The sequence below is a fragment of the Poromitra crassiceps genome, assembly GCF_964638095.1.
Source record: "Poromitra crassiceps genome assembly, chromosome: 1".
NCBI lineage: Eukaryota > Metazoa > Chordata > Actinopteri > Beryciformes > Melamphaidae > Poromitra > Poromitra crassiceps.
The window spans coordinates 121,808,724-121,952,902 of NC_139623.1; the positions used below are offsets into that span (position 1 = coordinate 121,808,724).

The window sequence follows — 144,179 nt, forward strand, 5'->3', positions numbered from 1 at the left end:
GTCCCGACTCACAAGCTCGTGTCCGTCCCGACTCACAAGCTCGTGTCCGTCCCGACTTACAAGGAGTGCGGGGAGCAGCTAGGAGGAGGAGAGCCGGTGGCTTAAAGCAGAAGAGAGAAAAAAACCCGGGATGGATTGGTACGGTCCTAAGGAGGCGATGATGTAATGCATGACTTGTGGCTTAGAGCTTTCCTCGCTCGGGTTGCGACACCTGAATCCAAACACCTCACAACATTATACGCTTTATTGACAATACAGAAAAAAAAGGCAGACAATTGGAATTCCTCTCTCTGTTGTGAACCAAAGAATTGCCGTTGATGAACTGAGAAAAGGGAGAGGAGAGCAAGAGAGATGTTTTGTGGATGTCCATATGACCCAAAAGCCAAAATATAGCCTTCACAGTGGTTTGTCCATGTTATTGCATAGTCACTCCTCTCATACTGTAGTCTTCTGTGTGTGTGTGTGTGTGTGTGTGTGTGTGTGTGTGTGTGTGTGTGTGTGTGTGTGTGTGTGTGTGTCTTTCTCTCTCTCTCTCTCTCTCTCTCTCCCTAGAGATGGCATGTTCCACACTGTCCTCTTTTGGATGATTAGAAAACTGCATGCAGCGAGCAGAGCATTGAAGGCCACATGCTGAAAGGAGGATAAAAGAGAGAGAGGGGGGAGAGAGAGAGAGAGAGAGAGAGAGAGGGAGAGAGAGAGAGGGAGAGAGAGATAGAGAGAGAGAGGGAGGGAGAGAGAGTGAGTGATGGACAGATGACAGACAGATTGAAAGATACTGTAGACTAACAGACAGCAGGCATCTTGTTTATTCTTCTGTATACCCTATAGATTCCTGTGTACAGAGATAAACTGCAATGCCATGTCAGCATGTTTATCCCATTTTGACGATTAACATCAAATGTAATTTTCAGAATCATCTCTCTCTCTCTCTCTCTCTCTCTCTCTCTCTCTCTCGCTCTCTCTCTCCCCATATACAGGATATATATACTGTATTTAAAAAATAATTGTGTTTGTATGTGAGCAGTCAGCACTAAACAGATGTTTTTTTTTTTTTTTTTTTGGTAGCCTGGATTTCATCATTGAGATTTGAGACTGTCTCTGGCTCCCTAACCACAACAGACGGATTGCTCCACCGTAACGGCGCTCTGAGAACACCCTGCTGACTCCAGTGTTCGTCTCTCTCCTACGTGCGGTCGCTGAGTAGACCACAGTGTTATGATGACCTCGGAAGTCGTGCAGTTCGGCGGCGTCTGCTGTGTGAGTGAACGCAAGCGATAATCCGTGTCAATGGCCATCACAGCGAAGCCTCCTCCGGCCGGGGTGAGTCTCTCTACCTAGCATCAAAGACACAAGCCGCCATATCTAGGGATAGGGAGGTGGTAGAGAGTCGGGATTGGAGGGGTGGGTAGGGGGAGTGGCTAGGGGGGTGTGGGGGGTGGGAGCGGACGTGGTGCCATTCACCTGAATGGCCACACCACTGCGCGGTGGCCTTAAAGGATTGATTTGTTTCTGTGAAACAATTAGCAGTGTGGATTTAAAAGAAGTACTCAGCGCTTAAAAACATCCAAATGCTTCACCTATGGGTGTAACAATAAGGCCAAAATATGACAAACATATGAGCTACTGCATTGGCCCAGCATGCTCCGTGTCCATGTGCCCCCTGGCTGCTAGTAACCTTTAGCTAATTACTACTTCTCCCGCGTCTTAATATCAGATCATAAAGTAATGCAGTGCTAATTAGGGGAAATAGTGTGAGATGATATCCAATTAGGAGTCTGTCTCTCCTCTGAAAACAAGTGAGGCGACCTGATTCATCTCTACCTTCATGCCCCACAGCTACGGAGGGAGGCCGAGCTCCTTTGACAGGACGGCCAGTGCTCCCTGATGCTTTATAGCCAGTCAAAACAACATGTCAGCCAAAACACAGTCATGGTGATGATGAGGACAATACAGGGGATAAGCTAACTTCTTCTTCTTCTTCTTCTTCATTTTAATATGCCTTATGAATTGCCCAATCCGTGCTGAGAGCAGGCGACATAACCACATGTTTGGTATCATTTGTCATCTTGCCTCTGCAAGGATAAAATACATTTGTTTTTCTTTTTTTAAGTCAGTTGGTCGTCAGGAATTTGAGTCTCTCCATCCGCATAACTGTGAGACCATGTCCGTCAGCCACAGCTGAAAAGGAGGTGGTGGAGAGGGGGACTTCCATTCCTTCACAATGAGTTTCTTGGGGAGGATGAGCTCCGCCGGGGGGGGGGGGTTAGTTTGGAATGTTGGCGTTGTTGATGCGCTTGCTGTGCTTGTCGTATTTGTGGTGGATGGTGAGCAGGACCACGTCCAGGAGCGAGTAGATGGAGCCCACAGTGACGAATGCGATGCCCAGGAAGGGGTTCTTGCCGCCCATCCAGGAGATGGCGCTGAGGATCATGCGCTTCCGGCCTTCGAAGCTGCGCACGGGGTAATTGTAGGTGACCTCCAGGCCGTATTTGCCACTGGGCAGAGTGGGGGGTCACGCTGGCCTTCTTCTGGATGAGGCGGTAGACCTTGCGGAAGGTGGGCTGGGCGGCCGTGCGCATCCACACGATGAGGTCCTCGTTGACGAAGCCGTTGTTGTCGGCGTCAGAGGGATCCAGCTCATAGACGGGCTTCCTCCAGTTCACCGGCTTGCTTGTGCCTCGAAAGGCCGCGGTGAGGTTCTTCTTGTTTCCACCGGGATTCCTGAACTTCACGTGATTGTCCATCCACCATGCGATTCCCTTCTTCACCAGCGGGACGGCAGCTCTGGAGCCATTGGCATCGATGTAATACAACTCCAGAATGTCATTGAAGAGACTGTTGGCTATCACCCCACACGGAGCGATAGGCAGGCCATCACTCGTGGTGCGGTAGGGCTCGCATTCCCGGCTTGGGTTCTTCAAAGACGACCGATCGCCATTCAATTGTCTGTCGTCCCTGGACTTCACATAGCGTCTGTGGTTCTGGTAGAAGTTGGATAAGCCGTAGTACATGAAGACACTGCTCTCGAATGGCTGTTCCAGGGTAAAGGGGACAGAGCAGTTGCATGACGTCGTGCTGGTCCAACTGAAGTTCTGGGCACAGTTGAAGCATGGACTTGACATATCAACACCGGTGTAATCAACCTCAAACTCGTTGATGTTGTTTGACGTGACCAACAGGACGATTCCGATGGCGATGAAGACGAGGCCGATGACGAAGAAGACGGGGACGACGGTGCCCGCTGTGAGGTTAGGTTGCCAGGTGGGCAGTCTCTGCTGTTTGAACGCAGTGTTGTCCGGCTTCCTGCTCTTCACAGGCCTGCTGGCGCTACCATGACTCGATGAACAAGATGCCATCATATCGTCAAGAAAAACAATCCGCGCAGTCTAATAACTTGGCTTTGACTTGGCGGTGTGGCCACTTACGGGCCGATGACATCACAAGGGCTTGAGTGACATCACCGATGACATCATCACCGATGGCCATCGATCCATCAATTCCATCATCTGTGACGGCTGTGCTGTCTAGAACTGACATCATCACTGATTCATGACATCGTCAGTAATCTATGATCTCATAACTGTCTGTGACATCATCAGTGATTAATGGCATTATCATCGGTGATGATATGACTTCACTATAGTTAGTGGTAACCTCTCGAGACGGACTTTCGACTTGCATCCGAAAATCTGTCGGCACGCTCGGTGAAAAGCCATATCCTGATAGTAGCTGTTTTTCCATTACAGTTTTTCGCAAAATAATTGCGATATTTCTACAACTTTGACAATGTACAATTGCGACTTGTAGGCGTTTCCATTGAAGTTGAGTTTGAGTGACGGCGCACACACCTGAACGCAATTCCCTGTTGCAGCAGCTGCCACAGTGATTACGCACGGGGATCTGCCCCAAATCCCGTCCCCTGCATGCTCAAATCCAACCAATGGTCAATGCAAATCACAACATGAAGTTACAACGCATATAAACGAGCCTGATTATCAATTCAAAAGAAAATGAGCGTCAACATGTTGCTGGCTGCGGTGAATGCAGTGAGCGCGAGGCAGAGGAAAAAAGGTAGCCTACAACTGCGCGCACACAGACAGGCAGCCTGTCACCATGGACCGATTTCTGTCATTAAACATGATCTATTTTCCCCAGCTCCTCTTTTGCACAACACTCGTCTTTCTGCTAGGTAGCGTTGCTTAAAAGTTTTCCACTTGCCGCGGAGGTTTTGCCACGGCTTATCAAACCCTTTCTCCCTCATTTCCCTTTCATTTTCCGCTCCTTTTCCAAAGGAGAAGATGGGTCACATGACATGCAAATGCGAGAAATGTGTTTCCATTACACTTTTGCGATAAACTGCTATATCGATACGTCTGAAAAACCACCTCATGAGAGAGCGCAAAAACTTTTTGCGATATTTGGGAGGTTTTTCGAAATTTACGTGTTTCCATTACCCACTTTCTATTGCGATATTTAGATTTTGCGCATTTCTGAGGGTAATGGAAACACGACTAGTGAACTAATAGAGATGAATATGCAAAATAATTTAGAAATTTTTATTAAAATACTGAACACCACCACGTTGTCATATTTGACACGTCTTCATTATAGACAGTTTATCGCTGAATGTGTCATTACATTATTAATATCTTACCTGGATAAGCTCTAATTATGTTGTTTATATTATCAGTCCGACTTGGAAGCACTTTCTGCCGGCCAGTCAAACGGGAGAGTCTGCTCTCATGCACCCGCGGGGGCGCGCGCAGCAGTGCTCTGAGCCTAGTCATGGCCGAGGCGGGGGCTTTTGCATGGGAACAGTCTGACATTTCCGCAAACAAATCTCGTCGCAGTTTAGCGCACATGTAAAATATAACGCTATACTACGACGTGACAACGCTGCTCTAAACACATCGGCTAATATAATATATTTCCCTGCATCTCATACTGAGATTATATCGGTATTGAGTTTGGACAGACTGAATGGGCGGAGGAGGAGGAGGAGAGATCTGCAGCTGTGCCCTGAGAGACACTCACCTCGCTCCGACTATAGCAGGCTACTCAGCTACTGACGCTGTGCCCGTCTGTGAAAAGCGTCCTGTCCAGTCGCACCTTCGCAAACAGATGCGGGATTCCCTCAATCCTGTACCCAATCTCAGACTGTATTGAGCAGAAAAATCGCACACCAGCTATTTCTGTCTGTGTTTGTTTGTTGCTCCGTGAGGTTACAGAGTGCCCCATGCATACAGGAGGCTGTTTCGCCAGCCGGGGTCTGGCAGGAGGGAGGAGGCGCAGGCTGCAACTTGTCATGTCTCGCCCAGAGCCCTAAATTATGTTTTCTTTATTTCAATTCTAAGAACCATACTTGTTTTATTTTGGTGACTTACCTGTCTTCTCATTTCAGATCCCTTTACTTCCTGCCCTCGTGTTTCCTGCTCCTCTGATTGTCTGCCCCACCCTGATATGTTTCACCTTTGTCAATTATCCTTGCCTCACCTCACCTGTGTAATTATCTCTGGCTCCCTGTCTATTTAGTCTGTGTGCTTTCAGCCCTCTGTGCCAGTTCGTCAATTGTTCATGGAAGAATAACTCTAGGATAATTCCTTGTTCAGCTTTTCTAGTTTTTGATCTCTGTTCTTGTTTTTGACCCCGTGCCTTGTCTTGCCAATCTTTGGATTATTGCCTATAGTAAAAAGACTTTTTGAATCTCTGCCTGTCTCCTGAGTCGTGCATTTGAGTCCTCCCCTGTGTCCCAGCCTTGTCACAACTGCGCTGAGAGGAAAACTTTTGCACAACTTTTAACAAGAATCACGAAAAGCCCCCAAACTAAAATGAAAAAGGGACTTCATGGCAAGTTGGACGAGGGAATGACGTGGAGAAATCTCGCATTGTGTTACCCCAGAGCGGGGGGTTTGTCCTATTGTGCGGTGTGCTGCGGTAACGAGCCCACGTCACTTTGCTCTTATCGATAGGTACAGACGCCACACACACACACATGGACAAAAATAATTAAATTTCTAGTTCGCCACTGAATTACCAAATTTATATAACTTTCAACCATTTTAAGCAACGCTGTTTCCATACAGACCACCAGCGTTGGCTAGTTGTTGATATTTATAAAGATATTGCCCCTCTCAAATAAATTATTTTCGAGGCGGTAGGCAAACTGTAATGGCGTCGATTTCCGAAAAAAAATCCTGACTTCAACACAGCCAAAGAGTCTAGTATAGACAAGAGTATATGTCATTTCTTGGTTTTTTCCATAGGTATTTTCAAATCACTGTTCTGATACATATCTGGGGGGTTAGTCCCCCTTTAAGTAAGATGACATCAGCTGCGGTGGCAGAGGCAGCACTGACATTAGGCTCGTTTGAGATGAGCAAATTCTGCGCAGATTCGACCAGCGCCTTGCTTGCCCCGTTGCATGATGGTTAGAAAGTTGTCCGACTTGCTCCGTCCTGCCCGACTGCGTGAGTCACGTGACTCTCGCGAGAGCGAGGCGGGCGCAGATTTGGAGCGAGGCGCCGCAGTTGCTCCCCACCAACTGCGCCCGACTGTGGATGACAGAGGATGACGAGAAACGCATCAAGCTGAGCGCCCATTGGTTCAACACAGGTGCATCACAAACCCACAGTGAAGTGTAGAAACTTCAATTTTATATCTATTCCAAGCTGTCACTCCATATTTTACATAAATACCACCTGGAATGCCTACATTAAAATATAAATAAGGAATCTGAAGATCTGTGTTATTTGAGCAGTGAGTGTGGGTGGCGCTAATGCATGTTTTAATTTGTTTACAAACCGCTGTTAAACCAAACTGTAGAAGAAGAAAAGCAGCAGCGAGTGTGCCGTCGGGGGTGTTCGACTTGTTGACGCCTCGCCTGACTGTGCTCGCCTGCTCTCGTCTGCTTTCCAGGCGAGGCGACAGTCATCTCAAACGAGCCTATTAGTTGTGAGCTCTTGAAAGGGGGTGAGAACCTTGGATGTCTTCTACCCCCACTGGTTTGCTGTTATGGCTCATTTCCACCACATTTTACTGCCCTGCACAGCTCGTCACCAGTCGGCTCTACTCGTTTCTGCCCGATGGACGTTCTGCTTCGACCGCCGACCATCTGCCCCCGCCCACAGCTGGTCGTTATAGCGACCGCATATCTGTCCTTCGCCTAATAGCCGAAGTAGGCTATAACATAACGTTACAATTAAATCCATCCACAGAACTTTTAAACTGTTTATGAAATACTGGTGCCTCTAAATGACCTACAGTGTACATGGGCAAATGTGACAATCGAAGCATCCAGAGACTTACGCACATCCACTGGTTGGTGCTGAGCTCAACTGTACTAAACAGGAAAATAAACGAAAAAAGGGCTCGCAACACAATTTCTTGATAGCTCCTGTGGCGACATTTATTGAGATGACAAACAGTTTCGGCCCAATTGGGGCCTTCGTCAGTGTCAAGTGAAAAATACATTTACAAAGGAAGTGCTTAAATAGCATTTTCATGGGTCTTTGTCTCCGCCTAGTGGTGTGGAGGCAGACCCAGGTACAATCTTCAAAGCAGTTTCACAAAGCATAAATCACATTCTAAGGGAAAGGAAAATGGTAGCAGAACCTATCTGAATGAACATACAATAGCTCTACACAGCAATCACTGCACACTAATATGCACAACATATTTTAGAATATATATATATATATATATATATATATATATATATATATATATATATATTTTTAACACATTCAACATATTTTTTAGACATATTTTTTGACATATTTTTTAGAAATGGACGCTGTCAATCAGCTCAGCCCTCTAAGTATCTCACAGAGAACATTCATGCATACAGTCTTGAATCAAAAGGAAATAAAAGGCAAAAAACAACTGGAAAATGAGTACAGCACAGAGGTATCACAAGTAAGACCTGACATCAAAGTCCTCATTGAGTCCAATAGGTGCCATCGTGCCAAAAAAGTCAATCCACCATAATTCTCTCTTTAGAAGGAGATTGTCCATGTTCCCCCCGCGTCTAGTAGTCCAGTAAAAATGTCACTTGACCTCACACTAATTGCAACAAAACCAAACTCAACTGATTTTGTATCCTCAATATGTCCTCAATGAAGGAAAAAAAGTGTTAAGGAAATGTATGAAGGGACATTTTTGAAAATGACCTATATGATGCTACCAAAAACGTTTTTTTATTTATTTTTTAACATTTTTATTTATTTATTTATTTATTATTTTTATTTTCTCCTTGAAGCAAAAAACACATACAGGATATAAGTGATGAGATTTATGGCACATAAAAAAAAAAAAAAAAGGCTTCCATAGGCTTCCATAGGCTACCATCATATTTAGGTCATTTTCAAAACTTTCCCTTCATACATTTCCTTAACACTTTTTTTCCTTCATTGAGGACATATTGAGGATACAAAATCAGTTGAGTTTGGTTTTGTTGCAATTAGTGTGAGGTTGACCCACATATTTGCGTAAAATGCCTGGACTATAGGGGCCATAACATGTTCAATGCCCACGTATCTGAGTTGTGACAATCGGCCAGGAGAATGGATATCACTTTGTAGTTAGTCAAACTCACAGGCATGCGCTGCGCTGCGCGGAGATGGGAGAGGCGCAACAGAGTGAAGCCTGTACCCCGCGGCCTCTCACCAGGCAAGACCGCGGCTTCACCAAAGACCCGCTGCGGCCTAGCGGAGCGCTGCAGCCTGCACTCAGCTACAGGAGCTCCCTGAGCAGCGGACTTTTTTCTCTCTCAGACAATTGAACACCTGCCACGATTTTATTTCACCGGAGGCGAAGGCAGCAACACAAAAGACTGATGGAAATATACATAACAGAAGAGAAGGTAAGCCCACTAAACTGGTATGCAGCATTGCATATTCTAACCCTAACCTCGCCATTGCGAAAGAACCCTCCCCCAGACCCTAACCCTAAACCTAACCTCTCCCACCCCCCACGCCTAAGCCTAACCTAACCTCTCGGCGAAACATTTTTTGGAGATAAAAAAGGGCCGCCTCTCCGAAAGCATAGAAGTCAATGATCGGAATGCCGACACTTCGGAATGGCGAGGTGTCCCCGTGAGCTGTTCCTCCATGGCCTTGAGCTTCTCAGTCTGTTGTTTCTGCTGTCTTTATCACCGTCTCCACCTCCAGCTTCACCTCACTCAGCAACTTGTACAGTTTCTTTACAGAGAAGAGAGAGAGGAGAGAAGAGAGAGAGGAGAGAAGAAGAGATAAGTGAGTGAGTGTGTGTGTGTATGTGTATGTGTGTGTGTGTGTGTGCGTGTGCATGTGTCTTTGTGTTAGCATACATGCATGCGTGCAAAAACACTGTTCAGTCTCTAGAGTAATTGGTAGACAGGCTGGGTGGCAGAGACATTTGTTTTTGTATCTTTGCAGAACGTCTGTAATAGACCCATGTGCAAAGTACAATTAAATCCATCAGTTGTGATATAGAAAGAAGATGTGTGTGAGCACCTTCAACTATTGATTGTCTGAATAAAGAGGCTAATGTTATTTAAATGTTCTATATCAAGTTGCAAATTGACACTGAGCTGGTGTAAAAAGAGAGAGAGAGATAAAGCTCTGGCCCTCACCATGCAGCCACTGAGATGGGACTGGATTTTGTCCGGTTCCAGGTCCCGGATGTCCAGTATGTGCAGCTCAGCCTTGGCGCCATCCAGGACCCCCTTACAGTCCAACATGCGCTGCTCAAAGTTAGCAGGCTTCTGGAGAAGCTGGTACTTAGTGGAGATCTCCTGCAGTTTCCTCTGCACCAGGCAAAGGGAGGTGTGAACAAAGTAATACAACTATCACAAATCAGCTGACTCACAGTTGCACCACTAGCATTACCACGGTACCATGAATTGGCACTTTTGCACAGTCTATAGTACTGTAAGGGCTTAAAGGGGGACTAACCCCCTAGATATGTATTAGAACAGTGATTTGAAAATACCTATGGAAAAAACCAAGAAATGACATATACTCTTGTCTATACTAGACTCTTTGGCTGTGTTAAGTCAAGATTTTTTTTCGGAAATCGACGCCATTACAGTTTGCCTACTGCCTCAAAAATAATTTATTTGAGAGGGGCAATATCTTTATAAATATCAACAACTAGCCAACGCTGGTGGCCTGTATGGAAACAGAAAATCCTGAAATGGTTGATAGTTATATCAATTTGGCCATTCAGTGGCGAACTAGAAATTTAATTATTTTTGTCCCATTTTGTCCCATGTGTGTGTGCGTGGCTTGTCTAAACTTACGTTAAGAGCCTCGCTGCTCGCAGCACACAGCACACAGTGAGGACAAACCTCTCGCTCTGGGGTAACACAATGCGAGATTTCTCCACGTAATTCCCTCGTCTAACTAGAGATAAACCGCGCAATGAAATCCGTTTTTAATTTGCGTTTTGGGGCTTTTCGTGATTCTTGTTGAAAGTTACAACACCTCTGATTTTTCCTCTCAGGGCGCAGGAGGCAGCGCAGAGCTCTTCTCCTCCTCACACTGTTCCCATGCGAATCCCCCTGAGCAGCACACACACACAGACAGAGCCAGTCGCTCTGCTCTGCTGACTTGATTTCCAGAAAAGTTGGCGTTGCTTGTACACAGTGATGATATTATATTAGCCGATATGTTTAGAGAAGCTTTGTCACATTGTCACGTCGTAGTATAGCGTTATATTTTACATGTCCGCTAAACTGCGACGAGATTTGTTTGCTGAAATGTCAGACTGTTGAAAGCCCCCGCCTCTCACTGCTGCTGTGTGCTGCTGCCGCGCGCCCCCGCGGGTGCATGAGAGAGCAGACTGGCCGAGAGAAAGTGCTTCCAAGTCGGACTGATAGCCGCGGAAATGTCAGACTGTGCTCTCTGTGCTCTGAGCACAGAGCTGCTGCTGCTGCTGCTGCTGCTGCTGCTGCTGCGCGCGCGCCCGGAGCTTGGTGCTAGTGCATGAGGTTACAGTACGACTCTCTCCCGCCCGCTCCCGCCTGGCTGGGCTGGAGACAGTGCTTCCAACTCGGACTGATAATATAAACATCATCATTCGAGCTTATCCAGGTAAGATATTAATAAAGTAGTGACACATTCAGCGGGAAACTAACTATAATTAAGACATGTGCCAACTTTGACAACGTTTGGTTCAGTATTTTAAGAGCAAACAGATTTTTTTTTACTTCAGTTAGAGCCCTCTGGAGCGTGATACTAAGTGAGGTTTTTCCATCTTGCCTAGTTGTATAGGCTTTGGAGATGCACCAGATGCACGCGCTAAACCCACCGTGACGTCAGGTTGTACCAAATATCCCATTCATTTGAGGGCACAAAAAAAAGCAGTGTTGGACCCTTAGAGGGCGCTTATGCCAGGTATGCTGCTGAAAAATGATACAAATGGTAAAATGGCAACAGTTTGGTGTCAAATGTGGAAATTCTGACCAGAATTCTTCACACATCACCCCCAAAGTCATATATATTGGTTAAAAGCTGAAAAAAAGTGTTTTGGAGGTTAGTTACACTTTAAATATGCGATTACAGTTAGTATAAACCACACAACAGCTGATAAAATACTGTATACAAAATAAAGAACAATCAGGACAAGAGGTGAGAGCCTGCAGTTCCGGCTGCTCTCCAGTAGGAGGCAGTGGTACCTGCAGCTGGTCCAGCATGGTCCCACCGCGGACAGCCTTGCCGTCAGTGACTGAGACAAAGGCGATTTTTTACATTTGTTGTCTGCGCAGCCCACCACACAACAGCTTTTAGCTATGTTTAATTCAAGGAAAATTACGCTGGTGTCTGGAAATGAACGGAGCTTTTCCCCCGTGATGGGCGTGGCCTATTTCATGCAGTGTCTCTATAGTTGGAGAATGGGGGAATGTTCCTTTAAGAGAGGGGGAAAGAAAGCGAAGAAGAAGAGTGGGAGAGGAAGTAGGATTGTTGGTTTAGACTCAGACGTGTGGCTAAGGTGTGCAACTGTACCTGTTACCTGAGTAGTTGATATAAAGTTCCATAAAAGCTGATCGTCACCTCCTGTGAACTCTGTATAGCTGTGCAACAGAAGTGGAGTGATAAAGAGATAAGGGACAATTAAATACTAGAATCATATATATATATATATATATATATATATATATATATACACACACACAGTATATATATCTATATACAGTATATATATCTTAATTTCTGGGGGCATGTGACGTCAAAGTGGGGTCACAAGGCAAAAAAGGTTTGGCACCCCTGGCCATAGACATTGTGACATCGGAGGTACGGTGGTGCAGTGGTAAGCACTATCGCCTCACAGCTCGAAGGTCGTGGGTTCGATTCCCACCTGGGCCGATGTGAACACTGAAGGAATGCGTGCCCGTCCGCATGTCCTCGAGTGCCCACCACCCGGGTGGGGGTCGGCAAAATGGCCTTTCTGTGTGGAGTTTGCATGTTCTCCCCGTGCCTCCCGGGGGTCTCCTTCATATAGGAACCCCCTTCACAAAAACATGCAACATCCTGGTTGCTTATATGGTTCCTCCTCTGATCGTTAAGGGCGCCTGTTCAGAGGGAGGGGAACTGGTTGGAATAGCGTGAACCTCCCACGTGCTATGTCCTACCGGTGAAGCTTCCTCGGGCAGGTGAAAAGAAGCGGCTGACTTGACTGCCCATGTCTCGGAGGATGCATGGAATCAGTCTCGGCTCTCCCCAGATCGGCAGAGGATGGAGTAGCAACCAGGATTGAGTAATTCAAATGAGCACTAAACGGGGGATAAAAATGGGATAAAAAATCGGGAAAAAAAAAAAAAAAAAGACATTGTGACATCATCAGTCACAATTGTAATACTGATGCATAAAACATAATGCTACATCTTGCACCTTTTATTTCATTGTAGCATCTTGCTATCATTGCTAGTGTTCATTGTTTTTCTGCCTTGTAGCTATTTTCATATTTATATTCCTATTGCTGTGTGTGCTTCTTGTTTTTTTATGCCATAATTATATATTGTTGCTTTTTGCACCTTGTCTTATATTGTATGTCCTGTGGAGCTTCCCGGCCTAAGAATGTTACATGAGTGTAGTGACAATAAACATGTTAAATCCTGAGTAGTATGGACCCTTTCACAGCAGCCGTTTTGAGGTGGTAAAGCAGGAAGTAAAGCAGGTGTAACCAATATTCCATTAATGATGGTTCCATTCTATTTAGGTGTTCCAGTGCCAGGGCCCTCATTAATGTTATTGGTTACACCTGCTTTACATCCTGCTTTACCACCTGAAAATGTGGGCGGAGCTTGACATGTTGTTGGATGGTTGCTAGATGATGTGCCACCCGACACCAGTCAGCAGCCTGGAGAGCTCTGGAGAGGAAGCATAACTCTGCAGATACCGGTCTGTATGTCTGTCTGTCTGTCTGTCTCTGTCTGTCTGTCTGTCTGTCTGTCTGTCTGTCTGTCTGTCTGCCTGTCTGTCTGTCTATCTGCCTGTCTGTCTGTCTCTGCCTGTCTGTCTGTCTGCATGCCTGTCTGTCTGCCTGTCTGTCTGCATGCCTGTCAGTCTGTCTGTCTGTCTGTCTGTCTGTCTGTCTGTCGGTCTCTGACTGTCTGTCTGCATGCCTGTCTGTCTGTCTGTCTGCCTGCCTGTCTTTCTGTCTCTGTTTGTCTGATCTGTCTGTCTGACTGACCGATTTGGTAGATTTATGTTTTCTCTATCTGACACTTTTATCCAGACTTCAACTGTCACCTGACAGCGGAAACAGGAGTTCTATTCGAAAGTCTACCTTTCAACTGTAAGTCACATTTTGCATTTTTGTCCATGAGCTAACCTTCTCCAAGTTGTTTCAGTTGCCTAACCATAACTCATGTTTTATTCGTGCAACGTTTTCAAATTAACTGACATTTTCACCAACATTTTCAGATTGACATTGGAAATGCTCCTCTGTGGTTGGAGGAGTTATTGAAATGTTGATATGCATGCAACATATTTTTGGTTTCAAACTGGCCACTGGGCTGTTTGTCTTGTTTACACACAAAAACAAAAGGTCCAACTGTGAGAGTGTGTAGGCTGCATGTTTCTAACACAACAGACTAATGTCCCGCTCATTTACAAGTCAAATGTCACGGCGGTTCACAAAACAAACTAGCTGTAAGCAGAATGAGCAGGTTAGGTTCCACAGCACGAGCAGGTTAGCAGCAAGAGCAGGTTAAAGGGATAGTTCGGTTTGTTTGAAGTGGGGTCCTATCAGCTAGTTGCATACACTAACTGAAATAGGTACAGTGTCCTGGGCGCTGAGCGCACCGTTTATCGAGACCCAGCACTCCAAGCAACAGCCTCAACAGCTCTGTCTCTCTACTACACGGGGCCAAGAACTAAAACGTAATTTAGCCACCTAAAACAACGCCCACCTAAACAAATCGATATCTGTGTACATGTAGGCCTACGCTCTATTTTCAGCACTTTACTTTTCCGCCAAACAGCCGTCGCATTCGGCACTGCTTTTTCTCCCAACCGTACAACTACCATATTCCTCCGCTAAAAGCCTGCACAGAGCCGCAGCGCTGGATTACTCCGCAGATCAGCTGTTAGTTTGGGTTATTTCTCCCAGCTTGTTAGTGAAGACACAACAAATAGAATACACAAACGAAAATATGAGTGATTTTTTTTAGTGTATGCAACTAGCTGATAGGATCCCACTTCAAACAAACCAAACTATCCCTTTAAGGTTGTACCGCTCCACCGGCTTTCTAATCTGCGGAGATGAAACAAGATCGACTCTGTTTTCAGCCGAGGTGGAAACCTGAAACCTGAAACCTGGGACCTCGATACCCAGCGTGGTTAAACATGTCGACCGTAAGCCCCAATTACATTTTTAATTAATGTTTTTCTTATTTAACCCTGACCAGCACAATCCAACACCCGGGTTTTTCAACCATTTTCTCCCCAATAGAGCTCCCACATTTTCACAGCTCCGGTTCCATCACAGAATCCATCAGAGAATGGGGGACCCATTCATTTTATCCATAGATTTTCTGAAAAATCCTTATAGAGTTATAAGCCTGGAACCAAGCCAACCAGCCAGCTACTGAATCATGAGTGAACATAAAACTCTGGACTCTGATAAAATAAAATAAAAGCGGGGTTGGCAGGGGGAGGGATTATACTTTCAATCTTACCCCGCTAGCCGGGCACTCCTCGCTCATACACTCACTAGCACCCGGCGAACCAAATAGTGTTTACTCGTAGACCAGGTTTCCGCTCTCGTGGCTACGTCAGAAAACATCACTTACCTGAGCCAGAAGCTTTTTTTTTATATATTTAAATTTTGTATTGACCATTTTAAACACAACAAAGACAGAAAGAAAAGGAAAGAAAAGCACTACTGAACAAGACAGTAAAAAATTTAATGAATAAAATACAAATTATTGGGATGGGGGGGGGGGGGTGATGCAGGGGTGTCAGCCTGAGCATGATATAGCATACAGTGGTATTTGTACAACAAAGATGCTTCAGATATTAGACAAGGGTTTCACTACCGGCAAATGGCAATGTAAAGAAAAAATAAACTACATAGGCTACTCAGGTTAGGAACTTGCGAACAAAATCCCAGTGGTCCTCCTCTAGACCCTTATCAAAGTCCTTTAACAGCTCCATGTTTAATAAGTCCTGTTATTCCTCCAGGCATGAGTCCCTGGAGAATTGAGCCAGAAGCTTGAAGTGAAGACGGCATCTGATGCCTAACATCCGCTTCTAAATAGCGCTAGATGTCGCTGCTTCCAACTTGTTGCCTAAAATCCACTTTTATGTATTTGATATAAAACAATCTGATATAAAAATTAATCTGGAGTCATCCCGGACATGCGACACACTGTTTACTCACTACTGCCCCCCACACTTCTCGTTATAAACGAATGCAGTCTAGACATGCACCTGATTGTGCCGTTTGTTGCTCAGAGGCACTGCGGCAGTACTGAACGCTCATGGGGACTTCCTGTCAGGAGTTCCAGGTGACGGTCCACACCTCGCATGGCCCTGCCTCCGGAACCTACAGCCACCTGAGGCTCGTCCTGATTGGCTCGCAGGGGGAGACTCCGCCCATCACGGTGAACGAGGATGACCGGCACCTGCTGCCCGGATCGGTGCGTTTTTGGTCTATTTGAAAGTTTTCTGCATTTCAACTGACACATTTTTCACTAAATTGGATGAAGTAATAATAATAGTAATAATTACCGTATATAATGAGTGAAGAGTGGGACAGCATGATGTGTGAATTGGGGGAAGGGGAGGGAGGGGAACGGGCACTGCACGTTTGCATCTAAATAATCGTTATCTATTTCCAGTAAGTCAGATGCTTCAAAACTGATTATCTGTTCAGTTTATGGGCCCTATCTTCGTACGGCACTATCGCTTGCGCTGCCGTTTGCGTACCTCTTATTGCTATCTTCCCTGCGTCTTTTAAGCTATAGTCTGCCTCCACCGTCCAGTTTTGTGCTGGGGTCTAAGTGCAGACACAGGTGTAGGCGTGGCCCAGGCATGTCCGTGGGCCTCTAGCCTATGTTCCGAGCGCAAAGAGAGGTTTGGGCGTTGCCCGTTCCAAAATAGGCGTTCCAGCGCAATGTGTTAGAAAAAGGGGCCTTGGGTGCTCTCAATTTTAACGCCAGGAAATAGCTGGTCTTAGCGCAAACAACCGCACTACGCCAGGCGTACGCCTGAGCGCACACAGTATTCTCCGTGCAGTGCAGGAAATCCTTGCTTGGATACATACGCACGGCATGGATGTCTCTCTCTCTCCAACACTTCGCGCACGCAGACACTCTTCCCTCCTCAGAATGCCACATTGATTTTCAACTATAGCCTACATTGCAGAAAAAACACATCTTGATTTAAAAATGAGAATTTGTTTGTCTGGATTTATTAGGCTACATAATTCCCGACCATACAGGTCTGTCGTGTAACATTAGATTACTTTAGGTAGGAGAAAATAAAAAGCAAATGTTGATCTTTTCCAACCATTATACGTTTAATAGCACTGCAAGCCCTCTCCACTTCCCTCGTCGCGAGGAGAGAGAGAGAGACACGGGGCATACTGCCTCGAGAATCTCTTATATAAACAGTTTCTAAAAGTGAGAACCAAGGAAGCAGAAAGTAAATATAAGAAGTATAAGAATAAATTGACAAATATAATGAGAATCTCCAGGAAGGATTATTACAATAAATTGTTGGAAAAGCACAAAAATAACACACAGGGCACATGTTAAGTGCTCAACACTATTATTAAAAAGGGAACTGGAAAATCAGGTTACCCAACCTATTTTATTAAAAATAATCAATCAATCCCAACCACATCTAAAGAAACAGCAAATGAATTCAATGACTACTTTGTAAATGTAGGCTTTAATTTAGCAAAGGACATCGCCGTTCCTTTAGAAAGGGATGGGGTTGAGGATAGTATCACCAGAAACCCAAACACCATCTTTTTGAAGATAGTAGGTGAGAATGAACTGGTAGATGTGGTTCGCAAGTTTAAACATAAAAAATCCACAGACTGTACAGATATTGATATGGCACTAGTAAAATATATTAGAGTATATAGCCAAACCACTCACACATATTTGCAATCAATCATTTATTACCGGTATTTTTCCAAACTCAATGAAAATAGCCAAGGTCATTCCAATATATAAAACCGGAGATAAGCACACCTTTTCAAACTATAGACCAATTTCTCTTCTTCCTCAGTTCTCAAAAATAATAGAAAAACTCTTTGCCACTAGATTAGATCACTTCATTGAAAGCCACACGCTTTTGAGTGAACATCAATATGGATTCAGGTCAAAAAGATCAACTGCAATGGCAGTGATTGATCTGACTGAACAAATATCTACAGCCATTGATAACAATGAACATACAGTTGGGATCTTCATAGACCTAAAAAAGGCATTTGACACTATTGATCACACTTTACTGATGAGAAAACTGGAAAGATATGGAATCAGAGGAAATGCACACACATGGCTTACCAACTATCTTGCAAACAGAAAACAATATGTGCAGTTAAATGAAGTCAAATCAGATCAGTTGCAAGTAACATGCGGAGTTCCCCAGGGATCAATCCTGGGACCAATACTGTTCACTTTATATATAAATGATATTTGCAATGTATCAAAGCTCCTTAAATGTGTACTTTTTGCCGATGATACCACCCTGCTATGCTCTGGAAAGGACTTGGCTGAGCTTCTCAACATAGTTCAAAAGGAACTTAAATATTTGAAACTTTGGTTTGACATTAATAAATTATCTTTAAACATAAATAAAACAAAATTCATATTATTTGGATACCGTCAAACCAATAACCTGGCACAAATCATGATCAATAATATCAAATTAGAAAGAGTATATGAGAACAAATTTTTGGGTGTTATTATTGACCATAAACTGAGCTGGAAGCCGCATGTAAACCATGTCAAGTCAAAACTATCGAAAGCCATAGGAATATTACATAAAACAAAGGACATCTTCAATCACAGTTCCCTACTCTTGCTGTACAATTGTTTCCTAGTCCCATACATTAATTACTGTGTGGAGGTCTGGGGACAAACATATCAATCAATAACTAATCCGGTTTTTATTTTACAGAAAAGGGCAATCAGGCTCATAAACAATGCAGATTACTACGCATCAACCAACATTTTATTCATAAACTCACATACTCTAAAATTCAATGACTTGGTGGATTTTAAAACCGCTCAGTTTATGTTCAAAACAAATAATAATATGCACCCTGACTGTGTTCAGAGGCTCTTCCAACGCAGAACCAGTCCTTATGAACTAAGAGGAACATCTATGTTTATGAAAACAAAAACAAGAACGAACAGAGATGCATCTCAGTAAAAGGGGTGAACCTGTGGAACAATTTTGATGATGAAATGAAACTGTGCAACTCACTTAAGACTTTCAAAAATATGTATAAATGCAAGATTATAGATAAATATAAAACAGTGGTATAGCCATATTATATGTATATATATATATATATATATATATATGTTTATATATATATTACATTATATATTATGGAATTTCGATGCTTCTTAGCCGAGACAACGCCAGTTTGAGTAACATCTTTTATTTAATTTTTTATTTTTCTTTATTTCGTTTCTTTCATTCTCTAAATATTTTCTTTTGCACTACAAAGGCTTTTTGAGACTGTGTTAAAAGGGTAGACATAATAAGCCCCGACTTCAGTCTACACCTTTTGGTCCTGTTTGATCCACATGAAAATTCTTGTATTGATTATTGATTTCTGGAACAATATGACCAAAAAAACGAATCAATCAATCAATCAATCAATCAATCAATCAATCAATCAATCAAACCTCGTAATAGCCAGTAACCTATAGGCCTAGCTACTGCAAAAGTTAACTGTTGAAAATTCGATGTCTGGTTTTGTCATGAGTAGCCTACAGCTTTCCCTCCATCTATCAAAAAACAACCTACTCGATCCCCTCCAATCCGGTTTCCGATCTGCCCACTCCACCGAAACTGCTCTCCTCTCCGTCACTGAGGCCCTACACACTGCTAGGACCTCATCCCTCTCTTCCATTCTCATTTTACTAGATCTATCTGCTGCATTCGACACAATCACCAAATTCTTCTATCCATTCTCTCCGATTTAGGCATTTCTGGTTCTGCACTTTCTTGGTTTTCATCTTATCTTTCCAACCACTCCTACCAGGTCCTATGGGGAGGAGGTCTCTCAAAACCCTGCACTCTCATCACTGGTGTCCCCCAGGGCTCAGTCCTTGGCCCCCGACTGTTCCTGCTATATATCAGATCTCTCGGCCATGTCATCTCATCACACGGTTTCTCATATCACTGTTATGCCGACGACACACAGGTCTACCTCTCTTTCCCCCCCTCTGACACCCAAATCATGACTCGCATCTCCGCATGTCTCAAAGACATTAGTAACTGGATGTCCACTCACCATCTTAAACTTAATCTAAGCAAGACCGAGTTGCTCTTCCTCCCCGGTAAAGACTGCCCACTGACTGACCTTTTCATTTCCATAGATAACACCATTGTACTACCCTCCAAAACTGCTAAGAACCTTGGTGTGATCATGGACAACCAGCTCTCCTTCTCACCCCACATTTCTGCAACAGCACGCTCCTGTAGGTTCTCCCTATATAACATCCGCAAAATCCGTCCATTCCTCACAAGAGAAGCAACACAACTCCTGGTCCAGTCACTGGTCATATCGAGGCTGGACTACTGCAATGCCCTTCTAGCTGGCTTACCTACCTCTGCTATTCAACCACTCCAGCTCATCCAGAATGCTGCAGCTCGTCTGGTGTTCAATCAACCCAAATTTTCCCACGTCACCCCCCTCTTCCATGACCTCCATTGGCTTCCCATTTCTTCACATATCAAATTCAAAACACTAGTATTAGCCTACAGAGCAGTACACCAGACAGCCCCTCCGTACTTACAATCTATGGTCAGATTCCAGCCCTCACACCGCTCCCTCCGCCCCTCTACTAATGCTGGACGCCTTGCCCCTCCACCATTACATGTACTCAATAATCATTCATCCCGTTCGAGACTTTTTTCATCCCTGGCACCGAAATGGTGGAACGAACTCCCTCCCTCGGTCAGGACGGCCAAAACTCTACCCATCTTTCGAAAAAGACTAAAAACTCACCTTTTCGGTATTCCTTCATGAACTGACCTTTGTTCTGATCCTGTCACTGCCTTGTTTTACTGTTTATATTGTTCTATTTTTGCTAGTCTCTGAATTTGTATTCTTGTTGGTTTTTATTGTAAATAACTTGTACATCGCTTTGGATAAAGGCGTCTGCCAAATGAAATAAAGTAAAGTAAAGTAAAGTCCCTCTCGCCATCAAGCAGACAGTGACGGAAGCATGTGTCTTTATGTGCGCCAAGGGGAAAATTATGGACTAAATTGGTGGGATTCGATGTATATTAACACATTCAGTGCCACAGCGCTTCAGTAAAATTGTCTGGAGCCTGTGCCAGATTCACTTCCATTCAGTTGAAAACAGCTATAGAATTTTTTCTATTATGGCTATATTAACGGGGCTGGACTTTAATGAAAGATTGAACACTCCTGCTTCTTCCAAAGAAGAAATTTTGTTTCTAGACAGTTCCATTATGAAATTACAGCCTCTCAAAAAAGTGCACTTTCATGGGTTTTCTGTCGTTTTTTTTTTCTTTCCAAGATATAGCCCCTTTTATGAATACCTTTTGCACTCTAATTTCGAGCACATTCACTGACTCTGGCTGGTGTTTTCTGATGTGGTGGCGTGTGGTGTGGTTTCTGTGCAGCCACACACCCCTCTCTCCCCCCCCCCCCCCCCCCCTCTCCACCTCTGAGCTGCGGGCTCCTCCCACACGCACAGAGTTTGCTTTCTCGACTCGTTTTTGCCCCGGACAGATCCCAGCTTTGCTGCGCGCATCATTTCCTTGATGGGCATCAAGGAAATGATGCGCGCTGGCAAACGTGACTGAACGAAAAGGCTTGGCCCGTTCGGCTTCGGATGCTGCCTTTCTAGGAAATCGTGTGGAGATAGATAGAAGCATAAGAGCTCAGTTGTGAGCGCGGATGCAGCCGAGCCCACTCTCGCTGTAGACGGAGCAATATATAGGCTCTGGCAGAAAGCATGCATCGGTTTCCACGGCTTTCTCCGCTGTCTCCTGTACAAAGTAAAGGATCTGAGGTGGGTGGAGCAGCTCCTGTGACGATGTTTAAGGTGGCGCCGTGTGATCCCTTGAAGGGATTCATGCTCACTGGCTGGGTACGACCTTAAACAGCAGAATTATGGAATAATATGAATTATGATTTTAGGACGTCCACAGACGTCCTTGGCACTGAACGTTACTTTTTTTTAGGACGTGCACAGACGTCCTTGGCACTGAATGTGTTAATAGAAACGAATAGAAAATAGCTGATTAATAAAATGTGTGCTGTGGAACGAAATTCAACTTCAAATAGAGCAGCATCACTCATCGTAGGGTTTAGGGTTAGGTGATTCACAGGTGGGCATGAGCGCGTTATTTGATTTCTATGCATGACAGCCTCACATCTCTCCCTCTCTCTCTCCTTCTCCCCATCTAGGCTATCTTTTCTCTCTCCCTCTTTCTCTCTCTCACTCTAGTCCCTCTCAGTGAGGAGGAAGCTGCTGACGTGACGTTGTGGTTTTATGGGCATAACCACACCTATGTGCGCCGAGATGACGTGAAGCGCAGCGGGCTGACACGCCCACAATTAGGGCTTTGCCCGACACTATTCCAGCGCAAAACAGGCGCTAATGCAAAATTACCGCCGTTGGGGAGATAGGGCCCTATGTGTTTTAGTCTAGTTGATTCTAAACCCAACTAATTTGAATTTGTTCTATTTTATTTTGGAATGTTTCATATTTGGATAAAACCTCAGCTCTCTTCCTGTCTGCCAGGTGTGTGTGGTTCATGTTCATACAGGAAGTGGCCTCAGCCCTCTTCCTGTCTGGGACCTTGACAGGGCGGGCTCCTGTTAGTGGTTCATACAGGAAGTGCCCTCGGCTCTCTTCCTGTCTGTCAGGTGTGTGTGCTTCAGGTAGCGGCTCCACTCGGGCGCGTGCTCCTGGTGCGTCTGCAACTGCAGGCTCGGCCCGGCTTCCCCGACCTGGACTGGCACTGTGGGGGGGTGGAGGTCCGCCCAAGCGGGCTGGCCGAGGTACGCCAGCGGGCGGAACCTGAGGAGGTGGAGCCTGAGTGGGCGGAGCCTGAAGGGGTGTGGCCAGAGGGGGCAGAGCCTGATGTGTTCCTGTGCGACCGGTGGCTGCGGTCGGCGGACGGCGAGGTGGAGCTGCGGCGCGCAAAGAGTTAAGAAACTTTACTTTAACTGTTAATTAATGTACCCTTATTGTAAAGTGTTACCATTATTAGTGGCCGGGTGGCGCTACAGCGACCATCTAAAGTTTAAAACTCATTTTTTGTTCAAACGACACCAAACTTCAGCATCTGCATCGTTAGACTGTCCTACACAGAATTGTACAACAGATTTTTGATTGATCAAAAATTTAGCCTACAGTGCATCAAAATGTTCTACTGTAAATGGTACTGTAACCAGCTACTGCAAATTCTTGCTAAATAAAGCTTGAAACTTTACAATAAAATTATACAATTTTGCTGTCACAGTAGTTGAAGTGTGTAAAATCTCAGAATTTTATCTCAAAAACTTGAATTCTGCCCTCATGTAGCCTAGACAAGAGCATTGATGCCTTCGCCTACCTGGGGAACGGTGGGATATGCCCCCGCCATGCTGGGAAAACATACGTACTTATGATGTCATCAGTGACGTCACTTGAGCAATTGTGCATTGTGACATCACTGAGGATGTCATCAGTGATCTCATCAGTGTTGTGACATCACTAATGATGTCATCAGTGCCCAGAGATGGGGACTTGGACTGGAGACTTGGACGTGAGTCGCACTTAAGTCACACACAGTGACTTGAGACTAGACTTGAGACTTTTCCTCAAAGACTTGAGACTTTTCCTCAAAGACTTGAGACTTGACTTGGACTTGAGATTTGGAACTTGTGAACAATCTTTATTTTTGTGTGTATTAACATTAAGGAAAGGTATATTAATAATAATGTCAACTAATCAATGCTGATGTTGTATGCTAATAGAGAGTGTGGATAATACCATGGCCTACATGCTTTGAATCCCTTAGCTTTAGCTATGCAGTGTTCTAAGCAGACTGGATGGCATGCAGCAGATGATAGAACGCTCATCCATAAGAGACTTGAGACTTGAGTTGGACTTGTGACCAAAGACTTGAGACTTGACTTGGACTCTAGCTCAAAGACTTGAGACTTGACTTGGACTTGACGTGAGCATCTCTGTCAGTGCCCGGCCACGACCCATTGCTGTGCAGCAGCTATAATTAATATTTCTTACAACTATTGGTAGTGTAACTGTCAGGTGAGCTTCTGTCTGTCTGTGAAGACATTAGGAATCAGATCCCTTTCTTGCTACCTCCACACCTGGAGCAGTGATTGTGCGACCTCAGAACAGAGCTGGGCAGGGACTGATTAAGACTGATTGACAATTGGGCTTCTTCTGATTTCCCCAGGACACCACATATGGTTCAAACACAAGGAGACAGAAAGTAAACGCTGGATGGCCGCAATATGCAATTAAGCAGATTGAAAGCAATGTTAGCTCAGCAGCTGGCGCTAGCTTGATAGCTAACAAGTTAACAAGACACATAGGCCTACTGTGATAAAAGCACTCACCAGAAATATTAAGAGTGTAGCCAATCTGCTTGTGATAGTTTCTCCATGATTAGTTGCCTAAAAAGGAGCAGCCGACACCAGCGCCTTGGCACACAACTTTCTGTCCTAACGGCCATTAATCTAGTGGTATTGGAAACATACACTTACCGTGGCAACAACCTAAAAGCGGAGTACAGCGGTGACCTGTGAGAAGACCAGAAAACGGAGGGGGAGCAGATGGAGCAGACCAGGATTACCGTGGCAACAGCACGACAGACAAGGATCGGGACGCAGGTGGTTCACCAGATAGGTGCCCAGATAGCCACGCAAATCGTATGGACGAGTGGAGATGACGGGCCGTTGGCACATGCGCACACCGGCCCAAAAAGTTTGTATAGTACTGTATTTTGTAACGGTTCAAAAACTTGATATGATAAGCAAACTTCTCTTCTCTCACCATAGGTTTAAAATACATGCTATAGCATGCGCTGGGACGCGTCATCAGTGATGTTAACTGGGGTCGTAAGGTGTTTCGGGTCTCTCAACATCATACACCCTCGCCCAGTAGACCCAGCCGAGGCCAATTAAGACCCCGACTCGCATCCCAGAAGCAGCCGCTCACGGATCACCCTTCCTACTCTGTCTGCAACGTTGCCCGCGGAAGGGTTGATCACGCCCAATCCGCTGCAATAGAGTTAGTGCTACACCGCAGTATTGTAATGCCTTCGGTGCATGGAGGGTCTAAGGCCCTGTGGGTGACTCCAGGCCGGGCTCCTCCTTCGTCTCACCAGACCCTCCCGGGGAAAAGGCAATCCCACCGTGGGCAGAGAGGACGCCTCAAGAAGGCCTGTGCGCTGCACGTCATTCGCCTGCGGCGAGCACCTCGCTCCAGCCTGAAGGACCCCAGGCCGCGCCGATCTTTGCACAGATTTTCAGGAAGCTGATCCGTAGCGTTTGTGGATTTCTCCCTCATGAGAGAGCCAGGCTGGGGTGCTAAACCCATCCCGTACCGGATGCCGTCTCTCCGACCGTCAACTGTCTCTCCAGCTTGTCACCAAACTATACTTGGTTGTCACCTAGTCTATTCTATTATTAAGTGTCACTGGCCAGGGGAGCCAGGATTGTAGGTTTAAAATACATGCTACAGCATGCGCTGGGACGCGTCATCAGTGATGTTAACTGGGGTCGTAAGGTGTTTCGGGTCTCTCAACATCATACACCCTCGCCCAGTAGACCCAGCCGAGGCCGATTAAGACCCCGACTCGCATCCCAGCAGCAGCACCATGAGGTAGAGTGAAGAAAGGTCAGCAGTAAGTAGGTCAAAGTTTAAACAATTTTAACTTTGAGCGCAGCACATGGCAAGAGAGCTGCCCCCTTGGGGAGGCACCACTCTCCCATAGGAAAACAATAGCAGAGCGGGGGCAGAGCTGTTTTTACAGCAGATCATGTAATTCATTCATTCATTCAAACTTTATTTCAGACACAAGCGCAGGTCCATATAAATCAATACAAGACATAAAATACATAAAGATACACTATAAATGCATATTGGACAACACTACAACGCTCTTTCTCCAATGTCGCCACAAAGGAGAATAGAACCTGGTGTTGCTTAAGGCAGGATTGGTTAAGGCCCTGTTCACAGAGGCATCTAATTGACACATAAATCTGTACATGAGATTTCTCAAAAGTGCATTTAGTGTGGGTATACCCATAGTGACAAACAGCTGACTGGCACTATGCCAATGAGGGACACGCAAGAGCAGTCGTAGAGCATCATTGTAAGTAGGGATGCACGATATATCGGCAATCATATCGGTATCGGCCGATGTTGGTCATTTTTTAACATATCGGTCATATCGGTATCGGTCAGATGTTGCAATGTTAATATCGGTTATCATTATCAGCCAAATTCTTCACATTGATATGAAATAATGCAGTAAATCTATGATTTATGGGCTTTTCCAAAGGCTTTGCAAATAAAGAAATGCATAACTTTTTCAAATTCAGTGTTAACATGTGTTTTTCAGTATGTACAAAATGTGATGATCATAAAGATGTGGTTTTATACAGATCATATCGACATCGGTAAATATCGGTTATCGGCCATAACAGCAATGTTAATATCGGTTATCGGCATCGGCCAAAATTTTCATATCGGTGCATCCCTAATTGTAAGCCACATTAAGTTTTTTCATGCTGCTTTTTCTGTAGCTGCCCCACAGGTGAGCAGTGTACAGTGGCGTACAGTACGTTCTGAACAGTGACACTTTGACATCAGCTGGACACATATCGAATTTACGTATCAACATGTTTGCCTGGGCGTACAGTTTATGTCGCTGTCTCATAATATCATTATCATCAGACAGATCATCAGTGATACAATGGCCGAGATATTTAATCTCGTGGCACACTGCAAGGACGTTGCCATTCAAATAAAACGGGAAAAATTTACTTGCGGTCTTCTTTACAACGTACAATCATAATTGTTACTCTTCTTGGCATTGTAAAGTGCGTCATGTGTCATGTGATCATGGGCTTTAGGGTAGTAGTTTATTCTTGTTATTATTCTTCATATTGATTGCTGTTATTGTGTTGGTGTGGTCAGTGTGTCTGCTGAGCGGAGAGCCGGAGCAGCAGCTGAGGCAGCAGCGGCTCAGAGAGGTGCAGCTCCGACAGAAACACATCAGGTAAACAATCAAACAAACAAACAAACAATTTCTTCCAAAACACCTCAGCACCTGGCCGAGTATCACCAGGTCAGCTGCACTCACGTGCTGCTGAGATGGTCTCATTTCCCGAGTTGGGAAATCCTTCCGACTTTGGTGTGTTCATGATCTTCCTCTTCCCCCCGAGCGGGCCCGCCGGCGGGCTGAGCCCTTGTCATCTCTCACAAATGATGCTCTACAGCAGCTTAGGAAGCAGGCAGTGAGACATACAGCAGACCAAAATGTCGGGAAGAAACGTGGCTACAAAACTCTGACAAGCATTTGTATTCAAACGAAAAATAATTCCAACCCCAAGCAACAATATCACCATGTAGCAAAAACAAGAAAACGGTGCAGGCCTGCGTTTATTTGGTGATTTGTTTTTGGGAGTGAATCTTTTCTCTCCAAACGAGACGGCTTTCGAAAGCTAAGAGTCTGCTCTTTCCAATGAAGTATAGCTCGTCTCTGAGAGATGAAAACTCACTCAGTAGGCTGTCAAAGAACAGTAAAAAAGTGTTTAACGTTTTACAGATAACTACAAGTTATGTCTTACCTTTGCTCTTTTCCAATCAAAAGTTGTGTTTGACTTCATAAAAATGCGAATGCCTCTTCATCATGTTGAAGTGTTTTCTTTTTACAGTCATTGTGTTTACAAAGCCATATGGAGGGTTTTACATGGAGTGGTCATCTTCACAGAATACACACGCTTTGGGTTAGGTGAAAGGCATTTCCTGGAAAACCGACGTAAATTCTTTCAGTTCACGTCGATTCTATTGGCTCTGACGCTTCCATAGAGGTGTCAATCATCGAAATCGGCCAATGAGTTCCTGAGATATCCATCTGCGTATCGCCCCATGCTTTGCATGCAATTTGAAGGAGCCCTTTTGATGCATTTCACACAGTAAAAATACAGATATAACACTTGAGGGTTATCCAAACCATAACGCATATTAACTGAGTACCTATAATGATATGTAAATAGGAGAACAATTTTGTATTTCAGTCTTCTACCATAGAAAAGTCAAATGGCACCCAGGATGCCCAAAATGTGCCCAGATCAGGTCCGCCTGGGCCTACATGTAGTAAATCATCTGTAAAATTGCTCTGGTTCACTTTCTAAGGATTTGCTTTGATACAAGCACTCATAAGATATCAGAATCAGAAAGACTTTAATGATCCCCGGGCGGAAATTGGGACAAGTTACAGCAGCTCGCACTCAGAACACACATAGCATAACACAGTAGTAAAATGCAATAAAGTAAACAAAAATAAAGTAGAGTAAGTAGAGTAAAGTATAATAAAGTAGAATGTACATTACATCATCAAATTGCAGTTATTGCACACTGGAATTATATTAGGTCAGCTAGCCCATTACTGCTAAGGCACAGTTAACCTATCGGCTGACTCAGTCTCAGGGAGACTGAGTGTCTCCGAGGTGCTCTTTTAAGTGAGGCGTTAAAGAGTCCAATGGCCACAGGCAGGAATGATTTCCTGTGCCTCTATTACTAGTCTACTGCTCCATAGAAGTTTTTCTTTGGGCGGAGCTTGAATCTTTAATTTTCTGCCATGTTCCAACTGATTTTACTCTGATACAGTATATTTGTAATTGATTCTGACACTTATACAGCAATCTCACAGGTGTTGGCTAGCTTTTGAAAACAATAATTTTTAGAATATACCCTGTAGTTGTGGAGATATACTCCATTCAGTTCGGGCATGTCATTTTCGGCAGGTGAGCTGAAAAATAGGCTTAGGGATTAACAGGTTAAATCATAATGTGGAAACAAGGTGGCCGTAGTAACATTTTGTGGGCGACTGTATCTGTGGTCTCTCCTGATTCTAAATATAGCAGAATCGCTTGGTTTCACCAAGTAAAACTATTTTGATAAGCATTTTACGAAATGTCTATGGAAAAATAAATGGAGGATGAAATCCCTTGGTTATATGCCCAACCGGAAGTGGGCGTGACTTTGGCTCTGTATAGAGAGCGCACAAAGATATTTCATCCGCCATTTATTTTCCCATATACTCTTCATAAAATACTAGAACGACTGCAACGCGGATATATGCCTCCGCCAACAAGTGAGCAGTTGACAAATTGTGAAGCAATTCCGCCAAGGCGTTACAGAGGTATGGCGTTACCAAGCTTGAAAATGGCGTTTGTGAGGTCACAGTGACCTTGAACTTTGACCTTTGACCACCAACATGTAATCAGTGTATCCTGGAATCCAAGTGGACGTTTCAGGCAAATTTGATGAAATTCCGTCAAAGGCGTTTGGCAGGGAAAAAGATAACTCTCCACTGAACTGAATGAAATAAAGGTCAAAGAGCAAGAAGTGTCTTTGTTGGTTTTTATTATCACACAGAGTATAAAAGATTGTCGTTGTCTGTTTTTCCGACTCACTCAGACTGCGTCTGGATACGAGAGAAAAAGAGCCACGACCAGCACCAGAGGGAGTCTCTTAAGGTGCATCATACAATACAGCAATACAAGAAATGATGCAGTTAACATTAGCACAGCAATATTCCAGAGCGCATGATTTTCATAATGGCATATAACGGGTTAATCTGGTTCACTTGTGAATTTAACCAAAACACCACCATTTCTTCATTTAGTATGTGAATGTCTTACTTGAGTGCTCTGTTGTTGTTGAGTGTAAATGCTGACATCGCTTTGTGCACATGCGCACAGCTCCAGATAGACAGTCGGATGGGAAGATGGAACAAGATGGTTGTACCCATGCGCGATTATACGTTGGTGCACTGGCTGCACGTGCAACCCCTAGTGGCCAGATGTTTTTTTTTTTTTTTTTTTTACTTTTTTACCTTTTATTTATACAGGGGGAGTCTCACTGAGAGCAATGCTCTCTTTTTCAGGAGTGCCATGTTCAGAATGTGTTGCTGTGCTGCAGCATGTAGTGTCACATGTGTTCTGTATACGTCACCAGATCGACTGTAGCTATAGATGTCAGAATCGTCCTTGGTAGACAGAAAGTCAGTGTACTGTTGTCTTTTCAACCAAGGGCCCAACTCCACCAACTCCATGTTCCCCATCTTAGTGAAATAAGTGAATAAGAAAAATAAGTATACATGTAACAAATGTATTAGTGTGTTAGATGATAGATAGATATTAATGTGAGTGTTGACCAAAAGCACAGAGTAAACAGTAAAACCTGGGAAGAGATTTCATTTGCCGTTACAGCGTTCCTCGGATATCGCGTTAACGCACATCGGACGGACGGAAGGCCCGAAACCACAATTCCTCCAGCCTGGCTATTGCCTGTGGAGGCATTGTTATGCCTTCCATGCATTTATATTATATTCTATAGTGTGGTTTTTGGTACCCTATAGCATTTATTTTGATTTTACATAGGTTTCTAGCACGTTCTAGATGAGGCGAGGTTCTAGCGCACTCTAGATGGTTGTTGCAGGTGAAGTTCCGGATGAATGTCACCTTATTTGAATGTTTGCATGCTTATTGGTTGTTTCGGGGTCACATGGTCTGTAGTTTGCATGCTCATTGGTTGTTTGAAGTCACATGGCCCGCTAGTGACATGTTAAGAGCCGCCGTGCCTTCCTCTGAAGTTAGGCAACATCCCGAGTCAAGACCTTTACGCCCTACCAGAGCACAGGACATTCACTAGCAAGGACCATGCCACAACAATATATTGTTTAAAAGGTTTAATGAAGATTGAAATGTGTATGCGTGGAAGTGTAAGTGAAGGTGCATGAGGAATTATGTCATTGGTGGTCATCTAGCTGGTCTGGGAGGATGTGCAGAAGACAGAGCGGAGTGAGACTCGGAGTGGGGGTTCCATCTCAGGCGTGTTTCTGCCTGAGCTGATTAGAGACCCCCCAGACGGAACATAGATGAGACACAGAGAGGACGAGCTGATTAGAGACCTGCCAGATGGAACCTAGATGAGACACAGAGAGGACGAGCTGATTAGAGACCTGCCAGATGGAACCTAGATGAGACACAGAGAGAGACGAGCTGATTAGAGACCACCCAGACGGAACCTAGATGAGACACAGAGAGAGACGAGCTGATTAGAAACCACCCAGACGGAACCTAGATGAGACACAGAGAGAGACGAGCTGATTAGAAACCACCCAGACGGAACCTAGATGAGACACAGAGAGAGACGTGGGAGAGGTATGCACCAGATTGAATTAGGGATGAGATAGGAAGATGCATGAAAGAGGGGAAGGGAGGGTGGGTCGAGAGATCTGAGACAAACAGGAGGGCAGAATGGGTTTACCAGGTATAAGTAAGCTTGTCAGGTGATTAGAGGAGTGGTTAGTGGTTAGAGGAGTGGTTGAGGCGTGGCCCTGCTCCTGAACTTAAGTTAACACATTAACTTCCATTTCACTAGCAAGGACCACGCCACAACAATATATCGTTTAAAGGTTTAATGAAGATTGAAATGTGTATGTGTTGAAGTGTAAGTGAAGGTGCATGAGGAATTATGTCATTGGTGGTCATCTAGCTGGTCTGGGAGGATGTGCAGAAGACCGGGCGTAGTGAGTGGGGGTTCCGTCTCAGGCGTGTTCCTGCCCGAGCTGATTCTTTCTCAGGCGTATTTCTGCCCGAGCTGTTTAGAGACCCCCAAAAGAGTCCGATTAGATTGAGCTGAGTTGAGCATGAGCTCAACAGAGATTGTTAAGTTTGTTGCGGATACAGAAGCGATATGCCAGAGATTACGTGGGGGCGAGGACCTGAATGGTTTAGTCTGAGATGCTCAGTCTGGCGACTGTGGAAGGAATGGCTCCAATAGTGTTCTGAAGATGTGCCTGAAAGGCAGAGAGCTCAGCATTGATGCTTCCAGAATCAAGTGGCCATTCTTCCTGTTTTGATGGAAGAGTGTGTGTTGAGGTGATGCCTGTGGCTGATGGATAGTGACATGGATTTATGAGTAGCTTAGCCATCAAGATATGTTGCCTGAATGTAGAGAACTGTTGCTGAGGCTGAGAGGTAAGAAGAGAGTGATGAGTGAGAGGCCAATTAGGATAGCTTCTAGCAAGGCGAGAGTTGCCCTAGCTGAGGAGCTAGTTGAATGACGTGCCTGTTCCTTTCTGCATTTCTGTTAAGAGTACTGACGGTGGATGAGTATCGACCTCGTAGACCCTACATGCCCCCAAAGAATAGCAGCAATGAGTTTTAATGAGGTATAACTCTTAAGGCGGATGAAGGAAGCGAGACTGGGTCGAGGGATTTGATCTCTGCGTCTGTCTGCGGCTGATGGACCGAAATGCATCTGCAGCTGCTGATGGAGCGAACTCCACTCTGTGCGGTGACTGAAGGGGCAAGCTGCATCTGTAGCAGCTGATGGAATGAACTGCACTGTGCGCAGTGGCTGAATGAGAAACTGTGTCTGTAGCAGCTGATTGAGCAAACTGTACTCTTGAGCCGCGGCTGATGAAGCTACATCTGCATCAACTGATGACTGGAGTGACTTCACTGCCCTCTGTGCAGTAGCTTTCCATGCGAGACCAAGCTCAGAGCGAGACATAAAGGTGCGACGAGCACTCGCATGGAAGGCGCTCAACGACACCAAGAAGATCTGGACCTCAAATTTATCCCGGGGGCTCAAGAAAAGGATCTTTGTCGCTACCATAGAGACCATACTGCTCTATGGGTGCGAGACATGGACCCTTTCCAAGGCCACATCACGATCTATAGACGGATGCTACACGCGGATGCTGCGAATGGCATTTAACATCTGCTGGTCACAGCACATCACAAATAAACAACTATGATGACTTACCATCCCTCACTAGTAAAATAAGAGACAGGCGACTACAGCTAGCTGGCCACTGCGCGAGACACCCTGAGCTGCCTGCTAGCCAAGTCATTCTGTGGGAACCAACTCATGGAAGGATGAACCCAGGAAGACCAATTAAGACCATGGTCAACACCCTAAAAGAGGACTGCGGAGCTGTAACAACTGGGGAGCTGCGGACCCTGATGGAAGCACGAGACGTGTGGAAGATCCGACATCGTGCCCGACGGCGGCCATCCTGGCCTGAGTCGATGCAGTGAGTGAGTGAGTGTGCAGTAGCTGATAGAGTGAACTCTGCAGTAGATAATAATAATAATAATAATCTTTATTTTTATAGCACTTTTCAAAACAAATAAAACAAGCAATAGTACAAATATTGACAAATAAAAATATAATTAAATAACCACAGGCTATTTCTAATCCGTTAGAAACAGTTACCAGATAAAAGCAAAACAGACTTATTTATACAGAAAGTGGAGAGTTTGATAGAGGTGTAGATTACGGGAATGCCATCTTATAGAGGTATGTTTTTAACTGTTTTTTAAATATGGACACTGATGTTGAAAGTCTAATATCTGGGGAAAGTGCATTCCAGAGCTTGGGGGCCCTGACCGCGAAAGCCCGGTCTCCTCTGGTTATGAGGTTCGACCTGGGAATAATGAGTCGCTGGGTGGATGATCTAAGATCACGTTTTGGCTCATAAAATGTTAAAAGGTCTGCTATATATTCTGGGGCCAGTCCGAGTTGGGCTTTAAAAGTAATTAGTAGAATTTTAAAATCAACTCTAAAACGCACAGGAAGCCAGTGCAGTGATGCTAAAACGGGTGTAATGTGGTCCCTCTTCTTAATACCCATTAGGAGCCTGGCGGCTGAGTTTTGAATCAGTTGTAGGCGTGACAGTTGTTTCTGATTGAGGCAAGAATATAGTGAGTTGCAATAGTCAAGTCTAGAGAAGATAAAAGCATGTATGACCTTTTCCAGGTCGCTAAAGGACATAAAAGATTTAATTTTGGAGATGGTTCTCAGTTGCAGAAAGCATGTTTGGACAACTTTCTTCACTTGCTCTTCAAAATTGAGGTTGGAGTCGAATATAACCCCTAGGTTCCTAGCAAAATGTGTAGCGTAGGCAGTTAGGGAGCTTGTGTTTGAGCTGTTCAGTTGTGCAGTGTGGACCAATTAGTAGTACTTCTGTTTTATTGTTGTTAACACGTTCACTGCCAATGGCGAGTTGACTCGTCAAACACAATCCAACGGTTCACTGCCAATGACGAGTTGAGACGTCAAAAAAAAAATTTTTTTTTTTTTGACGGTGCTACGTGGATCAATGCCCCCCACGTCTCCTATAAAAATATTGGAAGTATTGAATGTGTATAATCTATTTTACCGACCAACTAAGTGGCGACAGTGCTCTCCCGACAGAGAGAAAGCCAACCAAAAACAGCCGCGGGAGGAAGCCATTCTCAAGGAAATGGCTTGGCGATTTTACAGTCATCAGTCACCAGACTCGCCCGAGAGCGGCCGCGCCAGCAGCAGCACACCGAGAGCGGAGAGCGGTGCTTGGGTGCTGGCGTGGGGGATTGTAAATTTGCATAATAGATTATGGGTGAAACACACTTTGAAACACCCGCAGAAAGGCCAGAATGGCACGCATTCCGAAAACCCAGAAACGAACGAGCCTCATTCTCATACTGTAGGCGAAAACGCTTTCACGCTGCTGCACACGGGCGCACAACGATGGGGGGTTCCAAAAATAGACTGGGTGGGCAGCATAAAGCCTAGAATCGCACAAAGCTTCATCAAAGCTCTCAACCGAAAATCCAAGAAACGATTGAGCCCCATCCACAGTCCACACTCGCCACACTCGCCGACGAGGGGCCGCCAGAGAGGGAGGCTGCTCACTGCTCAGACAGGCAGGAGAAACTGGCTTGTGACAAACGCCACCAGACACGCCCACGGAGGGAGGAGTTTGAAGGAGAGGGTGTTCAGAACTATATTGTTCAGATGTCTGATCTCTCACTGATGCCAAAAATAAATGGTTAAAGTGACTGTTCTGCCTGTTTGATTGAATTTCACAAAACTGCGATTATCTCAGCTTCCTGTCTCAGACGCTGAAACCATGCTGTACTCAACGGCTAATATCTACATAACTACTAACTCTACAAACTAACTCTTTTAGACAGAGAAAGCACACATTCTATTAGTACTTTTGTGAACTTTGTGTTCACAAAGTCCAAGCAGAAAATTATCCTCGGCTCTTGTAAAATGAGCCAGAATCCTCAAAAAACGGCTTGGCAGAAGCTACCTACAGTAAAAAAAAAACGGCTGGCAGTGAATGTGTTAAGCTGAAGGTAGTTTTGGTGCATCCATTCTTTGATTTCGGACAGGCAATTATGAAGATTGATTAGGTTATTTTGGTCATTTGAAGTGATAGGTATGTAAATCTGCGTGTCATCCGCATAACAGTGGTAGGACACGTTGTATTTTTGCATAACATGACCTAATGGGAGCATATAGAGAGAAGAGGATTGAACCTAGAATTGAGGCTTGTGGCACCCCACAGGCGATATGTGCAGAAGAAGATGATGAGTTACCAAGTAGTATTGAGAATGTCCTATTTGAGAGGTAGGATTTAAACCAGTTAAAAACAGGGCCTGAGATGCCAACCCAGTCCCTCAGGCGATTTAAGAGAACCTCGTGATCTATAGTGTCAAATGCAGCACTGATGTCGAGAAGAATTAAAATCGAGCAGTGTCCTGCATCTGAATTTAGAAGAAGGTCATTTGTTACTTTAAGAAGAGCTGTCTCTGTGCTGTGCAAAGGACGAAAACCTGATTGGAATTTCTCTAAAATTTTGTTTTTATTCAAAAAGCTTGTCAGCTGATTAAAAACCGTTTTCTCTAAAACCTTAGATAAAAATGGCAATTTAGATATTGGCCTAAAATTGGCTGGGTTTGCAGGGTCAAGATTAGATTTTTTTATAAGTGGTTGTACAACGGCATGTTTGAAGTTGGATGCAAAGTTTCCAGTCGCTAGGGAGTTATTTATAATAGAGACAATAGAGGGACTCATGATATCTATAATATTTTTCAGAAAAAAAGTCGGAAGTATATCAAGGTTGCAGGTTGTTGATTTCATCCCTCGTATCGTTTTCTTTAAGGTCTCAACAGTGATGAGCTCAAAGTTAGAGAAAGCTGTTGGTTTTAGAGGTATGATGGAGCAATTCTGGATCGGTTGAATAAAGTTGGCTCTGATATCTGAGATTTTCTTTTGGAAATAGGTGAGAAATTCTTCACATCTAGAATGATCGTAGTCATGTTTGAGAGGTACAGAAGGTTTAATGACACGGTTGATAGCATGAAATAAGGTTTTTGGGTTATGATGGTGGTCTGCAAGTAGTTTTGCAAAGAAGGATATTTTTGCATCCTTAACAGTTGTTTGGTATGAGCGCATTAGATCTTTGAGGTTACTGAGGGATGATTCTAATTTATTGGATTTCCATTTTCGCTCGGCTTTACGACGCTGCCTTTTCAGATTGCGGGTATGCTCATCAAGCCATGGACAGGCATTTAATTTGCGTTTCCGAGGTTTAAGAGGTGCAACAGAATCAAGAATAGAGGCACAGTTTTCATTCCAGCGCCTAACTATATCATCAATGTTACATGGAGTAGCTGTAGGATGAAGTTCAGGGCTGGATGCCAGAAACGCCTCTGAAAACAGAGTTGCAGAATTTGAATCGAGGACCCGAGAGAAGATCATTTGGTCCACTACCTGAGGCGGTTTTGCAATTGACACCTTGAAGAAGATGGTTTGGTGATCTGACACATAATTATCAGTTACTTTTAAGGAATCAAGGCCAATACCACACGAGAGTACAAGGTCCAGGGTGTGACCTTTTGAGTGAGTGGGAGTTTTGACTGCTTGTGACAGATTAAAAGAGTCAATTAAATTCATAAAATCGGTAGAGAGAGGGTCAGCGGGACAGCAGATATGAATATTAAAATCACCAAGTTTAGCACTTTAGCACTTTAGCACTTTATCATGTTTATGCATGATTAAGGATAGGAGTTCTGAAAATTCTGACAGAAATTTTTTATTTGATTTGGGGGGTCTATAAATTAAAATGCAGAGCAGTTGAGCATTTCCCCTGATTAAAAGGCTCTGTATCTCAAAAGATGTGTAATCACCAAATGAGACAGCAGAGCAGTTAAAAGAATTCCTATATATTACAGCTAGTCCCCCACCCCTCCCTGATGACCTAGGTTTATTGAGAAATTGAAAATTGGGGGGTGTGGATTCAATGAGTGGAATAACGTCACCTTCAGTGAGCCATGTTTCGTTCAACAGAAAAAAGTCGATATTGTTTGAATTAATAATGTCATTGCATATAAAGGATTTGTTTACAAGGGACCTTGTATTGAGTAGACCAAAGTTGGTCTTGTTAACATATCTCCACTGTGAGCATCAGTGTAGTTTATAGGGTTCGGAGTCATTAGAATAGAGGGACTGATTAGGTTGTTGGTGTTTATAGTATTTGTCTGAGGAGCATACTGGTTTCGACGATCACAATTAGCAGTAATAAAGACAGCAATGTAATTATAGTAGCGTGGATGATTGTCAGCAGGACCCTCTTTGATGATAGTGGGCGTGTCTAGTATGGAAGTGAGGTTGCTGGGGTCATGCTGGGGTGAGTGTCAGAGGGAATCAGAGTCAACACTAAAAGCTAGAAAATTAATAACATTAGACACTAGTGTTTTGGTCCCTAGTCCATTTGGATGTAAACCATCAGATCTATACAAATCACATTGAGTCCAAAATGCATCGAAATGGCTGATAAAACCAAAAGTTGTTGCAAAGCAGAAAGACTGTAGCCACTGGTGGAGGCTAAAGAGACGGCTAAAGCGTTCGGATCTGGTTGACAGAGTCGGGATGGGGCCAGAAAAGTAACAGACTTTGCCCAGGCTCTCTATAGTAAGTGCCAGTGCTTCCAGCTCGTTTTGGAGTTTGCTCGATTCCCTGTCCATGATGTCATTTGACCCAACATGCACTATGACCTTTCGCACCGACGGGTGCAGATCAATCAGCGTCGGTGCGAGCTCAATAAAGTCATTAACTTTGCCACCAGCAAGGCAGTAGGTTATAGCACTGGGTAGTTTAACAAATCTAATAATGGAGTCGCCTAGGACCAGCACTTCAGGATTTTTGTAGTTTCCAGAGGCAGCATAGACGGAGAGTTTGGGTGAGAGCCGGTGGCCAGCAAGCATTGCGTTAGCCACATCATTAGCATTGCTGGCCGAAGCTTCATGGTCAGACAGCTGTATGGAGAGGGGGGCGTTGCTGGCTAAGCTCGCAGCGCCACCGGAGGTCTGAGTGGGATTTTCGGATGTTGAGGCTGATAGCCGGCGACGTTTACCCAGCGGAGAGAACACCTGGGAGTTTGGCGAGATAGGTGGGGAGCGCCTTTTGGACGCTGCTGAAGTTAACATATTAGCTGTAAGGGGATGAGCAGGAGATGAGAAGCGCAAAGGCGAGCTGGGACCAGTGGGTGGACGGGGTCGTCCAGTGGCACGGACCACTCTACGAGCAGGAGGTGGAGAGGGGGGTTGGTCAGCCAGAGGAGCGAAAAAGTTGGAGAGGGGAATGCCGCTACTGGAGGGGTCGTAAAGGGGGAGCGAGCGCCTGCGCCCCTTTACTATGGATGCCCAGGACTGGGGTTGAGGCAGAGACCGAGTGGGGGAGACAGGAGCAGCCGCTACATCCGAGCCCGATGGGCGCTGGCCATCCGCGGGCTCAAGACATGTAAGCCGGGAACACAGCTGAGTCTGCCGCTGCAGGAGATCCTCGATGAGCCGCTCAATAGACTTCAGCTCGGCTTTCAGCTCGGCAATCTCCGCCGATGGGGCCATCGCAGCTGCAACAGATGGAAAACCACAGCTAGCAAACGGGAGGAAAAGGCACCAGAGAGCCGCACGGAGTTATCGGCAGCGCCACAGTAGGAGAGGAGCAGGAGAGAAACTTACACGCAAAGGAGCCCGCAGCGGTGGAAACACAGCTGATTTCCGACTCTGGGACTGGGAGGAGAGGCGAAAACTTACCACGGAGGGCCCGCTGCGGATGAATCAACACTGGTAAGTTTTGTCTGAGTAGATTTCCTTTAGGAAAGACGTCGAGGAATCGACTGATAAAATCCAGTGATAAGATGTCGATAAACGCGACTTGTTTACCGGGCTACATGCTTGGGGTAAACACAAGCCAGGTTAGCGTGTTAGCAGTAGTCAGGAGTCGGCGGTTGAATTAAAATGATATTAGTTCCAAGCGTCCGATCATTGAAACATTGTATCCGATTCAAACGTAAAGTGTAGCAGAACAAGTGACTAAGAGATGCAAGGCACAATTATAGCTTAAAACTGGATAAAATGTCAAAATAACACGGAGCTTCTGTCGGACAAACACAACACCGACGCATGCGCATAGGTGAGCATATGGTACATAGGTAGAAGCACCACCCCAGTTAGATGAAGCTAACTGTGTCTGCAGTAGCTGATGGTGTGAACTGTAGGCTACTCTGTGCAATAGATGAAGCTAACTGCATCTGCAGTAGCTGATGAAGTGAACTGTATTATGTAGTAGATAGATGAAGCTAACTGCATCTGCAGTAGCTGATGAAGTGAACTGTGGAGGCTGTGATGCTAACGTTAGCATGTCGGGTGGATGACGCTAACCAGTAGCAAACAAACAATCATGCAAGATGATGATGCAACCCACCGTTGGAATCGAGAGGATTGACCGTCAGTTTTGGATCCACGGTGAGTTTGGATGTTTTATGAAATGGCAATTCCAGCGTTTTGTCGAAGTTTGCTGATTGTAAAAGCGTTGAGTTGTGTTGCATGGTCTGTCTGTCGAGAAATCTGAGACAAACAGGAGGGCAGAATGGGTTTTCCAGGTATAAGTAAGCTTGTCAGGTGATTAGAGGAGTGGGTAGTGGTTAGAGGAGTTGTTGAGGCGTGGCCCTGCTCCTGAACCTAAGTTACCACATTAACTTCCATTTCGTCCTCGTTGTGCCATAGAAAGCATTGTCTATAAGTTGGGATTTTGGGGGTTTTGATAAGCATTAGCCTTTATCCTCACTAGTGCTGTGTTTATGTAGCTGTTTAATTAGTCATTTGGTTTGACTCCCTTTGATTTATATTTTGTGGCATTACGTTACATAACATTTAGTACAGAGCTTGCTTGTGCACTTTGATACTTACCTCTGTTTACCTGTAATGAACATTACCGTAATATGCTGTATTCTGTCTTTTCAGTTTCATTTCGTTTTCACGTCTACATGCACCTGAGTCTGCAATACATATTTGGAGCATATCTTGACTTTCATGTCTTCTGTGAATGGAGTTTAGCTAGCTGTCTAGTTTTGGTTGCTACACCTTAAGGAGGGCAGTATAGTCATACTAATATTTTACTTGGTGAAACCAAGCGATTCAGCTATATTTAGAATCAGGAGAGACCATAGAACATTTCACTCAGACCAAAAATAAATAAATACTTTTTTTTTATCCACAATTTTTTTTTACGTTTTGGTCCAAGTGAAAAGATCTATGGTCTCTCCTGTTTATAAATATAGCTGAATCGTTTGGCTTGACTAAGTAAAACTATTTTTATAAGCATTTTACGGAATGTCTATGGGAAAATTAATGGCAGATGAAATCTCTTGGTGCGTATGCCTAACCCGGAAGTGGGCGCGACTTTGGCTCTGTATTGGTTTTTTCTGCCTCCTGGTGCAGTGTGATGTCACTAAACTGTTTTCAGGAAGGAAGGGTAACGGAGTTTCAGTTAATTGAGACTTTAAGTGTGGCGTTTTGTTGATTCAGTGTTCTCTCTGCGGGGCTGTAGGTGGCGCTGTTTCGTGGACGGTGCTCCTCACTGTGTGGATATGAGCGGTGTGAAGGAACTCGGGCCGAACCTCAGCTACACCCGCAAGAGGTGAAGTCATCCCGAGGCCCATGCCAGCAGAATCTGATTCACACTGCCACACAACAGTCTCACTGCCATCTGTCTGTCTGTCTGTTTGCATGCATCTGTGTGTCTGTCTGTCTGTCTGTCTGTATGTCTGTCTGTCTGGGACAATACTGGGAGGTGGGCCATAGGGTCTCTGTCGATGATTTGATTTGACAGTTCTGGGCACTGGCGTTGGCATTGGCCAATCCTGGCGTGTTCCACCCCCAAATCGATTGTGTTCTGGCGCAAAGAGAGTGGCTTCCAGGACGAACAGGCTCTCTTGAGGCACGCGCCAGTAACGTTATTTTAGAGCAGTGCAGTAAATACAATATTCCTGTTTTGTTTATTTTATTTATTTTATTCTTGTTTTATTTGGTATGTTACATACTTATTGGTCAAGTTATGTTAGTTCATGGGCTAGGAATTCAGCCAGGGTACAAGGGAGTATAGGCAGCGTTATGCAGAGTTTTCAAATCAAGTAGAATACCGTTTTAGGAAATGGCAAGCTGCAACAATCAAGTCACATTAAACCGGACCTTGTACCCATAATCATTTTGACAGCAGGGCATTCAAAAATAAGGTGGATAGCGGATATTGAAATCAATGATGGTCACGAGAGCTTATATGAACGCTAATGTGGTTTCATTGGATCAATACCGCTCGACCATGCAACCAATATTAGTCTTATTTATTTTAGTAATTATGCTACCCAACTTGTACCCATCAATCAGATTTGTGCAGTGATCCCCAAACCCCTCGCCAGCCACAAAACAAATTGAAGCCTACACATTGCATGGATATATTCAATCCAAACTTTATTTCAGACTTAAGAGTCCACAGAAGTAAAAAGCCATCAGATGAAACAACAATTAGTCATTCAATTAAAAAGAAAGTACTGTATATGAATATATATAATGCAACAACTATATATATATATCGTAATTCTTCCAATAAGCGCCGGTACTCTATTTGACGCCGGTCTTCCATTTCCCGCCGGGGGTCCAACTTGATTGAGCATAATACGCGCCCGACTCTTTTAGCCACCGGGGCTGTAAATGAAATATTTTTGGTTACCGTTGTTGTTGTTTTTTGTCGTTATATTGATTGATGTAATAATTTTTTAAATAGCATATTTTAATAATAACAAATAATAAAATATAGCCGCAAGCGGCGATGACGGGGTCCAAGCATGGTCAGTAAGGGTGTAGTGGTCAGTAAGGGTGATGGGGTCAGTCAGGGTGTTGGGGTCACATAAGTACTTGTGACTTGAAGTAGTACTTGGATAGAAAACAGTTTTTGTGTACAATATCCCTTTAAGTATCTGGACAGAAAGTGGTATTTGGGTAGAACATACTGTCTATACCACAAGTACTTCTCTGGCTCTGCAGATACATATAATATGGTCTACAAAGTTAAATGGTCTACAAAGTTAAATGCAACAGTCTGGATAGCTCACTTGGTAAAGCTCATGACTTATGCTAACTAAAGACCATTGCGGCTCAAAGTTCAAACCCCACGTGGGATGAAAAACTTTCAACTTCAGACAATTAAGTCAGTAACAGTAATTAAAACCCCACATGTTGCCTCTTTATTTTGCGGTGTTTCATGAACTTTTTCAATATCTTGGAAATGTTAGCTGGAGATTGCGTGGCTGTGTTCAAGAACGTGTTTTGCAACATGAGAGGTTAGTTCTTGTCTCATGATGGAGCTTTTGTGTTCTGAAATCAGAATTTTCAGTTGTCATTGTGTCTTTCCCACACACACATCAAACCATAGGGCATAGTGGCGTCCACTACAGAAGGTTGATGGGTTTTATCCCTGAAATTGCTTTTGGTGACTATAGCCAGCACCCTGCATGGCAGCTTGTTATGCAGTCCATTTACCATTATGGACATTTTTGTATTACACACATAATGCACCACTTTACATTAAAAGTCTGCCCTGAATGGAGGTGTTTGAACTAATTGGTGTGGGTTGTGCTGTTACAATGAGCACATGAGTGACAAGGATAATTCAGATTTAATTCTCTTTTTGGACCTTTCACATCTGAAGACACAATAATGTATTGGAATGTTTTTCCTCTCATATATCTGAAAGAAGGCTCCCAGCAAACACAATTACATCATGATGATGTTCTGATATCATCTTTCAGTGACGTCCAGGACTAGGCCAAATCACAGCCGATTTGGGGATCATTTAGACATCTACACAGGAATGTCAAGATGACGTCGAAATATGATGTTACCATGAATAGGCATATTCAGTTATTCTGCTATGTACACAGTGTGTATTCAGCAGCGTTATACATAATTATATCCAGATTAACCTTTATTCTACATTTTCAAAAAATAAAACAGTTACCTGGCCGTGGTTTGAACCCAGGTCCTCCAGCTTTGGTGTCTGCTACTCTACCCCTAAACCATCCTTCCACAGCAATGACAAGGCACAGATGTAACCTTATTATGGCATAAACTAGTTTTTATTCAAATGTGGGTGTCAAGTCTTTGTGGATCGGGCATTACTGTGTGACATCTAAACCAACTATGTATTATGCTACAGCAGATGCAGAACCCCAAAACACATTAACCCCACCCAAAATGCTACATTCCAACTTCCAGTAGTAGTAGTAGTAGTAGTAGTAGTAGTAGTAGTAGTAGTAATAGTAGCAGAAGTAGTAATAGTAGTAGTAGTAGTGTTGGTAGTAGTGGGAGTGGTAGCAGTAGTAGCAGCAGTAGTTGTAATTGACCGGTTAATGAGTTGTGGGCAATTTAGTGTTGCCGTGTGTTTCATTAAAAGTTTCGAGATTTATCATTTCAAAACGGTTTCACGTATCCAAAATCCTTTAATTACTTTAGGTCGGGGTAGTCCATAGATGACCCAGAAAAAGTTTTGTGTGATTTGGCCAAACGGTCTAGGAGGAGCTCGCAAAAGTAGGTTTTTGATCAAATTCAAAATGTCGGAAAATCTACCATACAGAAATGGGCGTGGCCTAGTAGGTTAGATGCATGATGCTCCAGGGAAACCAGTAGATGTGGAATTTTGATTCTACAGCTCGCGGTTCAGAAGTTATGGACTGACAAACGTGAAATTGGCTGTTATAGCGCCACCATCTGGTGGATTGGTGTAATTTTTTTACTCTGAGTAGTGGGTGATGTCGTGAACCTGTGTGGAAAGTTTGGGTGATGGGGGGTGGATGGTTTCTGAGATCCACACACCTTTAGGGCAGGAAAAGAACAAAAGTAAATACACAAAAGTTTAGACATTTATAATTTCAAAACAGTTACACGTATCCAAAATCCTTTAATAACTTTAGGTCGGGTTAGTCCATAGATGTCCCAGAAGAATTTCCGTGTGATTTGGCCAAACGGTCTAGGAGGAGTTCGCAAAAGTAGGTTTTTGATAAAATTCAAAATGGCGGAAAATCTAGGCACACGCAAATGGGCGTGGCCTATATGGATAGATGCGTATTGATCCAGGGAATACAGCCGAAGTGGAATTTGGATTCTACGCCTCACGGTTCAGAAGATATGGACCATAACGCGAAATGGTCTGTTATAGCGCCACCATCTGGCCGATATGGGTAATTTTTTGTTTCTGAGTAGTGCGGCACATTTACAATCTATGTGCCCAGTCTGGCTACGCTGAGCATTACAGTTTCTGCTGTACATACAGTTTTACCGGAGAAGAAGAAAAAACAAAACAATAATCAGAACAGATACAATAGGGATCCACGCACTTCGTGCTTGGACCCCTAATAATAATAAGTGCAAAGAGAGCGAGGCAAGCCTCACTGCTCGTTATTTAATTAATTGATTCGGTTTGGGTTTGAATTTACGTTCAGAAATAACATTTAAACAGCAATAAGACACACAAAAACAAAGGCTATAATGCAATCATCCAATAAATTTATTTTAGCGATATAAGGGCGTCTTTTTTACTCAAATTGGTGGCTTTATCAGTGCACTTTGCTGTCGCGTTTATGAGCAGCATGATGTGTGGTGTGGGCAGATGCTTTCAGATTGATAGAGCCTTTGGTGAAGCCGTTTTTCTTACCCACCTTTTCACAGATTTTATCTTTTACATCCACATTTTCAGTCTAACCCATGGGAACTTCTCCTGCCATTCTGGGTTAAATCTTTTGTCTTCGGACCGTCCGTCCGATGTTCATTAACGCGATAGCTGAGGAACGCCTTGATGGAATCTAATCAAATTGACCTGAAACATCGACTTGGACTCAAGGATGAATTGATTAGATTGTGGTAGTCAAAGGTCAAAGTTCAAGGTCACTGTGACCTCACAAACGCCATTCCAAAGTTCGTTAATGCGATACCGGGCTTCACGGAATTTCTTCCAATTTGGCTCAAATGTCAACTTGGACACAAGGATGAAGTGAGTAGATTTTGGTGATCAAAGGTCAAAGTTCAAAGTCACTGTGACCTCTCGAACGCCATTTTCAAGCTCATTAATGTGATATCTCAGGAATGCCTTGATGGAATTTATTTGAATTTGCCTCAAACGTCCACTTGGGCTCAAGGATGAACTGATTAGATTTTGGTGGTCAAAGGTCAAAGTTCAAGGTCACTGTGACCTCACGACTGCTTGTTTCATGTCCGTTAATGCGATATCTCAGAAATGCCTTGACGAAATTTCCTCCAGTTTTCCTCAAACGTCCACCTGGACTCAAGGATGAACTGATTAGATTTTGGTGTCAAATTTCAAGGTTGCTCTGACATCACGACCGCTTCATGTTTCATGTTTCATGTTCATCGTTTCATGTTTGTTAACGTGATATCTCAGGAATGCCTTGAGAAATTTGTTCACATTTGGCTCAAACGTCAAAGTCTGGACAGACATGCATCTCAACTGCTCAGTAGTTGACATGCATGTTTATATATATATATATATATATATATATATATATATATATATATATATATATATATATATATATTGCAGCGATTAAAAAAGTGTTAACTGAAACAAAACTATCTTCTACATTATTTGAGATTATTTGCCTTGACGGAGGGGCACAAAGGCTTTGGAAAGAAATGCTACATACCGGTATACCTGTAGGCTCAGCTTGTATTTAGAAACTCAATTCAAGCATTCAGGCTGTGTTGTGTTGCAAATACCTGTAATGATCCCACAAACCAGTCGCGAGTCAGGATCTCGTTAGCGCACTTTATTGTGGATCACCGGTCCGAGGACTACTGTCAGCCGTAGCTCACGCCAAACCAAAACCCCACAAACACACACCCAAACCCCGCTAGCTTCTCCTAGCTTCTCAGCTCCCCACGCACCCAGCCGTCTCCCTCAGGCTCACACTCCAACAACCCCGAGCTGTTCTGCTCTCGCTCACAGCTCCCCTCCCCCAGCCAATCACAGGTGAACCCCTCTCTCTCACCACACCCACTGGCTGTAAGCTGCCTTTACGTAAGCCCGTAAATCCCCACAGACATCTCACATGTTTACTTACAAAACCCACATCACTACATACCTTTTACTTTTATACTTTATTGCATTTCAGAGCCTGTACTTTTTTACTTTTACTTGAGTAAACAAGTTGAATCAGTACTTCTACTTTTACCAGAGTCTTTTTTTACACAAGTAACTGTAGTTGTACCGACATAAAGAATGTGTGTACGTTTCTCGTCTCTGGTTGCGTTGCAGCCCGGGCAGCGAGCTGCGGTATCTCAGAGGCTTCAGCGGCCGAGACGAAGCCTGGAGCGACTTCACTGAGCTGCACAGCCTGTTCTGTCTGAACGCAGCCCACAACCCCATCGCCAGTATGTCCACACACACGCACGCATGCACGCACGCACGCAGACACACACACACACACACACACACACACACACACGCTCTCTCCCTCACACACACACACACACACACACACGCACGCACGCACGCACGCACGCACACACACACACACACACACACACACACACACACACACACACACACACACACATTCTCTCCCTCACACACACACACACACACACACACACACACACACACACACACACACACACACAGAGAGATGCATCAATTTGATTGATCTGCCAAACATGAGGAAATGGCTCCATGTAGTGCTAAAATCTCCAAATCAGAATCAGAATTAGAATCACTTTTATTGCCACCATATGCAACATTACATACGAGGAATTTGTCTTAGTGTCAGTATGCAGCGGTCATGTCAATCTTCAGAGATAAAGAAATAGGAAAAATAATATATACAATATATACACGAGTGGAGGAGTGTTCAGTAGGCTGTGTCCGTTGCGTCTGTCCTTCTTTGCTATCTTCCTTCTATTTGTCTTTGGTTCCGCCATGTTTATGTCAACGTGAAGACGCCAACGTGAACTTGCTGCTTTGTAGTTGTTCATAGTTCATAACTCTGAACGTCTCCAAGACCAAGGAGATCATTGTAGACTACAGGAGGGGGGGGGGCGCACACCCCCCAATCACCATCAACGGCACAGAGGTGGAAAGGGTGGACAGCTTCAAGTACCTGGGAGTCAACATCCACCAGTACCTGACTTGGGCCGGCCACACCGCCACTGTTGTCAAAAAGGCCCAACAGCGAATACACGGACTCAGGCGCCTGAAGAAATTTGGGCTAAGGCCAGAAATCCTTAGGGACTTCTACAGAGGCACCATTGAAAGCCTGCTGACTGGCTGCTCCACCACCTGGTACGGGAACTGTACCACCATGGACCGCAGGGCGCTACGGAGAGTGAGACGTGCGGCCCAGCACGTAACAGGATGTGAGTTGCCAGAACTGCATGAACTGTATAAACAGCGGTGCCTCAGGAGGTCCCTGAAGATCATCAAAGACACAAACCATCCCCACAACAGCCTGTTCTCCCTGTTACCCTCAGTGAGAAGATACAGCGTTCCAAAAGCACGCACAAATCGCTTGAGGAACAGTTTCTTCCCGCAGGCCACGAGACTCCTTAACATACACAAATAGTGTAGTAGCCGTACTGTACCGTACTGTAGCTGCTACCATTACGTATGTCTAATGTTTAATTGTATGTTTAATAAGGAATATGCTATTTGCACCTGTATGTCAAATACGCCGAATTTAAAATGCAGAGTTTAATTGTATGTTTAATAAGGAATATGCTATTTGCACCTGTATGTCAAATACGCCGAATTTAAAATGTTTAAGCACGTCTAAAGTATGCACATGACGTGTGCACCTATGTGCAGTGAATATGCCACTGTCTCTGACTTGTCTTATCACTATACTGCCTTATTGCTTCTTGTGTCTCTTGTTGATTTTTGCACTCATATGCCCTGTTATATTTGTACTATGTTGTAAACGGAGTCCACAGCACAAGAATTTCACACGTGATACTTGTACCATGGAGTGACAATAAAAATCTTGAATCTTGAATCTAATTATTATATAAGACATTGGTTGTATAAAATGTGCAAAACAAATGCATGTAGACTGTAGCCTATTGAACGTTAATTGGTGGACGCTCCCTTTAATTCTTCATGTTCAGTAGAGTGGGAGCTGCATTAGGCACGAGAGCACATAGACTAGACCAGCACATCCGGGTACTTCACAAAACGTCAACCCCCCTTTTAGGGGGAAAACACAAGCCACTAGCAGTACAAAAAAATCTATAGAAAAAGAACAGAATTAATTTTGTTTATCAATGCCGAAAGACATGACATGACAGTATATTTCAACTCGGCCGGCAATAGAATGCGCAAGATACATCGACAATAGTACTTCCCTTATATGAATGCTGTATCCAGCCCACTGATGAGTTTCCACCAGGTTACATGTATCATCCACATTGACGGTGTCACCCCTACTCGATTAAAAGAAACGCAGATCCGGCTTTTTTGTTTGTTTGTTTATTGTTAGTGAAACCAACAACACAGCAACTCTTCTGCATATCTATATCAAATTAAACCCTTTTAAATTGTTTGTTTGAAGTGTTTACGGCATCTTGTACAGTATTTTCCTATGGTGGGTTTCCCCGTAAAAGGGGCAGTGGCCTTCGCGCTGGACGCTTGATGACGCGGCGCAGTTCTGGCCTACATCTGTTTACATTTTAAAAATGTTAACACGACATTTATAAATCAAACTATTGAGCTAGTTCTGCTCTCACTCAGAATGTCAAAATATAAGCGATGTGATGTATAGTTTTTGAGATATTAACGTTTGTTTGGCACAACTCATACGAATAACTGCCGCGGGGTTCCGCATTTCTGGGGGGCAAGTGACTGATTCGTCCTGTAGTTTTTCTACCGTGTGGCGATTTAAACAAAAAAATGTGTTCTTCAGTAAACGTTTTCAAATTGGATTATCGGCTATCTGAGATAGCTGATAATCCAATCTCTTGTCATTCACTTCAGACTGAAGTTACTGTGCCTACAGCTCGTTGGTGGCTTATTTGACCCAGAAGGAATGCCACTACACCCATCTCTCTCTCTCTCTCTCTCTCTCTCTCTCTCTCTCTCTCTCGCTCTCTCTCTCTCTCTCAGGGTTTGTTCAGGCTCACTGGGCGGACGACTGGTTTTTCGGGTACCAAACTGTGAACGGCTCCAACCCTCTGCTGCTGCGAAGGACCCGCCTCCTGCCCGCAAACCTGTCCGTCACCACCCACATGCTCCGCCCCTTCCTGCCCCAACACTCATCTCTGGAGGAGGAGCTAGAGGTGTGCACGTACACATGTGTGTAATAAGTGTAATCAATCATGAAAATAATTGTTAGTTGCAGCACTACTCAGCATTGGTAACGTGTCCCACATTGTCGCACACAAACATACTCTTTGTCCCACATTTAGTTTTCTGGGATCTGGTCACCCTATGGTGGGGGTTACGGAGTGCATTAAGAAGCAACGCCAAGGGGTCCTCACCTAACATCTGTATTAAGGGGTTGCATGTCTGTCTGTCTGTCTGCCTGCTTTCCTGTCTGCCTGCCTGCCTGTCTGTTTGTCTGTCTGTCTGCCTGCGTGTTTGTATGTCTGTCTGCCTGCCTCTCTGTCTGTCTGCCTGCTTTCCTGTCTGTCTGCCTGCGTGTTTGTCTGTCTGTCTGCCTGTCTGTCTGCCTGTCATCTGACAGAAAGGAAGTGTTTACCTGTTGGACTACGAGGTTTTGGACGGCGTCCCGGCCAACGTGATCAACGGGAAGCAGACGTACCTCTGCGCCCCGCTGTGCCTTCTCCACCTGAACCAGCAGGGGGAGCTCAAGCCCATCGCCATCCAGGTGAGCTGGAGGCCAGCCCGGATGCAAGCTGCTATCAAAACACTGGAGTTTATATAAAGATTGGAGTTTAGTGTCAAGGGACAGTTCACCCCAAGTCAAAAAGACATAACACTGGAGTTTATATAAAGACTGGAGTTTAGTGTCAAGGGACTGTTCACGCCCAAATCAAAAATACATATTTCCCCTCTCACCTGTAGATGGTTTTGGTGTGAGTTGCAGTTTTGGAGATATCGGCCATAGCGATTTCTGCCTTCTCTCTCCAATACAATGGAACTGGATGGCACTCTGCTTGTGACGCTCAAAGCGCCAAAATAAAATATATACTTTTGAAAACTCAACAGCAATGTATCTTTCAGCAAGTTCAGCAAGATAATCTTCACAAATGATGACCACTTGTATTACTTTTGAAGCATTTTCCGAAAAGAAATTCAAAAATCATAAAGTGGTCCTCATTTGTGAGGATTATCTTGCTGAACACAAGGTTTGCTGTTTCATAAACTTTTGTTAACCACAAACTTTATTTCATGCATTTAAACAAAATCCCCACCAATCAACCAACCAACCAACCAACAACCATTCAGTAAGCTCTTCCCTCCTCCAGCTCCAGCAGACGCCCGGTCCTCAGAACCCGATCTTCCTGCCCTCTGACACCGGCTGTGATTGGCTGCTGGCTAAGATGTTTGTCCACAACGCCGACTTCCAGCTGCACCAGCTGGTCTCTCACTACCTGAAGACCCACATGCTGCCAGAGCTGTGCTGCGCTGCCACCCTCAGGCAGCTGCCGGAGCTGCACCCACTGCACCAGGTACAGCTTAGTCTCTCCCCAGACTCAAATATCACGTTGAATCGCTGCGCTCCGCATACTACATAAGTGAGTCTGTGCCAGTTAACAGCCACTGCTGGTTTTGAAGGCGGGTTGAAATTGAATGAGTGACAGGTCGTAGCACCGATGAGAGAGCAATGGGCTGCGCCTCCCGTGTCGTCTGATCGCAAAGTCGTTACTGATTGGAGAGGACTGAAGCCATCACTGGCATATGACTGGCCAAGTGAACGGTTCCCTCCCATAACCAGCCCTCTGAGGGAAAGTGTCCCAGACCCAGAGAGAGCTCTGCAGCAGTGTATCAGCGTAAGAACTCTCATGGGTCTGGCGTCGAGACTAGGTACAGCTGAACCACCCTGTTTTCATAGAGCCAAAGTCACACCCCCTTCCGGGGGGATTTCATGTGCCATTCTTTTTTCGTAAAATGCTTGTAAAAAATAATTTTACTTGGTCAAGCCAAAATGATTCAGCTATATTTAGAATCATGAGAGACCATAGAACATTTCACTCAGAACAATTTTTTAAAAACAAAACAAGAAAACAAATGCTCTCCGCTGTCTTCTGATTCTAAATATACCTGAATAGTTTGGTTTGACCAAGTAAAACTAGTTTGATAAGCATTTTCTATCAGTGTTGTAGTCAAGTAACTATATCGAGTCTGAGTCGAGTCTCGAGTCCCCACTGTTCAAGTCCGAGTCCGAGTCACCAAAGAAAAGTCAGTCGAATAACCATTACTGTCCAAGTATGGAGTTAGTTACTGAATGTGAATCTGCATGTAGGTGGAACACAGGTGCCTGCCCTTGCATGAAATTGAATAATAAGTCAAGTCAAGTCAAGTTTATTTGTATAGCACATTTCATACACAAGGGCAATTCAAAGTGCTTCACATAAAATGGTTGACACAACAAAATAAAATAATAAAACAAGAGAATAAAATAGGCATTTAAAAACATCACAACAGAACTTTAAGAAAGACAGGTGCAGCAGTTACAAAAAGAGCTAAAAACTTACAGAGGACTCATTGGGTTTGCATAATAGAATAAATCAATTTTTCTATATTAAATCCCCCGACATCATGATAAGAAACATGATTACACACACATAATTGGAAAAATGTCCATAACCTTTATAATAGTTGGACTCAAGCCTTTAGAGGCCACATATATCTCCTAAAACAGCTGTCAGCAGTTAAAAGCGATGGTAAACATAAAAGTCTTTAGTCTATTTTTAAAAGTGAGTAAAGTTGGAGCAGATCTGAGGTCTTCAGGCAGTTTGTTCCAGCTAGCAGAAGCATAGTGGGTGAATGCGGCCTTCCCATGATTTGATTTGATCCTATCAAATCAAACTAATCATAACTATCAATATCTTATGCCAAATTATTCGGGCGTATGCAAAATAACAAAAAAAAACTGTCAAGTTCTAGTCCTCGTCTCCAACTTCGGCGTCCAAATGCCTGAATGCTCGAGTCCAAGTCCAAGTCTGAGTCATCAGTGCTCAAGTCCAAGTCGAGTCACAAGTCCGGGTTGTGTAGCGGTAGATTGATTCCCTTCCTACCAACACGAGGGTCGCAGGTTTGCACCCCCATGTTACCTCTGGCTTGGTTGGGCGTCCTTACAGGCACGATTGGCTGTGTCTGCGGGTGGGATTAAGGGTATGTGTCCTGGTCGCTGCACTAGCGCCTCCTCTGCTCTGTCGGGGCACCTGTTCGGGGCGGAAGGGAACTGGTGAGAATAGCGTTATCCTCCCACGTGCTACGTCCTGCCGGTGAAGCTCCCCGATGTTAGGTGAAAAGAAGTGGCTGGCAACTGCGCATGTGTTGGAGGAAGCATGTGTGTGTCTACGGTTCCCCAGATCGCCAGAGGGGGTGGAGCAGCAACCGGGGCAGCAGGGGGAAATTGGCCAAGTACAATTGGGGAGAAAATGGGGGAACATTTTCAGAAGTAATAATAATAATAATAATAATAATAATAATAATAAGTCCTAAAAATGAGTCCACGACTCGGATTCGAGTCAGACTCAGACTCAACTACAACACTGGTTGCTGTATTCCCCAGTCAGTTGCTGTATTGCCCTGTCTGATTGGCTGTTGTTGTGGTCAGTTGCTGTATTGCCCTCTCTGATTGGCTGTTGTTGTGGTCAGTTGCTGTATTGCCCTCTCTGATTGGCTGTTGTTGCAGTCAGTTGCTGTATTGTCCTCTCCGATTGGCTGTTGTTGCAGTCAGTTGCTGTATTGTCCTCTCTGATTGGCTGTTGTTGTGGTCAGTTGCTGTACTGCCCTCTCTGATTGGCTGTTGTTGCAGACTTGCTGTATTGCCGTCTCTGATTGGCTGTTGTTGCCCTCTCTGATTGGCTGTTGTTGCGGTCAGTTGCTGATGCCACATATCCGGACATCGCTGCAGATCAACATCCAAGCCAGGGCCTCGCTGCTAGCTCCTAATGGGGTCTTTGATAAGGTATGTATGCCCTCAGGTGCGTGTGCGTGTATGTCTTTACCTTTGCACTTTATTGTTTTGTAATTTCGCACTTTTATCCCGCGCACTTTAGTTTTTAACACACCATTATTATGTCCATTTGGCCACATTGTTGTTATTTCTATTGGCATTTTTTCTACTGTATTCTGTTTTGATGTCTTTTATCTTGTATGTTTTTATGTCTTGAGGACTACGGATGCAAATGAGCTTTTAGCAAAATCCAACATATTTACTGTTATCATATGACTCTGTATAGGTAACTGTTCATTTATGTGTACTGTCCTGACCAAATAAACAAATAAAGTAAAGTAAAGTAAAGTTAAAGGAACACGGCAACATTTTTTGGAGATTCGCCTATTTGCCATATTATATTCCCGATAGTAAGATGAGATGCCCTTCTCTTCTCTGTGGGTAGAGTAGAAAGCTGCAACACGCCCCTCCTGCTAGTAAGCTTAGCACAATGAGTAGTCTATGGAACGGGCTAACCTACCCTCGTTAAGTCACCAAATACACATTCCAACAGCATCAAAACACTCATTGAATATGAAAAAAAAGTAAAAAGAAAAAAACATCATGTCCGTATAATGTCTCTTGTTTATAAGCCCTTTTACAGGAACTGTTTTGAGGTGGTAAAGCAGGAAGTAACACAGGTGCAACCAGTAACATAACTAAGTCCCTGGCCACCTAAATGGAATGGAACCATAATTAATGGTATTGGTTACACCTGCTTTACTTCCTGCTTTACCACCTCAAAACGGTTGCTGTGAAATGGGTCTATTGACCAACACAGACTTGCATGACGTCACCTCAACATCTGCCGTTTGGTGGACAGTTTGGTCCTCACCGCACTCAAAGAGCAGTCCGTTTCAGCTCAGGTGCAGCAGCCTCCTTGTGATGCTGTGGGTGTTTATTTGGGTATGCAAAGTGGCAACAACACTTTTCCATTTGAGGCATTTCAGCATGGAGCATGTACCAGGAAAAATAAATGCAAATTAGGAAGGACAAGGGGGTGGAACGTTATTAGATGGATGGATTATGTGGATATTTACATGGATGTCAACAGTGTGGGGGGTAACACATTACAAAAGTAACACATTACACAGGTAATGCAGTAATATAACACATTACCAATAGGATTTTGGTAATGTTTCGAAAAAGAAGGTTGCGCTTCAACAATGGGTTTCTCAGTGGAGTGCCAAACCCAAAATCCAAAATATGTTCGCTTACGCGTTTGTTCGCTTACGCGCTTACGCGTTTCGGCAAAGAGCCTTCTTCAGCGCTCTGAAGAAGGCTCTTTGCCGAAATGCGTAAGCGTTTTGTTTTTGTGTGATGTGAGCCAATAAATCAAGTGAAATGTGAGTATTTTGTCCTCCTTGACTTTGAAAACTGAGATGTGCTACCCTTTCAGCCTTTTTTGAACATATTTTGGATTTTGGTAATATTACCAGTTACTACTATGTGAAGTAGCTCGAGTTACAACTTGAAACTGAGCGCTGTCAGCTCCTCGTTAGGTTGCATTGAGTTACATTATGATGTATTCATCTACTCAGTAAAATTTAGTTTGGGGCGAAGGTAAATTATAATGTCATCATGATGTGTTCAAATGTAATCCTGTAAAATGTAAGTAGTTGTTTGTGAGACACTTCACAGGGGGAAGAAATCAACAATCACCCAAACTGCATACTTGTTATTTATTTGTCTACCTAGGACATAAAACGAATTGACCTATCCCTAAGTCCCGCCCCGAACGCAGACGAGCAAATCACAGTGTGTGCAGCTCCACAATACACTCGGACAACAGCTCCATAGAGAAGCATAGAAAAGCAGAAGAAATTGGGATTCTCCTCTGGTTTTATGGTGTTTCAATCATGGTATTCAGAAAGTCGGCAAAAGAAAATGCTGAATTATGCGAGTTTTCAGTCATTACATTATGCGCGTAATGGAGTTGTTGAAGAAGTAGGGAGGGGAGGCTGGCCAGCGAGACTACCCAGCAAACATTTTCACGTATAACGACCGTCTGCTGCACGTCAAACCACTACATCTAGTCAGGGTCTAAATATATATCCGGAATGGAAAGATAGCGGATTTGGTCATATATAGAATCCTTAACATTGAGAACTTAGCATTTTGACGTGACGGTCCCTACTGGAACTTGCATTGCTAGGCTAGCTGCCATACAGCACATCCAAGACCCACAACACTGCGTTCAGTTACGGCAAGAGAAATGGGACAATACACCACAGGATTCAGGAAGTTTGTGATGAATACAATAAGAGACACTTGCTATGGGCACTTATATGACATAAACGTGTTTTCATATTTAAAAAAAGAAAAGGGCGTTCAATAAAAGTCGTCATTGCACGTGGAGTGCATGCACACTGTGACTATCTGATCACACAACAGGTAAATTGTCAATCAAATGTAATTTTATTCAACAAAAACACAAAAGACACCGACATGTGGGGCTCTATTTTCCCACAGGCCTTAGGCACAGAAACTGGCGTTAAACGCAAAAAAACGCACCTTGCGCCTGCTTCGGGAAAATAGCATCATGGTTTTAGGCCCCGAAATGCGCTTTACGCCGCAGAAGCGGGGCGCAGTGCCAGAATAGGCCAGAATGGGCGTTTCGGCCTTAAATACCGGCCTAACGATATCTTCGCCCCTGGCGTTAATTTAGCACTTAGCGCTTTTCAAAACCAGGCCTTATTCAGTGCGCCGCGGATATTCCTCTGGGTATTTACGCACAGGTCTCCTCTGCCGATCTCACACTCTCTCCCCCTCTCTCTCTCTCTCTCACTCCCTCTCTCTCTCGCTCAGACAGGCACAAAGACCGATGAAAAATAAGTTGTTATACCGTACGTAGTATAACAACATGCCAGTTTTTTTGTTTTGAGTCCCTGACATTCAGAGGCTGTTGCATCATCCTACCTGTCCAGTGGGGGAGAAGAAAAGGCGAGAGAAAACAAGATAATTCTGCCCAAACAAATGTTCACTGCCTGGCTTCCCTACCAAAGCCACAAATGTGAAATCTCCCAGCATGCATTGGGCTAATACATTTCAATAATAAATAGCAACCAAATGAGCCTAAATAGATAGAAAGGTAGATAGAAATAATGTGTAATGTTAACACAACATGCAATTGTAGAACATTTCAATATTGGACAAAATAAAATCTCGAAATCAAAACACAACCCTATGTGAAACATATATGTCATCCTGGTGGTATATATATCCCTCGCAGATTTAACGTAACACGGTTCTACTGTGATGTCGTCTCCAATAAGACGACTTACTTCACATTTTCTTTTACAATAAAAACACATTTATGCAATGACTTTACATAATGTAGGCTATATTTATGTGCATCATCCTACCTGTGCAGCAGGGGAGAGAAAACGATATCATTCTGGACAAACTTTCACCAATCTAATCTCATCATGACATAGGGATAGGCTATATATTTTTCTAGCCGATGCGTTTAGAACATTCTTTTCACTTTGATCTTGCTATAGTGTAGCGTATTTACTTGCTTGCAGTATTCTAACTGCAGTGAGATTGGTTTTTGAGAAGCATAATAATATGGAATAATATAGAGACAGACGGGGATGAAAGGGAGGGGGGCAGCTCTGCAGCGCTTGGCTTTTCTGACCGGACTGGATCGCTCCATGGAATTGGAGCTTAAAAGGGAAGCTCGTTTACTGCACTTCTCCAATGAGCAGATTGTGCATAATTTTATGCTTAAAAGGCATGGTTATAATGCTTAAAGGGCCCATATTTTGCTAATAGAATTTATTATTATTTTATTGTTGGCCTCCAGTAGAGTAACTTATTGCATCATTCATAGTTGAAAAAACTCATTGTTTATCTTGTACTGGCTCTGACTGCCCCCTTCAGTTCATCCTCTGTCTGAAACGCTCTGTTTTAGGTCCTGTCCCTGAACCCCCACCCTCCGGAAAATACTCCAGGCAGGCAGCACGAGGAGTTTTTGTGTTTGCAACAAAGAGCTGCCCAGAGAGCTAGCGCTGTAGAAGCGAGACTATCTGTCTGTCTGTCTGCCTGTCTGTCTGTCTAGATAGATAACGCTAGATAGATAGATAGATAGATAGATAGATAGATAGATAGATAGATAGATAGATAGATAGATAGATAGATAGATAGTCATGCATAACAGAAACAGACAGGCGATCTCTGCTTTGGCTACTAAATTTGGTAGTTGTAAAACAATTATATCAAAGAGCAACGGATTGTCAAAACGAATTTGACCATCGATGAAAAACGTGACTTGGACGTAAAGCAAGCTATCAATTGATATATCAACATCCCCCTAGCTATCTACAGCTCCGCTAGGCCCGGGCTGCACCTGGACATTTCCTTCTGTGGCTGGCCGAGCAGGGATTCTATTACCACGGCCGCCATAACGTTACACCCTGCCCGGGGAGCTTCACACTAGCTCCACATATGTGACTGGTATCTCACAGTGCTTAGCCCAGGATCAGTGAGCAACTTAATGATAACATTCTGAGACACGTTCAATCTACAGATGAACCTGTACCTCAGATTTCTCAGGAGCGCCTGGAAAGTGGCCACCCCCGCCTTACAGAACAGGTCACTAGCACTGCTCCACCTGGGCTTTTTCAGCAAGATGCGCATGCAATCATTATAGGCAACCTGAAGTTTATGCATGCTTGCCTTCTTAAACTTTGCCCACAAGGGGGCAGTATAGATGGGGGTACAGTAAGCCCTAAAGAGTGTGATCTTTACATCATCAGAACAGGAGTGGAATTTCCTGACCAACATGTTAGCCTGAATGTATAACACACGCCGCTGTCTATACATATCATCATCATCACACATATGGTCAGTGATGAAGTGGCCCAGATATTTGGTTTTGTCACAGACACATAGAGCATGCTCAGACAAAAGAAAGACAGGAAAAGCAAGATCCCGGTCCTCTTTCGTTCTACAGATCATAACAACACTCTTCTTAGCATTGTATTTAACATCAAATTGGACCCCGTAATCAGAACAGATATTCAGCAGATGTTGAAACCCAGCGCTGCTGGGGGAGAAGATCGCCAGGTCATCCGCATACATAAGGTGGTTAATCAAGGCGTTACCGATCATACATCCTGTTCTGCAGTCTCTTAGCTGGACAGAGAGATCATCCATATATAAATTAAAGAGAACAGAAAGGGGTAGAGACACTATTGCCCCATTTTACCAGCATACTCTGGTTGGCATACCAGTATGCCAGTATGCGTATTATGCTCCCAGGGACACCTCTTTGACTTAATTTTAGAAACAGCTTATGATGATTGACTCGATCAAAAGCCTTCGATGCATCTATAAAACCAACTAAAACAGAGGAGTTCTGCCTTTTATAGGCTTCGACAACCTCCTTCAATGCATAGATACACAAATCAGTGCTATGCTTGGCCTTAAAGCCAAATTGATTGTCAGTGCTGGATGTAAACAAATTTAAACGATCTAATAAAACCATTTCAAATACTTTGGAAATCACACTGGCTAGGGCAATAGGCCTGTAATTATCTAGGCTCTCAACTTTGCCAGTCTTATCCTTGATAAGTAAATGGTTAATGATAATTTAATGACAATAATAGCCAATTATTAACAAGTCAAGTCAAGTCAAGTTTATTTGTATAGCACATTTCATACACAGAGGCAATTCAAAGTGCTTCACATAAAATGGTTGACAGGAAAAGAAAAGAAAAGAAGAGAGTAAAATGGACATTTAAAAGCATCACAGAGTATAAAAAGTGCATTAAGCAACTTCATTAAGCACATAAAATGGTTGACAGGAAAATAAAAGATTTAAAAGCATCACAACAAAACTTAAAAAAAAACAGTATAAAAAGTGCAATAAGCAACAGGCGCAGCAGTTGCAGAAAGAGCTCAAACTTATAGAGGACTCATTGGGTTTGCATAGTAGCTGTCAGCAGTTAAAAGCGACGGTAAACATAATAGTCTTTAGTCTATTTTTAAAAGTAAGTAAGGTTGGGGCAGATCTGAGGTCTTCAGGCAATTTGTTCCAGCTAGCAGAAGCATAGTGGGTAAATGCAGCCTTCCCGTGATTTGATTTGATCCTAGGGACAGTTAATATGCTGGACCCTGTTGACCTAAGAGTTCTAGACGGTTCGGGGTAACACTTTATAATAACGTTCAGTAGTAAATCATTTATAAGCTATTAATTAATGATGAACTAATCATTTACAAAACATTTGTAAATGATTAATAAGTGCTATGTAAACATATTAAAAACGTGTTGTAAGTCATCTATAAACTTTCAGTAAATCATGAAATTATCATAAATTAAACATTAGTAAATTGTTAATAATTAATCAATATTCTATCCAAAGTTTTTATATTCCAACCATTATCTCTATAAACATTTATTAATTATGAACAAATGATGAGCAAATCATTAGTAAATTATTTAAAAGTAATTAGTTGATAGATTATAAATCACTTCTAAGTCAGTTTTTATATTGCAACTTCTGTTTATCAGTATCTCGCCACTTAGACATTTGTTAATCATGAACAAATCATTAGTAAATGATCTGCATATAATTTGTGGATGTCTCATTAATTACTTGTAAGGTAGCCTGTTAAAAGCCTCAAAACAATGATACTGTACTGGTTATGACCTGTTAATGAAGCTTCTCCCATGCGGGTGAACAGGGACTGACTCCATGTATCCCCAGGCCGACCGAAGCAGTCAGCACTTAGAAGCACTGCAGCACAAACTACAACGTTTTGCCCAACTGTAATAAATGATGTGTAAATAATTTACAACTCACTTATAACGCTTCCTCAACGGTTACAAATGATTTGTACATGTATACAAATAATTTATAAAGCTTTCTGTATCCCCTAATCTAAAGTGTAAACAATTCATCACTCATAAATGTGTTACATATAATCTGTAGATCTTCCTAAACGGTTACAAATGATTTGTACATGTATACAAATCATTTGTAAAGCTTTCTTTATCCCCTAATCTAAAGTGTAAACAATTCATCACTCATAAATGTGTTACATATAATCTGTAGATCTTCCTAAACGGTTACAAATGATTTGTACATGTATACAAATAATTTATAAAGCTTTATTTATCCCCTAATCTAAAGTGTAAACAATTCATCACTCATAAATGTGTTACATATCATCTGTAGTTCTTCCTCAACGGTTACAAATGATTTGTACATGTATACAAATCATTTATAAAGCTTTCTTTATCCCCTAATCTAAAGTGTAAACAATTCATCACTCATAAATGTGTTACATATAATCTGTAGATCTTCCTCACCTGTTACAAATGATTAATGGACCCCAGGCCCCAGCAGAATACATCTATATTGTGCAGCTTTTACTAAATGTTTTTTTTTTATTGGATCATTAAAATACAGCATTCCAATTATAAAAAGGGGTAATATACCAAAAAATCAAGGTCTGGGGGGAAATAAATACTTTTTTCAATCGAAAATGTGTGGAACCATGATTTACAAATTGAAAACACAATAATTACAACAATAAAACAGTGTCAGTGTCTCTAAACCTTAGGAGAAAGCCTACATATTCTCCATATAGCTTTGTTGTCAAATTATAGGACACCATACCGTACGGATATATTTACAGATGATGACTTATAAACTAGAAGTGCACAAATGGAAAATAAGCAAAGAAAAAGGTGTTCATTTAGTATCTCAGCAACATGTACAATACATATTGTATCGATGAAACTGGTTGTTGAAATCATCCAAAGTCCACTCCACAGGCAGGCAGATCTTGAGACGGACGTCCCTGTGTTTGTTTCCCCTGCCACCACAGCCAGCGGTTCGTCTGCCTGATAAAGAAAATTATGTTACAATGGTCATGGCAGATGGAGGAGACTACCGTCTCACTGTAGCAAGGCACACAAGCAAGCATTTATTTCTGAAACAAAATATTTTCGCGGCCACAAGATTGAGCGAAAAAAGGTGCGTTTGTGTAAACTATTCAGATTTCTCTGAATGGCGAGGGGCGCTAACTGCTGCTTTCTGCCATTTTAGCGAGTCCCATTCTAATAACTTGCTCGCAATAAATAACTAATTGGCTTTGCTCTAGACATGTTTGCAAAAACTGCTGTAATACTAGCTTGGTTAGACTGGTGTTTATCTACTCCTCCTGATGGCTAGCTCGGCTAACGCTAACCTAGCTACGCTAGCCGTGGCCAGCTATCGATCTAAGTTAGCCATTAGGACACATTTTTATTAGCAAACACCATAATCATACTAAAGTTACCATGCGGGTGTTAGCAACCCCCGTCAGAGTCAAGGAGGCAGGAGACTTACTTTGGTACAGGTTTAATAATTCCCAGCTTCCCAGCAACTCTCAGCATGGACATCAGTCATGAGCACAACAACACAGTTCCGGTTGGAAACATGCATGCACTTCAGTTCCTAGTCAGACATCAACATCACTCTAAAAACCAGAATCGCCACAGTATCGTCTCTGATTTAATTTCAGTAGGTGGCTGGAAAGTGGCACGGTTGATATTGTACTTACATTGCTGCTGTGTTTACAGTTTGCAGACCGCTGCCATGTTGGATCTGCGCTGCAGAGGCAGCTTGCGTGTGTGCGTTCCCGTGACGATGTAGGGAGGGGAGGGGGGACTCCTCCAAACGGAACATCACTGAATGCAGCTTCAATGAGAAATCCACAACTTATATGGAGATAATTTACTAATGATTTGTTCATCATTTGTTCATGATTAATAAATGTTTATAGAGATAATGGTTGGAATATAAAAACTTCATAGTATATTGATTAATTATGAACAATTTACAATTTACGTTTTATTTATGATCATTTCATGATTTACTGAAAGTTTATAGATGACTTACAACACGTTTTTAATATGTTTACATAGCACTTATTAATCATCTACAAATGTTTTGTAAATGATTAGTTCATCATTAGTTCATCATTAATTAATAGCTTATAAATGATTTACTACTGAACGTTATTATAAAGTGTTACCACAGTATTTTAAAATCTATTCTCTGACACACTGGCAACCAGTGTAAGGACTTAAGAACTGGAGTGATATGATCAGCTTTCTTAGTCTTCGTTAGAACTCTAGCAGCAGCATTCTGAATAAGTTGAAGTTGCCTAAGTTCTTTTTTGGAGAGACCAGAAAAAAGGCTATTGCAGTAGTCTAACCTACTATAAATGAAGGCGTGAATTAGTTTTTCTAGATCCTGTCTGGACATGTATCCCCTAATTCTTGCTATATTTTTAAGATGATAAAAAGCAGATTTTCTAATTGACTTAATGTGGGAGTTAAAATTGAGATCGGAATCAATAATAACTCCAAGATTTTTGACTTGATCCTTAGGCTTCAGGGATAGAGACTCAAGGCGTACAGTGATTTTAAGCCTTTGTTCTTTGGGGCCAAACACGATCACCTCAGTTTTGTCTTTGTTTAGCTGTAGGAAATTCTGGCACATCCAGTTATTTATTTGATCAATGCACTGGCACAATGATTCTATGGGGGCATAGTCAGCTGAGGAAAGAGTTATATACAGCTGAGTGTCGTCTGCATAGTTTTGATAGGCTACTTTGTTTTTTTGCATAATTAGGCCTAGAGGGAGCATATAAAGGTTGAAGAGAACGGGCCCCATAATGGATCCTTGAGGCACCCCACAAGTCATCCTAGTTAGGTCAGATGTGTAATTGCCAATGGAGACGAAGTACTTCCTGTCTTGAAGATAGGACTTGAACCACTGGAGGACCGTACCCGATAGCCCAACCCAGTTTTCCAGTCTGTCCAATAAAATTGAGTGGTCAATAGTGTCAAATGCAGCGCTAAGATCCAGTAGCACTAGAATCGAATTTTTGCCTGAGTCTGTGTTCATTCTGATGTCATTTATGACTTTAGTAAGCGCGGTTTCAGTGCTGTGATGGGGGCGAAAGCCTGATTGGAGTTTATCTAGGAGATCATTTGAGGTTAGGAATCTATTGAGTTGTAGGTAAACAACCTTTTCAATTATTTTGGCTATAAAGGGGAGATTAGATATTGGTCTGTAGTTACTGATTACCGATGCATCAAGGCTACGCTTTTTTAGTAGGGGTTTAATAACTGCAGTTTTCAGGGACTCAGGAAAAGTGCCGGTCACAAGGGATCTATTAACTATTTGCAATAGGTCCGACGACAGACAGTTATAAACGCTTTTAAAAAAGCTTGTTGGAAGGGTATCGAGACAGCACGAAGATGATTTAAGGCCTTGCACAGTTTCCTCTAAGATGTCGTGGTCGATAACGCTGAACTGGGACAAATTTATCGACCTAGGGATCTGCGGGTAGGATGATGTCACGGCATTTCTTGGTGTGGAGCCACTAATAGCCTGCCTGATATTAATAATTTTATACGTAAAAAAGGCAGCAAACTCATTACATTTGACAGTAGAGAGAGGAATTCAGGTGCTACACAGAGAGGCGGATTAGTCAGTCTATCAACTGTGGCAAATAGAGTGCGTGCATTGTTCACATTTTTGTTAATTATCTCGGAAAAGAACGATTGTCTCGACCTTTTCAGTTCGAGGTTGTAGGAGTGAAGACTTTCTTTGTAAATATCATAGTGAATGTGAAGATTAGTTTTCCGCCATTTACGCTCAGCTTTCCTGCAATCTTTCTTTTTGCATCTAATGGATGCAGAATTTCGCCAGGGTGCTTTAATTTTGCCAGACAGCAATTTTAACCTAACAGGCGCCACACTATCAATAGTATTCAGAATTGTTGAATTGAAGTTATCAAGAATCTCATTGACAGAAGCTGATGTGGGAGGAGATAAAGAAAATCTCTCCATAAACAGCGCGCTGGTGCCTGCATTAATGTCTCGTCTTTTAACGGTTTGTGACCTATTAATGATCTCAGGGGAGATTTCCATTTCGAAAAAGATGCAAAGATGGTCAGACAACGCAACATCAATAGTCGACACAGAAGAGGACTTGAAGCCCCTAGTAATAACTAAATCCAAGGTATGGCCTCGGTTGTGAGTAGTCCCTGAAACATGTTGAGACAGATCAAAAGTATCAAGTAAGATATTCAGTTCTTTGGCAAAATTATCCGTCGGGTTATCAATATGAATATTGAAATCCCCAGCAATAGATATACAATCATGTTCCATGAAGATTAAGGAGAGTAGATCAGCAAATTCAACGAGAAAGCTGGCTGAGTATTTTGGTGGTCTATAGATATTCAGCAGTAACACAGTGGTTGAGCATTTCAGAATAGCAGCAACGTATTCAAACGATGGAAAGTCTCCAAATGTTACCTGCTTACATTGAAACATATCAGAAAAGACAATCGCTACTCCCCCCCCCCCCCCCCCCCTCTTATCAGCTCTGGGAGTGTCAATGAAGCTATAATTAGGCGGTGAACTACTCTATAAAAAAGCTCTGAAAATACTAGATAAAAAACCCTTTTCTCATCACCACTGCCATATCATACGTAAATATGGCATGCTAAGTTTTGAGAACTTTAGAAATTTCACCTCTGCCTGTCTAGTATACAAAGTTCTACATGGACTGGCGCCGCCTCCTCTTGCTGACTTTATTAAATATCGTGCGACCGCCAATTCGACCCGTGTCACCCGGGCCATTACGAACAAGGTCTGTGAGGTCCCCTTTAGAAAAACCTCCTTTAGTCAGAGGACCCTATCCTTCATGGGAAGCACTCTCTGGAATAATCTACCTCCCTCGATCAGAGAATGCCCGAGTCTCGCCACCTTCAAAGGCCAGTTGAAAATATGGCTCAGATCAAACCAACAATGTGATCACAATTAACATTTGCCATGTTTTGCAGCATGCTCTGTGTGTTTTATTTATTTTATTCATTTTAGGTTTTACTAACCTTTTATACTATTAATTTTTTTTTTTTTGGTATTATTAACTGTGTGTTTTAATCATTTCTGGTTTTACTAACTTTCTGTACTTTTAATCTTTGTTGTATTATTAATTTTTCTTTCGCTTTCATGATTACACCAACCTGCCATGGGACTACAGGTGGAAACTAGCCCTTGGGCTACAACCTGACATATTTACTGTACGGCTGTACTGTTCATCAATGTGTAAAGTCCCATTCTTTAAATAAATGAATCTGAATCTGAATCTGAATCTGCTGATTCGGACAGAACAGCCACTCTGTTGTTCATATCGAGCCAGGTTTCGGTGAGGAACATTAAATCCAGATTATGACTGGTAATCAGATCACTGATGAGGAGAGATTTATTTGACAGCGACCTAACATTAAGGAGTGCGGCTTTAATATTTTTAGAGCCTGGAACTTCTATCGTTTGCTTCACAAGGGGAATGGAGATTAAGTCTGATTTAGAAACAGATCGTGTTGGGGGGAAAGTATTACGTCTGTATGAAATCAAGACTGGTATCGAAGCATTGGATCGATAGACCAATAGTGGTTTATCGCAGCCAGTTGCACTTCTAGTGTGGGCTGGCGCAGTTCCTTTATAAGGCTGTGGGACCTTGTTTCTATGGGGACAGGCCGGGATGGAGGGGTCATCATAGTGCATCATGAGAATGGTAGCCTACTTTAATTGAATTAAACGAAATTGTAATATATCAGAGATGAATCATTGTGTCCTTAAATGTGCTCCTAACTTTTTCAATTTAGGAGCATAATGTAAGGTGATAATCACATCACAGGCACCCAGTTAATAAATGCTGCAATAATTAAAATTCAAAGGCTTCCATCAATGGGCCATAGGCTCAATCCCCACTGTGTTAACTCAGATGGTGATAGTGACTGTAACATTTATTGACATGAAAATCTTTGAGCGTATCATATAAGAAATTGCCAATATGTCTACAAAATGACAAAGAAGTTAACGCTTAAAATGGATTATTGTGGTGCCAAAAGGCGTGGTGAAAAATGTGGGTGTACCTAAATTAAAAAGTAAGGTGCACTGGTGCACCTAGTGTAAAAAGTTAGTCTGGAGCCCTGGTAGCTGTAATATAATTACTGTTTGACATTTTTTAAATTGTATATTACATTAAGCTATAGTTACTGGGAAGGTAGTCACGACGCCAGACCCATGAGAGTTCTTACGTTGATACACATTTAAAAGGAAGTTAAGATCCCAGCTGCACTCTCAAACACCAGCAAACACACATTGATGCTCAGGACTACACTTTAACACTACCTGGAATTTTATGTTTTGAATAGTAGTGTCTTTTAGATAAATTGTGTGCGCAATAGGCCAGCTATATAATTAGCTGACCAAACTATTGTTGTTTTTCTATCCTATTTTGTATCGGTTTTTACTATGTTTTTCTGTGATTTTCCCTGTATTGCAATGCATTTAATATTTCTTATCATTTTCAATATGGTATTTTACTACTGCACTTTACTGTCTACTGTTTACAATTGCTTGTAACGTAATGTGTATTGTGTTTGGACCCCAGGAAGACTAGCGGTCGTTTCGGCGGCGGCTAATGGGGATCCTTTTAAATAAACAAATAAACAAATACACTACGTTACTGCATGCTGCAGAGCTCTCTCTGGGTCTGGGACACTTTCCCTCAGAGGGCTGGTTATGGGAGGGAACCGTTCACTTTGCCAGTCATATGCCAGTGATGGCTTCAGTCCTCTCCAATCAGTAACGACTTTGCGATCAGACAACACGGGAGGCGCAGCCCATTTGCTCTCCCATCGGTGCTATGACCTGTCACTCATTCAATTTCAACCCACCTTCAAAACCAGCAGTGGCTGTTAACTGGCACAGACTCACTTATGTAGTATGCGGAGTGCAGCGATTCTACGTAATATTTGAGTCTGGGGAGAGACTACTGGGAAGGTAATAAAATTACATTAATGTGCTACTTTACTTGACTGCCCCACCCTGGTGTCCAGGCGGTGGGCGGTGGTTTGGAGGCGCTGCCCCTGCTCCTCTCCCGGGCGGCGGCCAGGCTTCAGTACCGCTCGCTGTGTGTCCCAGATGACCTGGCCGACCGCGGCCTGGACACTCTGCCAAGCAGCTACTATGCCCAGGACGCAACCAAGGTCTGGGCTGCTCTGCACAGGTAAACTAACACACTCCACCTACAGACTGCTCTACACAGGTAAACTAACACACCCCACCTACAGGCCGCTCTACACAGGTAAACTAACACACCCCACCTACAGTACAGGCCGCTCTACACAGGTAAACTAACACACCCCACCTACAGGGCAGGCTCTTCTGCACAGGTTAACTAATAACACACCCCACCTACAGGCTGCTCTGCACAGTTAAACTAACACACCCCACCTACAGGCTGCTCTGCACAGGTAAACTAACACACCCCATCTACAGGCTGCTCTGCACAGTTAAACTAACACACCCCACCTACAGGCTGCTCTGCACAGGTAAACTAACACACCCCATCTACAGGCTGCTCTGCACAGGTAAACTAACAGACCCTACCGGGTGAAGTTTTTTACACAAAACATTCCTGGAGGTGCACTGTTGCAGAATTATCCTAACCAATTGAAGTGGATGGGGACCAACTTTCAAAGTAAAAAAAAAGACTCCATGCTCATCTGGTGTAATCTTAGTCTAACCCAAGTTGACTTGAAAATATGTCATGTACAGGTTTTTGGTCGAAATCTGAACTGCAGCCACATATCCAAGAAGAAGGGGGCTTTCAGATAAAAACATTATTTTATCCACAAAGCATCTCAGGGCTTTGTGGAGACTTGGACTACGCAAGGTGAGCAATATTGGAGACTGAGGTCCCTATCTTCGCAAAGCGGTAATTTAGCGTTTGTGCTCATTTAACGCCGTGCGCAATGCAAATTGGGGGCGGGCACAAGCGCATGCCTGTTATAATTGTACTGGGCATAGGTGTGCTACATGCCAAAAGCGTTTCAGTGCTAAAATGTGGGGATAGATGGCATTATCCTATCGTCAGCAGCGTGCAATTACTTTGCGCTAAGAGCTTTGAAAAGGACCTCTTAGCTGTGCTCCAGGCGCTAAAACACTCGCTGCGCTTGAAACGTCATTACACACGGACGTGCCACCCCAGGACATCAAACTCTGCTGCTTAAATTGGGTAACCAGCAGATTATTCGGTGAGGCAATCAACTATAATTCACTGAGAAAGTTGTATCACTCACATCGCAAGGAGTGGTTATGGTAAATTAATTGAGAAAACTTGTACATTGTAGTCTACTTGCAATAGGCTATTCACCTACTGCTATCCCATAACCCGGAGGGTCGTTGGCACCACAGCCGATCTGTCACAAGCTCTTCCCATCTCTCTGTCCTCGGTACGAGTCGTTACGAGACTGTTTTAATTGAGTCCACTGTAAATCCTCCAATCTTTTCTTTTGTCTCCGCTGTTTACCCGCTGCAAACACGTTTGTATTGTCCCACCCTAGTCAACAAAATAACCCGAATTGCATCACAAGACAGGTGTCAGGTATATATGATGTGATGGTGTCGTTATGAGATAGGGATAATACTGTATATACAGTCAATAGACCTACACCTATCCAAATTACAGCATGCCTCACGCAAACTGTATTACAGGGAGTGCAAGTCGGGAATCTGGTTTGATTGTAACGCCCAGTCATTGCCAGGCCATACCTGTGAATAATTCTGGTGGTTAACACCGCCCAAATCCCGTTTGCGCCGTGCATCAATGATTTGGCACGCCTCTAATCTGCGTTTGTGCCCGTTGTTGTGACGAGTTATGCTTCCCCGTTTTTAATTGCATCACCACCATATTTTGGGGCTATTTTAACTTAAAAACAGGGAGGTCACGTCTACCCAAACAATTATATCATTTTTAAACAGTTACGTTTCTGTATAAATCATTACAATATGCTCCCGTGAGGTGGGGATGCGTTTGGCGGCGGGGGTGCAAAACTCTGCATAACACCTGGACACTTGCGCATGGCAGATCGTGCAGAGACGATAGTATAAGGCAGGCGCAAACAGGTGCGGAAAGCGCACAAAAGGATAGCGCCTGTAAGATAGAGCCCACTGTTGTTGCTTTTGCTTTGCTGTTGTTTTTACCTCTGATAGTTGGCAATAGCAATTCGGCATAGCGTCACCTACTGGCAAACAAAAAGTGGTTTATCTCGAGAACCATTCGCCGGGTCAACTTCAAACTTGAGAAGTGCGCTTAGGAGGACCTGACGGAGTTCAGTGCCGAATTCCGTGCTACTCGGCATAGTGACACCTACTGGCAAACACAAAACGGTATATCTCGAGAACCATTTGTCGGATCGACTTCAACCCCATGGAGTGTGCTTACGGGGGGGACCTGTTGGAGTTCAGAGTTCAGCCGAATTTCATGCAATTTGGCATAGCACCACCTACCGATACCTTACACCAGTTGTTCTCAAATGTTTTCACATGAAGGACCCCTAAACTGACAAGGATTAGACCACAGACCCCCATTTGATAGGATTTTGTCCCACGGACCCCCATATGATAATAAGATTGATGCTTTTAGATGTTTTATTACAGAAAGTGTATAAAACCCATGACCAAAAGTCATTGTGTTACTTATGAATGGAATTATAGTGAAAATAAAGTACCCCCCTTTTGGCTGGGGACCCCCTGTAACCCCCTCAAGGACCCCTGGGGGTCCCCGGACCCCCATTTGAGAACCACTGCCTAAACACACACTCCGGGCCGGAGTCCCAGCAACTAGATTTGAAGGCCGAGTAGCAATCTGATAATCTAATAGATAGATAATGACTGAATTTTCATTTGTGGCTGAACTGACCCTTTAATTTGAAGTGCAAATTGGATATTTTCCCCCGGTTGTTGTCAGGTTTGTTGTGTTTGTTGTTGTCAGGTTTGTTGTGTTAGTTGTTGTCAGGTTTGTTGTGTTGGTTGTTCTCAGGTTTGTTGTGTTTGTTGTTGTCAGGTTTGTTGTGTTTGTTGTTGTCAGGTTTGTTGTGTTTGTTGTCAGGTTTGTTGTTGTCAGGTTTGTTGTGTTTGTTGTTGTCGTCAGGTTTGTTGTGTTTGTTGTCAGGTTTGTTGTTGTCAGGTTTGTTGTGTTTGTTGTTGTCAGGTTTGTTGTGTTGTCAGGTTTGTTGTGTTTATTGTTGTCAGGTTTGTTGTTGTCAGGTTTGTTGTGTTTGTTGTTGTCAGGTTTGTTGTGTTTGTTGTCAGGTTTGTTGTTTGTTGTTGTCAGGTTTGTTGTGTTTGTTGTTGTCAGGTTTGTTGTGTTTGGTGTTGTCAGGTTTGTTGTGTTTGTTGTCAGGTTTGCTGTGTTTGTTGTTGTCAGGTTTGTTGTGTTTGTTGTTGTCAGGTTTGTTGTGTTTTTTGTTGTCAGGTTTGTTGTGTTTGTTGTTGTCAGGTTTGTTGTGTTTGTTGTCAGGTTTGTTGTTTGTTGTTGTCAGGTTTGTTGTGTTTGTTGTTGTCAGGTTTGTTGTGTTTGGTGTTGTCAGGTTTGTTGTGTTTGTTGTTGTCAGGTTTGTTGTGTTTGTTGTTGTCAGGTTTGTTGTGTTTGTTGTTGTCAGGTTTGTTGTGTTTGTTGTCAGGTTTGCTGTGTTTGTTGTTGTCAGGTTTGTTGTGTTTGTTGTTGTCAGGTTTGTTGTGTTTGTTGTTGTCAGGTTTGTTGTGTTTTTTGTTGTCAGTTTTGTTGTATTTGTTGTTGTCAGGTTTGTGGCTTGCTGGCTGGATCTGTTTTACACCTCAGATGACCACGTGCAGCAAGATGCCGAGCTCCAACTGTGGATCAGAGAGATCCACACACACGGCTTCACACACAGCTCAGGTCAGTGTGTGTGTGTATGTGCGTGAGTATATGCGTGTGGTGTCTGTGTGTGGGGGGGCAGGGGTGGTTTTGCTTGGTCGCATTGACGCCAATGCAGAACTACTACTACTACTACTACTACTACTACTACTACTACTACTACTACTACTACTACTACTACTACTACTACTACTACTACTACTACTACTACTACTACTACTACTACTAATAATAATAATAATAATAATACTAATAATTTGAATTGACAAAACTTGCATGTGGACTTCATGACAAAAAAAAGTAAAAAAAAGTTTACAGCCTAAAAACACAGTTTCGGTTCATATAGCTAATTTCACCATTCATTTCAGGTCCTATCCGTAAGTTCTAACTATTACTGACACGGGTGGCCGTTAGAGTAACTGCAGGCGAACGAGCTGACGCACGGGCACCATACTCAAACGCGCACAAGCAGCTGCCTGGCAACAGCAGACTGTTGGTTGCTTTGTAACGTTAACTCATAAAAGTCACTTTAAAACGGCAACCTGGACAATTTATTGGTCAGATCAGCCCAGGAAGCCCAGGATGCCCAGGAAGGATTCTGGATGAATTATCGGGCGTTATTGTGGCTGCCACAAACATGCCACTGGCATGTTTGGTCGTGTTTTGGCTTGCATTGGCTGCGGCAAAATGGATAAGGATATTCACCTTACCGTGAGCCAGGTACTACCCTGCATGCCCAACACGTTCTCACTCCGACCACGTAGCATATTGACGCTTTGTCCCGTCCCTTATGCGCCACTTGTTACTAACATGGTACCCTTGAGCGACCCATGAAACGACTTGGGCTTTCCGAATAAACTCAATGCAAACCCATAGAAGTCAACTTTGACGCTTATGGCAACTGCTCCCCCATCAGCCTAACTGCTCGCCCATTAGTCAACTGCTCACCATTAGCGTCTGGGGGGAGGTTAGGTTTAGGCGTGGGAGGTGGGAGAGGTTAGGTTTAGGGTCTGGGGGAGGTTAGGTTTAGGCATGGGGTGGGAGAGGTTAGGGTTAGGGTTAGGGTCTGGGAGAGGTTAGGTTTAGGCATGGGGTGGGAGAGGTTAGGTTTAGGGTTAGGGTCTGGGAGAGGTTAGCTCCTCCAGACCCTAATGGGCGAGCAGTTGACTAATGGTGGAGCAGTTAGGCTAATAGGGGAGCAGTTGCCATAAGCGTCAAAGATGACTTCCATGGGTTTGCATTGAGTTTAGTCGGAAAGCCCAAGTCGTTTCATGTGTCGCTCAAGGGTACCATGTTAGTAACAAGCGACGCACAAGGGACAGGACAAAGCGTCAATATGCGACGCGCTCAGAGTGAGAACGGGTTGGCATGCCTGGAGTTGACCAAACTTAACAATCAAACAATGTTTCATAAGCATAAGAGTAACGTTAGGCATATTTACGACTGTTATATTCATTATCCACACAAGACAGTAACGTTATTAGTGGAGCTCAGTGGTAATTTCTATAAATGTAAATCAATATTAGTTAGCCGTGATTAGCATCAAGCTAACGTTATACTAATGTGCAGTCCCACTGCAGCTAACTGCAGTCAGAGGCAGAGCCTTCTCCCTCGGTACCGTCTAATAGTTGACCAAACTGAACAAACAATGTACCATAATAAGCATAACAGACAGTAACATTAGGCATATTTATGACGGTTACATTCATTATCAACACAAGACGGTAACGTTATTAGTGTGGCTGGTGGTAATAATTTCTATAAATATAGCTAAATCTATTAGTTAGTGGCGTGTATAGCATCAAGCTAACGTTATAATAATGTGCAGTCTCAATGCAGCTAACTGCAGTCAGAGCCTTCTCCCTCGGTACCGTCTAATAGTTGACCAAACTGAACAAACAATGTACCATAATAAGCATAACAGACAGTAACGTTAGGCATATTTACGACTGTTATATTCATTATCAACACAAGACGGTAGCGTTATTAGTGGGGCTGGGTGGTAATTTCTATAAATATAGCTAAATCTATTAGTTAGCCACGTATAGCATCAAGCTAACGTTATAATAGGCAGTCTCACCACCGCAGCTAACTGCAGTCAAACAATAATGTTCCATGACCATAAGCATAATGGTAGTATTGTCAGGCATTTTTGCGACTTGCATTACTTCACACAAGATGGTAATGTTAGCGGAGTTTCTGAGCAGGTGGTAAATCCATTAGCAAGCAGCTAACGTTATCTGCTCAAAACCACATTAGGCTACAGCAGCTACAAGCAGCAAGGTCCATCCCTTAACCGAAAACATACAGCCCCGACTCTAGTTTCCCCCCCGATGTCGGTCACATTGCTGCTGTCTGGCCAGACGGGCATCACTAGATAAATATTTATTTATTTTTGTGTGTGTGGACTTTTTGCTGGAGTCTGTGTTGTTCTTTGCTTTGGCTGGCAGCTAGCGACGAATGTAACGTTAGCCACTTCCTGTTAGCCGTCTTCTTCGTTGGTATTTCCGCCGGAGCCATGAGGACAAGAGGTAAATTTGCCGGGAAAGCAAACAAAGCAAATGTTGTGAACATTTATTTTCCGGCCAAACTTACAGATAGAACCTTTAAGGCCTATTGTGAATTGGGTCACAAAAATTCACCCCAATTGTCTATGCATAAATAAACATTCCTTGGCATTTTTACTGACATTTCTGCATCACCTTATATTATCTTGAATATAATTGGTAAACCAGCCATTTCAAAGAGATATGTTTGATAAATCACAACTTTGTTTTATGCACGTTATTGAAAACATAATAAATACTTCATAAATGAGACCAAATAAATGCATTTAGACGGAGTTAACAGGCTGTCTCATTGTTTTTATTTTGTCTCAGTAAAACAATATACACATTTTAAATGAATGACTGTGGAAGAAATTCTGCAAATTAATTTGGCGACCCAAATAAAATGTCCTGTGACCTACCTGTGGGTCACGACCCAGTTTTATGGAACAACTGAAATAGAAATTAAATTGTCAAACGGAACTGATTGTAACAAAAATTGTAGCTTGGCAGACTTTATAATATCAACAAATATCGTATCGTTGTTCAAAGAATCGATATAGTATCGTATCGTGATGAAACTTTTGATTTACACCTCTATCGCTAATGTAATGACAGTGGCATTAAGGTCTTAAAATATATTGAAAAAACATCTTAAAAAACATCTTAAAAGTTATTGAATTTAACTTCCTGCGTATATGATATTCTATGCTTGTGTGCATTAGTGTCTTTATAGAATGATAGAATGTTTGTATGATTCATGAACGATGTTGATCACATTCCCGGGTTTGATCTGGCTGGTTAATCAGCTAGCTATGCTACTAGCTAGCTAGCAACTCTACCCGCGCTATGAGCTCCATGGTCGGCCTCTGAGTCCCAGGACAGCCCCCTCACCCAACCCACCCTCCAGTCCGCTTCTACCCCAACTATGGCCCATTTCCACCGATGGTATCAGCGCGGCCCCGCCCAGCTCGTCTCGCTTTTTTTGTCTCATTCCACCGATTAAAAACCTGGACAGCCCGGGTTGAGTCGTGCTGCTTTTGGTGCCTGCTCTGTTGAGGTTCCAGCGCTGTGGACCCGGTACCATACGGTGACGTGAAAACACTGCAGACGACTGATTGGTCAGGCAGAAACGTGTTTACTGTATCTACTGTCAATGCTGGATAGCAGTTTAGTGGGGCTTACCGTCTCTTCTGTTATTTCCATCAGTCTTTTGTGTTGCTGCCTTCGGCTCTGGTGAAATAAAATCGATCTCCTTGCTCAGCTTTAACATGACGGTGGTTTTCAATTGTTTTGAGAGAGAAAAAGTCAGCTCCTCTGGAAGCCCTTTGTAGTTGTGTGTAACGTCGGCTCCGCTAGGCCGGAGGTGGGGGTTTAGCGAAGCCGCGGTCTTGCCTGGTGAGTTCCCGCCAGGGTTCTCCCCGTAGCGCCTCTTGGTTATGGTCCTGGTACTACCATCCTCCAGGGACCTACGTTACCCACAGGCCGGACCTTGCTGGGCCAGTGGCCCACACATAAGCACCTCTCCCGGGGTACAGACAGCCAGCTGTCCCCCTAGATGTATCAAACGTTAGCTTGCATGCTTGCTAATGTGGACTTTGCTATCTAGCTATAGCTAACATCAGTGTTTGGCTCGCCTGCCTCACTCGCACTAACGGGAAGCTGATTGGTGCTGGTGCTCAGTGTGAGAAGCTGATTGCAGCGTGGGTCTCAGTGTGAGAAGGTGATCGGTTGGGCTGTCTCCTCTCATTGTCAGAAGCTGATTGGTCGGTCTGTCTCCTCTCAGTGTGAGAAGCTGATTGGTCAGTGGGTCTCAGTGGTAGAAGCTGATTGGTCGGTCTGTCTCTCTCAGGGTTCCCTCAGTCGTTCCAGACCAAAGCAGATGTCTGTCAGTTTGTCACGGCCATCATCTTCTGCTCTTCAGCTTTACACGCCGCCGTCAACTTCTCCCAGGTATGACACAAAGAGAGATGGGAAAGGTTCTCACATTCTTTACTTAAGTAGAAGTACAGTTACTTGTGTAAAAAATACTCTGGTAAAAGTAGAAGTACTGATTCAACTTGTTTACTAACGTAAGTAAAAAGTACAGGCTCTGAAATGTAGTAAAGTATAAAAGTAAAACGCATTTCTACCGGCTGTTTCTATACAAAACTGAAACCTGAAACTCAAGTCATATTAATATAATTAAGACTATTAAACTTAAAGAAATCCTCCACTTCCCACAATGCACTGGGCTCATGGCCTTCTAAGTCCACGCCCAACCCGCAGGCTTGGCCGGTGATTTTACGGGCGCTTCACACAAACTTGCTACTACTGTACTCACCTTTACTTTGTTTGTTCATCAAACGATATATGGCAAGGGTTAAATGTGTAGTTAGCTCATGCATGGCGAAGAAGAGGAGAGAAGTATAGAGGAAACGGGCAAATCGCTTATTTCGCATTGTTTCCCAAAAGATCCAGAGCGCTGTAAAATATGGCTACCCTGGGTAGCTAGCATTAGCATAGCTAGCAGTTTGCAGTCGCCATTTCAAAGAGGAGGACTATGAACGTTCTTTTCTAGCCACGGAGAAGACTGAGGGAAGACTGCTTGCAATAAAAATCTACAGCTCTATGTCGATAGCTGCAATGTACATATTTTATTCACTCGAAAAGGGCTTGATTTGCAAGATAATCTGGTGTAACCCTTACAAATATATTTCTGGCTAAATTCTCTGTATGTGACTTCGTAGGATTTGCAGGGATGCAAATAGTCCCCTTTAGGTGACCGTCACCTTTGTCATCCCAAAATGTGGTTTTATGTATGCCCTTGTCACCTTTTCACCATCCTCGCTGGCCAGCCTCCCCTCCCTACCTACATTTTCACTTTCCAGGACTTGGCATATATCATCAATTTCAATTTGTGAATTATAAAGTTATATATATATATTTTTTTTTTACATCACTTACCACAGGAAGTCAAGGATTTGAAATCATTCAAATATGTTTTCATTCAGATGTGAATTCCATCCATAAGTAACACAATGACTGAATGTAGGACTATTATGGTCATGGGTTTCATACACTTTCTGTAATAAAACATCTAAAGCAAAAATCTTATCAGATGGGGGTGTCTGACTGGGACATAATCTTATCAAATGGGGGTCAGTATAAGATGTCTTATACTGGTTTCTCATGCAATTTGATCCTTGCTTAGGCACTTTACTACTGTGCACTTTATGTGTGATTGTGCACTTTGTTCCTGCACTTTAATAAGTGAGCGGGATGAGTCGGGCCTTTATCCACAGATGTACCTGTCTCATTTTATTGTTTTATTCTTTTATTTTATCTTATTTACTTTTTAAACCTTTTTATTGTCTGTCTTTTTATGCTATTTTATGTTGTCATGACCTGTCATATATGTGTCTATGTTTTAAGCTCTTGCACCCCAATTCCAATGTAGTTTCGACTGCAAATGGTAAATAAACTGACTCTGACTCTGACTCTGTCAGTGGTCTAATTTGGGTCAGTTTAGGGGTCCTTGACATGAAAAGTTTGAGAACCACTGTCTTAGAAAATTATGTATTTTGGGGATTGTAAGATGCAGTAGGATTTCTATTACAAATTGATGTGTGTCTACTGGCATAAATTAAGACATTTTATGGGTTGGTCTGAAAATCAACAGCTCTGCATCCCATGTGTTTATACTTTGCTTTTACAACAGTAAAAAGTTTGCGTTTCTTTGGTTAACACAGTATTGATGCAGGTGCAGAATGAATAGATGCCAACAATAACTGCTCAAAGACCTCAAATAATCTACTGCATCTAATGTAAATATCAACCTGGCTACAGCTTTTACAACCCCATACCGGCATGACTGATTAAATTGGCAAATAACCAAACTACAAGCAACATATATTTGAAATTGTAATACAAGTTCTGACAATATGTAAACACTATGTAAAATGAAAAATGGATGTCCAAAAAGCGTAGTTCAAAGTTCAAAGAGTTGTTCTAATCGGCATTGTCCAAGATGTAGCCTACAAAAAATGAAAAATGAATGCCCTTCTATGTCATGGATTGTTTGCTGGAAGGCATGGTATTGTCCAAGATGTAGCCTACAGAAAATGGAAAATATATGCCTAGCTAATTCTAAGGGCTCTATCTTCCCGACAGCGGTCATTTTGTGTTAGCGCCTGTTTTGCGCTGGAATAGCGCCGCTATTAGGGCCGCAATTAGGGCAAAGCCCTAATTGTGGGCGTGCCGGCCCGCTGCGCTTCACGTCATCTCAGCGCAAACAAAGATTAAAGTTCTCCATCGCTACGACGGATTTCCGTCTATTGGAGCCAGATATGAAATGTGAAAAATACCAAAATTAAAGCCCCTTTGTATATTTTCAATGTGTTGTATTGAGTTTGAATGAAAGCTTTTATTTTGAAAAATTCCGACCGGACGTCCAAATGATTCTCCTAGGCTGTGTTCAAGCCACAATAAATCTGAAAATGTTTTGCTACGGTTTCGAGGTTGAACGTCATGTTTCCTTGCCTGTTTTAATGCAGCACTATGTTCAGGCAATTTTTTCTAACACATTGCGCTGCAACGCCTATTTTGGAACGGGCAACTCCCAAACCTCTCTTTGCGCTCGGCACATACCGACGGTATCTTCCCCACAGCGCTAAATGACACTTGCGCGATACACATGATAGGCTAGAGGCCCACCGACATGCCTGGGCCACGCCTACACCTGTGTCATCACAGCGCAAAACTGGACGGTGGAGGCAGATATCTGGGAAGATAGCAATAAGAGGCACGCAAACGCAGCGCAAACGAGTTCAAATAGTTATTCTATGTCATGGATTGTTTGCTGGAAGCCACGGTATTGTCCATCAGGTGAAGCATACATGGATCGCCTGCACAACACACCCTGGCAAAACAATACGACGATGCCTCCCTCTCGATAGGCTATCAGGCGGCACTGTCAGCAAAAAAACAAAAACAAACTAAGAAAAAACAATATTAGAAAGGCAAGCCTATTTTCAGTGTAACATTTGACGTTACATACAAATGTTCTGCTAAATAGTATTATGCAAACAACTTCTGGAAAATTATCTCATTAAAATGTTTCTGCAGACACAATACAATGGTTTAAGTCATACCTAACAAACAGAAAACAGTGTGTCATGGTTGATGGTGTCAAATCCCCTTATCTCGACAATCCAATTGGTGTCCCACAAGGATCGATCCTTGGGCCATTACTGTTTTCCCTGTGCATCAATGACCTGCCTGATGTATGTCCTGATTTTAATGTACAAATGTATGCCGATGATGCGGCCATTTTTGTACATGGTAAAAAAACGATCTGATCTCATGTAGTCTTACAAACGTTCTGAACAAGGTCCAACATTGGTTGAATGACACAGTGCCTACACGGACTAGCCCCCCTTCCTGTTCAAGAATTCATGCACAAGAAAATAATCACTGGACTTGGCACCAGGTCAAACAAAGGACTGATCACGTTTGATCAAAACGTCCTGTCTATAAAAGGCACTCAAACGTGGAACAGTCTCCCAGTTTCCTTGAGGGAAAGCCCCACCCTGGCCACTTTTAGAAGTAAATTAAAACAATGCTTGAAAGCCAACCAGACATGTAATCAGTTATAGTATGTTTTCTGTCATTTTTGTATTTTTGAGTGTACCTTACTATCTATGTTTCTTTTTCAGTGTGTTCTATTAATTATGTATGTAGCTCTTACTGTGCCTTTTTTATCCCTCTGTTTTTATGTTTGGGGACTGCGGATGGAAATTAGCCTTGTGCTAAATCCGGCACTTTTTACACTTTTACCATGTTTCAGGTGACTGTATCTGTTTCATGTTTTATGTGTTCATTAATTGTGCGTTGCGACTCTCTGCCATGAGAGAGTTCCAGAGGGTGGGGGACGCAACACTGAAAGCTCTGTCCCCAAAGGTTCGCAGGCGGGTGTGGGGGATGGAGAGGAGACCAATGTCTGAAGACCTCAGATTCCAGGACTGGGTGTAGGGGTGGAGGAGGTCAGACAGGTACTGGGGGGCAAGTGCATGGAAGGATTTGTACATGAGGAGCAGGATTTTGTAAGTGATGCGGGACTTGACCGGGAGCCAGTGGAGATGGATGAGGGTGGGGGTGATGTGCTGCCAGGGCTTAGTGCAGGTAAAAACCCTGGCAGCTGAGTTCTGCACATAAAAACCCTGGCAGCTGAGTTCTGCACATATTGGAGCCTGTCTCTCTCTCTGTCTCTCTCCCCTCCTCTCTCTCTCCCCCCCCTCCTCTCCCCCCCCCCCCCCCCCCTCTGTTTCTCTCTCACCCCTCCTCGCTCTCTCCCTCAGTTGGACTTTGCGTTGTGGATGCCGAACGCCCCAGGCTCCATGCTGCGTCCGCCCCCGCAGGCTAAAGGCATGGTGACGGAGGGGGACATCTTGTCCTTCCTGCCGGACGTCAGCTCCACCTGCGGCGTGCTGAGTGCCTTGACGCTGCTGTCCCAGCCCGCCAGCGACTATGTGAGCCTGTCTGCCTGCCTGTCTGTCTGTCTGTCTGCCTGCCTGTCTGTCTGTCTGCCTGCCTGTCTGTATGTCTGTGCTCTGTCCGTCTGTGAGACTGACTTGGCACTGGAGCGAAGTTGACTTGTTGACTCTGTTGAAATTACACATACAGAGAATTGATAGATTATTTTTCAGTATTAGCTGTTGATTTGATCAGATATAGTAAATATTATTGTATATTACTGTATATTGATGCTTTGAAGCCAAACTCTTCATTTCCTCTGGCAGGTTCCTCTGTGTCATTACCAGGAGGCAGTGTTCAGAGGCGGCGCCCCCCGCAGGCTGATGGAGGAGGTGCAGGCTGAACTCAGGGCCATTTCTGATGACATCACCGAGCGGAACAGGACGCTAGAGCTTCCCTACCCTTACCTCTGTCCTACACGCATTGAGAACAGCGTGGCTATTTAAAGTCAAAATTAATTGAACAGATTACATTACGTTAATAAATAACGTTATTAAAAGAAAATAAACATCTTACAAGTTTTATGTCCTGGCCTCATGCTGCACCACGAGGTGTAAACTCAAATTCAAACCAAAAAAGCTATTGTCAGGTTCATTACATTACATTACATTATTGTCCAACCAAAATAGTAGCGAGCACACTCACAAAATGTTAAAAACTCAGGTGCAAGGCACAAAATAGTTACTTGAAGGAGAGAACAGCCAGCACACTTGAATGTCCTTTCAAAAGTTTAATCCATCATCCGGGCAGTCAGCAAACAACTGACGTTTCAGCCAAACAGGCCTTCTTCAGCGTTGTGCTGAAGAAAGAATACAATAATACCGGAAATGCAATCAATTAAGCAATTAAGTATTTTACACACACCAAGAGAGACACCACATCATTAGGGGAGTACATTAGTAGAAATACATTTGCAGAAAACGCAATTACAAAAATGTTACATTAATTACAGGCTCCAGCAGTCCAGGCGGGAGATGATAAGTGCCTGAATCAGAAGTTGTGTTGCTTCCCTCGTGAGAAACGGACGGATTTTGCGGATGTTGTAGAGGGAGAATCTACAGGAACGGGGAGTTGCTGCGATGCAGACTGAGTTAGAGAGCTGGTTGTCTAGGATCACCCCAAGGTTCTTAGCTTTATGAGAGGGAAACACGGTAGTGTTGTCAATGGAGATGGAGAGGTCAGTGAGAGGGCAGTCTTTCCCCAGGAGGAAGAGTAGCTCTGTCTTACCAAGATTCAGCTTGAGGTGGTGGGCAGACATCCAGGCACCAATGTCTTTGAGGCATGCAGCGATGTGTGCCTCGATTTGGGTGTCTGGGGGGGGGGGGGGGGGGAGAGGTAGAGCTGACTGTCATTGGTATAGCAGTGATAAGAGAATCCATGAGATGAGATCACATTGCCAAGAGATCTGATATAGAATAATCTGATGGGAATAGCAAGGGGTGCATGTCACTGTTTTGAAAATGTATCACAAGCAGAGTGTCTCAGCCACACCAGATCCAAAGCATCTGAGTCTAGAGTAAATTGTATAATCCAGTATTCACCCCTTGGCAGGGAATTCCAATCTATTATTCAAAAATACTGTCACATTATAGAATCTGATCCAGCTCTCAAGTCCCTTGACACATTACATTACATTTCATTACATTACGTCATTTGGCAGACGCTTTTATCCAAAGCGACTTACAATAACACATTTTTGTCAGCAATAGAGCAATCAACTATGGAGCACAGTCTATGACAACTACAACTTCTGAAGGAACAGTGGTACAACTTTAGGTTAGTGGTACAAGTTTAGGTTAGTTTTTTTTTCGTTTTTTTTCTTGATTTTTTTTTTTGGAAAGAGAGAGAACGAAGTTAGATCAAGAAGGGCCCAGATGGAGCCTGAAAAGGTGTGTCTTTAGTCTTTTCCGAAAGATCGGCAGTGGTTCAGCTGTCCTGACCGAAGGTGGAAGCTCGTTCCACCATTGAGGTGCCAGGGACGAGAAGAGTCGAGATCGGGATGAGCGACTTTTGAGCCCCCGTAGCGAAGGAGGGGCGAGGTGACCTGCACTGGTGGAGGAGCGAAGGGAGCGCTGAGAGGTTTGGAACCTGACCATAGATTGCAGGTACAGGGGAGCTGACTGGTGTACAGCCCTGTAGGCCAGTACCAGTGACTTGAATTTGATGCGGGCCGAGATGGGAAGCCAGTGGAGGTCCTGGAAGAGGGGAGTGACGTGAGAGAATTTGGGTTGGTTGAATACCAGACGGGCTGCAGCGTTCTGAATGAGCTGAAGCGGTCGGATGTCGGTGGCAGGTAGGCCGGCCAGGAGCACGTTGCAGTAGTCCAGGCGGGAGATGACAAGAGACTGGACCAGGAGTTGAGTCGCTTCTCTTGTGAGAAAGGGACGGATTTTGCGGATGTTGTAGAGAGAGAACCTACAGGAGCGTGCTGTCGCAGCTATGTTGGCTGAGCAAGACAGCTGGTTGTCAAGGATCACCCCAAGGTTCTTAGCTCTTTGGGAGGGAAGTACAGTGGTGTTGTCAATGGAGATGGAGAGATCTGCGAGAGGGCAGTCTTTCCCTGGGAGGAAGAGTAGCTCTGTCTTACCAAGGTTGAGCTTGAGGTGGTGGGCAGACATCCAGTCGCCAATGTCTTTGAGGCATGCAGAGATGCAAGCCTCGATTTGAGTGTCGGAGGGGGGGGAAGGAAAGGAAAAGCTGGGTGTCATCAGCATAGCAGTGATAAGAAAAGCCATGAGAAGAGATCACATAGGCAAGAGATCTGATATAGAGAAGGAAAAGTAAGGGGCCCAGGACTGAGCCCTGGGGGACACCGGTGGTAAGAGGACAGGATCTGGAGAGGGACCCTCTCCATGAGACCTGGTATGAGCGGTTCGAGAGGTAGGAAGCAAACCAGGAGAGTGCAGAACCTGAAATGCCGAGGTCAGACAGAGTGGAAAGAAGGATTTGGTGGTTGACTGTATCGAAGGCAGCAGACAGGTCAAGGAGGACAAGAACAGAGGAGAGGGATGAGGCCTTAACAGTGTGAAGGGCCTCTGTGACAGCAAGAAGAGCTGTCTCAGTGGAGTGAGAAGCCTTGAAACCGGACTGCAGAGGGTCCAGGAGGTCATTTTGGGAGAGATAGAGAGAAAGTTGTTCGGACGCTGCTCGTTCGAGGGTTTTGGAAAGGAATGAGAGAAGAGAGACAGGTCTGTAGTTCTGAATAGCAGTAGGGTCAAGGGAGGGTTTCTTAAGCAGAGGCTTGACTCTTGCAGTCTTTAGAACAGGTCGAACAAGACCAGAGGACAGAGAGGAGTTAATGAAGGTAGTGAGGAAGGGAGATATGTTAGGTGAGATGGTTTGGAGGAGAGGGGAAGGGATAGGATCGAGGGGGCAGTAAGTGGCTCGGTTCGAGCTGATGAGTTTAAGCACTTCATCGGGAGAGAGGGGAGAGAAAGAAGAAAATCCAGGGACAGGGGGCCGGGAAGCAGGATTGGAGTCGGGAGTGTTAGTGAGGGACACACCACCTTGGATCGTCTATAGAGACCACCTAACTTAAGAAACCTGTGAGAGCCTACCTCCCACCTCCAACCCAGCCCCACTTCTTACAGTCTATCCCTCACGGTAACTACAGATGCGGCAACTGCACTCAGTGTAACTTCACACACAAAGCCACCACTTTTACTCATCCACGTACAGGAAAACCCTTTAAAATCAAAGGAGTGATAACATGTAAAAGTAATAATGTCATCTATATGCTCAAATGTCCGTGTGGCCTCGCCTACATAGGCAAAACCACCAGACCACTTAAGACCAGAATCTCAACAATGACATCAGAAGCCCAGTGGCTGTCCACTTCACAGAAGCTTCTCATAATGTTTCTTCTCTTAGATATTCTGCCATTGAACTTGTTAAACACCCTGTACGTGGAGGTGACATCAACTCTCTACTACTTAAAAGAGAGGCCTTTTGGATTTTCACGCTGGACACTCGAGCCCCAAAAGGGCTGAATGAAGATTTTGACTTGCGGCCATTTTTGTAGTCATTTTTGTAGTCCTTTTGTAATTGTGCTTGTAAGTGTGCATGTGTGTGTTAATCTCATTATGTCCACATTGTAATGAATATTGCTCTGTCTAGAGTTATCTCTGTCCTGTGTCATTTTCTTCACAGCTGTGGTATCTTCATATACTTTTTTACTACTACCACAATTTCACAGTAGTAGAGACCACCTCGTAATAGTTACATCACACTTTCTTCTTAAATATTACATTTCATTATGACGGTTTATACCTGATAACCCTAGTTTATGTGATATTCAATTGAAACTGAAAACTGCCGTTATATTACTTGTCCTTTGAGACATTTAAGTTTTGATATTGCCAGTTGCTATTTGATTATTGTGTATACTGGTCGAACAAGTGCACTTTATGTCTAACTCTTCTATGTATCACATAATGTGTCAGGTGACCCCTGCGAGGGTACTTAAGGGGTGTGTCCCTACACTTCATTCATGTCTGAGAAAGGGCTTTGCCCGAAACGTCACTTTTTTTGTGGTCTCCGAATAAATATTTGGGAGCAGCTGCCAGTGTGCGGACTCTATTTTTTATTATGAATAACAAGGGGCCCATGACTCAGCCCTGGGGTACACCAGTGCTAAGAGTGCAGGATCTGGATAGGGATCCTCGCCATAGGACCTGGTATGAGCAGTTCGAGAGATAGGAAGCAAACCAGGAGAGTGCAGATCCCGAGATACCTAGGTCAGAGAGAATGGAGAGAAGGATTTGGTGGTTAACTGTATCAAAAGCTGCAGACAAGTCAAGGAGGACAAGGACAGAGGAGAGTGATGAGGCCTTAGCAGTGTGTAGGGCCCCAGTGACTGAAAGGAGAGCTCTCTCAGTAGAGTGAGAAGCCTTGAAGCCGGATTTTAGAGGATCCAGTCCGTCATTCTGGGAGAGATAGAGAGAAAGTTGTTCGGAAGCTGCTCGTTGAAGGGTTTTGGAAATGAATGAGAGAGAGAGACAGGTTGGTAGTTCTGATGGCAGTAGGGTCAAAGGAGGGTTTCTTAAGCAGTGGTTTGATTCTAGCAGTCTTTAGAGGAGCTGGAACAAGACCAGAGTACAGAGAGGAGTTGATAAGGGTAGTGAGGAAGGGAGATATATCAGTGGAGATGGTTTAGAGAAGAGAGGAAGGGATATGGTCAAGGGGGCAGGAGGTGGTATGGTTAGACCTGACAAGTTTAAGGACATCTTCGGGAGGGGGTCATCCCTACTGTATGTTCCCCGGGTCCTATGTTCCCCGGGTCCTATGTTCCCCGTTTTTAACACTCTCCGTAACATTTGGGGTGTCTATCCGCTATGCCGACCACCCGCAATGCCGACCTTAGGTTTAGGCGTGAGGGGTGGGAGAGGTTAGGTTTTGAGTTAGGGTCTGGGGGAGGTTAGGAAGGGTTCTATGTTCCCCGGTCCCACAAAAACGGGGAACATAGGACCCGGGGAATATAGGACCCGGGGAACATAGGTACGCTCCCTTCGGGAGAAAGGGGAGAGAAGGAGGCAAGCCCTATGGCAGGGAGGGGGAATCAGGTTAGGAGTCAAGATTACTGCTCTTAGTGACTGGAGGGGGGAAGGAATGATGTCATCCACCTTCTTAGCAATGAAGGTTACAAAATCATCATCTTTACTGTTGAGACAGCAGAGGAGAAGTTAGAGAGGATAAGGTGGTAAGCAGAGAGATCTTTGGGTTTCTGTGATTTTCTCCATTTTCTCTCAGCTGCCCGAAGCTCTGCTCGGTGAGTTTGGAGAGATTCGGACAACCAAGGAGCAGGGGGAGAGGATTGAGCAGGTTTAGTGGTGAGTGGGCAGAGATAATCAAGAGAGGAGGAGAGAGAGGATAGAAGAGTGGTGGAAGCCTCCTCAGGATAGGAGAGAGAACTGCTGGGCTGAGGAAAGCAGGAAGAGGACAGCAGAAGAGAGGGATGTGGGTGAGAGTTTTTAGGTTGCGTCGGGTGGTGATAGTATGAGTGGGTGATGGGAGGGGGTTGGGGAGGGAGATGGGAAGGCAGAAGGTTATAAAGTGATGGTCGGATACAGGAAGAGGAGTAACAGTGAGGTTGGAGATCCAGCAGGATTGGGTGAAGACCAGGTCAAGCAAGTTCCCTGCCTTGTGAGTAGGCGGAGATAGAGAGAGGGAGAGGTCGAAGGATGAGAAGAAGTTAAGGAAAGGGGGAGAATGCAGGGTTACCGCTTGGATGTTAAAGTCACCCAGAAGAATGAGTAGACTGCCATCCTCAGGAAAGACGGAGAGGAGGGTATCCATATCATCAAGGAAGTCACCAAGCTGACCAGGTGGGCGGTAGGTCACCACAATGTTGAGCTTGATAGGTAGGGATACAGCAACTGCATGGGACTCAAAAGAGGATATAGAGAGATGAGAGAGAGGAGTGACCGTGTAGGTCCATTTGGGTGAAATGAGGAGACCGGTGCCTCCCCCGCGGCCAGAGGCTCTGGGGGTGTGAGAGCAGCAGAGAGTGCTGCTGGAGTAGCAGTGTTTTCAGGTATGATCCAGGTCTCTGTGAGAGCTAGAAAGTGGAGGGATTGAGATAAAGCATGAGCTGAGATGGTTTCAGTTTTCTTAACAGAAAGCTGGCAGTTCCAGAGTCCTCCAGCAATAGTAAAAGTGCAGTTTGGGTAGGAAAAATTACCTGGGTTACTACACCTGAAGATACCGTGTCTACAGCGCCTATGAGCTGATGTTACAACAGGGATGGGAAAAAGACCCATAGTGTGGTAGATGAGCAGGTGGACAATAAGCCCACCCAAGAAGTACTGGCCTGGAAGGGGGCTAGGCCACACCCTTACAATTACAAAAAATACAAAAGCCTACAACTTCAGATCTGGACAATTATGCCCAGCTCTTTCACACAATGAAACAGGTTTAACCACTCAGTATCGATCACCGCCTAATTACACAGTATAACAGAGAAAGGCAACAAAGCACCAAACAAACTGCCACTAAAGTCTACCAAAAGCTTGCCCAGAATGAGATCTTTACACAACTGCGCAGCCGACATCTGATCACACCCAATGACCCTGCTCACCATCTTAATCATGCGCTGCAGCTTAGCTTGGTCTTGGTTGCGCATGTTACCAAACACAGATCAGCCCAAATGACAGGATGCTCTGGAGGACAACATGTTACCAAACACAGATCAGCCCAAAGGACAGGATGCTCTGGAGGACAACATGTTACCAAACACAGATCAGGCCAATTAAGGGACAGGATGCTCTGGAGGACAGCCTTGTAAAACAGTAATGCAGGATGTAATGGTCAACATTAAAATATTTCGGCTTCCGTAAGAAAAACATTCACTGGTCCAGTTTTTTAACCTTTACAGTGGCACATTCATTAAACTTCAGCTGGTCATCAATTTCTATCCCGAGATATTTGTAAAGTCCCAACTATGTATGACCATTTCCTTTCTTTTGGTCACATTGACCTCGAGGAAGTTATCAGAGCACCATTTAATAAAGTTACCCACCTCTTCCTCAAAACTGCTCAAGGAGCATCAGATAAGGAACCCCACCAGGTCTCCCTGTATTTATTAACTTTAGGAGGGAAACAGCTGTGTTAAAAGGGACCTGCTGCGTGCGAGTCAGAAGAAAATCATTAATCAAAATAATAAACCTTGGATTCACGCTATAGTCCATCAGTTTGCCTACCAGCAGGTGGGGCTGGATGGTATTAAATGCACTGCTAAAATCAATGAACACAATCTTCACAAAACTGTGAGGTTGTTCTAGGTGTTCATACTGTTGGTCATTGTCAGCAGTGCATCATCACCCCTCTGGCTCTGGCTGGTATGCAAACTGGTAGCGTAGCGGTCTATAGATGTTGAGACTTCATTGAGATGTTTTAACTTTGGTACAAAGGTTATGGCAACTGGCCGCGGGTCATTCATCTCTTTGAGCCTGCTGTTCTTAGGCACAGGTACAATCAGAGAGCGTTTCCACTGGTCGGGGTTTACCCCTGTGTCCTGTTCTTAGGAACAGTATCCAAGAGCGTTTCCACTGGTTGGGGTTTACCGCTGTGTCCTGTTCATAGGCACAGGTATGATTTTTTGTTTGTTTGTTTGTCATGTTTATTTCGAATATGTATGGAAACAAAACAGAGACAATATACAGGGCCTTCAAAATTACACACGTTAACAAGTCGATTGAAATAGTATTATGAAATAAAGATGAAGGGGTAACAAATATAGACATATTCGAAAAGGAGTGAGAAGAAGTATAACTTATTAACTCCCACCCCTTTTCCACAATACTAAATGATTATATTTATACTTGTATAACAACACATACTGAAATATCCACATATATACATATATATATATATATATATATATAATAATAATAATAATAATGATTGGATTTATATAGCGCTTTTCTAGACACCCAAAGCGCTTCACAGGAATCATTATTCATTCACACCATTCGTACCAGTGGTGGTAAGCTACGGGTGATGTAGCCACAGCTGCCCTGAAATGGCGTGGCAGCCATTTCGCGCCTACGGCCCCTCCGACCACCACCAACATTCATAGACATTCATACCCATTCATACGAGGCAATGAGGGTTAAGTGTCTTGCCCAAGGACACAACGACAACAGCTGGGAGGGAGCGGGATTCGAACCGCCAACCCTTGAGTCATTGGCCGACCTGCTCTACCTCCCGAGCTAATGCCGTCCCTATATATATATACATGTATATGTACATACATACACACATACATACATAAGACACTAGTCATATAGTAATACATAACAATTATGTATATATATGACAATAATTGTTGTCATATATACACTATCCCATACATAGTATTCAATAATGTAACTATATAGTTATCAAAAATATTTTTTTTATGTAGTTATTCATACATACAAACATACAGTCAGACAGACATACATACATACGTACATACATACTTACATACATAAAACATGTAATCTAACACCACCACCACCATGTGAAAATCAGTGTAACACTCCTGCATTCCTCTCCTCCTTGTACCTTGTGAAAATCATATTTTTGTACAATATTTTAAACCGGTTTAAAAATGTACGATCAGAGAGTGTTTCCACTGGTCGGGGTTTACCCCTGTGTCCTGTGGTCAGAGTTTATCCCTGTGTCCAGTGAGCACTGAAACAGCTTTTGGAAGGGAACAGCAAGTGAGTCAGCACATGACCGCAGGACCTCACAGCCAATGCTGTCCTGGACCCTGACATTTGTTGGTGTTAACATGCAAAAACTTTAAACCTCCTCCAGGATGATCCTGATATCGCTGGCTGCATAACCTTTACTTCAGCCTGCTGTGTCGAATAATCCATGGAATCAAATCTACAATAAAAACATTCAGATCATTGGCAAAGACAGACTCACCATCAACAGCCTTTATATATATATATATATATATATATATATATATATATATATATATATATATATATATATATATATATATATATATAGGGTTAGGGTTAGGGTTATATATATCTCGATGCACCACAAAGCTATATATATATATGGGGTTAGGGTTATATATATCTCGATGCACCACAAAGCTGTATGCGGAGAGCAGCGGCCTGGAAACGAGGAATACGGTGTATGTATGCAAATTAGTGCATATTTATGCCTTGTTTGCACAATTAAACATACAATTTCAGAAAACGTGTAATACAAAACAATTGTCTTAATGTAAGTAACCAAGTGGGGAAGTTCATAGTGATATCTATTAATTAAAATAGTTTGGCCCTATTCACCTGTAGTGTCTGTTTTGGTAGGATCACTGTAGGTGATTTTCAAAACCTTCTCCTCATAGGATTCCTTAATACTTTTTTTAAAGAACATATACACTGATTTAGAACATATTGAGGACACAAAATCCATTGAGTTTTGTTGCAATTAGTGAGAGGTTGACCCACATTATTAATGGACTAGAATCCGGCCCCTGGTTTTCATGGCCACTGTTTACGGTGAACAGCAAACAGGGCCGCCCAGAGTCACATACCAAGCTCACCCACAGCTAACGAGGCATGGTTGATGACTGATGCAGGTCACCTGTGCGCGGTGGCTAAGATGTAAAGCAGCTGTGGCTGGCTCAGATCAGTTAGCTGGCTCAGAGGTTCAGAGCTGCTTTGTGGAGGGGGCTCCTGGGTTTGCTCTTCATTTCTGCTGCTGTTTGTTGCCCTGCTTTGGCTCTGCATGATGAGGAGACTTCGGAACGTGTAGGTTTTCAACAGTTAGAGTTTTCTAAGCTGTTGCTAGCCTTGTCTAGCAGTGGATCCCAAATGGTGTGCCTATGCACACTGGTGTGCCATGAGGCAAGTCCAGGTGTGCCTTGGGATTTTGTGACAATATAGGCCTACATTTCTATATGTGCAATAATAATGTAGGCCTATATTGTCACAGCAGCAACACATCCACTTTTATACAGAAAGTGGATGTATTGCTGCTTTGATGTGGTAGTTTTACAAATATACAAATATTTGTCATTAAATGTTTAGTGATAACGTTTATAGAGGCTATTTTGCATGGATATATAGGTTTGCCTTGAGATTTTTGTTTTCTTTGCCCTTTGGTGTTCCTCAGGCGCAAAAAGATTGAAACCACTGACCTAGACCATGTTTTTTTTGTTTTTCATTTGTATAAGATGTTTTAAACTGTTTCCCATGCAATACTGCTGCATTATGTACTTTAATATTGTGCACTTTAAATTTGAGCTGATTTTCGGGCCTATCCTCCACAAGTTTATTTGTATAGCCCTAATTCACAAGCATGTCTGAGGACTTCACAGAGAATATGTCTAGCTACCTCTAGCTGACAACAATAGCAATTACAGTAGTAATAATATGATTGAACAATCATGATTGAGAGAGACGGAGGGGGAGAAAGGGGGAGTGTATGTATTTGGATGGTGTGTATTTGTCTCCTTTTTTAACTCTTTTATATCTAAATGTTTTTACATGTTGACGGTGTGGTGTTTTTTTCTCTTGCACCCAATTCCAATGTAGGTTCTATACTGCAGATAGTAAATAAACTGACTCTTTGTTGTAGTGTGATCTGGCTTTTGACGGCTGCAGTCATCAACTTGGGTCAAGCGAGGCCAAACAGGGAGCTGAGGTCACAGTCAAGTAAGGACTTAAAGGAGAACTCCACCAAAAAACAAAACATTTATTTTGCACATCTGAAAACTGTAACCAGACATGCATTTATTTTGACTGGTTATTGAGTTGATTTGAGTTAAGTTGTGGACCAGTGATGTCATTTGTGCATGAATGACATGATTCATACCTGCCAAAGTGTTTGAGATCGTGTGCAGAATACTTAGCATTTTTTTGTTGAAGTGTTAAATCTCATCACGTGTCAGAATTGACCGCAGCATCACATGTGTCCAAGTTGACAGTCCTTACAGTCCTGCTTGACGCAGCCTTTTCCCTCCTCCAGGCAGTGGTTTGAGGGCCGACTGTGTGGGCAGCCTCCTGAGGCTGACTGTGGACAAGGCTCTAGCTGCGGGGAACCAGCTTGAAGTGGAGGCTTTCGGTGAGTATCTTCCCTTATGATGAACAGATTGTCCTATTCAGTGGTTCCCAAACTGGTATGTGGAGGTATTACAGGGGGTACCTGAGAGAAAAGGAATAAATCGTGAAAATAATACTTTTTTACATCAAAAGTCCCAGTAGTACATGTTTTTGTTATCCAGGAAAGTAGCAGGGGGTAGCGGCAGCAGCATCGCCTTTTAAACTTTTTATATCGTACTCTCAAACCACGTTTCTCCACCGCTGTGGCCTGTCTCTTCCCCCTCCCTTCTCCCACGGCTGTGTCAGGCCACCCAAAAAAAGAAAAAGTACACAGCCTGACTGATGCACGTTGGATGAGAAAAAGGTGTTTCAATAAACGAAGCAGCAAACATTGTATCAAAATACTAGTTATGATGTTAGATTACGTAATAGTGAAACTGTGGCTTTAAAGCATTAGGCTACTCAAAATGTACAATGAGGGATTTATTTCGAATGACCTACTTACATTCTGGCTGAGTTGACGCACTCTATGCGCCTGAGGCTGGGCTCGTGGGGTACACTCGTGGATGACAAGAGATGGGAGTCGTTAATTTTTATCCAATTTTTCAAGATGTGCTCTGTACTGATACTGAACCAGTGGAAACGACTATTATGAAATTAATGGTTGTATTTTAATTTAAATATTTGCTTTGATTGAAACAAATCTTGGCATTAGTATTTTTGTATAGCCTATAACAAGCTGTTAGGAGTTAAACAGGTCATAATATTACCTCTCAATTTTATATTATAGTCGATTATGTCAACGAACAGGACTTGCGTGGCGTCCGTGGACAATGAATACCTTGGGTGGCATTTGGCTTCAGGTTTGTCTTTCACTTTGGTGAAGTGTAGCCAAGCTTTTGATCATTTCATCCTGTCGCTTCCTCCTGTGTCGACTGGTCTGTCATGCAAGTTTGCAACCAAATGAATAGTGAACAGGAGGCGTGTCACATCACGCGTGATGCACGTGATTCAATCCTTAATCGAATTACAAGTTTTATTACTTAAGACAGTCACTCACGTTAGTCACGTCTGCACGGCAGCACAGGCTTGAGTCAGTGGGTTACATGCTGCCACTCCGACGTGCTGCCACTCCGAAATATCGGCACTCAGAAAGGGATCATGTCTATGTTCCCCGGGTTCTATATTCCCCATTTTCCCACGCCAAACCGAACCTCCCCCCATGTCTAAACCTAACCTCCCCCAGACCCTAACCCAAAACCTAACCTCTCCCACCCCCACGCCTAAACCTAAGGTCGGCATTGCGGCTTCTAAGGTGAACGACCGCCAGTCCGAATAATGGAAGTTAACGTTCGGAGTGGCAGGGCTTCGGAAAGGCAGACAGTTACCGAGTCAGTGACAGCCTCAGGGCGCTTGACAGCGAATTCAGTGCACAGATCAGAGGGGAAAGACTGCGGGGGCGAATTAATGGACCAGCGGCCGCTACTCGATAACAGTATCGATAAGGTCGGACCTTATTGATTTTCCGGTTTTGAGAAATCCATAAGGACCCGGGTATCGAGTCCTATCCCTACAAGAGACACTTTTTTTTTTCTCACCATATTCCGTCAATGTGAAGTATTTATTAACTGTTAAAGTAGAATTTCAGCCTGTGGGAATCACTGATATCTCTACTGACTCACGCTGGAAAGGGGCAGCAACTCGGGAGGATGAGAAGCAAGGTCAGAAAATCACACGTTGGACCACCGCCAAGATTTATATTGCAGTGGCATGCAGAGCCATTGCGGAAAAACCCACCTAACTTGCTCTATCAGCTAAACGGCCCGACTTGGAAACTTTTAGACTGAAGAAAATGCCACTAGTTTGTTATTGGTGGGATTTTTGGCCAGTCTAAAAGGGGCTAAAATGACACATTAAAATAAATCTGCTCAAGAGGCACTAATTGCAACTCTTTCACTTAGTTTCTGATTGCTAGCTATAGTTTTCTCGCAGTTTTCTAAGCAAAATGTAGTCTGGTATTTGGATTCAGAAAGCAGGGAAAGGGGGGACTGAAGGCAAAGAAGTTTGAGAACCACTGTCCTATCTTATTTGAAACGGCTCCCTGTTACGTTTGCCTCTCTGCCCAGATGGGACCCAGCACACCCTGTTAACACCTGACCTGGCTGCTCAGTGTGGGTACAGCATGGAGTCTGACCCCTGGGGTGACACCAGAATCTACACCTCCCTCATGGGCTGCTATGTCCACAACAAAGTATGTTCAACTGAAGTGATGGAGTCATTCTCTACATGTCTGTTTTATTCACAAACATCTCAGCAGACTGAATTTAAATTGTTGGGTGAGTTAAGTTTTTACTTGGTCAAACCAAGTGAATAGAATCAGGAGAGACTAATCACTTTACACCAGAGCTATAGCCACAAATGCTGCCTAAACTTAATTTGTAAATTACAGAAGCTTGCCCTGATGTTTATTATTTAGTTTATCTAATTTTATTTAGTTTATCTAATTTTATTTTTATTTTATTTTAACGCAATCTTGTGGTTTTAATGTGAACATTGTTCACCGTTTTGTTATGTGCAGTGTAATTGTTTTGTATTTTCTGTATGTTGCAGGGACCCCAGGAAGAATAGTCTGAGTAGTCAGACTAATGGGGATCCATAACAAATAAACAAATTAAGCAGCTTTATCCAGAGGTGAACTGAAATGTAACCTCTGTGTTTTATAGCAAATTCTCTGCTCACTAAACCACTAAATTAAGTGGGTGTATTTTGCACAAAATGCCAGACAAGTTATGAAGTAAAGTCACACCAATATGTTTGTGCTTTGAACCAGTAAAGTTTCCTGACCAAAGTTATTTTACCCCCGTAGGATGACCGGACGTTTAAGGTAGGCTTGAGGCTCCGCATCTCTGGCCAATCAGATGGGGTTAGTCATGACGTGACCAAAACATGCAGCTACTCTCCATGGGCGTCGCAAGAGATCCTCTGTGAAAGGAACTACATGGAAGTAGGTCTTGATGACAAAGATGGTGTTAAAAGTGTGAATCTGTAGGCCTGTGTTTAACATAAACGTTCTGTTTAGGTGTCCAACCACATGGCCAAGCCTGACTCGGCTGGAACCAAAGAACTAGATCTAGATGTCCCTGAGGTACATGGCATCTGGAAGATGACCTTTTCCACTCCTGACCCAGTGACCATGGTGCTGAGTGAGGCCGAACAAGCCGGCTTTAGTGCCATGGTTACAGCTAACCGTCTGGTCCTGCGAAGCCTGTACAACATGGCCGAAAGTTACTCTGAGGAGGTAAGCCACACATTAACAGGCCCCCTCCCTGGCAATGTTTCCTGTCTTTACGGATGCTGTAAATAGACTGTTTCTTCAGGTAACTGACATCCCCATGGAGGTTTTCAAAGTGAAAACTTTCTACAAGGGAGCACATGGCTTGATGGTTGTGGACTCTGCAGCTGCTTGTCCTACAGGTGAGTGTTCCAGAAGTAACTTTACCATGGTGGCATCATCAGTATGGTGAAGTTGGGTGTGGATTTTGAGCCAAAAATCATATCAATAGGTGGTGTGACGTTCACCGAGGATGTGATCTCCTGGCACATGCCTCTCCATATCACGCCCCTGATGGATGCCAGGCTCAAACATCTAGACATGCACATGGGCATCAATGGACAGAGACTGGATGGAAGGCAGATGGCTGCCAAGGGATACACACTATCTACTACACAGTTTCACATCCTCATTGAGATCCCAGTTGGATCGCCTGATGGCTACTATAAGGTTGGTCCTTCGTTGCTTGGACATGCAGCGAGTAGGTCAGTCAACTAGCATTGTTGTAGAAAATGTAAGTTCCATTGGCTTGATTATACTAGCATGTTTTATTTAAACTTGACTATTGCAGAGCCAGGCCCCAGATTACCAGTACCACATCACCTACAGTGTTGAACCCATGCTTGAGTTGCTGTGGGGGGCAGTAGACACCCAGCCTGATACCAGATACAAGGTTCTGTTCCCCATCACCACCCCTCCGATGCCCCGGCCTCCACAAGTCACTGACGGTGAGTCCAAATCTCTTCTTGGATCAGACCAGAAGCTTGAGGCATATTAAAAGGTATAAAGTTTATACTATAAACCTTGCACTTTTTGTGGTTACTCAGACACCATCCCAGAGGAGCGGGTGTTTAATGTTCACCTGGGGCCGTTTCTCCATGATGTGGAGCTGATGAACATCACCTTCTGGACTGGTGTGCTGTCTGTGGCAGAGTGCAGCAACCAAAGCTTTGTGCTCCAGGAGCGCTGGCTCTCCAACGGCACAAAGAGCTTCTCTCTGCAAGTGCCCTTCTCTGATGATGTGGTCCTCAAGCGCGTATGTGGATGTAGACTCGATTACTCACCCTATCCCAGCCTGGTTACTCTGAGGTAAGGGGTTTCCTTTGGCCCCAGTGGAGCATGACTGAGCTTTTCTCATCCACAGAATCCCGAACCTCTGGTTACAGTCTACTCCCTGCCCCTGACCTATGGGCTGCTTATTCTGCCTGAACAAACTCCGTTCCCCCACAGTGTGGAGCTAGAGGCATCTCTGCAGGATGTTGGTGAGCTCATCTGGATATTTTTTCCCTTATTTTCAGGTATAGGATTTTCTTTAAAAAAATATCCACTTGTTTATAATGCATTATCCTGCTTTGTGTTCTGATCATGCGTCTTAATGTTCTAACGCTATTCATTCAGTAGTGATGAGCCACATAATAAATTGGCTGCTTCTGTAGATTACATTAAGAGGCAAGTAGGGCTTTCTGGCACAACTTGACGTACTTCCAAGGTCAACTCCAGCAACACTTTATGAACAACTTTATTAGCTCCCGTCACAGACAGCTTCTACCCATCTGCCTCTTCAATGACACCTGAAAGCCCCCACAAATCAGGACTTTGACACCCCCTCCCCGCTGAGCAAACTGGCTCTGCAATGACTCGAGACCCCCATGGACATTATCCCACATACACTTACAAGGACTCATATTTCAATGGCGGTTCCTGAACTTGAAAGTAAGGGAGTTGGGCGTTTCTTTTCTTTTGCAGTTTTAAGACCGATTTAGAGGAATATCTGGGTTTAATTTAGCATTAGGATTAGACTGTTGTGATGTCATTATTCAGTTTTAACCATCAATAATTGTTCCTGTTCTCATTATTTCATTTCTGAGTAAATACTGTATATTTATTTCGAGATTTTTATCAATTATTTGTGCTGTTATGGTTATTGGCTAATTCCGGACTATAAGGCGCACCAGTCTATAAGGCGCACCTTCAAAGGTGACTATTTTTTTCTTCTATAAGCCGCACCGGTCTATAAGCCGCGGGTGTTTTGATGTTTAATTACCATATGTAAGGCTTCGTGCACAGAGGGGATTGTCGGGAAAGAGATGGCTGTTTGGGGAAGCTCCCATTTATTAACATTTCAACAAAACAAGTCAGGTCACTAATCCCCAGACAAAATCACACATTGTGGTATTTTTTGTTTTTTTTACAGTGCACACAGTGTCCGCGGTGTGGTGAAAAGAGGGCAAGAGGAAATTAAAACAGAAGTGGATTTATAGTTAGAAAGAGTGCTAAAGAAGAGAGAATTCCGTTTTTTATTTTTTTATTTTAGTTACTCACAGTACTATTGACCAGTCCAACTCAAAAGATATTCGGCAGTTTCACTTTGAGCTCTTGTTCCGCCGCTGTCCAGCAATGGTTATGACGAGTCTCGCTGGGTACAGTACGCCAAAGCGATATCCATTGACTCGATGATGCTGTTGTATGTTGCGCGTTTCTGTTGCACCAACGCGGAGAGGTCCTGCCGGACGAAAAAGCGCGTACCCTCCCAGGTGAGGGGCTTCTTCCCCGCAGCCTGGAGGATGAGTTGACGGTCGGGCCAGCGGAGTAGGCAGATGAAGATGGCCCTCGGTGGCAGGCCGGGGTCTGGACGTGGCCGAGGCGCCCGGTGTGCCCTGTCCACCTCTGGTGGTTTCTCGCCTTCCTTCAGGTCCAGGATGTAACACAGGATTTTGCCACGAAAGCGTCCATGTCACCAATCTCAGCTCCCTCTTTTACATTGATCAGGCGAATGTTATTTCTTTTACTCCTGCTGATTAAGTCATCAACCTGCGTGTGCAGCGTTTCGATGTTTTTGCATTTTATCCACTTTCGGACTCACTGTGTTGTTTTTGTCCTCCAGTGCGCTGATGCGCTTTTTTTAGAAACTCTGTTCACGGTTGCATTATTTTCTTTAGTGAGTGAGTGGATGGACTTCTGCACGTTTTCAAACTTGTTTTCAAGCTGCTCAAACCTCTGAGCGATGTCGGACTTAATCGATAGTGTTTCACGGAGTAAAAGTTTAGCCCAAGCCGTGAATCTCCAGCCTCCAGCAGGTGAGTCATTTCCTCATTCATGGCGGTGATTGCTTCTTTCTTTCTTTCGTCTTTTTCTTTCTGCTTACCTGTGTTGTGTTGTGTTATGTTATGTTGTTAAAAGAGGGCAAGAGAGGAAATTAAAACAGAAGTGGATTTATAGTTAGAAAGAGTGCTAAAAAAGAGAGATTTTTTTTTTTTTGGGGGAAAAAATCCATAGATAAGACGCACCGTTATTTAAGCCGCAGGGGCCAAAAAAGGCCAAAAAACGGGAAAAAAGCCGCGGCTTATAGTCCGGAATTTACGGTACTCACTTCTAGACTGGCTTAAATTGTGTTACTTATGGATGGAATTATGGTGAAAATAGATTATCCCCCCTTTTTGCTAGGGACCCCCCTTGAAAACCACTGGTTTAGAGGCTACAACTGTTGTGAGAAGCTGCAAGCTGGTGCATTTTTGCACATTTTCAATGCAGATTGATTAAACAATCTGCATTATTTAAACAAACAAAAGTTGGATTAAACAGCTGTCATCTGGTGCATTTTAGGCCCAGGAGAAACTGAGTTGATCTGGGAATATTTTTTGGTTGAGCAATGCACCTCAAAGTAAGTCATTTACAGTTTGTCAGTAAAAGGTTTGAATAAATAAATCAAAACCACTACTGTACTGGTGACAGTAGCTGTCATAGACAGGGGGGGGGTGAGGGGGAGTGAGGGAGTGACTATCAGCTGCTGTCACCAACTTAATACCAACATACTAGTTTAGTTACATTCAAGTGCATGGAGGGGAAAGTTATGACAAATTCATCAACTTTGAAGCGTTATTTACCCCCCCTTCATGCTTAACATGTTTGGCCGATTCCTTATTTCTTCTACCTTCATATGGTATAAAGATCATCACTCTAGCTTTAAAAATGAGCTCGTTGTCAGCCGTAGATGTACTGGCCAAATTCAGTTTAAAAATGTGGGAGTTTAAGGTCGCTGTTTTTATTTGCAAAATGACAGGCTAGGCAGCATGAAACATATTAATACGAAAAAAATAGCGCTGCTTGTTGGACCATTTGCACGCCGAATTTACTAGAAGGCCCGGATAAGTTGAACTTGACTGACTTCCTTCCACAATACATCCATGCCGTCTGTAACCGCGTGCAGCCGAGACGTTGTAGTATATGTTTGCGGAGACCGAAATCTGCGGGCGGCCATATACCGCGGCCGCCCACTCTAATCTCGTGTTGGCTTGCATAATACAATGCAACGACTGCCTGGCTTGTGAGCTAAAAAAAAAGGGGCATATAATATGCTGTTACTGTTGCGTAAATATATCTGTCGGGTCATCACAGCAAAGTGGAATTTTGATGTTATCATTCACTTCCTATAGTGGAGCTGGATTCAGCGTAGAGTCTGACTCATTCATCATTGGACAATACAATGTCAATCTTACCGATCTATCCAATCAACAACCAATTTGGTTGAATGAATTGATTGGTTTAGGCTTAGGCTTCACTGTTCCCTGTGAATTGCATTTGTTTTTCAACCAATCAGAGATTAGCATGAGATAAAATACCAAGGAAAGAAATGCCCAAGGGGGTAATACATCCATGGGTGTACCCCTGAAGGCATGACAGACAGACACTGGCACAGACGCTTGTCTGCATGCCGCTCCATCAGTGCCCTACAGGTGTCACTGTCGAAGCATTTAAGAAAAAACACTTGATTGATATTTTATAAAAAAATATATTATATAAAATCCCCCATCTCTTCTAAAAAATAAGGGAGGACCACCCTCCCTTGTACTACATTTAGAACCTCCACTGCTAGATAGACTTTACTGGACATTTTACCTGGACATGTACTGTACTGTGCGGCTGTAGCTCAGGCGGTAGAGCGGGTTTGTCCACTAATCGCTTTGGATAAAAGAGGTCGGTGGTTCGATTCCCAGCTCCTCCAGTCTGCATGTTGAAGTGTCCTTGGGCAAGATACTGAACCCCAAATTGCTTCCGTTGGTGTGCCAGCACCCTACGTGGTAGCCTGCCGCCATCGGTGTGTGAATGGGTGAATGTACCTACTGACTGTAAAGCGCTTTGGATAAAAGCGCTATATAAATGCCATTTACATGTTACATGGATATTTATATGCACCCCATTATATATCACTTTAAAGGACTTTTACTTTGCACTCTAATCATTATATTGAGATTGTCTGCTCAATCTTCTGCTATTGTTGTGATCGCTGTGCTGCATACTACAGTCAAATTCCTTGTTTGTAATCTGAATACTCACTATGGCTATTAAATTTGAATATTGAATTATTTGACCAACACGTTTCAGCTCGAAATGTGTTGTACTAATAATAGTTGGTCATAAAATGTCTTTATTCAAAGCAATAGTTCAATTCAGAGCATTGGGCTTCTGTCTCGGTGCTTTTGACCTAATGGCCTATGACCTACACTAAACAACTGGGTAGGAAGAGAAGTCAAAACCAATATCCCTTCAGCTACAGCAGCTGGCAATGTATTGCTTAAAACGGTGTTTGTTGGGTGTGCCATGGCTGTCCGTGTTTCAAGATGTTTGGTCAATTTTGACCATAGACATCAATAATATGGACGTATCTATCCCTTAATTTCATTTTCCTGGTGGAGTTCAAACATTTGCCATTGCATCTTGATTTTTCGTCAGCAGAGTGGGAGGGAATGGGTTGAGTCCTTCCACACCTCACGTGAGATGGGAGTTTCCCAGAGCCGCAGCTCCACCTGCTATTGGTCTGTGATCGGCAAGCTGCGTGATCACTGGACAGGCGATCTGTCAATCACCCCCTTTTCTATCTATTTTACTCCCAAACGGGTGAGTTATATAAAAAATGACCCCCCCCCCTAGTTATGAAAAGGTGAAATTAGCTATATAACCAAAACGGTGTTTCGCCCCTAAATGGAAAGATGTTTAATCATGTTACAAAGTCGGACATTTTAATAAGGGGGGGGGGGGGCTACTGCCCCCTGATGCCTAGTGGCCATTCGAGGAACTACAGCTTTTTAATTCACTTATGCATCCTCAGAGGGAAGGGGGTGCGCTTGCCCACTGGTTTTGACATGTTCAATCATTGCCATGGCACACCAATCAAACATGATCTGATGGGTGTGCCATGGGCTTTAGGGGGTGCGTAGTGCGTACAATTAACTGGGGATGTGTGGTCAGCACTTTCTTCTTGCTTTTTAGTTTTACCATCCATCACTGGTACCTGTGACCAGAACCTGTTCTACATCAGTGTGAAATATGGGAGTCAAGGGCCCGGCTTCCAGACCATGGTCGGTGCTCGGGAGCTAACACGGGAGCTAGCTGACCTCTACCACTTCAGAAAAAACGCCACACACTTCAGCCTGGCTTTGGCTTACACTTCCCCTGACACAGTGTTTGAGGTAGGTCAGCAGAGAGGCAAATTCACACCCACTTCTGGGTGAGGTGTACAAACCAAGAGATTTCATCCACATTTATTTTTCCGTAGACTTTTCATAAAATGGTTATACAGTACTTTAAAAATAATTTTACTTGGTCAAACCAAGCAATTAAGCTATATTTAGAATCAGGAGAGACCATAGAACGTTTCACTCGGACCAACACTAACAAACTTAAAAATCGGAGTGAAATGTTCTATGGTCTCCTGATTGAAAATATAGCATTTTATGAAATGTCTACGGAAAATAAAATGGCTGAAATCCTTTGGACTGGTTCGTATGCTTAACCCGGAAGTGGATGTGACTTTGGCTCTGTTGGTGCAATAGAATGAACTTTTACAACCTGACCATATATCATTGGATATTAATCTAGTATTTGTTTTTTTGCAGCTGGTTGAGTCGGATTCAGTCAGAGCCAGAATTGATATACTTCTGTGGGATGCCAACAACAACTGGAAGCTCAGTGACTTGTACTTGGCCTGCAACTTCCCTTTGACCGCAACTAGTAAGACTCCAAACTCATAGTATTTCTGCTGCTCGAATGTAGGGAGTTTTGTTGACCAATTACCTTCTCCTCCCCAGCATGTTACGCCAATGGAACTATGACTGCTTTGGCTGTGAAGGTGGAATCCGTCCCTAATCTAATGCCTGGTTGGCTTACACTGAAAGACGAGTCCTGCAAACCAGTTTTCAGCGACGAGCGATTCGCGTACTTCTCTTTCAGCGTTGATTCCTGTGGGACCACAAGAATGGTAAATTGGAATTTCCCTTTTTTTTTCACGAGCAAAATTAATTCTAAGTGCATTCAACACATTGCTTCTCTGCATCTCTTGCAGTTCTTTGACAACTACTTGCTGTATGAGAATGAGATTGCGATGTACCGTAATTCAGCCAAAACCTCCACATCACCAGCTGATCCTGACTACCGGTACTCCCACCTACTCTTTGACCTTTCCTCCATCCTGGTGCCTCAGCTGTTCAGGAATGCGGCCGTATGATAATAGGCATAATTATCAAAATCTAAAGTAGATCTAATTATTTAATTGTTATAGTTACCTTTTGAGAGGGCGATCAGTCTTGTGTGGGACCCTGATGTCACCTCACAACTTGGTTTTCACTTCGGGAAACCTGTCGAATAGGCTGAGAGTCAAGTCATCCAAAAAAAATGAATCCTAACCCGAAAGTAAAACTGATTTTGGCGAAAAATAACTCTTTCATATGGCCCATATGCTAGTCACCCTAATTGCATGTTCTATTACATTTCTCCTATAGGCAAACTATTTCCTGCTTCTATTTGGTCAATGACATGGAGATGATGGCATTCAACTATAGACCAAGAAGCTTCGAACCCACAGCAGAGAATGGGTCCGGACAGTTCATGGTGCAAATGAGACTTGCTAAGGGTAAGGCTGACTATTTGTATGGAGGATCTATGAGGAATTATGTCTTTGTACCTTCTGTCACGGACTAATGCCTTTCGTCAAATTAACTTTTCTCCCTAGACTCATCATACGAGATCCTCTACGAACAGGAGGATTACCCGCTAGTGAAATTCTTGAGACAGCCTTTGTATTTTGAGGTGGAGCTGATGCACAGCTCTGACCTGGGGCTCCACAGTGGAGTGCAAGTGTTGGAGCTAATTCTGGAAAACTGCTGGGCTACACTTAATGAAGACAGGAGCTCTCTGCCTAGTTGGGACATCATTGTGAACGGGTAATGTGTCAAACCTTCTGGCAACATCTTTAGAACATTCTGCACCTTTTTTGTAGGATGCCAGCGGAAATCGCTGCCTAACGTCGAGCGTGCCGGGTTTCTGTTGGACACAACAGTTTCCCTCCGTTAATGTCAGTTTAAGGTGAGACAATACAGGTGAAAAGGGTGGCAAATCTTAACTAATGTATATCACCATGAAACTGCCACAGTTGATTATTTGCATTAAGACAGATTTTTTTTGTATTGAAAGTTTTCTGAAAAAGTGTTTTTATTATGCAAATGAGGCATTATCTAAACTCCTCAAAAAAGTTCGGAAAAGTTATTTCGGTTGATTATTTCTCCCCTTCACCAATTCGTATTATATTTTATATCATTGGAAAGCCTGATTAGTCACCTTTACAACGGGGTACAACTTGTAAGGATCATGCGTTCGGGGAATGAGCAACACAGCTAAACGTGTGGGTAGCGCCCCCAAAATCTCCTGCAATATTCTTCTGTTGGTTCTTCTGTTCGCACACATGCGCCTCAGGTTACAAGGAAGTTACATTGGTTTGGTTGAGGTTAGGAGAGTACACGAGTCACATGCACATGTGAATGTTTCTGGTGCTGTTGGACTGTATTTTGAGCGACTGAACGGGGGCAGGAAGAGACATCTACATGCTAGTTATACTATCAGGAATATGGCAAATAGTCACCCAAAATCTTGCTGTAGCCCAATATGCAGTAATTTGCATACATTTCCAGAACATAAATTTGAACATTGGATCAAACCAGCTTCAAAATTCTTTCATTTTGTTTACATATTGGAGCCAAAGGTTTTTAGAGGGAATTTTGGATACCTCTTTTTATCACTCCACAAATCGGTCATAAAAATTAATTTCCACAATGTTTTTGGGACTAAAATGTTAATGTATGAACTAAACCCTCTGTAAGAACCTTCAGAATATAGTTGGGAATAAAACTAGAACGTTTTTTTTTTGTACTGCAAGTGCTACTGAAGTTGAGATTTTGGGCAGAGTATGAGACTTTTTACCCGTTTCACCTGCCATGTCCCACGCGACTATTTTATGCACAGGATTCTTTTGAAAACTTAAGTGACGGCAGTTAAAGAACTACTTCACCTGCTTTTGTGATTTGTCTGTAACCAAACCCCCAGATGCGAGAACCTAGACGACAGCTATGTGACAGTCTTTGAGCCGGTTGTGGCTGACGCCAGAGTCACGGTCCCTTCCCACTGCAAGCGCTTCTCTATGAAGATGTTCACCTTCACTAAGGAGGAGGAGGCTCTGAAGGACCAGGTAAAATGCACGTCCAGATCAGGCTTTGCCATCGGCTGATTTTGAAGTCCTGTCTGTTAACATTAAATTACATAATGTATTAAATCCATTCCATCTGTGTCCATAGATTTATGTCCACTGCGATGCTGTGATTTGTGAGATCAACACCCAGACGGCTGACATCTGCAGTAGTCGGTGTGCAGGCAGCACAAGCGGGTCTAAGGGCGTGAAAAGGGGTAATGTCCACTTAGCTTCTTTCTCAGCACCAGCGCCCAATAAAAACAACGGGAATCACCTGCAAGGTGCAGAAAAGGCGGCTGCCCCAGAAAGGCGCTGCAGCAAGCGGTTTTTCCGTGGAGTGCTTTCAAAAGCTGAGAAAATGTAAACTTTTCAGGGAAGCGCCGGGTGAGATTAACTGCTTTTTCCAACCAGGCAATGGAGGAATAGGATGTTGTAGGCTAATCATTGAGTTGACGTTACTGTAACGGCAATCATAAAGGCAGTATGGATGGAGATGTATTGGAAATATCATCATCTGAGAAGCCTGTTCTAAAACACTGCATTGTTAGTACTGCTACAAGTGCTAACGTTACGTTAACCAGGTGGTTAGTGCTGCTAAGCTAGCAGGAGATGTTATCATCAGCTTCTACAAAAAGCGCTCCAGGCAGAGCTTTAGATGCTGACAAACGCTATATCGATTCGACACAAACTGCTACACAATAGCTGAAACGTGCTGTGTAGCTCGATGCTCTGAAACCCTGACTGTGTAGTGAAGCAGTGCATTCTAAAATGTGTATGTAGATATATAAAATTTGCTTTAGACTCTAAAGCACTGCATCTAAAAGAAGCCTTGTAAATTATATCAGCACAAAATCCACATGTTTTTGTACTTGTTGATTCTGGATGAAAGTATGCAGCTATATAATACTTGTTTGTGATTCCAGGGCGAAGAAGTGTAAACTCCACGCATCGTCAGAAGATCTCATATGGGCCTATTCGTATGTTAAACCCTCACTCAACCTCCTGAATAAACAAAATACTTGTAAATTGTGAAGTTATTTTGCTTTTTTCAAGCGCACATATGGACTTTTGAATGGAAGGCTAGTTGGGGCACAAACTGTTGCATAAAGGACAGGTTCTAAGTTATAGCTCGTAACTTCAACGTAATGGTGTCTGCAAGAGATGTCGCTGACTAGCATTCAGATCCTTTTCTGGACTGTTGATTCCTCAATAACAATGGGTGGTTTTTGTATAGAGACTGGCACTTGAGCAGCTGCAAAAAGCATTTTGTATTTGTTTGGATTATTAATGTTGGCATTCCTTGAATGGGTAGAGCCATTAACGGCTATTAATTAAACTCCCTGAAATTGATGTCCATGTTGGTGTGGGAACCCTGTGAGATCACCAACTGCATCTTGCTGAAGTCAGTCAGATCAGATCCTCCAAGCCAGCTGGGTCTAAGGCAGTCGGCTGCTTCAGGTCCATCATATTGGACAGTCCCAACAGGAAAAACATTACCGCACCCAACACATGCCCAAGGCTCAGGAATCCTCAAACTCTTAACTTCGTATTGTTAAATTTCTATAACCTGTAATTCTTACTGTACTCAATGGATAACAATTCTGTTGGTTTCTTGGAACATTCTTGCAACCTGCTGGTTTGATTTAAGCTGATAAGAATTAGCCAGCTGTGAGGAGAAAGGCTTGAAGCGTTATGGAGCGCAAACACTAAAATTACAGAACATAACTATAAACAATAGTAAAATAGTCAATATAAACATTGACTGGAACATTCTGTCTGGCTTCTGTCCTTTTTCTAAATTTCTATTGTATTTTATGTTTTTACATGACCCTATACTGACCTCTGGTGGTGCTTATTATATTGTGAAGGCTGACAACTCCACTGCCCCCAACAGGTGTTAGCTATCCCACTAATTGTCTACCTGTGTGACACTATGGTTTGTGTGAACTGATCATTCATTACTGCCCTCATGAAGGCTGTGCGTGTCAAACATGTTGGCTTTGTAATTTGTCCAACAATGGACTAAGCATTTGTATTAAAGCTTTTTTAAATCTTTGAAGAGTGCCTTGGTTCAGCTTTTTTGATTATTTAATGTTACCTCATTTTGGACCAAAGAGCACCTTCTCACAGACTGTGAGACCTTACCAGCATGGAACCCCGCTGCCCTCCTTTCATTATATTTTAATTGACTGGAACATATTTAAATTCAAGCATTTAATATCCAGTTATATTACATGGCCTGCAGTCACGTGCACACAGAAATCAAAGGGGGCTTGAGCCCCTGCCGTTCTGACCCTAAGTGCCATTTTTTAAGTTCCCTAAAAGATAATCTATGCTTACTGCGGTGTGGAGGGGAGGGTCTGTGCAGCGATTGTGGTGCTCCGTAGGGGCTCTGCGGAGGGTCTGCATAGCTCCGCACTCCTTTCAAAAAATGAAACTCCGTGGACCTTAAAATGCTGTGCCTCTGTGGAGAGAAGGGTCTTGCCGTGAACACCGGACACTCAGCAGTAACCATACATTAGCTTAGGCATCACTCACATCATAGCGTACCAATTTTGCTTTGAACGCTAGGACGTGAGTGATGCCTTATCGTTCATTCCTGGGTCCTTGATGTCAAGGAAATGTGACAGAGGCAGTTCAGAGTGACTGCGATACGAACAGGTGGATCCGAAGTGTGAGCTTTACTAGTGGACATGATGGCTGGTTAGTTTGTTTCACATATTAACTAGATAGCTAAGCCAGCCAGCTAACTTAGCTGTGTTTACTTTCTTCACTGAGGCAGAAACAGGAATGGAGAGACTCAATCCAAGATTTGGGAAGGGAAGAGTAGGACAAGATGAGACAAGAAGAAAAGAGATGGAGAGAGCAGGTAGGCTAATGTTAATGCACTTTTCACATGATATGATTAGCATTATGCTGCTCAACAAAAACAATTTAGGCTAATTACCAGACCAGAGATGTTCTTTGGTAGTTAGTTACAGTTACAATTTAAATAACACAAACACATTGCATACTTTATATAGTATTGTATAATTGTCTTACACACATGTGTCTTATGTGTATGTACCAGTGGTGCCAGAACGAGTTTTCAATTAAGGGGACAAAAGCAGGAAGGGAGTTTTGCCGGCACGGGCGCGGCAATTTTTTTAAATGTTTTTTTGGACGTTTGGATGATTTTTAGCCATATTTAGAGGAATATATGATTTTAAATTAACATTAGGATTATACTGTAGTGATGTCATTATTCAGGATTTTCTCCTTTTCTCAATCTCTTGGTGACCTGCTCTCCTTACAATTACACTACAACAGACAGCAACACAGGCAGAAACACTGAGTGAGTGTGTGTGTGTGTATGTGTGTGTGTGTGTGTGTGTATGTGTGTGTGTGTGTGTGTGTGTGTGTGTGTGTGTGTGTGTGTGACAAGTTACCAATCCTGAGTAGGGCTGCAACTAACAATTATTTTCATTATCGATTAATTTTTATTATTTTTTATTATTTTAAACTAATCGATTACTCATTTGGTCTATAAAATGTCACTAATGGTGAAATATGGTCATAATTTTTTCCCCAAAGCCCAAGATGACATCCTCAAATGTTTTCTTTTGTCCTGATCAACAGTCCACAACCCAAAGATAGTCTGTCATAGAAGACAAAAGACATCGGAAAGCCGGAACAAGAGAAAACACTTTTTTCTTCTTAAAAATTGGTCTCTGTCTCTCTCTCTCTTTCCCTCTCTCTCTCAGTGGTTTGGCTTTTCAAAACTAGAGCCAATCAATATGTGGGACATGAGAAAAGGCATGAAAATGATGTGCAGTCCCACACAAAGTGCGACATCTGGTCATGATGTGAAACTCACATTTGTGTATCCACGAAATGAAGCAGAATGTGAGTTCACGGATCCAGATGGTTTTAACCAGGCTAGTTACTTACTGCCTTTTAGACACAAAATGGCGAAAAAGGCTACATGTAATTATCTCACGGGAATTTGAGCTGGGGCTTAAACTGTATGGATCCCCACTATTGCTACAATGACAGGTTTCCAATGCAAATAACCAACCATTTTATTAATACTGACATTAGGCATCATCACAGCAGCAAAGGCACTGATCTACATTTAAAGATGAAAATCACATGTTAAATTAACACACGACATCCAGGAAGCTTCATGTTAAATTAACACACAACATCCAGGAAGCTACTGTGAAGAAGAGTTGGTGATGTGAGAGGCTTCAGCCTGACCAGGACCAGAGGCCGCGAGTGGACTGGGTCTGTCAGTCAGTACCCGATCTGAGTCACTGCCTGTTCCGAGTCAACCGGATCTGAGTCGCATTTTATGGCATTTTAGCTGCTGTTATCTGGGGATCATATATGATTGGAAACAAAGCAGCAGTATCCAGGTATAGAATTATATTTATATATAAAATGGCCATGCAACATACAGTAAAAGATGTAGCTTGAGTTTTGAGTCATCGACTGAAGCATTTTGGTTGTGTTGTTGTTTGATGAGGACTGGGACAGAGAGCAGGTTCTGTAGAAAAGAGGTTGTGTGTGTGTGTGTGTGTGTGTGTGTGTGTGTGTGTGTGTGTGTGTGTGTGTGTGTGTGTGTGTGTGTGTGTGTGTGCGTGCGTGTGCGTCTGTGTGTGTGTGTGTGTCTGTGTGTGTGTGTGTCTGTGTGTGTGTGTGTGTGTGTGTGTGTGTCTGTGGGGGGGTCAGGGTTTGAGCGGGGTAGTCAGGTGTGTGGGGGGGGGGGGAGTGGGGGCTGGGGGGTCAAGGGTGAAGCGGGGTCATCAGGTGAAGACGTCCCACAGGCAGCAGCAGCAGAGAGCAGCCAGGCACGCCCCCAGACACCCCTGCATTCCACCGAGCGTGCCGCGGCCATGCCCCAATGCCCGGCCACCCTGATCCACCATGTACACTGAGAGAGAGAGACAGAGAGGGGAGAGACAGCGAGAGAGAGAGAGGGAGAGAGGAAGAGGGAGACAGCGAGAGAGATACAGAGAGGGGGAGACAGAGGGAAGAGAGAGTGAAGGAGGACAGAGGGGATGACACTATTTTTAGTAAATGCCCTGTCCTGCAGGTAGATTATAGTCTCACTGCCATCTACTGGGCAAACTGTAGAACGGCACAACTCGGGTGGTCTTGTTATTTGATCTCCTTTTATTAGGGTACCATACGTTGCGTCCCGACATGTTCAACGTTATTAGAAGCAGAGTTTTGTCCGGTCCTGGTATGTATATATGTATATAATATATATATATATATATATATATATATATATATATATATATATATATATATATATATATATATATATATATATATATATACATCAAGGTTCAAGGTTCTTATTAGTCACATACACATTACACGTAAAGTGCAGTGAAATTAGGGCCTTTTTTATCCATTTCCATGTCATTTATCTATTTGTAATTTTTACTATTGAAAAAAAAAAAAACATTTTTACTATTTTTTATTTTTAATAGATATATAGTTCATGTGTAGCTGGGTTTTCCCCTGCTCTGTTGATTAGCCACAGTGTTCACCAGTGTAATTTGTTGACAAATAACCCTATTTTGGGCTCAAAGTCATAAAAATAAGCTGTTGGTAAAAATGGGTAATGACGTCAGACATTATGGTTGTCTAACGACTGACGTATGATATTCAAATAACACATTACAGTATGGAGTTACGTTAGCAGAGCCTCTGGGATATCAGAGCCTCTGGCATTAGCTAGCTGCAACCTATGTTAGTTACATCAACTTACATGGCAGTAAAATGCCACTGGATGACCAGTTTGATATGAGAACACATTTTTAGGAGTAATAATCGACCACAATTTTAGCTGGAAACCACATATCAGATATATCAGGTCCAAGTTAGCGAGCACTGTGGGGATTCTATGCAAAACAAGGCACTTTTTGAACATCAAATCATTGCAAACACTGTACTGTACACTCTTCTTACCATACTTGACTTATTGTGTTGAAGTATGGGGAAACACCTATAGAAGCAACTTACAGACAATATGCAACATGCAAAAGAGAGCAATAAGGATAGTGAATAAGGTAGGTTATCATGAACACACAAATGTACTGTTTTTAAAATCAAAGACGCTGAAGTTCTGGGATCTGGTGGAGTTCAAAACCGCCCAAACTCTGTATAAAGCGCGACATAATTTACTTCCTGGTAATATACAAAAACAGTTCAGTGATAGAGAAGGTGGTTATGAGCTGAGAGGGAGATGGAATTTTAAACAACCAATTGTTCATAGCACTCTGAAGAGCATGTGCGTATCTCTGTGGTGTGAAACTGTGGAATAAATTACCTGACGAGATCAAAGAAAGTAAAAATCTTGCGCAATTCAAAAAAAGTATAGAAACATTATTCTGGAGAAGTATAGACGTGATGGTACATAATCAGGACTTATGGGACACTTGTATTTCCTGTAGTATGTTTGGTATTAGCTATGTATGTGTAATTATATGTATATGTGGTAGGTAGCCTATGTGTGTATGGGCATGTATGAATAATTAGGAGCATGTGCTATATGTGTGTGTAAATTAATGCATGTATGTATCCATGTGTATGCATATGTACTGCATATGTTTACATATAACGTAAAGGAATAAGGGTAAGGGCATTTAACAAGCTAGTTAGCTTCAGCCCTAAACCCTTTCGCTCAGCCTTATGTATCTTTTGTTTTCTGTTTTTTTCTATTCTGTGAATATTCTTTTCTTTCTGATCGAAATAAACTAAACTAAACTAAACTAAACTAAACTAATATACAGTAACTGTCAACTAGTTTGAGTCACACTCTTTCCATAAAGCCCATGCACCAGCTTTGATATCTGTTGGCTGGTTGTTGATATTTATAACAATATTGGGGCTTCTTCTGGATGAACATTTTGCGGAGGTACTGTAGAGGCAGCCATATTGTTCCGGTCTACCACCTGGAAGGGAGACAGAAGGCTCTTTCACACACAGATCGCGCAAAATTGCAGTTCAGGAGTCCCGCAAAGCCTGCAGCCTCGCCACAGAAATTGCTTTCACACAGAGCCAAGCAGCATGGCCACATTCCCGTCCTGCCGTGTACTTTCAGGTGAAATCCCCCGCTCCCGGATTGAAAGGCGAGCGGAGGGATTTCCAGCTCCTCCTAGCCCAAATGAATATTTTCATAGGTTAGTGTAGCCTAGGCTACTGTATGATGAACGAATTTATTCAACAACCAAGACTTCCCTCCTTCTGCTAGTCCGCTGAGCAGGGAGGTAGGTGCACTCGCATGGTGGGCGGACTTGCCTTAATATCAAAACGGGCTCCGCCACGGAGTGCATCTGCCGACTTTCTGGCAGCGAAGTGTTGCATGAATTTCATTCAAGGAAAGCCAACTTTATTTATACAACACATTTCATAGAAGTAAATTCACTGACTAAGCAGATCGATATGGTGTCACCTTGTGTAATTCATTCAACAACCAAACATCGCTGATGTATGCCAGCCAACGAGGTGCAGCTGTGCAGGTGCAGAAAACACGAAAGTGTTGTCCACATGCAGCATGGTAACCAGGCTTTCAATATTCATCTGATCGACTTTATGGATGCATCATGCACCATCATGTAGCCTATTAGGTACAAGGCTAATTCTTATCTTTTGGTTCCATTTTTGTGTAAAGCAAATTATTCCCATTAAGTAGCCTAATTAGCGTCCGTAGCCTACTCCGTTCTGAAAGACGACGCCCGCATATCAAACAGCTGCAGTCTGCATAACGTTCGTCGGGGGAATAGTATAGGCTATAAATGCACCTGACTACTTAACGTTAGTAGTTTTTGTAGGGAATGCACAAGTGGCTAGCTAGACAGATTGCAGTTCTGGAGCTGGTTTCCAGAGGGAATTTCGTCAGACCAACTCGCCACAGACAGCTATTAGTCCTCTGAAGCGTATTATTATATCCGTTAATTTTACCTAGGCTACTAATGTCAACATCGTTTGAGCATAAAGCCTATTGATGTTTACCCTTATCAAGCCTAACCTACTACAGGCACGGAGCATTCCTCCTGGCGCATGATTGTATAGGCTACTTTTTTTTACTTCTTTCTTGCTGCATGGGGTGATTTCCCCTGTAATTTTTTTACGAAGCATTCGCAGAATTTCGCACTGTTCCGGCTTGCTGCTCCAACGCTTTCAAGTGGAGGCGGGTTGCCTGCTAAACCGGCGTTGTGACAAGCTCTGCTCCCGGGACAAAAGACGTAAAACAATTACCCACCAACGCGCGTTCATGACTTTCACATCGGAGGCGCGGATCCTATTTTCCGTGCATTTTTCGGCTTTCAAGGCCGGTGTGAAAGAGCCTAAAGATAGTATATTGAAGGCAGGAGGAGCGAGGCTCTTATCCTTTTTTGACAAATGTGCTGCAGCCATGATGTTGCAGTGGAACAAGGTATATACGCCTTCGGTTCTTATCAACATACGATCTTTGGCACAAATGATGACGTGCGATTAAACAGCACGTGTGTGTGTGTGTGTGTTTGACATGGAACACCAAGGATGTAATGCAGGAGCCGTGGTGCCGGCAAGGGAAGGACAAGCATTTCTAGCGATGGCATTGGATGCTTGAATGTAAACAATTTAGAAATGTCATTAACTCATTGGCTGCCAGCCATTTCTGGAAAACGGACGCTCCCAGTGCCAGCCCTTTCAGAGCGTTTTCAGTGATTTCTCAAGACCCACAGAATATTGTGTGATATTACTATGTAAACACCGAACACGCCCAAAGAACGATGAGACTCTCTTGTATCATCAGCAAAAAAAGGTTTATTGATATCATTTTCCGTTCTTTAGTTATCAGCAGGTTGGTTTCACCAGAAACAGACGTTTCAAACTAGAAGCTGAGATAATGAGCCTTTTGTGAAATGAAGCATTTCAAGCACATCACTGACTCTGAAGCTAATATTTTCTGATGTAGTGACACCTCAAAAATAATTTCCTTCAATAAAACAGCGAAAACAAAGGAATTTTGATGGCAAAATAATATTTTTTAGCTGCAACCAGCAGCGCTGGCCCCTGCGTGCGCAGACCCTACACCTTCTTGCTGGTCTTGATTTACTGCTGGTGGGCATCAGGTATTCTAGCTTGTGTTTGCCAATCTGTCCATCGAGCCTCCTGCTGTCTGGGTCGATGTTGTATGGTGCCCTGCGTGCCCCACCCCCCTCAACTGCAAACTCCTCCGTGGGAGTGTCTCTGGTGGCTCTGCTCTGAATTTTCCGCTGCACGTTTCAAAGTGCGCTGCACCCAGCGTATATTTTCTCAGCGCTCCGCCGTTTTTGTGCGCCGGCTCCCAGCGCTTCCAGCTGAGAATAATTTAACTTTTCAGAAAGACGCTGGTGTCGGGTGCTCCTTTTCTGGCAACTAATCATATGGAGAAACTATCGCAACAGACAGAAAGGCTCAATTGTGGGAGCAGATTGGCTGCTGTTCACAGGCACATCTAACGTTAGCTCCAGCATGCATCGGTTTCCGTTTCCCCACGGCTTCTCTGTTTTTTCCTCACCTTTCTCTAATCTGGAGAGCACTGTCGCCACCTAATGGGTCCGTAAAATAGCTTATACACCTTCAACATCCCCCATATTTTTACAGGAGATGCATCAGGCTTTGATCCACGTCCCACCGTCAAAAAACGCAATTGACGTCTTTAGACGTCAATGGCACTCAATGAGTTAAGTGACAATAATCTGTGATAAGCATCTAATTGTGATTACAACAACAGAATAAAATGGAGCTAATATCACCATTTATTTTTCTGACCCATGACAGGAATTGTCACATTTTTGTATTGTGATATTAAATATTGAATTTTGAAATATTGCCCAATAAATCCTCCCGTTCTCCCCATTCAGCATAGTTAGCATTTAGCTGCTAGCCTAGCCCAGGCAGACAGGATCGGGGATTCAACCCCCGCAGTAAACGTGCATCTGAACAGACATCTATGCACCTGCTCTTGAATCCCCAATCCTGTAGAGCCACAGCACCTTCCGCTGGTGAGTCAACCCTTTGAGATATAAGCAACATTTGTGGGCGTTCCGACACAGACCAACTGTATCTATAGCACTAATTCAGCCTGACCCGTGACCTACCTGTGTTTTTTAATGGCTCCCCATACAGGGCTCCTCCTTTAGCCCCGCCCCATGCGTGCTGGGGCCCCGGGGGGCTCTGGAAGCCCGGGAAGCCAGGCTGGGTCAGGTACGGCCCTGGGGCTCCGACAGGCCCTGGGGGCCCCTGGTAGTATGGGTAGGAGGGGTCTCCTCCGCCTGCGTAGGCCTGAGCAGGGTAGGCCTGCTCCGGGAAACCAACATTATTACCATTATAGTACTGCACATTCACTTCATTACCACCACCACCACCATCATTATTATCACTATCTACATTTGGAAATTTGGCAAGCAAATTCCATTAAAAAACTTCCATAAAGTGATGTTTACAGCTAGTCTGGTAAACTATCCGGTCACGTGAACTCACACTTATGTTTCGTTCTGCAACACCGTCTGGACTCCACCCTGGGGCGGTCCTTTTCAGAATCCGCAAAGTGTACGGGCCAATCAGGGACCGGCCTCGTAGTTGACCTTGTAATCAATATGCCAATCAGGAACACCGCTGGCAAAACAGTCATGGCTGCCTCCATGGCTCTCCGGCTCGAGCAGTAATATCAACGTCCGTCGCATTTAAACAGCCATAAATGAAGCCTGCATTAGTTCATTCAAGACATGATGTCATAGCTACGCCCCAGCTGTACCAGCTGACAGCCTCTGTTTGGTTCACCGTTTAACCAATTCTCCAATCAGTCATTCTCACAACAAGGCGGTCCGTTTAAATAGGGCAGCCTCTCACTCACTGATCTGTTCCCCACCTTGCTGATCGTTGCGGCTGCTGGCAACGCTTTGCCCCCTCCACCCCAGCCTCCACCTTTTAGATCAAATGCTATCATGTATTGTAGCTCTGGAGTCTGCATGGCTCAAAAAATGAACATGTTTCCATGTCTTGCTTTTAGGCTCCCTCTTTTACTTTCTATGGTTTAAATGTATCTGGAATATTTTATTCCCATGGGGGATTCTGCTTGCTCTCCCTGCTCGGCGTAGCATGCTGCTGAGCCGAGTTCAGGGAGAATTAAATTAATTAAATATTAAATATTAAATTAATTCTAAGAGCGGAGCCTTCAACGCCAAACATAATTGTATGCATTATATTCATTTATGCAATAAATGGTTAATTCTATGACTTGAGTGTTCTTGAATGAACGTTATTGCAGAAATAGACTCAATAACAACAATTAAACAAGAACAGGAGTATGCAACAGCAGTTTCTTGGCGCAAAAGACGTTTTGCTGTTTATTTGTTTGTTTATTAAAAGGATCCCCATTAGCTGCCGCCTAGACGACAGCTAGTCTTCCTGGGGTCCAAAAGAAAACACATTACATGACAAGCAATGATTAAAATACAAAGACACAAAGGAAAAGAACAGAAGAAAGAATAAAAAGCAAATCTAAGCAAAGACAGACAAGAGCCTGGTCAGCTAGCCCTGTAGCTGGCCAATAGCCCAAATATTATGTGGTCAGTACAACTCTCTATACTTTAGAAAACAAACATCTGTCCAACCATGAGCTCTACGAACCCATGCAGTCAGCCTACAGAGCACACCACAGCACAGAGACCGCCCTAATCAAGATCACCAATGACCTCCTTATCGTTGCAGACTCCAGTAATATCAGTATCCTCATCCTCCTCGACCTCTCCACAGCCTTTGACATGGTTTCCCACACAATCCTCCTCAAACGCCTATCTGACCACCTTGGCAGCTAGTCAACCAAGGCGTCCCTCAAGGCTTTGTGCTGTGTCTCAACTTCCACTGCTACGCTGATGATACTCAGCTTTATCTCAGCATCTCACCATCCACTCAGCTCCCCCCACAGCCCCACAGTCTCTGGTCAACTGCCTCCATGCCATAAAAACCTGGGTGACAACTAACCTACTGAAACTCAACAGCAAAAAGACAGAGCTCATGGTTGTGGCCCCCAAGCCGCTGCTCCGGAAGGTTGGAGATCTCCTCCTCCACGTCGACGGCTGTTCCATCACATCATCTCCCGAAGTCTGCAACCTGGGTGTTATCATCGACTCCACCCTCTCCTTCCAATCTCACATCAAATCCATCACCAAGTCCACCTTCTACCACCTCATCTCCCGTCTCTGGCCCTCACTCTTAGACTCCATGGCAGAAACCCCAATCCATGCTTTTATCACCTACTGGACTACTGGAGTCCTGTCCGGGGTTTCCAGCAAAGCCCTGGACAGGCTCCAGTACGTGCAGAACTCAGCTGCCTGGGTTCTCACTCACACCAAGCCCTGGCAGCACATACATACCTGTCCGACCTACTCCACCAACACACTCCATCCCGGAACCTGCGGTCCTCAGACATGGGTCTGCTGTCCATCCCCCGTACCAGATTAAAAACTTTCGGGGGCAGAGCCTTCAGCGTGGCAGCCCCCACCCTCTGGAACTCTCTCCCTCCTGAAATCCGTAACGCCCGACCCTGGACACTTTCAAAACAACCGTCAAAACCGACCTCTTCACCAAACCTTTCCCCATTAGTTAGTTTTAGTTTAGTTAGTTTAGCCCCCCCCCTTTCCCCCTCTCCTGTAAAGCAACCTTGGGTTTCTTGAAAGGCTTGAAAGGTGTATCAATCACTTTTATCCAAAGTAATTAGTGGATGACGTGCTCTACCTCCTGAGCTACAGCCGCTCGAGGCGGTTTGTAATTTATTTATTTATTTTATTGGTTTACCCACATTCTGACTATTTGGTGATGTAGTTCAACCACCTGGTATTTCCCTCTCCAAATATGATAACCATCAGAGTGAGCATTCTTAACTTATAGGCTATTATGCCACTTATCCCCCATTCAGAATGACCTAATTTGACTGTTTCAGAGAAGAGGTAGTAGGCCTATGTCTAAAGAAATCTCATTTGCGATAGAACTGTACCAGATATCTCCATACAACTACTGGTCAGTGTTCAATAGCACCCTAGACAATTCAGTAATGGTATATTTTTCAGGGATTTCTATTTTTCTGATAAACGCGAGAAAGGTGATGGAGTCCTATGTTCCCACAAAGTACAATTTCTGCTAAAACTAAAGCTATATTTACAGGACTATAATTCATTGTCTTTTTAGGTAAATCATTTTCTGACTATTTGGTGATGTAGGGCAGCCACCTGGTTCATACCTCAGCAAATCTGGTGAGGATAAGAGTGAGCATTCTCAAGTTATGGGCTTTTTTGTCACCTTTTCCCTATTCGGACTGGCCTAATTTGGCTATTTTTCAGGGATTGGGGTAGTTCTAAAGAACAGCCAAAAAAACATTTATTGCCCCAAAATAAAATTTGACAACAATCAATTTCATGAATGGGAGACACTAAAGATAAGAAAAATCATTGTTGTCATTTGTTCTACCTCGGGTAGGGGTATCTCAAAATCTGAGGGCCCTTTCTGCTAGACTAATAACAGCCAGTCAAGAAATACTTTGCAAGGTAGCTACTGTATGCTTAGTCTCTCCCCAGACTCAAATATTACATTGAATTGCTGCGCTCCGCATACTACATAATGAGTCTGTGCTACATCACAGCCACTGCTGGTTTTTTAAGGCGGGTTGAAATTGAATGAGTGACAGGTCGTAGCACCGATGAGAGAGCGGTTCGAAAAATGGGCTGCGCCTCCCGTGTCGTCTGATTGCAAAGTCTTACTGATTGGGGAGGACTGAATCCACCACTGGCATATCATTGGCCAAGTGAATGGTTCTCTCCCATAACCAGCCGACTGAGGGAAAGTGTCCCACACCCAGAGAGAGCTCTGCAGCATGCAGTAACGTAGTGTATCAGCGTAATAACTCTCATGGGTCTGGCGTTGAGACTACTGTATGCTTATTATTGACTCTGATCTAAATTTCAACTCCCACATCAAGCTTATAAGAAAATCTGCCTTCTATCATCTAAAAAATATATCAAGGATTAGAGGCTATATGTCCAAACAAGATCTTGAAAAACAAATTCATGCTTTCATTTCTAGCAGGCTAGACTACTGCAACAGTCTTTTCAATGGTCTTCCCAAAAAAGCTATTAAACAACTACAGCTCATTCAGAATGCGGCTGCTAGAGTTCTAACAAGAACCAAGAAAGCTGAACACATTACACCAGTTCTCAAATCCCTGCATTGGCTGCCAGTAAATCTTAGAATAGACTTTAAAATTCTGCTAATAGTTTACAAATCTCTCAACGGGTCAGGCCCACACTACATCTCTGAAATGCTTCTACACTATGAACCATCCAGATCCCTGAGATCTTCAGGCACTGGTCTACTAATTGTCCCGAGGACCAAATCAAAACATGGTGAAGCCGCGTTCTCCCACTATGCCTCTCATAACTGGAACAAACTCCCTGAACACATTAGATCTGCCCCTACTCTGCCTATTTTTAAATCCAAGCTAAAGACCTTTATGTTTACTCTTGCTTTTAACTGCTACTAAACTACTGCCTCTCTCGGCCTGTAATTTAAAAAAAAGATTCCTGTACATTTCCAACAAATGGACTGTGCATGTAATAATAATACTGAAGAATGCCTTGTAACTTATTTAAAACAAAAATAATGTTTCATGTTTGTTAATTTGAGTATATATTTTAACTAAAACTGTCGGCTGTGTTTTTTATGTGTTTTTTATATGTGCATTGCTTTGCTGCTTGTTTTTTCGATTATTTTTTTGTAAAGCACCTTGAATTGCCTTTGTGTATGAAAGGTGCTATATAAATAAAATTTGACTTGACTTGACTTGACTTAACAAACAACATAATTGGTAGAATTATGTAAGTAAGGAGATCTGTTCAGGCAGAATTAATTAAGTGGCACAGCGCATGGCATCTGCGAGAGAGGGGAGAGAGAGAGCAGAGAGGAGGAGAAAGAGAGAGAGGAGCGCACGTGTGGATGGGGCTCATTAACGAGCAGATGCAAGTTTTTTTCTGTGCGCATATCTCTCCATTTTGTCTACTTTCCCTCTCCCCATCTCTCTCTCCTCTCTCTCTCTCTCCCTCTCCTTCCCTCTCTCTCAAATTTAGCTAGAAGCCAAGGTATGGCAGCTGCCTTGCCATACTGAATTGATGGTCCTTGGTGATTGTGTGTATGAGTGTAGATCTGAGCATCCTTTTAAAATCAACTCTCCCTTTGATGGAACAGGAACAAATATTGCTTGGTAGACAATTCCAAGAGGTCATTCCAAGAGGTTATGGACCTGACTTGTTTTCTTCATGTAGTTGGTTTTTGGTCTGGGTAAAGTCATCTGACCACCACTCGGCCATCTGGTGGAGTGTGTATTGTGACAGAGTCTGGCTCTCAAAATAGGATCAAGCTTGTTTCTAGTCAGTCCAAACCTGCCACAATAACACAGAACGTCTTTGCACAGAAATATCAAACAAGAAGCCACCAATATGGTCGAGAGCAGCTTACCTCCTAACAGGCCGGGGTGATGCCATCTATAGTCAAGTCAAGTCAAGTCAAGTTTATTTGTATAGCACATTTCATACACAGAGGCAATTCAAAGTGCTTCACATAAAATGGTTGACAGGAAAATAAAATAAAAGAAGAGAGTAAAACGGACATTTAAAAGCATCACAACAAAACTTAAAAAAAAGAGTATAAAAAGTGTATTACAGGAAAATAAACCAAAAGAAGAAATAAAATGGACATTTAAAAGCATCACAACAAAACTTAAAAAAAAAAAAAGAGTATAAAAAAGTGCAATAGGCAGCAGGCGCAGCAGTTGCAGAAAGAGCTAAAACTTATAGAGGACTCATTGGGTTTGCATAGTAGCTGTCAGCAGTTAAAGGCGACGGTAAACATAAAAGTCTTTAGTCTATTTTTAAAAGTAAGTAAGGTTGGGGCAGATCTGAGGTCTTCAGGCAATTTGTTCCAGCTAGCAGAAGCATAGTGGGTAAATGCAGCCTTCCCGTGATTTGATTTGATCCTATAGGGACAGTTAATAGATAGCTATTAGCTAATAGCTATAGACAGCCCGGCTTGTGTGGACAGCTCAGTCGGTAGTATGGAAGTTGGCCATCAGCAGCTCCCGTCCAGTAGATTAGGGACGCTAATTCCAAATAATATCTCACACACACAGTCACACCCATACACGTGGAAATGGAGAGATCACTAGAGAATTGGAGAGCAGGAGCGATACGTGGCTGGCTCACATCAGCCCTGGGGGAGAGAGGGGCTGCGCACCTGAAATGCCACGGCTATAAACCCTAAGCCACTCCCACTTCCTGTTTGATCCCTCTGCAAAGACGTAAATTACAATATTATAAGTAAACAAAAGGTTCCCTGACAATCACATGTCAATCATATATCACTCTGTGACAGTATGAATACTTGAACAATAAATAATGTTGTAGTTTTTTTGGGGGGAGTTTGAGTTTGAATAACTCTGTGAAAATATATAAGTAGGTTGGCGGATAGCCTTTTCTCAACACTAAGCCATGTGAGACGTATATGCATGTCAGCTACGCTAGACCTAGGGCAGCACCCCAGGACCAGCCTAGATGCCTTGTTTTGTGCTACTTGTAACTTCCGTATAGACCTTTAGACGCAGATGACCATACCACAGAACAATAATCCAAATGACACAGAAGAACTAATAATCTTTCCTTCCTTCCACAATTTTGGACACACCCCAATAATAAGAACATATTAAAAATGTGACAGATTGATTTGGAAACATGTACGACAGATATTCTCAACAACTTGCTATCAAGGTGGTCAGTGCCAGCAGACCCACCATCTGGCAGAGAGATCAACAATCTTTCCACCATCCCCACATAAACCTGTTGAAATTCAAAAGTACACATCTTAACATTCATGATGTATTTTTTATAAGCACATCAGAGTTGGAATTAACAGTATTATCCTTGTTCTCTCTTAGTTTGGACACTTGGAGACCTTGTTGACAAAATAATCATTAAAATAATTTGAGATCTGAAGTGGCTTAGTCAAATAGACAACATCAGATTCAACAAAACAAGTGCGGGCTCCTTTTTGCCCATGATTTCATTCAGTAATTATTTTTTAACTGGCATTACCACTGTCAGAGATTCTCTGTTGATTATAAGTTCTCTTATTTACTCTATTCATTTTAGTCACCTGGTTTCTTAATAGTTAAGTTATAACTTGCACACCTGTTTGCGCGTGCCTTAAGGCGGGGAAGATAGCAGTGCGCCTTGCGCCGTCCGCCAGGTGTTCTGCCGAGTTTTGCTCCTCCGCCCAGCAGCAAAAAAGAGCATCCCCACCTCATGGGAAACATACTTGTAATTATTCATACAGAAATGTACTGTAACTGTTTAAAAGTGATATAATTGTCTGGTAGACATGACCTCCCTGATTTCTAAGTTAAAACAGCTCTGAAATATGTTGGGGATGCAATTCTCGGCGGGGTGCGCAAACGTTCACGCCACGTGTCACAAGCGCAAATTAGAGCCGTGCCAAAATCATCTGCGCCCCAGAATGCCTCTTAACTACCAGAATTATTCACGGGTGTGGCCAGGCAATGCTGGGCATTACATCAATCAAAACCAATCAGATTCCCGTCCCGCAATGGCTGTTTGCACGAGGCATGCAATATGCTGTAATTCTCTCCATGCGTAATAGAGTGTACTCACTGGTGCGAGGACAGATTCCTTCTCTATATCAGATCTCTGGGCCATGTGATCTCATCTCATGGCTTCTCTTACCACTGCTATGCTGACGACACTCAGCTCTACCTCTCTTTCCCCCCCTCAGACACCCAAATCGAGGCACGTATCACTGCATGCCTCAAAGACATTGGTGCTTGGATGTCTGCCTACCATCTCAAGCTGAATCTTGGGAAAACAGAGCTACTCTTCCTCCCCGGGAAAGACTGTCCCCTCACTGACCTTTCCATCTCCATTGACAACACTACCGTGTTTCCCTCTCAAACAGCTAAGAACCTTGGAGTGATCCTCGACAATCAGCTGTCCAACTCAGCCTACATCGCAGCAACTGCCCGCTCCTGCAGGTTCTCCCTGTACAATATCCGCAAAATCCGTCCGTTTCTCACAAGGGAAGCGACACAACTCCTGGTCCAGGCATCTCTCGTCTGGACTACTGCAATGTTCTTCTGGCTGGGCTACCTGCTGTAGCCATCTGACCGCTTCAGCTCATTCAGAACGCTGCAGCCCGTCTGGTATTCAACCAACCCAAATTCTCTCATGTCACTCCTCTCTTCCAGGACCTTCACTGGCTCCCATCTCGGCACGCATTCAATTCAAAACCCTAGTTCTGGCCTACAGGGCAGTACACCAGACAGCCCCCCTGTACTTACAATCTATGGTCAGGCTCCAAATCTCTCACCGTTCCCTTCGCTCCTCCACCAGCGCAGGATGCCTCGCCCCTCCTCCACTACGGGGGCTCAAAAGTCGCTCATCCTGTTCGCGACTCTTCTCGTCCCTGGCACCTCAATGGTGGAATGAGCTTCCACCTTCGGTCAGGACGGCCGAATCACTGCCGATCTTTCGGAAAAGACTAAAGACACACCTTTTCAGGCTCCATCTGGGCCCTTCTTGATCTAACTTCTATCTCTCTGTTAAAAAAAAAAAAAAAAATCTAGACTAACCTTAACTTGTACCACTGTTCCTTCAGAAGTTGTAGTTATCATAGACTGTGTTACATAGTGGATTGCTCTATTGCTGACAAAAATGTGTTATTGTAAGTCGCTTTGGATAAAAGCGTCTGCCAAATGACGTAATGTAATGTAATTTAATGACAGAGAGAGCTTATTGACAGATCGTCTGTGGTGCCAACGACCCTCCGGGTTATGAAGGTAAATAGCCTATGTCCATTGTCCAACAAGTTTTCTCAATTAGTTTCCCTCTTTGCATGTGATAAAAGTTTCTCAGTGAGTTATAGTTGATTGCCTCACTGAATTATCTGCTAATAGCCAATTTTAGCAGCATCATTTGATGTCCTGGCATGGCAAGGCTGTGCGTAATGACATGCGCTGCGCTGCACGGAGATTACGGTGCGCAACCCAGGCGGGGAAGATAGCAGTGCGCCTTGCGCCGTCCGCCAGGTGTTCTGCCGAGTTTTGCTCCTCCGCCCAGCAGCAAAAAAGAGCATCCCCACCTCATGGGAAACATACTTGTAATTATTCATACAGAAATGTACTGTAACTGTTTAAAAGTGATATAATTGTCTGGTAGACATGACCTCCCTGATTTCTAAGTTAAAACAGCTCTGAAATATGTTGGGGATGCAATAATCCTATTTTGATGGCCTATACATCGAAATATATGTTTTTGAGTATGGGAAATCCAATTCTGCATTTAGAAAATCAAAATGATTGAATATTATGATGATACAATGGGAATTAAAGGAAAAAACACTCTTGGTGATGTTTCTGATGTGATGTCTAGGTACGTATGTGGCGTGTTCTTGTGACACTTGAGGCAGAAAGAAAGGAGTCAGCTGTTCCAGAAGAAGCCACCCCAGCCTCCACAAGAGCACCTGTCCACCCACTACTCTGAAGCAGGGTCCCAAGTGATCTGAATGCAGCCATCTCTATGTGGAGACCGCCAAACATTACAACAAATTTGTCCTCACCATACAGGTCAGGCCAGTGCCACTGGACTTGTTTGGCAAGAGCATAAATAGGCTGGTCTGCAGTTATCACGGGAACCTGGTCTGGGTTGAGGTGTGCAATAGCATCCCTGACTTTGTTCATGGAATGCCTCACCGTGGCAACAGAATGGGCCTCATCACGAAGAAGGGGCAAGAGTGAGATAATGCTCACTTCAAATTCAAGACCTCGCTTCTTCTCTGCATGGTGGGCTGACCAAGTGATGTTAACCTCATCATCTACGTCTTGTGTGAGGCTAACCTTCTGCAGCCATTCATATTCATTTGTCAGGGGGAGACTTGACAGAGATGCATATGTGACATTGCCCTTGGGAGGAGATGGATTCTTTTTTGTGAAGAAAGCAGGATGGACATTTGTGTAGGAATCAGGAAGTTCCGGGACTTTCTTTACACTGTGGTTCTTAATTAGAATTGGTTCTCGAACTTCGCCTTGATTTTCTGATGTTGTATGTTGGAAGATGGAGATGCTGGTTCCATGAAATGATGAAGTCGCAGTTGTAGATGAAGGATTATGATCGATGTTATCTATCGCACTTGTGCAGAAGAGGCCTTTCCTCAGTTTGTGGGGACAAACCACACCTTCTTCAATGTATCTGTTTACAACTGCATCTGCCAACTGAGCTGATATGTCAAGTACTCGATCATATGGAATACTAAGACCATGGTCATGAAGCATTTCCACAAGGTGTCTCTTTCTGGTCTTAGCATGAACAGACATCCCTATGTAGACCGGAAATGGGGTTTCTCTGTCTCTGGAATGCCTTTGTGTGGCAGCACCTTCTTTGTACTTGGCAAAGCAGTTGTATTGAAGGAGCTGAGCCATTGCCAGGTCAGTTGTAGTCGCTCCAAACCTCAGCTGAGATTTTATGTCTGCCCCATGCTCAATCATACAGACAAACTGAAGCAAAGCTGGAGGCAAGGAATCATACACTGAACTCTCATAGAGATTGCCCTCAAACTTAGACTTGTGTTCGACCATGTGCCTGTGCAATATCTTAGCAGCTTTGGCGAGAATAATGGCATCAGCATAGGATGACGTTTCTGACAAGACTGGACAAACATATTTTTCAAATGCCAGAAGTATATCTCGCCCTTTCTTGTAGGCTACCAGTCCAGGTATCTCTGCCAAAAGCCTCTCTTTCAGTCGGGTCGAGTTCACGTCAGGTATGTCTGTCCCAAACTGCTCAAGTCTCTCCCTGTAAAGACTAACCAATTCAGCAAGTCGGAACACAGCGGGCTCATCACTGTTTTTTTTTGTCTCAATGACATAGGTCAGAAGTTCAGAGAACACGAAAGGAAAGGCTTCCTTTTCTTGAGACGACTGAAGTTTTTCTTGGTTCTCCGCTGCAATGTGTGCCCTCTCTCTGTGATACAGGGCTGTTAAGCAAGACCAGTGGTATTTAAGTTCCAGGGCCACCACATCTCCCCCACTCAATAAAGCCAGAAGCTTACCATCATTAAGATTACGAGCGCATTCATTGAACCTCTCATTTAGCTGCATGGTCATGGCTTGTCGCAGCTCTGATGTTGGTTCCATCTTTTCACATAAGAAACACTGCTGCACTTCAATGTTAGCCCTTTGAATTTTTGCGTGTCCTTCACCAGGATCATTCTGAATTTCAGCTGCTCTTTTAGTGGCACGCTCGAGTTTGCAGTTGCTAAACATTTGGCGACAATTTTGGTGATACTTTGCACTGTTTTGCCTCAATGTATCCTCAATGCCACCTCCATCATCCAATCTGGATGGGTCTAACCTGATGGGCAACAGGTTGATTGACTGAAATTGTGGTATGTTTTGGCTATCATGGAATAGCCGTCAGAACTACACTGATAACGTGTAGGGGGAGACTTCAACTCCTCTTTCGTATCTGTCTGAGAGGCAACACTTCCTCCAGTCAGTTTTAGTAGCGCAACTCAATGGATTATTGGCAGACATCTTGTGTTATACAGTTAAAGGCCGAGGGCTATCCTTTTACCACCCAACCGTACAAAACATCAAACCACATTGAAATATGGGATGCAACTAGGTTCAAGCATCTGGTGCCCTACACCTAGCCCGATCGTTCATCCAGTGCCATTTAAGTCCCGTGCGATCTGTACACCATCCAGGTAACTGAAGCCCCGTTACCCTTGGCTTGGCTCTCCCGCGCTGGCACATCCTGTCAATTCAGGTGCGGCTATCTAACTACAATACTACAACTAACTAAACTTCTAGTTGAGATATATACAGGGGCTTATTAGATAGCATTTGGGACACTAAAGTATACTACAAACTACAGTGAGTACACCACTACAACAGTTAGTAAACTACAACTACAGCTAGTACACTACAAGCCGACACTGAACCCCATGCTGAGTCTCACAGCAGTGATGTCACCAGTGTGCCCTGGTTGTGCTGTGACATCACTCTTATAAAAAATTACAAACCAATAGAGCTTGACCACAGCATTTCAATGAATGATCATGGATGTTGCCCTTCAACTTAATGCAATATCTGCAGACAGCTTTCCCGAAAACGCTAATTTTGAGTCACGTAATAGCCGCCATCTTGAAAACTGGCGGCCATATTGGAATTCAATTGACACCATTGAGTTCTTCCAGTCAGAATACATTCATTTTGATGTTTGGATCATTAACACATTTCTGTTAATTCAAGTTCTACTTCGAAAACCCTTTTTTGGCATTTGACGAGGTGGCCATCTTGAAAACTGGCGGCCATCTTGGATTTTCAGCTGGATAACGTACTTTTCTTAGAAAGTACATCCTGGACATCATTTGTGCCAAATTTGGTGCTTGTACCACCAAGTGAAAGATTCTTATGGAATATTGACTTAATCTGCCCCACTATCTGTGATCTACTCTGTCACACACAGGCAGCACTTTGCACAACGTGCACAATGACAGGCTTTTGTGGTGCCGCAAATGCTCTGTTATCGAGTTTCTTGCCAGTATTATTATTTGACTTTGTGGCCAAAATCGGGGACATTTTCCGGGACAGCTCCAGCCGGGGACAGAGCACCGAAATCGAGGACTGTCCCCAAAAATCGGGGACGTCTGGTCACCCTAAGTTATTAAAACAACTGAGGAAGATGCCCTGTTAAAACTGCACTGGTAAAATTGGTAGGATAAAAACCCAATAAAACACTAAAACAAGTAAAAGCTCATAGTAGAACACAGAGTAAAACAAATACAATTATGAGTATTCCAACAGACACCTATAGAGCTTGAATGCTTTTGACTCTATAGTATAGCTGTTCTTCCAAGTGGATTTGGATTTGACTGGATCTGACGCGGATTGGCTGAAGGCATTTGTCTGTCAATGCAAGTACTCCCGCCCACTGAGAACACTGGGGGAGAGGCGGAGGCCAGACGGAGGTGTGGAATGAAACGAATGAGTTCACGGATTCGCATGGTTTACCAGGCTATAGTATACAGCCATGTTCAGATGATGATTCTTAACAAAATGACAATAAAGCTTAAAGCCCCAATCAGTAAGATTTTTGACATTTTTTACTGTAATATAACTGATTTTTAGTCACAGGAGTGACAGGACATGGTAGATTGACTTTTAATAGGGAGACCCTCGTCTTTATTTATCCCACACCGCCCTCCATTGGCCCGCACTGGGACTAAGCAGTTTGTCTGTCACGTCCCGTAGCAAGAAAAAAGAAAAAAAGAAAAGCATGCGCGCATGCGCTGTACAGCGGAAGCGCTGTGTTCATGAAAACGAGGAAGTAACTCGATTCGGATTTGCTACGAAAATGATGTTTCACAGAACTATGGATTATTATTTCATCACGTGGTGAGTACCCGATGTCACAACATGTACATAGAGCTTCTGGCGCTGTGTTTTGTTGACTTTGAACGGCGATATCGTTATCGATACTAATGCACGCAGAAGGCGCAGTGGAAAACTTACTGAATGGGGCTTTAAGTAGATAATTGAAGGTTTTATGAGATTTTATTTTTCAGAAATTGAAGTACCCAATAGTGCACAAAATCAAACAATCACCCTTATGGCTAAACTGAGCAAAAACTGATTTCAGTGTAGGGCTAGGCAATATGGACCAAAGATCACTCTTTTACGTTGGATATCTATCTGTGTTTCTGGTGCAGCGTGTGCAGGTAGGTTACCTGGTAGGGCTGAGGCTGCTGAGCGCTGAAGCCTGTGGGGAAACAACAGAGATGCACCGTCACTTTCATTCACTTTAATGCTCTGTCCCTCCAGGGGACATGGTGTCCCTCCAGGGGACATGGTGTCCCTACAGGGGACACAGTGTTTGTCCCTCCAGGGGACATGGTGTTTGTCCCTCCAGGGGACACAGTGTTTGTCCCTCCAAGGGACACAGCCTTTGCAGCCAGGGAATACAAAAACAAAATAGATAAAACACAGATGACAACCAAGCAGCAACCTCGAGCTTAGACAGATGATGCCAATGCAGAAGTGGCAAAAACTGCAGTTCCACATCACATTTAGGCTTCAAAAGTCATCAAAGCGGTCCTCATTTGTGAAGATTATGTTGCTGAACACAAATGCCTCAGTTTCATAAACCTTTGTTAACCACAAACCTTATATCAGGCATCTAACCAAAATCCTCATACAAAAACCCCATTAACTTCCTTACGAGGGAAGCAGGCGATGCTAACTTCTAGGTTGAACTACAAAAATACTTAGTACTCTATTACATCGACTGTTTGATTACCAGTTCCCAAGAGTCCCTCAAGTGATTCTTGGGAACTTGAACAAGTGACCAGTGTTAACACATTCACTGCCAACAGTTTTTTTTTTTTTTACTGTAGGTAGCTTCTGCCAAGGTTTTTTTTGAGGATTCTGGCTCATCTTTCAAGAGCCGAGGATTATTTTCTGCTAGGACTTTGTGAACACAAAATATCTCAAAAGAACTAATAGAATGTGTGCTTTCTCTGTCTAAAATAGTTAGTTTGTAGAGTTAGTAGTTATGTAGGCATTAGCAGTTGAATACAGCATGGTTTCAGCGTCTGAGAATGAAAGCTGAGATAATTGCATTTTTGTGAAATTCGATAGAACAGGCAGAACAGTCACTTTAACCATTTATTTTTGGCATCAGTAAGACATCAGACATCTAAACAATAGTTCTGAACAGTCATTTCCTCCATAACAGCACCCCCACCCCCCTCTCCTTCAAACTCCTCCCTCCGTGGGTGTTCTCCTCCTCCCTCCGTGGCTCTGCAGCGGGTGTGTCACAAGCGAGTTTCTGCTGCCTGTCTGTGCTGCCTGGCGGCTGCTCGTCGGGCGAGTCTGGATCGGGAACAGTAATTTCCTCCATAACAGCACCCCCATCCCCCTGGGATGAAGCTGCATGCGATTCTGGCCTTTATGCTGCGTGTTTCAAAGTGTGTTGCACCCAGTCTATTTTTGGAACCCCCCACCATTGTGCGCCACCGTTGTGCGCCAGCGCGAAAGCGTTTTCGCCAAACCATTCTACAGTATGAGAATGGTTTCCTCACGCTTTTCCCTGCAGTTTTGGCTCGGCTTTCTCTAGTCTGGAGAGCACTGTCGCCACTTAGTGGGTCGGTGGAATGGGTTGTACACGTTCGGTGGCTCCCATATTTTTATAGGAGATGTAAAAGGGTTTGATCCACGTCCCACCGTCAAAATTTTTTTTTTTTTTTTGACGAGATAACTCGTCGACGGCAGTGAACTTGTTAAAGGTATCATAATACCATGTAAATCCAATTACTGAATGTAATTCAGAAGAAATAAGAATGTCATTTTGAGTTTATTTTTGATATTGATAGTCTGTCGTTGAAGTATGTATTTTGTGTCTTTATGTTTGTGGAATATGTGAATGTGAATGTGAAAATGTGATACTTTGCAAAAAGAAAACTATTGAGACATTGTGACACAATGAAAAAAAGACAAAAGACTATAACTATGAAACTTTAATAAATTTTGCCACGAGAAGCGTATGGATACACAACTAACATTCCAGTGTCCATTTCTTTCATCTGTTTTAACAGAATCATTCCCTTCTGTCTACATGGTCTCACGCTTGGGACCTGCAACATGTGCTTGAATAAAATGACAGATTTCTCTGGGTTTGAACATTGTAACGTAAGCAGTGCATATACGCGAGTGTTAGGGGCTTGCCCAGGAGTGGATACGAACCGCCGACCTTCGGCTTGGGAGTCAAAACTAACCACTCCACCAAGAGAGCTAGCTCCCTTGGTGGAGCTGATTAACATGCCTTTATACTGGGGAGTGAGTTTAACCAATCCACTTGCTACCACACAAGACTCACGAGGAATCAACGCTGATACATCTCGGTTACACAAGCTCATTATTTTCATGAGTGGTGTATCCCTTTAACCACCAGAATTATTCACAGGTGTGGCCTGGCAATGCCTGGGCGTTACATCAATCAAACCAGATTCCCGTCTTAGGCCCTGTAATACAGTTTGCGTGAGGCATGCTGTAATTCTCCCCATGCGTAATTTGGATAGGTGTAGGCCTATTGACTGTAAATATTATCCCTATCTCATAACGACACCATCACATCATACCTGTTAAAAACATCTGAGTTTTGATGCAATTCGGGTTATTTTGTTGACTGGGGTGGGACAATAGAAACGTGTTTGCAGCGGGTAAACGGCGGAGACAAAAGAAAAGATTGGAGGATTTACAGTGGACTCAATTAAAACTCGACTCGTGCCGAGGACAGAGGGATGGAGATAGCTTGTGACAGATCGGCTGTGATGCGCTGGGACGCGCTGACCCAAATCAGGAACGCACAGTAACTGGCAAGCTCCCGACCTTATGGAATTTCCTGAGCTTATAAAACAGCATCGGAGAAGAGGTAAGAGAGGAGGAATACTCGCCCGCCTAAGAAGGCGCGCCAACAAACCACCTTTGCCCAGCGTCCTCCTGGCAAATGTCCAATCTCTGGAGAATAAGCTTTGTGAACTAAGAGCGCGTGCAAAATACCAAAAAGACATAGCGCGATGTAACGTTCTGTGTCTAACGGAAACCTGGCTCACTCCTGATACAACGGACCATTCTATCGCGTTACCAGGATTCAGTGTATTCAGAGGAGACAGAGACGAACGATCCGGGAAGAAGAAGGGCGGGGGCGTTTGTTTAATGATTAACGAAAACTGGTGTATAAACATCACTGTCATTGGGAGATACTGCTCGGAGGACCTTGAGTATGTAATGCTTCAATGCGTGCCGTTCTGGAGTCCACGTGAATTCACGTCAGTAACCATTATGGTTGTATACGTTCCTCCACAAGCGAACGCCATGGTCGCACTGAAAGAGCTGCAACGAGCGATCAGCGCACAGGAGACAAAACATCCGGAAATGGCCCTGGTGGTGACTGGGGATTTTAACAGGGCAAACTTGAGAGGAAGAATGCCCACGCTGTACCAGCACGTTCACTTCCCCACCAGAGGCAAAAACACACTGGATAAATGTTACACAAATATCTGCCATGGGTACAAGGCCATAGCCCGCCCAACCTTCGGCAAATCGGACCACGCCTCCATCCTGCTGGTGCCCAGGTACCAACACAAACTGAAAAAACAGCCCCCAGCATTCCGAACCGCCCACTGCTGGTCAGACCAATCAGACGACATCCTGAGGGACTGTTTTGACCAAGTATGGGAGGAGTTCAGAGAGGCAGGAGACCTGGGCGAGTATGCAGAGACGGTGTCATGCTTCATAAAGAAGTGTACCGATGACATAGTCCCCACAAAGAGAGTCAAAATAATGCCAAACCAAAAGCCCTGGGTCAACAGCGACGTCAGGGCTGCCCTACACGCCAGGACCACCGCCTTCAGTTCTGGCACACCAGTACAATACAAGCAGGCACAGTATGCCCTCCGGACCGCTATAAAAAAAGCACAGAGAGATTATGGAAGGCAGCTGGAGTCAAAACTGGACACCAACAAACCCAGACACCTGTGGAGAGGTCTCCATGCTGCCACAGACTTCAAAGAGGTGAAACGACAGAACCCCAGCACGTCACCCACCCTACCGGACGAACTCAACGCGTTCTACGCTAGGTTCGACCCCTCCGCCAGAGCGCCTCCCCTCCCCCCCCCACCCCTCTCCCCCTCTCCTCCCCCCCATCACCTCCCACCCTCTCCTCCCCCCCACCACCCCTCCTCCCCCCTTCTCCTCCCCCCCCTGCCACCTCTCTCCCCCCATCACCTCCCCCCTCCTCCCCTCCCCCCCTGCCACCTCTCCCCCCTCATCACCCCTCCCCCTCTCCGCCCCCCACCACCCTTCCTCCCCCCTCCCCCCCTCCCACCACCCTCCCTCCCCTCCCCCCCCCGACCACCACCCTCCCTCCTCTCCCACCCCCCACCAACTCCCCTCCCCCTCCCCCCCCCACCCCTCAGCACCCCCACCCCCTCCCATTCCCACCTAACCACCAACCCCCCACACCTCCCACCCCCCACAGATACAGACCGCCCTCTCACCATCACTGAGGATGAAGTGTGCCGGTCGTTCCTGCGTATCAACCCACGCAAGGCGGTCGGCCCAGACGGCATCCCCATGGCGGGTCCTCAAGGCCTGCGCCCGCCAGCTGGCAGGCGTATACACAGACATTTTCAACCAGTCTCTCTCCCTCCGACGAGTTCCCCCCTGCTTCAAAGCAGCGACAATCATCCCCATTCCCAAGCAGCAAAAAGTGACCAGCCTCAATGACTGGCGCCCAATAGCCCTCACGCCAATAGCCAGCAAGTGCTTCTGTCATGAGTTAGGGTCGAACCCAAAAGCAGACGGACAACCAGGTGAGGAAAAAATTACAAAGTATTTATTTTTGAAATGTTCAGGTTGAGCTCTGGGTGGCAAGTCCGCAGGTTGATGATCCTGAGGACACACAAGGAAAAGACGTCAGGCTAACAGGCAGACAGGCAGCAGATCAAAAAGGGAATCAAAAATAGGCTATCGCAACAACTCTGATTATTACTGGCTGGAGTCAGGATCACAAACCGTGCAATGGCAATGTTCCAGCGAAGACTGATGACTGAGGATGGTTCTTATAGTGGGTGAGATGAGTGCTGATTGCTGGCAGGAGTGCTGATTGGTGATGAGAAGCAGGTTTGTAGGTTCAGGTGGGAGCAGCAGAATGGTGTTGTGACAGTACCCCCCCTTCTAAGGGGCGCCTCCAGGCGGACCACCAGGCTTGTCCGGGTGCCTCCTGTGGAATCCACGGACCAGGTTAGAGTCCAGGATGTGCCGACGAGGGACCCAACTTCTTTCCTCAGGACCGTATCCTTCCCAGTCAACCAGGTATTGAATACCGCGACCACGGCGGCGAGAGTCCAGGAGACGACTGACAGAGTACGCAGGATGGTCATCGATCATTCGAGGTGGTGGGGGTGGCGGAGCTGGAGGAACTAGATTGCTGGTAGAGACAGGTTTGAGGCGAGACACATGGAAGGAAGGATGGACCCGGAGAGTACGGGGCAGTTTCAGATGAACCACTGATGGGTTAATGACTTTGATGATGGGAAAAGGACCAATAAATCTGGGAGACAGTTTTTTAGCATCAGATTTCAATGGCAGATCCTTGGTAGAAAGCCATACCTTGTCACCGGCCGAGTAGTTAGGAGCAGGGGTACGGTGGCGATCAGCCGCCCGTTGGTAACGACCAGAGGCGTTGAGTAGAGACGCACGTGCTCGTCGCCAGGTCCTCTGGCACCGACGGACATGGGCTTGGACCGATGGCACCAGGATCTCCTCTTCCTGAGAAGGAAAAAGGGGCGGCTGATAGCCATAAAGGCATTCAAAGGCTGACATACCGGTAGCTGACGATGGCAGGGTGTTATGGGCGTATTCCACCCAGGGAAGTTGGGAGGACCACGAGGACGGGTTGGCGGAGACAAGACAGTGGAGGGCAGTCTCCAGGTCCTGGTTTGCCCTCTCTGACTGACCATTGGTTTGAGGATGAAACCCCGATGATAGGCTGATGGTGGCACCAATGGCGGAGCAGAATGCCTTCCAGACCGCCGAAGTGAACTGGGGCCCTCGGTCCGACACTATATCACGGGGAATGCCATGGACCCGAAAAACCTCCCTGACTAGTACCTCCGCCGTTTCTTGAGCTGAGGGCAGTTTAGACAGGGGAACAAAGTGCACAAATTTACTGAAACGGTCAACGACAGTGAGTATGACTGTATTGAGGCAGGTAGACCAGAGACAAAATCCAAAGACAGGTGTGACCAGGGACGGTGAGGAACCGGCAGAGGACGCAGCAACCCCACACTGGGCTGAGTGGAGGACTTGTTCTGGGCACACACCGGACAGGCCAAAACAAAATACCTAGTGTCCTCCTTCAAGGAAGACCACCAGAACCGCCTACGGAGGAAGGCTTGGGTTCGGGTTATGCCAGGATGACATGTGAGTCTGGTGGAGTGAGCCCACTGTAACACACGGGATACGACAGCGTCAGATACAAACAAGCGGCCTGGGGGACCATTACCTGGGTCCGGCTGAATCCGTTGTGCTTCTCTGACCTCCTCCTCTATGTTCCAGGTGACGGCGGCGGCAGCGATCACCCAGGAAGGAGGAATAATGGTGTCAGGTGGGCTGGAGTCAGTCTCCTTTTCATACAGCCGAGAGAGTGCGTCGGCCTTGGTGTTCTTGGATCCGGGTCTGTAAGTCAGAGTAAAGTCAAAACGACCAAAAAAGAGTGCCCACCTGGCTTGGCGCGAGTTGAGTCGCTTGGCTGACTGAATATACTCCAGGTTTTTATGGTCGGTCCACACGATAAACGGAAGATCAGCCCCCTCCAGCCAGTGCCGCCACTCTTCCAGTGCCCACTTCACTGCCAAGAGCTCCCGATTTCCCACGTCGTAGTTTCTCTCGGCTGGGGAGAGACGATGAGACAGGAAGGCACATGGGTGCAGCTTACCATCTTCCGGGGACCGCTGAGAGAGGACTGCCCCTAGTCCCACTTCTGAAGCGTCCACTTCCACGACAAACTGCCTGGTCGGGTCAGCCTGAATCAGGATGGGAGCAGTGGTGAAGCGGTGTTTTAGGTCGTCAAAAGCGGCCTCTGCGGCAGGTGTCCACTGGAACCGTCTGGAGGTGGAAGTCAGAGCATTTAAAGGGGCTGATACACGGCTATAGTTACGAATAAACCGTCTGTAGAAGTTACCAAAACCAAGGAATCTTTGGAGCTGCTTACGGCTGATGGGCTTTGGCCATTCTAGGACCGTGCTCACCTTGGCTGGGTCCATTTTTACCTGGTTATCGGCCACGATGTAGCCCAGGTATGTCACTGAGGACGCATGGAAGTCACACTTCTCTGCCTTCACAAAAAGGCGATTCTCCAGGAGCCTTTGGAGGACTTGGCGGACGTGCAGCACATGCTCAGAGAGATTCTTAGAAAAAATCAAGATATCATCCAGATAAACAAAAACAAAACGATTCAGCATGTCCCGGAGGACGTCATTTACCATGCTCTGGAAGACGGCGGGGGCATTGGTCAGGCCAAATGGCATTACCAGGTACTCAAAATGCCCCAGGGGGGTGTTGAAGGCCGTCTTCCATTCATCTCCTTCTCTGATCCGGACCAAATGGTAAGCATTGCGGAGATCGAGTTTGGTGAACACTGTGGCCCCCTGGAGAAAATCAAAGGCAGAGTGCATGAGAGGCAGGGAATACTTATTCTTGACCGTGATATTATTGAGACCCTTAAAGTCTATGCACGGACGAAGAGACCCATCCTTCTTGGCTACAAAAAAGAAACCTGCACCAAGAGGTGAAGATGACGGCCGGATGAGACCTGCAGCCAGGGAGTCCTTGATGTACCTCTCCATGACCTCCCGCTCTGGCTTGGAGATGTGATAAAGCCGGCTGCTAGGGAGGGGTGCTCCCTGCAGCATGTCTATGGGGCAGTCATACGGGCGATGAGGAGGAAGAGAGAGGGCTTGCTCCTTACTGAAAACTGCTTTGAGCTCGTGGTACTCGGAAGGCACCAGAGACAGATCCAGGGTCTCTGGGGTGGACACCTGACTGGGAACAGACTGAGGCCGAGCAGACTGGAGGCACACATTATGACAAAAAAGACTCCAACTTGAAATCTTTGCAGACGCCCAATCAATGTGGGGACTATGTTTTATGAGCCAGGGATGACCCAGTATAATGGGAACATAAGGCGAATCAATAACAAAAAAACTCATCTCCTCCTGATGGTTTCCAGATAGCAATAGGCCCACGGGCTCAGTCTTGGAAGTTATCCTGGAAAGGAGACGTCCATCCAAGGCGTTGGCCTCCAGAGGCTGATCCAGAGTCACTGTGGCCAGACCTAATTGCTTAACAACAATAGAATCCAAAAAACTTTCATCTGCTCCAGAGTCAATCAAGGCTAGAAATTCAGTGGACTGACCTTTAACTGTGATGGTTGCATGCAGTTGGGTGCAAGGACGAGGAGACAGAGGGCAAACAGTGTGGCTCGCCAGGATCCTCCCCTTTCCGGACGAGCCTGCTAGTTTGATGCCCGGCGAGGACAGGAGGCGAGGAAATTTACCTGGAAGACGGCGTGTTCTCTCTCTCCTTCGCTCACGGAGACGGTTGTCTACACGAATGGCCAGATGAATTAGTTCCTCCAAACTTCCAGGCTCGGGGTAAGACACTAATTCATCTTTGATGGACTCACATAGCCCGTTGGAAAACCCGGCTTGGAGGGACTCACCGTTCCATCCACTCTCTGCTGACAGGGTACGGAACTCCACAGTGTACTCTGCAACACTGCGGGAGCCTTGGCGGAGGGAGAACAATCTCCTAGATGCATCATTTCCTCGGACGGGATGATCAAACACTTGGCGGAAGGCAGTAGTGAAGGCAGTGTAGGATGAGGTAGTGGCCCCCGTCTCCCAAACCGCTGTAGCCCAAGCCAGAGCACTACCCCGGAGAAGGCCAATGATATAGGCAATCTTGGCTTTATCTGTGGGGTAAGACTGGGGCTGCTGATCAAAAACAATTCCACACTGCATCAAAAAAGAACGACAAAGTCCAAAATCCCCATCATACTTGTCCGGAGGAGGAACCCATGGTTCCTTAGTCGGAGTGGGAGGAACGGCAGGCAGCGGCGCTGGAGCGGCAGGAGCAGGTGAGGCCCTGAGCTGGGTTTGGATTTCGGATACCTTGGTGGTGAGCTCACGGAGGACATCGGTCACTTGCTGCAAACCCTGGCTGTGCTGGCTGAGGACAGATTCCTGGTTGGCTACGGCCTGGCAGATTGAGTCCAGGTCCATGGTGGTAGTGTCCGCTGGGTTCGTGGTGGCTGGAACATTCTGTCATGAGTTAGGGTCGAACCCAAAAGCAGACGGACAACCAGGTGAGGAAAAAATTACAAAGTATTTATTTTTGAAATGTTCAGGTTGAGCTCTGGGTGGCAAGTCCGCAGGTTGATGATCCTGAGGACACACAAGGAAAAGACGTCAGGCTAACAGGCAGACAGGCAGCAGATCAAAAAGGGAATCAAAAATAGGCTATCGCAACAACTCTGATTAATACTGGCTGGAGTCAGGATCACAAACCGTGCAATGGCAATGTTCCAGCGAAGACTGATGACTGAGGATGGTTCTTATAGTGGGTGAGATGAGTGCTGATTGCTGGCAGGAGTGCTGATTGGTGATGAGAAGCAGATTTGTAGGTTCAGGTGGGAGCAGCAGAATGGTGTTGTGACAGCTTCGAAAAGCTGGTCATATCAAAGATCCGCCCCACACTCCCCCCGGACCACGACCCGCTACAATTTGCATACCGCCCCAACAGGAGCACAGCGGATGCAGTAGCACACGTGCTCCACACCGCCCTGTCCCACCTGGAGGGGAAGGACACCTATGTGAGAATGCTGTTTGTGGACTACAGCTCAGCATTCAACACCATAGTACCCTCCAGGCTGGTAAGCAAACTCAAGGATCTGGGACTAAACACGGCAATGTGCGACTGGATCCTGGATTTCCTGACAGACCGCCGCCAGGTGGTGAGGGTGGGCAACCTCACCTCCTCCCCACTGACCATCAGCATAGGAGCGCCCCAGGGGTGCGTCTCCAGCCCCTTCTGGTACGACCTCTACACCCACGACTGCGTGGCGACTCAAACTTCAAACTCCATCGTGAAGTTTGCAGACGACACAGCAGTCGTGGGGCTGATCTCGGGGGGCGACGAGACGGCCTACAGAGAGGAGGTGAGGGTCCTGGAACAATGGTGCCAGGACAACCACCTCTCTCTGAACGTCTCCAAGACCAAGGAGATCATTGTGGACTACAGGAGAGGGGGGGGCGCACACCCCCCAATCACCATCAACGGCACAGTGGTGGAAAGGGTGGACAGCTTCAAGTACCTGGGAGTCAACATCCACCAGGACCTGAACTGGGCCGGCCACACCGCCACTGTTGTCAAAAAGGCCCAACAGCGAATACACGGACTCAGGCGCCTGAAGAAATTTGGGCTAAGGAAAGAAATCCTTAGGGACTTCTACAGAGGCACCATTGAAAGCCTGCTGACTGGCTGCTTCACCACCTGGTATGGGAACTGTACCACCATGGACCGCAAGGCGCTACAGAGGGTGAGGCGCGCGGCCCAGCACGTAACAGGAGGGGAGTTGCCAGAACTGCATGAACTGTATAACCAGCGGTGCCTCAGGAGGTCCCTGAAGATCATCAAAGACACAAACCATCCCCACAACAGCCTGTTCTCCCTCAGGGAGGAGATACAGGGTTCCAAAAGCACGCACAAATCGCTTGAGGAACAGTTTCTTCCCGCAGGCCACGAGACTCCTTAACATACACAATAGTGTAGTAGTCGTACCGTACCGTACTGCAGCTGCTACCATTACGTGTGCCTAATGTTTAATTGTATGTTTAATAAGGTACATGCTATTTGCACCTGTATGTCAAATACATTGAATTTAAAATGTTCAAGCACATCTAACGTATGCCTAATGTTTAATTGTATGTTTAATAAGGTACATGCTATTTGCACCTGTATGTCAAATACGTTGAATTTAAAATGTTTAAGCACGTCTAACGTATGCACATGACATGTGCACCCATGTGCAGTGAATATGCCACTGTCTCGGACGTGTCTTATCACTATACTGCCTTATTGTCTATTGCTGCTCATTATTGCTATTGTTGCCTATTGCTTATTGCCTTGTTGCTTATTGTTGTTGCACGCACATGCCTCGGTTTCCAGACGTTTGGTGAGCAGCGCCAACAGCGCCACCTAACCACCAAACGTCTGGGAATTTCATTGTCAAAATCGGCCGGCAGCAGACACGCCTACATTTATTATTAGAATTTTATTTGGTAGCGGCAATGCAATGTTTCATAGTTCCAATATAGAGCAAGACACTGATGTGCTGCAAAGACAGTTTATAGACAGTTTTATCTCTTCTTACCACACTTCTTCAGAGAAACCACAGAAGAAGATGAGCACTGTAACCCCATCCGGGGCAGATCAACGTTGACTGTTGTGTTGGTGTTAGCTTAGCTTCTAGCTATTAGCTAAATAATTATATTTACAACCATAATGAACCGTGATCTGACAGAAAAAGTGTCATTTAGAGAGCGTGTGCAGCATGCCCCGCACTCGCCGCAGGCTCTCGTTATAGCCTGTTTGAGGAGACTACTTGGAGCTAAAATCTTCCGTGGGCATCCGAATGAAGCCAAACTATTTCGGTGAGTAAAACATAATATTTTAAGCTGGAAATGAGGACCGTGGTGTAAAAAACCGAAATTCTCCTTTAATGTTGAAATGTTACTGTGCCTTTAACTGACCTGGAAAGCCTGGGGCAGAGGGGCCGCCATAAGGAGGAGGCTGGTCTCCACTCATCTGGTGATGATAGATAGATAGATAGATAGATAGATAGATAGATAGATAGATAGATAGATAGATAGATAGATAGATAGATAGATAGATAGATAGAGAAAAGGCCAACAGGAGGTCAGGATCTGTCTGGGCGCATGGGTAGAGGCTAGAAGAGGAAAGCAGAAACACAGTCAAGAAGAATAGTAAAAGAAAACTAGAAGTGCACTCGAAGATCACAGATCTCCACCAAGGCCCACCTGCCCCCAGCCACTCCCCCTACCCACTCCTCAAACCCTGACTCTCTCCTATCCCTAGCTACGGCCCCTAGTAGCTACGGTTCGTAGTTGACAAATAACCTTATTTAGTGCTCAAAGTCCAAAAAATAAGCTATTCGTAAAAATGGGTGATGACATCAGACACAATAATTCAGATTCAGATTCAGACAACTTTATTTATCCCAAAAGGGCAATTCAGTTTCACAGCCTCCCCAACACCTTCAAAAGCTCACAGTGAGCTACAAACTTCAGACATGACAGGACGTAACGTAACAGCATGACATAACATAAACAAACAAATCATGTCAGAGATAACAGATCAGCCTCATATAAACATGAACAAGAAATAAAAAGTATACATATTGTAGAATGATCGAGGGTCAAGATTCTTTTATAACTCAGGTTTATTTGCAGCTTAGTAGTACAGGTAAATATAGCGACCGGCTCAGTGAAAAGCATGAGTTGGTCTGCTGTAAACAGCGTACTGCCGTAGCACGTCACCATGGTAACTGTCGTAACAACTGTCGTAACACAACATCCGACTACAGTCTATATAGCAGTATATGACACATATATTTCTATAAGACATGAGAACATGTACAGTATAAGAAATAAAAGATATATATGTATGAACGAGCCTAACCTGTTCGTCACAGACAGGATACGTACAGCCTGTTGTGCACTCATATAAGTGAAGGCATTCATTTAAAATGACTACTGTCTGTGTTTAACAGCCTGACAGCTGAAGGGAAGAAAGACTTGGAGTCCCGGTTAGTTCTCCTAGGCTTGGCGACTGACGTATGATAGACAGATAATACAGTATGTACAGTGGTTAAATAGCTAACATTAGCCTCTGGCATTAGCTAGCTGTTAGCCACTATGTTTGCTAACTAAGTGTTTGCCAGGCTCAAAACGGCGGCGATAATAACTGTTAATAACCGAGTCATGCTCTTTCCATAAAGCCCATCAGTTTTGATATCTGTTGGCCGGTTGTTGATATTATAACAATATATTGGAGATAGGGGGCGACTCTCATGGAGCCATACTGTTTCTGGTATTTCCAGTGTGGGGGCAGACAAAGAGTTTAATGAAGACAAGAGGCGAAGCTGTTCTGTTTTATTTATGTATTTATGTATTTATGTATTTATGTATTTCTTTATTTTTTTATTTTTTTATTTTTTTATTTTTTATTTTTTACAAACAGCATTACAGTCTCAGTCATCATGCTGCAGTGGAACAAGTTATTAGCCTTCGGTTCTTATCAATGTAAGTTATTTGACGCAAATGTATTTACTTACTTACCATCTCTGATCCTGCTACAGATGGATGGACAGCACTCCTTGGTGGAGGCAGTTAAAACATGCCCTCCTTGGCAGAGGCAGTTAAAAAATACCCTCCTTGGCAGAGGCAGTTAAAAAATACCCTCCTTTGTCGAGGCAGTTAACACATTCACTGCCAGCCGTTTTTCAATACTGTAGTTAGCTTCTGCCAGAGGGTTTTTTTGAGGATTCTGGCTCATCTTTCAAGAGCCGAGGATTCGTTTCTGTTAGGATTTTGTGAACACACAATATCTCAAAAGAACTAATATAATGTGTGCTTTCTCTGTCTAAAAGAGTTAGTTTGTAGAGTTAGTAGTTATGTAAGCATTAGCAGTTGAATACAGCATGGTTTCAGCGTCTGAAAATTTATTCTGAGATAAACGGCTTTTTGTGAAATTCGATAGAACAGTCACTTTAACCATTCATTTTTGGCATCAGTAAGACGTCAGACATCTAAACAATAGTTTTGAACAGTAATTTCCTCCATAACAGCAGGAAACACCCCTCTCCTTCAAACTCCTCCCTCCGTGTGTGTTCTTCTTGGCTGCAGCGGGCGTGTCACAAGCTCGTTTCTGTTGCTGCTGTAACCTCGCGTCACCAGGCTCACTGCTTTGCTGCTGCTGTGCCTGTCTGCTGGCGGCCGCTGGGCAAGTGTGGATGGGCTCGCTCGTTTCTTGGGGTTCTGAGAGCTTTGATGAAGCTTTTGCGATTCTGGTCTTATTTATGCTGCGTGTTTCAAAGTGTGTTCCACCCGTAATCTATTATGCAAATTTGCAAAACCCCACCGCCAGCTCCCAAGCGCGAAAGCGTTTTCGCCAATCCATTTTCATGAGAATGGCTTCCTCACACTGCTTTTTGCTTGCCTTCCTCTAGAATGGAGAGCACTGTCGCCACTTAGTGGGTCGGTGGAATGGGTTGCACGTTCGGTAGCTCCAATATTTTTATAGGAGACGTGGGGGGCATTGATCCACGTAGCACCGTCAAAATTTTTTTTTTTTTTTTTGACGTCTCAACTCGTCATTGGCAGTCAACCGTTGGATTTTTTTTGACGAGTCAACTCGCCATTGGCAGTGAACGTGTTAAAACATACCCTCCTTGGTTGAGGCAGTTGAAACCCTCCTTGGCGGAGGCAGTTAAAACATACCCTTCTTGGCGGAGGCAGTTAAAACATACCCTCCTTGGCGGAGGCAGTTAAAACATACCCTCCTTGCTGGAGGGAGTTAAAACATACCCTCCTTGGCGGACGCAATTAAAACATACCCTCCTTGCTGGAGGCAGTTAAAACATACCCTCCTTGGTGGAGGCAGTTAAAACATACCCTCCTTGGCGGAGGCAGTTAAAACATACCCTCCTTGCTGGAGGCAGTTAAAACATACCCTCCTTGGCGGAGGCAGTTAAAACACACCCTCCTTGGCGGAGGCAGTTAAAACATACACTCCTTGCTGGAGGCAGTTAAAACATACCCTCCTTGGCGGACGCAATTAATACATACCCTCCTTGGTGGAGGCAGTTAAAACATATCCTCCTTGGCAGAGGCAGTTAAAACATACCATCCTTGGTGGAGGCAGTTAAAACATACCCTCTTCGGCGGAGGCAGTTAAAACATACCCTCCTTGGCGGAGGCAGTTAAAACATACCCTCCTTGGCAGAGGCAGTTAAAACATACCATCCTTGGTGGAGGCAGTTAAAACATACCCTCTTCGGCGGAGGCAGTTAAAACATACCCTCCTTGGCGGAGGCAGTTAAAACATACCCTCCTTGGCGGAGGCAGTTAAAACATATCCTCCTTGGTGGAGGCAATTAATACATACCCTCCTTGGTGGAGGCAGTTAAAACATACCCTCCTTGCTGGAGGCAGTTAAAACATACCATCCTTGGTGGAGGCAGTTAAAACATACCCTCTTCGGCGGAGGCAGTTAAAACATACCCTCCTTGGTGGAGGCAGTTAAAACATACCCTCCTTGGCAGAGGCAGTTAAAACATACCATCCTTGGTGGAGGCAGTTAAAACATACCCTCTTCGGCGGAGGCAGTTAAAACATACCCTCCTTGGCGGAGGCAGTTAAAACATACCCTCCTTGGCGGAGGCAGTTAATACATATCCTCCTTGGTGGAGGCAATTAATACATACCCTCCTTGGTGGAGGCAGTTAAAACATACCCTCCTTGGTCAAGGCAGTTAAAACATACGCTCCTTGGCGGAGGCAGTTAAAACACCCTCCTTGGTGGATGCAGTTATAACATACCCTCCTTGGCGGAGGCAGTTATAAAATACCCTCCTTGGCGGAGGCAGTTAAAACATACCCTCCTTGGCGGACGCAATTAATACATACCCTCCTTGGTGGAGGCAGTTAAAACATACCCTCCTTGGTGGAGGCAGTTAAAACATACCATCCTTGGTGGAGGCAGTTAAAACATACCCTCCTTGGCGGAGGCAGTTAAAACATACCATCCTTGGTGGAGGCAGTTAAAACATACCCTCTTCGGCAGAGGCAATTATAACATACCCTCCTTGGTGGAGGCAGGTAAAACATACCCT

General features: G+C 44.2%; 2 protein-coding genes and 1 pseudogene across 3 annotated transcripts; 2 read left to right on the forward strand and 1 right to left on the reverse strand.

Moving 5' to 3' along the window:
* Nucleotides 1-2,263: 2,263 nt before the first annotated feature.
* LOC310772875 (cell cycle control protein 50A pseudogene) lies at nucleotides 2,264-3,356 on the reverse strand (annotated as a pseudogene). The gene has a single exon. The product of its transcript is annotated as a cell cycle control protein 50A pseudogene (transcript).
* Nucleotides 3,357-15,964: 12,608 nt separating this feature from the next.
* On the forward strand, nucleotides 15,965-80,552 carry LOC310772887 (polyunsaturated fatty acid lipoxygenase ALOX15B; the record flags this gene model as incomplete). Its single annotated transcript, XM_083632829.1, has 14 exons — nucleotides 15,965-16,123; nucleotides 22,600-22,867; nucleotides 26,876-26,957; nucleotides 40,646-40,735; nucleotides 46,421-46,536; nucleotides 49,259-49,431; nucleotides 49,839-49,982; nucleotides 50,584-50,787; nucleotides 53,169-53,255; nucleotides 67,203-67,372; nucleotides 70,953-71,068; nucleotides 75,446-75,546; nucleotides 79,932-80,102; nucleotides 80,373-80,552. 14 exons carry the CDS (start codon nucleotides 15,965-15,967, stop codon nucleotides 80,550-80,552), a joined length of 2,061 nt encoding a protein of 686 aa, XP_083488955.1.
* A 4,159-nt stretch (nucleotides 80,553-84,711) lies between these two features.
* On the forward strand, nucleotides 84,712-104,867 carry LOC310772895 (uncharacterized protein; the record flags this gene model as incomplete). Its single annotated transcript, XM_083632841.1, has 14 exons — nucleotides 84,712-84,727; nucleotides 91,585-91,680; nucleotides 93,785-93,909; nucleotides 94,738-94,956; nucleotides 95,036-95,132; nucleotides 95,222-95,439; nucleotides 95,561-95,717; nucleotides 95,817-96,025; nucleotides 96,134-96,251; nucleotides 101,257-101,456; nucleotides 102,329-102,484; nucleotides 103,024-103,205; nucleotides 104,362-104,503; nucleotides 104,610-104,867. 14 exons carry the CDS (start codon nucleotides 84,712-84,714, stop codon nucleotides 104,865-104,867), a joined length of 2,193 nt encoding a protein of 730 aa, XP_083488967.1.
* Between the last annotated feature and the right edge of the window lie 39,312 nt (nucleotides 104,868-144,179).